Below are 115,121 nucleotides of genomic sequence, written 5' to 3' on the forward strand. Positions count from 1 at the left end.
TCCATTCTTTGGTATTTCAGACCTTAACTTACAATTCCGTTATTGGCTCATACTCATACACTTAGTCTTACGTTTTTCCATATAACGCTTACAGACGTCAAAAGAAGGTGAAAACAAGTATTCCTTTTCAAGGAATGCATGATCGGCTCTGTTTACATAATATACGCAACATACGGTAAATTATAGCACCGTTTTATTGATTTCAGAAATGGCAAGGCGTGAATGAGCTTTACTTTTAGTAGGCGAATTGTACTTCCGACTTATACTCTTACGCATATGTGAAAAAAAGTGATTTGAATCATTATGTATGTAACTCTATAAATGGTTTTTTTTCAGGGTAAACGGATAAGATTACCGTTTTAGTAATCTACATCTAATTTAAGATTTAAATAAGGTCGTCATAGCATACAATGGAGTAAATAATTAAAATAGTGCAAGGCGCAATGCGTGCGCAAATAATTAAATTTGCCGGATGCCTCATATGGACACAATTTAGCTGCAGGTCTATAGCTCCCGGTCTGAAAAAATTCACTGTAGCTCCCAGGTCGACCATCCGAATTTTTTCAGACCGGGAGCTACAGACCTGCAGCTAGGACACAACTGTGATCGGCCGAAGCCGATCACAAAAACGCAGTTCATTTATCTTTAGTTTCATTGAAAAATGTTACCTGTTGCTTTTCGACGCTTGTACGTAATTGTATAAAACGAATACTGGGGCTCCGTAAGAGAGAGAGAGAGAGAGAGAGATGGAGAGAGAGAGAGAGAGTTTTAAGATGCACACATACTTGAATTCAACATTTACTGTCAAATTTTATTATATATCTTTGCATATTAATTATCATTAATTAATGTGCAAATCAAGTTTATCATCAAGTTTATAAAAAAGAAACAGTTTAAATTGCCCACATCCGCCTACATCAATGTAATCGCTGAGTTTTATTTTCCGGTACTCTCACCCCTGCAAATGTGTTCGGAATGTTTTCTTATCGTTGCTCAGTATGTAATAAATCTAGAGGTGCTCGAATGAAATTTCACGAGATTTCATCGAGATTTGTTCAGTTTCTGTGAAATTTCGAGCGGAAGTATAAGTGTTCGGATAGTATTCTCGAAATACGTAAGAACTGGTCGATTTTCATATCATATTCTACTTTGATTTATGTTAAAACATCAACACCTTTTAAGATGTATGTCTTATTTCACCATCTAGCGGTTTGTTAAATTAAACGATGATATTCAGAACAGAGTTATCGTTTGTGTTCAACCACGTGTAGAGTGGTTGATAATATAAACATTGGGTTGCTTAATAAAATCATAACCATGGTTGATGCTTGTTGTACGCAATACCATGTTTTAAAAAAAATAATGGGCGAATGTTTTGCATAAAAACTTAGTGTATCAGGCCATTTTCAAGGAACATTCTGTATAAAATAGTACAGTCTGTTTCACTATTGATGTTATTACTAGGTCAGGCGCGGATCGAAAATTAATTCTTAGGAGGGATCTTTACTATGCATGTTAATTGTCACAACAACAGAGAGAAAACTTTTTGTATTGTCACATTTATTTCTAGAACACATTTTATCCACCAATTAATGAAGGTAAAGTTTAAAATCAATAAACCTCTAGAATTTATATTTGACTACAAGTACCAAGATTCTCTACAATAGACTACAAACAAGGCACGACTTTTACTGCGAAACTAAAAAGGTCAAATAAAACCATGTGGTCTAAAATTTAAATGACAATAACATTCGCAGGGGGTGACTCTGGGTCTTTAAGGGGTTGTTTACTCAGGGTTTGAGTTCTCAAATCCGGATTGTTAAAAAGTTCCATTTCATGAGTAAAATGTGTTTTAAATATAAAAGGTAATTATGAATTGAATTAATATTGACATAACAATCGATATTTTTACTAAAAAAGGGAATGAGGCTCTGACAAAGTTTGCCTTTTAGCAAACAGAGGAAATTCGGACTAAATTTTTCAGATTTTGTTTTCCACTGAAAAATTTTTGGTATTGCTATGATATTTAAAGTTAAGCTTTTATTTGTTAATCAACATAATTTTGCATAATTTCTGTTGGTTTTATCTTGCTTTTTCGTTTAGATAATCGTATGGCACACACTACAAAAAATATTGAAAAGTGCTTAAAAAGGTAAAAAACACCATATCTCAAAATTTTGATCTTTGACCTTATATAAATTTTATGCCGACAGAGAAAGGTACGAAAGCAGAATAGGGCCACATAAAAAATATTTTTATCTCGTAATTACGAGAAAAGATCTCGTTATTACAAGTTAATTATCTCGTTATTACGAGAAAAGATCTCGTAATAACGAGAAAAGATCTCGTTATTACGAGTTAATTATCTCGTTATTACAAGAAAAGATCTCGTTATTACGAGATAATTTTCTCGTTATTACGAGTTAATTTTCTCGTTATTACGAGAAAAGATCTATATAAAATGGTGCGTTTCTGAAAAGGATTCGACTGGATCACACTTTCAGTCTATCTTTTTCATGCCAGAAACGTTGATTAAATTTTGAATAAATATTTAAAAATAACAACGATCATTATTCATTAATTTCTACATATCAAAATGATTGGATTTGACATTTTATCTGATATTAATAAAAGGAAAGAACTTCATGTAATTTTTCTATTCAACTTATATATATTATAATCCCACTCCGAAGTAAATACCAGGTAGTCCTATAGTCGTAAAAACACAATTTTATTAGTTACAGATAACTTTAATGACTATATAGTTTCAGTCATGGATATGGATATACAGGATTTACCCGAAGATAATTGATTTTGTATATTAACATTTTGGAGTCTGAAAACAAATTACACGTATCTTTCTTAATTATTGACAAATAGTTCAATGAATTTATTAATCAATCTGCTTTGCTAATATTTCCGAAATTTCTTTAAAACTGCTTGGTCCGATTTTATATCAATTTATGCGTTTTAAACGATGATTATGCAAAGTAAGTGTTTATTAATAGACATTGCAGTAATTCATACACTTTACATAAAAAGAATAGAATAATGAAACGCGCCATTTTAAAAATAGATCTTTTCTCGTAATAACGAGATAATTATCTCGTAATAACGAGATCTTTTCTCGTAATTACGAGATAATGAACTCGTAATTACGAGATCGTTTCTCGTAATAACGAGATAATTAACTCGTAATAACGAGATAATTAACTCGTAATTACGAGATCTTTTCTCGTAATAACGAGATATTAACTCGTAATAACGAGATAATTAACTCGTAATAACGAGATATTTTCTCGTAATAACGAGATAATTTACTCGTAATAACGAGATCTTTTCTCGTAATTACGAGATAAAAATATTTTTTTAAGTGGCCCTATTCGTCTTTCGTAGAAAGGTCAATATACTTAGTCAAAAATTATACATGTTTAAGCATTATTATCTTTTAGTTTTTTGTTATATGGAATCAAAAATGGGTAGATATTTGAAAACTGATAGAGGAAATTCGGACTAGAATATCTCTCTAAAAATTGTGAATGAAAACTTAATGCTTTGTATCTATTTAATGTCACTATCATTAATAAACTGTATTTCGTTTTTTAAAGAGTTTAGCAATTTGTATTATTTTCACAATTACAAAAATCTCAATCATAGAGTAAAATTTTTATGGATTTTTTTAAGTTTTCAAAAAATATTCAATGGCCATTAACTTAAAAAGTAGGTCATTGACCTACTTTACTGAAAGTGAACAATAACTCTACCATGAAAGGTCTATAACACATTTGGTTTTCCATTATCGTCAGTGGAATTTTTTTTCATTCTGAGTAAACGCGATCCTTAATCTGCTGTTTCTGCACCCGGATTCTTGTTCTTAATGTAGTCCCTGTTTCGCTGATATAAATTTGTTGCAACCATCACATATAATGGCATATATCAAATTGTTGGATTGACATGACATGTCCGAATTTATGCGGAATTGTTTCCCCTGAAGTCAATCGAGCTGCCTTGTTTTAAAAACGGACACGTGTCGCATCGTATGTTTCTACATTTAGATACCGTTTTTTCTGACGTGTGTTTGTAGATGAACAGAGTATCTCCATTATGATTCTTTGGTTGCCTTTACTGTTAATAAACTTGTATTTAAATAAAACTCGAGCCATATCTTCATCTGTTTTGAGAACTCCGTTGAGATGACTGACCACCGGGGCTATTTACGGGTTTCTAGGGTTATGGGTAGTAACAAGCGGTAATATTTTAGTTTCTTTGTTGTTCCGTAAAATTGGTTTAATAAGATCCTGTCTATCTATTTCTCTGGCCTTCATTATTCCGTCATTGATAAGGTTGATAGGGTAATGTTGGTCAGTCAAAAATTGCTTTAATTCGTTGAGACGTCTATTTCTTGTTTCCTCATCAGTGACTATAGTTACTGTTCATATTCTCCTGGCAAGGTTGTAAGGAACGACCTTCTTTATATGTCGTGGATGGGACGATCCAAAATGCAAATATTGATGAGTATCTGTAGTCTTGTAGAAGACATCTGTAGAAATTTTATCGTTTTCCTTTTTGACTAGAACATCTAAAAACGGAATGTTTGTGGAACTTTTTTCTAATGTGAATGTAACGTCTGGATCCAGACCATTAAGAATATTGTACATGTAATTCCGACTCTCCATTATTACATATGATGAAACAATCATCTAGATATCTTTTCCAGTTATTTTTTAGAGTCTGGCTGAATTCTTCACCGAATTCCTCATTTGTCTTTTTATACAGTGTTTCTTTTAAAAATCCTAAACATAATGTAGCGTATGTTGAAGCCATTTTAGTTCCCAAGACTGTACCTTTAATTTGATGAAAGCATTTGCCATTAAACATAAATACATAATTCTTTAAAACCAAATCCGTAGCCTCCAATAAGAACTCCTTTGTAAATCTGTTATCAATGTCTGTTCTGCAATTATTAATCTAGAAAAAGCTGTAAATCCTAGTGAACTGCTTATATTGGTGAACAAGTTGACTACATCCACGCTTACTAGTTCAGCATCAGGATCCACCTATTCCGGGAGATGTCGTAGGAAATCTAAGTCATCCCGGATGAAACTTTAGTTTTTTTTCGATGAATAATTATTGGAGCATATACAGTGAGACAATATCACTGAAACTAGCATATATGGGTAAGTGGTGACCATGGCAGCCATAAAAATGTCTTATACCCAGAAATGTCATAAATGTACAAGAATTAATTGAAAGAAAAAACACGGAAATGAGTAGTTGTGTTAATGATTGGGCGTTTTTGATAATTAACACAAATAAAACTGCCCTGCAGTAGACGTAGAGAAGAGTCAAATCGGTGGATATTTCTTGGCAAAAGTATTTTCAAGTGACACGGTCTACAAATGGAGATAGACGAATATCAAGATAGTGTGAATAGTGTGAATCTAAGTAAACGCAGATTGCAAAGAAATGATAGTGTAATTTGAACACTTGAACTCAAAAGAATCTGGGGGAATAAGCCGAGGCAAAAAACCACATAGGTCCATTAAAAAAACGAACATTTTTTTTCCAACAAATTTCACTTTTGTTACATTTATTAAACATATGTAATCATATACATTCAGTGCTGCCATAACCCACGAAAAGTAACTTCACATTTAATTGTTATCAAGACAACAAAATAGTTATATGCTAATTTGGCAACAAAATGATATAGAAATCGGATGTTTAAATTATATTTTTTCATAGAGTGGGTCATCGTACCATTTTTTAAAGAACGAATATTGATAACACGTATTAACGTCAATCTTTTTCGATTTTCCAAAAAATAGTACGAAAACCCACTCTATGGTTAAAAGTAAGTTTTCTTCTCTTAATTTTTAAGATTGGTCTTTAAATGGCCAAGTCCAGTTGTTTGCGTAATACTGATAACAATACAATCAGCTATATTATACCCTCGAAACAAGCGAATCGGTGGTGTAGTGGAAAGCGAGGAGTTCTTTGAACAAATGTCACTGTAAAAGCGGGTGTTCGAATCGTACGCGTTTTTTGTTGTTGTTTTTTTTCTTTGTTTTTTTTTTATCTTTTTGTTTACATTGTTAAAATGTAATTTTCTTTTTATACTTAATAATATACATTGTTAAAATGTATTTTTCTTTTCTTTTCTAAATAATTAAAAATTTGCTAATAATAACTTTTATAAAATATGAAATGTATGTTTTTCTCTTTAAGATTGCACGATTTCATATTGTAAACAGATGGTTGTTGTGCATGAATGCCATGAATCCATGGTAGACGAAAATTGAATCCATTTAATGTTATGTCGTGCTCAATACCCAACACCAATGTTACCTTCACTTAGCCTTTTGTCGTCAGCAAATTTTAATTACATTAAATAACACAGGAGATGGATTGAGAGAGAATGCCTTGCAACAGAGCTTGTCTTTACACTGAATATATATTTTAGCTCAAGTTGTACGGCTACTTAAAAGAAGGTATGAGTTTTTAAGGTGAAAAACTACATTGCAAAATTTTGTTTGCACCTGTTCTGTGGTTATAACCGTCACATGTTCAGGGGTTGTTAATCTGATTGCTTATTTCCTATATTTATATGGTTATTTTTCCATAAAATGTTATTAAGTTAGCAAGCATTATTTTATATTCATTTTACATATTGAAATCTCGATCACCTTATGAAGAGATCTTTTATTTTAGGGGGAATTAATTAATATCTCTCTTTTCCTTTATCTGACAGACAGAACTACGATTTATTGATATGTGTACAGAAAACATATAGAGCTTTCATGCTGTTCATTTGAATTAATGACAACGGATGAAAGTACTTTTTCCATTTAAGTGTAGAGTCATTTCTAAGTCATTCAATCGTGATTATTTATTTTTATTTAGTTAGAACATAAACAAGTTCAAACGTTTCCATCCAATATCATATATTTGATCTTTTACAATATCAATTTCACTTTTTTATTCTTTTTTCTTTTCTATTGCCATCAAATTTCAAAGAATGTCAACATTGACAACACTGCACAATAACAATTAAACAAGAGGTCCATGGGGCCACATCGCTTACCTGAGCAACAATGGGTGTTCAAAAGATATTGCCTTCCATAGAATAACAAAAAATAAATATTGTAAAACATTTGAATTTTACACTTATTTTTGCCATTGTACCTTCATGGAATACTATTTTACCCAGAATAAGAAAATCCTACGCAAGATATAAAACTAAACATTTGATAGGGGTACACTGTTAACTTCTAATACCTATATTTTCGTTCTGCTCCCCCTCCCCTCACTTTATAAAACGATCAAAATATATGAGAGCATATAGGTACATTTTCCTCCTCAACTACTTACTAGTTATTGTGCTTCTTTAAAAAATATATTATCATAGTTATTGTTTTTTATTTTACAAAATTTTTTTATAGATGTGAAGGAGACAATTGTACTTCAATGCACTCAATTCCTCAAATTAAAAACGTTCAAAAATTTAATTTGTTTAATTAAATGACTGTTGTTTACCTCAGGTAAACTCGTGTGACTTTTATAACCACATTTGATTGATGTATACACTGGCATGAAAAATGTTGTCACGTGGCACCTTAAAGAGCTATTAAAACCAATATTACTGTTTTAACTGGCAAATCACTCTAATTTACCAAGGCCCACCCATTATTTTTATCGTTATAAAAACCAAAGAACTGAAACTGTTTTAACGGCGTCGTTTTTTTTTTTTACTCCTGCATGAAAAATTATCAAAATTGTTGTAGATTTTACATTGTTCATTGTATGAAGAGTAGGCCCCAGAGAGTAGTTATATATACAGCATATCATCCTTTTTTTGTATAAGTATTTAACATACTCTAATTCATGTAAAATTTCTAACGATCAACCCAAATTTCAGCGATACTCGTAGTATTATAAGCAAGATACAGAGCTTACAATTCTGCTAGTTTTGAGTCATATTTTGTTAACATGAGTTTATTACATTCAGCTTAAGATTTTGAACTTGGTAACTCCTATTCAGCATTCAAAATCGAAAAAAAATTATGGTCTCAGATCTGTGTACAAACATAGAATTATGAGCAAGTCTCTGTATCCTGCTTATAATTTGAAACTCAAATATGGTTAGTAAATAGAAATGTAAACAATTAAACATAAGAAACATGCACTTTAACAAATAAAGAGCACAATTTATATTTCAAAATGAATCATGTCTATGTATATACATACATATTTCCGTCAGCGATATTAAGCTCTATTTAAACTGAATAAGCCGAGAAAATGCTGAGCATTATAAACTCTATTTAAACCAAATTAATTCGAGAAAATGCTGAGCATCTCAACAAAACATATTGCATTAATCTCCCATTACGCAAAAGATCATACCAAATTACCGATAGAATGAATTATATTTTATTACTTCTCTAATACATCAGATTTTGCTTAATTTTCGCTGGTAAACATTTAACTGTCTAATTTACCGAAGTCTGTTTGATTTGATACGTAAAAATCACAAAATATAAGCGATAGTTCCCAGGTTACAAAGCAAAAAATAATGAAAACGAAACAAAAATCAAAACAAGCTAACACCACCGTCAAATGTGAAAACTGTCAACGCATTGAAATATTTAGCCTTAATAAACTTCACAAAATCGCCACCAATGTATTTTGCAAGTTTCAAATATTCCCTTCGTACGCGAACTGTTGCACAACAAACAATTTCATCATTGTTCGATCGACCCGTTTATCATTATGTCATTAGAACAAAGAACCTCGTTCTTGAAGTATGGAATACGAGTCTTGGTAAAATTGGTAAGCAAACCAGGGCTGGAGCAAAGTTAAAGCCAGGGTAGATCGGCAATCGTCAATTCCAAATTACGCATTATTTTGCAGCAATATTTACAGCAAACACAAATATACTGGTCCGTAAATTATACTAAATTTTTTAATGAGATTGGCAGATTTATAACTGCCAATTTTTGTTTTGCCCCGGCCCGGTTTTGCCTACCAATTTTACCAAGACTCATGGATACCGAACCCGAAGCTATAAACTGTTTGAAAAACGCCTTTCTTTTATTATTACTCAGATTTGAAACAGAATTGGCCCATAATTTTTGCAAATTATATTTCCTTTCCATAAGGATTATTTATTCTAAATTACATTGTATTTGACTCAGTAGTTCTTGAGAAGAGGATTTTTTTTTTAATTGCACCCCCCCCCTTTTTTTACAGTTTCGTGGTTTTCTCCGCTTTGAATAAAGAGTGGTATTTCATTTTTGCAATTTATATTTGCCTTCCTATAAGAATGCTTTGTGTCAAATTTGGTTGCAATTGCCCAAGCGGTTTTAGAGAAACAGTTCAAAATATAAAAAGTTTACAGACGGACGGACAGACGGACAGACAGACAGACAGACAGACAGAAGGACGTACGGACGACGGACAAAATGTGATCAGAAAAGCTAACTTGAGCTTTCAGCTCAGGTGAGCTAAAAACAGCAAACAATTAAAGTAATCCATTTGGTTATATTTTAAGTCATGTTTTAAATCCGATCGAATATTAATCCATACTAAGTATGATGACATGGCAATTACTTGTATCGTGAATTCATTACAAAATTAATTGTAAATGTGAATAAAACATTTTCATCATTTGTTCATAACTCTTTCACCTGACGACTAGTAAATTGATCACAAATATGACATCGTATGTACAAATGAATCTTTAAAAAATTGAGGTTATAAACATTTGCTCGTAAGTCATGGTGATTTTTTTTTTTTAAATGTACAAAATGTAGCAAACCTAAAAAAAATTAGAAAATAAAACAGTATGTCAAATATGTTAGATATTTGTTTCAATACGGAAAACGTCCGGTGCTCATTACCAACGACAAAACACACCTATAATGAAAGACTACAACACTTGTATTTAAAATTATTAACAGATTCAATTCACATTCCTCTGTTTTAAATACCAGTAATAAGTATGGAATCATAATCGAAATTGACTCAATTATTCTAAAATGTCTTAGCGGAGCACCAATGATATGTACCATCCAATAAATAGATCAATGAATAATCCAATCGTGGAATTGAAGGTAACAATCGTTTGATCGATCTATTGATCAATCAATCCGTCTGATTTTAAGGACATAGCCTTAGATTTCTAAAGCAAATCTGGATATAGATATAAAAATGCTTTTTACTTAGTCTACCGTGTTAAAACAAACTTAATAATGTTAATATCCAAAGAGGTAGTACTCTATCATTTATAAACCCTGTGTTTACGTTAGCAGCGTGACGTCACCGTTGTCAAGATGGGATGTGTTGTCCGATCGTGTGCACCTGACCGTGACGGAGTGTGAAAAATTTCTCTCTGTCGATTTTCTTTTTATCCAGCTCTTCTCCAAGCTTGACTGGGGGCTCCAGGTAAAACTGACCAATAAAAAAATCAGATGCAATTTACAAACAACCCCCTTTTCGACGGGAGTATGAATTATTGGTAATGGAGATTAACTGACCTCCTGTGTCAGTTTAAAGGTTCCCCAGTGGATTCCCAGGGCGTACCTCGCTTTGACATCCTCATATACCTTCACTGCTTCTTCCGGGTCAACGTGCATAGACCTCATAAACAAGCTGAGTTAAAGTGTTGAGAACTACCTTTAATATAATTATATATCTAGCTGTGTTTATGTGAGGTTTGTGATAAAGTGACACAAAAGCTAAATTTCAACACAGCATACGGCACGCATTTACATATCATCGCTGATTACACTAATATATAGAATTAAGAGAAATTATTAACACCTTTTATTCAGAATTGTTTTTAAAATGATTTAATAAAGGGGGCTGGATGGACAACAAACTATCCATCAGATCTGACTTTAAAATTTCAGTTTCATATTTTTATCCATACACTAATTGTTTAGTGAAGAAAAATACCTAGATCTTTCTATATCTTTATAAAGAACTCTTTGACTCAATTTAGTGTATTAGTTGTCATGGCTATCCAGTCCTCTTTATTAATTTAAAAAAGGAAGTATTAATTATCATTCTTTACGAATTTTAACCTTGGATAATATGCGCCAATGGGAATTGCGGCAAAGTCGATTGGACCATATTTTCTGCCAATCTGTTTAAACCCACTGCAGTAACCAGTGTCTCCGGCGAAGTAGAAGCTGTGTCGAGGTCCTTTAACAATCCAGCTACACCACAGCGCCTGGGTACATGTAACCAACAAAATCATATTACATGTAATGATACACGTGTATAGGGTACATGTAACCAAACCAATCATATTACATGTAATGACACAATCATATTACATGTAATGATACACGTGTATAGGGTACATGTAACCAAACCAATCATATTACATGTAATGATACACGTGTATAGGGTACATGTAATCAAACCAATCATATTACATGATATGATACACGTGTATAGGGTACATGTAACCAAACCAATCATATTACATGTAATGACCCACGTATATAGGATACACGTTTAATAGGCATACTAAATGATGTAAACGCTTTACTTGAAAACATTCATCGTACACTTTTATTTTATATAATCTGGCAAATCCGTAATGCAACATGCATTATCGTATACTTTCTATATATCTTGCCACATGAAATTACATACCTTCATTGAATCCCACAAGGTTCGTTCGCAACGATGTTGGCATGGCACACTAGCGAATTTAAAATCGGGTCTCCCGGGGAATTCTGCCTCCTCCCACCACGACAGCTCCACCACATTTTTACAACCTGCGTTGATCATCCATTCCTTCGTTCCCGAAGCAACGAACCACGTGATCTTGTCGTCATATTTGGAATTGAGGCTCTTCACGCTTCCGGGATCTAGATGATCGTAGTGATTGTGGCTAATGATTATTGCGTCTAGGTGGGGCAAGTCTTTAATTTTGCAGGGTGGGGGGCGATATCGTTTTGGTCCTAGAAACTGCACGGGGAAACACCTGTCACTAAACATTGGGTCCGCTAGAATTGTGAGTCCGTCCATCTGTACTAAAACGCTGGCATGGCCTATCCACATGATTTGGATGTCTGATTCCGGCGGGTTTTTTAGTTTCTGGAAATCGGGAGTCTCTACGGGGAGAGTCTTGTCCAATTCCTGTGATAAAACAAATAAAGAAAAAAAGGTTTTTTAAATAAAACAAAAATGAACGTTTTAATTCGGAGCATAACTTTATATGATAATTTTCAACACAGAAAAAAAAATAATGAAATAGTTTAAAATTTTTAAAAGTGACATTCTTGTAAGAAGCCAGTACTTAAGTTCGTGTTCTGTTCTTGTAGACTATAGATTTGGAGTTTTGTTTGCTTCTTTATTGAACGTACCCTTTGATTCGGAATGTTGCTGTGATCTTCACTTCTCGTGAGTTTCAGCATTAATGGTCCCTGTCCTAAGGTGTCTTCATAGGTGTCAAAAGGGTTCTGGTACCCGCCGTTCTTAAATATGGGGCGGATCAAGTCTTCCTCTGTATTGTCCATTTCTTAATTCAAAACATCACTTTAATGCATTGTTTTTGTTTTGTTTTTGTTTTCCATACACTTATATACTCGTATAAACAATAGCACACTGTCTGATTCAGTTTTACAGTATCAAACCTTCTGTGCCAATATATATATCAAGAGAAATTCAACAGATTAACATTTCTGACAGATTAGGTAATACACAATTTTAATTTATAAACTAAAAATCCACTTGCATATGAAATGAATGAAAGCAACACAACTCTTATGCTGAAGTTGTAATCAATGTATTTATTAGCGACCTAGCGCACCGCAATGTCCTTCCTTTTGACAGATGACAAGTTTAACGTACAATGTACATCTATTTATTGTACACAAAACACGGATGTCACAGATAAATACTCTTTGTGAATACACATTGTAAAAGAAATAGAACAATGCATTTGTTATTTATATTTGATTTCATTAGCTAATACAGCTGATAGCTTATTATTCACTTTCAGGTAATGTTAACAGGTAATTAATTTAAGCGATATTCATTAGTTTTTTTATTCACTGTGGTTTTGCCCTGATCTTATTGAAAGACATACAGATGATATAATCAAAAACTCAACTTACCTCAAGATTTTAAAAGGCTTTTAATAATTAGAGACTCCAGAAGAGGATGTTGTATAATAAATAAATTAAATTTCTTCGAGCGATTCCACAGGTGCCTGTGGACAGGACCGTACACTACCCCTCCCCCTTTCTATTATTATTTTTTTTAATTTTAAAATTTCTTTTATTAATTATCGTTAACAGCCCCTTTAATATATATATATATATATATATATATATATATATATATATATATATATATATATATATATATATATATATATATAAACACAAAGAATAAGTCCAATGCTCAAACAATTTTTATCTATAGCGCTTTCGCCCTACCGGGCTCTTCAGTAGATTTAAACACTTTGTTTAAATAAGACTTGCAGGACACTGTTCAATTGTAAACGAAGTTTTTACATAAAAAATCTCTATGAGGTCATAATTGATTTATAATAAACAATGGACATTTATGGCTACTTAATGAAAACCTTCATTCCTCACAGTACAGTAAAATTATTACGTTCGACGACTTTAATGAAGTGTATACACAATACAATTCTCTTAAGATAGTCGGATCACCCATTCAACGTACTGTGTTATCTTGGAGTTGAACGTACATTTACTACAAAAGCTGATCTGTCCCTTCCCCATACCTCGTTTTAAACTAACTACATGTAACTCTCCACTTGCCAAGAAGCCACTTCCTTTCTTTGGTATTTCAGACCTTAACTTACAATTCTTTTACTCTCTTATACTCATACACATAGTCTTAAGTTTTTCCATATAACGCGAACAGACGTCAAAAGAAGGTAAAAAAAACTGCATTTCATTTATCTCTAGTTTCATTGATAAATGTTACCTGTTGCTCTTCGAGAGAAAATTTTAAAAATCAAAGACAACACAGAGTAAAACGTTAGGGCTTTCATTAAATCTTAATCATTACATTTCATTGATAAATGTTACCTGTTGCTTTTTAACGCGTGTACGTAATTGTATAAAACGAATACTGGGACGTTTTCCGGAGAGCTCTGTAAAAGAGAGAGGGAGTGTTAGAATAATATTCGTGTATTAAGATATTTCAGTATGAAATTCCGTGTTTGAAAGCATACCCATTATTTTTTGCTGATAATATACTGTGTATGGACACAGTATATTATCAGCAAAAAATAATGGATATGCTTTCAAACACGGAATTTTATACTGATTCAGAAATATCTGAAAACCAGGACAAAGCAATCCATAAAAAAAAATTTAAAAAAACTGCTGCTCAAACATTCCTCTACTTTAACAGATAAGAAGAAAGAATTTGTCACTGAGTTTGAATATAAAGAAAGTTCCTTCTATGGGTAACCAAAAGTTCACAAATCAAAAACAATCAAAGAAGCTATACAAAAACAGAATTCTGAATACATTACTTGTGAACATTCCGCAGATTTAACATTCCGTCCTAGTGTTGGACGACCTGCAGCACCCACCCAACAACTCAGCAATTTATTGGATATCATTTTGAAACCACTATGTCAAAATGTTAAAAGTTTCATCCGGGATGACTTAGATTTCCTACGACATCTACCGGAACAAGTGGATCCTGATGCTGAACTAGTAAGCTTGGATGTAATCAACTTGTACACCAATATAGGCAGTACACTAGAACTTACAGCTTTGAATTTCTGGATTGATAATTGCAGAACGGACATTGATAACAGATTTACAAAGGAGTTTTTATTGGAGGCTACGGACTGGATTTTAAAGAATAATGAATCTACGTTTAATGGCAAATACTTTCATCAAATTAAAGGTACAGCCATGGGAAGTTAAATGGCCCCAACATACGTTACATTATGCTTAGGATTTTTAGAAGAAACACTGTATAAAAAGACAAATGAGGAATTCGGTGGATAATTCAGCCAGACTCTGAAAAATAACTGGAAAAGATATCTAGAAGATTGTTTCATCATATGGAATGAAGGAGACTCGGAATTACAAAGGTTGAAAAATATTCTTAATGGTCTGGATCCAGACATTACATTCACATTAGATAAAAGTTGTTCTAGTCAAGAAGAAAAACGAAAAAATTTCCACAGATATCTCCTACAAGAGTACAGATACTCATTAATATTTGCATTTTGTATCGTCCCATTCATGACATGTAAAGAGGGTCATTCCTTACAACCTTGCCAGGAGAATATGTACTATAGTCAGTGATGAGGAAACAGGAAATCAACGTCTCAACGAATTAAAACAATTTTTGACTGACCAACAATACCCTATCAATCTTATCAATGACGGAATAATGAAGGCCAAAGAAATAGACAGGATCTTATTAATCCAATTTTACGGAACAACAAGGAAACTAAAATATTACCGCTTGTTACTACCTATAACTCTAGAAATCAAGGGGCCCGTTTTACAAAGCATACTTAGGACAAAGTTATATCTCAGGAAAGAACTTTTTCCTAAGTTTATTACTTATCCGTTTCACAATTCCAGTCTTATCTTATGAAATTTCTAAGTAATGTCTTAACTTTAAGACATGTAAATCGATGTCTTAGGAACAAACTTAACATGGCGACAGTTTATGTTTTATATTGAAATGAATTATATGCACATTCAAGTTGAACAAAAATACCAGAATACACGTATCATTAAGACCTTTTTCACTTTACCTCTAAACTGATTACTTTAGGACTATCAAAACATACATATATTTCTTAAATAATTTCTTTGGTGAAGATTTTTTTTAAATTATCTGGTCGCTCGCGCAGATGGACAGCAGGTATAGTATACAATTATTTAATGCTTGAGCAGTCAATAGACCAGAATATTTTTCCCGAGGTGCAGGGAACAGCTCAGTATGATCTATTGCCCGAGGCCAACGGCCGAGGGCAATAGATCATACTGAGCTGTTCCCTGCACCAAGGGAAAAATTCTGGTCTATTGACTGTTCAAGCATTAAATAATTGTTTTATTACCTAATTCCTTCTTAAGTTTTTCTGGGTTTACAATTTTCATATTGCAGATGGTTTTCGTGCCATTGTGCAATGTATTAAGATTTTTTTTCATTTTTTACATGCCCAAAACCTGTTGCATGCATTACAACATCTCAATTTAATAAAAGTTTACACAAAGAAGGGGGAGTCTTCAACGCATTAGATTTTAAATAGTCTTTTACCTTATATGAGGCTTTAAAACTGTTGATTAGTTGATTATTTGATACTCCATTTTGAATTTGGTTTCACCAAGTACTAAAAACAGCGTCTATGTAAAGGAATATACATTCCCCGAGAACTATCGAAAGGATGTAACATTAACATACCCGCGTTCTGAAATACGTTGCCGGTCCAATAGATCGCAGTCTATTGACCGGCGGTCCAATAGATCACAGTCTATTGACCGGCGGTCCAATAGATCGCGGTCTATTGACCGGCAGTTCAAAATAGACGCAAATATTTAATTTGTAATAAAACAACAAAATATCTTTGATTAGGTAATAATTGTAGTTAGTGCACAGATGAAATTATTCTTGCGCAAGAATCACTTATATATTCAACAGAAATAAATACTAAAAAAATACTCAATTATATAATGACTGAATGATTTGTCCTATCCCTCCACGAAATAAACTTTTTTTTCGGGAGAAATTTTAGATGTTTTCTTTGAGGGGTGGGTGGGTTGTTCATTTGATTTTTTGTTCTGTGTTGGGGGGTGAGGGTAGTAGTAACCGGGAAGTGGTTCAGAAATGTCGGTGCTAAATTAAAGTTCATAGGAATGTTGTTTCATTCAGAAATTGTTGCATTTTATCCTCGTTTCTTCTCTCCGCCGAGATACATTCATTTGCGATGTTTTCTTTTAGTTAAAAAAACCCCCACATTTATATATCAACCATTGCAAAAAAAAAACACTGATTACATTAGACTTAGTCAAAAAGTTTCACATCTCTCCATTTTAAATGCTACTTGTCACTACATGTGATGACTGTATTTCGTTTGGAATATACAGTGTGATAAAAGTAAAATCATAAAAATTTAGATATCTCAACGAACCTTTTAATTTAGGTTTACGCATATCTGTATATGTTTACACGGATTATACAATGAACCAAACTAGACAATGAAATGCACTCGATCATTTATAAAGAATAACAAAATTTCTACCAGTAACCAATGTTATGGATTGATACATGCGGTCATATCCAAACAATATTTAAGATAAAGGAATATATGTATAACGTTATGTAGCAATAAACAAGAAAGACACTACGATCAATACATACTATCTCAAATTCCAAAAATATCGTTTTTAAAAAAATATACAGGTTTATTACGTAATTCTTATCTTCTCGTGTGTGCATGTGAAAGTAAACTAATATTCACAATTTTAGTACATGACAAAAACACTACACATTTCCACTCTATTTTTACATTTTACTTTTTTTCTAAGAAGTTTCTTGGTGAATAAGGGAATGAGTTTTTATATTCAATTATATTTAGTTTACATTCGTGTCATATTGAAAAGAATTTACACGATCGGTATTAATTTAGAATTATTGATATGCTATGAAAGTGGCTTACAATGCATCTTAAGATAAGACTTAGTCAACTGTTATGCAAAGAAAGTTTTGTGAAACAGCTATGACAAATCTTATGAACTTCGTAAGTTACAACCTAGGCATATTTTAAGTTCTATCTTAGGAAACATCTTAGGAAATCTTTGTGAAACGGGCCCCAGAATATAGCCCCGGTGGTCAGTCATCTCAACGGAGTTCTCAAAACAGATGAAGATATGGCTCGCGTTTATCTAAATTCAAGTTTATTAACAGTAAATGGCAACCAAAGAACCTTAAGAGGATACTATGTTCATCTACAATTAACACGTCAAAAAACGGTATTTAAATGTTGAGACATACGATGCGGCACTTGTCCGTTTTTAAAACAAGGCAGCTCGATTGATTTCAGGGGAAAACGATTCCGCATAAATTCGGACATGTCAGGTTAATCCAAAAAATTAATATTTGCCATTATACGTGATGGCTGCAACAAATTTTATATTGGCGAAACAGGCCCGGCCGACTACATTATGAACAAGAATCCGGGTACATAAACTGCTGATTAAAGACGTAGAGTACCGGAAAATAAAACCCAGCGAGCACATTGATGTATGCGGACGCGGGCAATTTTAAGTGTTTCCTTTTTATAAACTTTTTACAGAGAGTGCAATGGAAAGAAGAGAAAAAGATAAACATTTTGTTCAAACTTTAAAACCTTGCCTCGACAGACTGCTATGATTTAACTTTTTTGTGTATTGTATATTTCATTGAATTACGCTATATATTACGCAGCAATATCCCTCTACAACTTTAACTTTAACAATGACATCATTGAATTGTAGACGTCACCAAGTAACGTTATTGTTTTTTTGAAAACGTCTGAAGTTTTACTCTGTGTTGTCTTTCATTTTAAAATTTTCTATATATAAAACCGGACACTGCGATATCTTTTGGATAAATATATATATATATATATATATATATATATATATATATATATATATATATATATATATATATATATATATATATATATATGTATGTGTGTGTGTGTGTGTGTGTGTGTGTGTGTGTGTGTGTGTGTCTCAATGAAAGCAAACACGGCAAAAAATGTGTCCTACTGAGGCATCCGGCAATTTTTACTATTTGCGCACGAATTGTACTTCTTTGCCTTCTTTACATGACAGCTTCAAGTACATCGATAATAAACTACAAGTAGAATACTAAAAGCATTAATCTTGTGCGTTTGCCTTGAGATTAAATCATTTATAGAGATATATAATGATTCAAATCACGTGCACATGTCCAATTTGATATTTTTATTGCATGTAATGCTTTCGCATTACATTCACATGAATCTGACCAAGATACGCACGCCGATCATTTCATGAAAGAGAATACTTGTTCAGATTTGGAATATAAACAACAAAATCAGAAACATAAAAATTTTACACGTGATTTATCAGTGACATACCAAAAGAAAAATCGGATTGCAAGTACAAATAGAATTTATCAAGATTATTTTAAATGAATTATTATTCTTTTGCTTTTGATACGTTTGGAAACAGATGGAATATTCTGTAAAATAGAAATCTTTGTGAACATGATGAACTGCAGTAAACAGAACAATCTAATATCAAACCGAGACAACTTGATATATTGGGGAGGGGTTGCTGAAATTGAAAGGCACAAGTTGGTTATACGGCAAGAATGGGTAGTGCAAAATAATGAGATGAAGTGGGAAAAGTAATGTCAAGTTTTCAAGGAGCAGACATCCAGCACCTGATTAGTCTTATATATACAAATGCCGTTATTGTATTAAAGCCTATTACAATCCAAGGTGAGGAAATATACGCTGGATATGTTTCAATATTGATAAATACACTAGAGAAGGAGTCACGTTTATTCTATATACAAAATGTTAAAAATTGTTGATGTCTACTTTAGAGATTTGATTTTCTTTACATTGCCTTTGCTGTACTCACACACAAACAGATTGTCACTATTGTTCATACATAAACCATAAGGATCCTTCAGATCACAGTTATCAATGTAACGGAGAAACTGTCCATTCTGATCCAGAATGTGGATACAATGGTTGTCAAAATCTGCAGTCAGGATATGACTCTGACTGTCTGTTGTGATACCACGGGGTTTAAATGGTTCATTCATGGTAACTAAGGGATGACCAGTGTATCTCCATCTAAGTTTCCCGTCCTGATTAACCACCAATACTGCACTGGCCTCGAAATCAGCTACACAGATGTCATTGTTTTTGTTCTCTGTGATGTATTTAATCCTACTATTCCCCGAGTACAAAGGTTTACCTTCATCATCAAATTGAATTGTTTGTTTCTCTGTAGATCCTGAGTACCGGACAACTTTGGATTGAGTTAAATCATCACTGTACATGGACACCAGGAGATCACCAGTAGAGGTGACACACAGATTTAAGGGCGTCCATCCCTGTAATCTGATCAACTCTTCTGTCTTTCCATTATTTACTTTATACACTGTCTTAATGTTTCCGTTAGAGACAATTAGATTTGAATCGCTGTATACAGTAATATCCAGGGGAAAGTTTCCAGATTTTGTATAGACCGTCTGGAGGAGCGAACCTTTACTGTTGAAGCATTTGATTTCATTGGTCTCTCCACTTGTCCAAATCTTGTCCTCGTTATGACAGGTAATATTGCGTAAACATCGACGCCCAGTCTCTATTGTGGCAACAAGCTTCGGTACATCTAGTAACTCTCTGACTGAAGTATTGAGTTGGTTTAGTGACAAGACATTTTCTTCAGTAGCAGTGGATAATGGGGAAATCTGTCCAAACAAACTATACAGCTTCTCATTGTCTATTGGTTTTAGAATGAATGTTGGCAGTGATACCCGAACTTTTGGTGGAAGCTTGGTGAACTCTCTGATCTTAGAGCTGTATTCAGTGGTCGGAGATACTTCAGAGGATTTCTGGAGTTCCTCTAAAGTTAGTACAGTTTGCTTTATGAGAGACTGTATCTGTTTGATTTCACTTAAATGTTTCTGTAAAATATCTCTGTGTTTTACTTTTATGTCGCTGATTTCAGTTTTCATTTTACTGATAACCTTGTCGATTTCTCTGTGCCATTGCTCTCCTTGTTTGGAAATTGTTGTTGTATGTTTCTCATATCCTCAATCCAGGTTGGCAAGTTGATTTTCCAAGCCCAGTGCAATTTCTTCATATGTAGGAAAAATGGAATTTTCTAATTCTACACTATCTTTTTCCATGACCCCTTTCTTTGTCTTGTAAACCTCTGATAATTCTACAAATTTATGGCCTCTGTGTTTGTCAGATGCCATGCAAGATGAACAAATCAAAATGTTGTCGCAATTCACACATTGAAAATCGCAGATTTTGTGTGAATGTGTTTCGCATTTCGGATAAATGAGGGTTTTTCTTCTTTCGTGGAATAGGACTATTTTATGTTTGTCATAACCATCTAAAATATGATCTGGTATACAGGGCTTGCAGAGGTTGACATGACAAAAGTCACAGTAGCTGTGTACTATGGCGGTCTCACAAAAGTCACATCGGTGTACATCCTGGGCAGTAGAATGAGGATCCATGGTTGCTCTGAAAAAAAAATTAAAAACGTTTAATCACTTAATAAATAGTTAATACCATTTTTTTTTAAAAACTACTTACTTGAAATATACTTGTACATTCTTAGTCCGTATAAAACGTCGAGAAATAAAACGTTGTAAGTATAATATTTTTGAATTCGAAAATGAAATTAAAACTGTTTTTGAACAACACTTTCTTGCAATTCACAATCAATATAACCAAAAAAAAAATTTGTAATAATAATTTGATCTAAGTAATACATGTCAATTAAGGAATACCCTAACAACACCTTTTAAAGAATCTCGCATTGGTGTATGCAAAAAACTGGGAAGAGCTAAAATTGGCCTATCCTTGCTAGTGTATTATAACACGTGTACGTTTTTCTAGATCCTTCTATTGCTAATCTTATATTGTATTTGATTCATTTTCTATTTATTCACAAGATAGGAAATTGTTCAAATAAAGAATATAAATCTAATCGGTGAATGTGAAAATGTTTTGCCATTCGTTTATTTGATTTAATTTATGAGCAAAGAAACGTGTGATGTCATTCAATCATTACACATTCTAGCAGATACGCCCCTTCTCCAACCTTTCCTTTTTGAGATGGAAATAAATATCACGTATCACTTTGAGACCTATTTGGAGAAATATATTTTGAAAAGATGCTATATCGTGTGTTTTTGATTTACCTTTAATGTACAGTTATAAAACAACCCCATAAATGTTCATTACCGTAAAATACATAGAACGTAAAGTGAAAGTAGATTTAATTGATAATTTCTTATGCCACTTATTTTAATCCCTTTTGTAAACGATTAAGGTTTGGTTAAGTACAAAAAAAGAATACTTACTGTGTTTAGTAAGAATATAAGTATCTTTAACCGTCTGGTTTCCTTGCCCAAAACATGGCCGATCCTGCTCTGAGTTCTGATAAACAACACAGTAAATGATAATAAAAAATAGAGTTACTCCCCGTACATTATTGTCATTCTTGGTGGCGTGGAAACTTTTGCTTATTTTAAATGTATCTCTTGTGGTACTAAATTGATAAAATTTCAATTGCTCCATTTGCGCCATCGAATAATACAGCTGTGGATCCCAGTTTTACTTCTTTGGTGTAAAGATGAGGCCTAAACGCAAAAGGACGCTATTTTTGGAAGGAATTTGGAGTACGTTTTTTTGGAAGAGTCCAAACTCGATTTTGACAAGGTAGAAGTAAAGTAAAGTTGTAGCGATTCTTCTAAATTTTAATTTTTGAAAAAAATGTCATTCTGAATATCCCAAAATGTCAGGACGTCATTGTATAGATCTTTTCATAGTGCTTAATTCTAGTTAAACTCCAAAAAAAAATATTAACATACCTTTATGCATAGTGTACAAATGTTACACCCGCTAAAATAATTCACTATAAGCAAAAAAAAATGCTTTGATGTTTTTTATGGGTATGATGATAGAAAACACTGCAAAATAGAAACTTAAAGTTTCGCTTAGGTGTTATCAAACATAGATGATATGCAGTTAATGTAAAGATTTAAGGAATAAGGAATCATTTTTTGAGTATTATGAGGCGATAATTTCGGTCGGGCTCTTTTTATGATAGATTTGACCACGCCTCGACCGAAATTATCACCTTATAATATCCAATGAATGATTCCTTATTACTTATATTTACATAATTTTCGGCAGTTGTACGATTAAAATTAGAACATTAAGCATGCAAACCCCGCTTGCACCCCAACAATACGCCATATTTGAATTTATTGGGCTGTATAGTACAAAATCGATCCGTAGTGTTAACACAGACAAAGACACTGGAATATGTAAAAATTCACAAATAAATAATGTGTTGTTTCAAATTGTCAAATTGAGCGTTTTCAGGATCCAACTTCTTTAAAAATATATAAAAATGATAAATACATGTACCTAAATAAATTATCTTTAAAATATTTTAACAATACAGAATCAAAGGCCATTTTGAAACTTTTGAAATATTTTACAATATAAGTTGTATAAAAAAAATCGGATGAACTGCCATTAAGAATAAATATGCGAAAAGGTAAAAGTTTGTCATTTTCTTGGATTTTAAACAAAACATAAAAATTTACTTTTATAAATAACAAAAAAAATCTTACATAAGTAAGTAAGTTTTATACAGTACAGTAGTTGGCCATGAATGAGTTCGCAAAATGGCGACGTAAAATATTTTCCGTTTGCCAAAATTGGATAGTTAGGTTAAAATTACGTGTTGACTGAAAAAGTGATAGAATTATAGCTAGTCCGTGAACTACATAATTATTTTTCCGATTTTTGTTTGAATAAACATTGATACATGTAACGCTTTATGTATAAGTACTGTTTCTTCCTATACCACAGTGCTTCACAAACGCACACTTGAGCATACAACAGCCAATGTGTCATGTAAAAAATATTATGAAGGTTATTTTGAAAGTACAAAAACAAAAGCCTTCAAATACATGCAAAAAATGTTGATATGTTATCTAATACATGCGAATATTTATAAGCATAATGTATTTGTAATAAGATATATCAAGCAGTACATATCCGACATTGCAGCAATTGCTGAATTATAGTAACATTCTATTCTCTTGCTTAATATGACAATGTTACATTTTTCATTTTGTAAGAAAATTGTCAGAATTTCAGAGATTTGTGTACATGAAAGAAATGCGAAGTAAATTCAAGTTCTAATTAAAGTGGACAACAAATGGCGAGAACTGTACTTATCATGTACATGTACACGTATTTCTCAAGTTTCATAAAGAGTCATGCGGGGTAGAGAATCCAAATACTCATGCGGCATACGGTAAAAGTATTATCAATACTCAGCATTATTTGCAACAAATTAAGACATAAAGATAATATTAAAAATTTATGAATCATTTTTCATAAACTTGTTATGATACTAAGTTTGATTCTTGCCTAGATCGCTAAAATATTACATCTTCAATAAACAAACACGTTATACAATGCTTCACAAATGGTTTAGTGCCAGTAATATGAAGTGAACCAAATTTATTATATGCTTTATTAATTCCTAGCTCTTTGAGTAGCCGATTTCCAACAATCGAGAGTAAAATAAAACGTTTTCTTCACTAGCATTCACCTGCAAGTTGCCTTTGCTTGACAACACTCAAAATGATATATCTGTATCCAATCGTTGCTGAATCATATACATGTAATGACACAATTGTTGCTGATGGGTTTTTTCCCGATCCTTATGATGATTAGGTACCCGAGAAATACATTATTCATCGAACCGACACAGCAACACATTTGATTGTATAAAATCGATTAAAGTTTCGTGAAGTGGTTCAACGTTTTGATGTTTTCACATTCTTGTACAAGATGAAATCACTGGTTGTTTCATTAGTATCACTTACGTGCACGGACAGATAAATACATGTACTCATACGGGTGTAAGGTCAAGATCTTATAGCTTTTAACAACAGGTTTTCTTCCAATGATTTTTTTTTAAATTTACAATTCAAAATCAGTGCATAGCAACATCTGTTGCACTTGATCTTTTCGTTTTAGCCTTATTCTAGTTTTCCTCAAAAAGACAGGCATTGAACAATTTTCAACAGATTCATTTATGTGTGGTAAACATTTTCCATCATGCAGTTTTCCTCCGTATGGAGTGTATTCGCTATAATGATATCTGTTCTCTGTATATCTAAATGCAGTTGGGCCTACAGCTTTATTGACAGCATCAAAGAGGCATTGATAAATCTGTATAAGATTTGAATTCTTTGATAGCATTTCATATATAAATTGATCAGGATCTCTTCTTCTATGGAGTTCTTTGCAAAAGTTATATAGAAAAGTTCCTGAAAATATGTGTGGTATGTATGGACCTGGAAAGGGGTCCAGCAAAAGAGAATTCAAATGCATAGTAGCCAAAATGCAAGTCTGAAACTGTGCAAAGCCATGGATTAGACCACAGTCTACTCGAGATGTTCTAGACTTTGTATATTTACTATACTTATATAGTTTTTCATTGACGATTTTTAAAGTTTTAGTTTTTATGCCAAATACTGCAGCTTCTATCAAATTTTTATCACACCCGATTGAAGCAGGGTACATAAGAGCCCACTTTACTTTTAGCATTATCAAACAAACCAGGACACTTTGCATATGGGAAATGGTTACCTTTCGCTGGGAATTCTTTATCCAAAATATAACTAATCCAAGAATTAGTTCAAGATCTGGTGTCATATGATCAATGTTAAAACAAGGTATATCTAAAATCATGCGAAGTAGATTTTTTTTCTCATTTCGGGATAGGTCTGGAATATCTGATAGTTTAATCGATTTGCCAGAATAGGTCTCAAGTTTTACAGGGTTTATAACCTGACTAATAATTATATCTCCTCTTCTATCAAACTCCTTAACAACACTTTTCATGTTTGCTTGTAATCCCCAGGCTCCATTTGTCTCAAAATCGGCACTGTCCTCTGAGAGCAATATTCCATACATATATTTTCTTAGGTTTACGCTAGATTGATAAGAGGAAGCTAATGAGTTTGGATCTTCTACCTGAGGACTTAAAAACTTTCTGTGTAATGTAATAATGTCCAAACAATTTGGAGATAGCGACCCTTTTCTGTGATGAGAAAGATACCACATGGGAATCACGGATCCATTAACACGTCTTATTTGATTTTCACCTATCTGTTCTTTTCCCATGAAGTATGAATATAGAGAAGATTCAGTTTCCGGTACATTTGCTTGAAATGTTTCAATAATTGTTTCTAGAGCCGATGAAATAGTTTTCTCATTTTGTGACCCTGCTTTCGATATGATTTCTTTTATGCCTTCACTATATGAGTTCAACCCTTGTAACCAAAGAACAACTTTGAGAGTCCTCTTGTCACCAGGTGATTTCCAATCCTGTGTTTTACATTCATTTGACTGGATTGAATCATTGAAAGATTTAAACACATCTTTGTCGATATAATCATTTCCAAGGAGGGCAGCTAACAATGGAAGAACTTCTTTCCCCAAAGACGGAAAGAAATTATCAACATGATAGAGTCTGGCAGGAAGAAAATGTTCCACGCTGTTATTCTCCCCTTTAATTTCTTGTAAACTGAAAATTACTTTGTCAAAACTAATAAATCCGCCCGTCAATGGAAAAATAAAGAAATCACTATCGTTTGATAGAACAGGACAGTTCAACGTATTTGCAAGCATTGCAATTTCTTTGTCAGCCTCGAAATCACACACTGCAAATGGTATGCTCAGTTTCTTCAAAACTGCTTTAAAAGTATCAAATGCAAGGATTGGCATAACTCTTTTCTTGCCTCGAAGTCCACTAGCAATTCGCATGGCGTTTTCAAGTTTCTGCTTCATTCTCTTTTGTATTGTTTGAAATTTTATGTCATTTGGATCATTACATGTACCACCATCAAACACAACATAAAGCTCGATGTTGCAGGAGTGAAGGAGTCTAAAGAATTCTGTGATTTCAAACGCATACTGATCATAATCCCCGCCATGATAGAAATCCATACGGGTATCTTCAAAAATGAAATGATACAGGCTATTGCCATCTATAACAAGCCTTGTTGAATGCAGCGGAAATTCCTTCGTAAGTTGTGGATTGCAATTAACGAAGGTTGTAAGTCCTGGAATTCCCATGTTTCACTGTGATGTTGTTGTTGTTGTTCTATGTTTCTGTCATATGAATACTTGTAGAAGAATCAGGGAATGAAAGGCCTCACTGAAAGTTACGATGACAAATCAATAAATATAAAGTAATTATGAATATTTAATTTTATGTCGTTTTTGGCGAGCAGCGCAATGTACACATTATGTTCAAACATTAAAGTTTACCTTAAATCAATACTGCATTCTTAACAATTCACAATTTAAATGGTATTTCAGTCTTACTTACGCATTATGATAGAAAATATTTCTCCTGTTTTCTATGGCTATCTTATAAATTATCTGATTATCAGCTTCATTGACAACGTATTTCATGTTTATATCATGCATACATGTTTTTTTTGCTTGTTTATACTCCTGGTCATTCAAAAAACCAATATTATCGTCAAAACAAATAAACTATGCAATTAATGATTGTTTGATAATATTTTAAAACTAAAGAAATACATTACCTGATCGATGAGTCGAGACTAAAATTCTCGTTGGTTGTTGACAAATCAGTCTTAAGCATTGAATGATGATCAATATGTTACAAAAATTATTCCAATACAAAGCTGGAAACTTTCCAGTGAACATTTTTTGTTGCATCGATAGCAACAACCAAACAATCAACCTTCTAAAGTAAATGTTTCCTTTAAAAACTTGTCTCAAAAAGAATATATTTATAAGCATGCCAGGTCTATCGATTTTTTTCATTTCCTACCTATTTCAAAAATTTATATTCTTTGAAAACGTTAATATACAGAATTGTAATTTTATTTTAGATCACTTATATCTAAAGGAGTTTCGCAAGTTCACTTTATCATGAAAAAAAAGCAATTTTGTTTTATTTTCAATTTGTTGAATTTAAAAAGAAATTAAATATTTTTGGTTTAGAAACCAATATTTATAGAATACATTCAAAAATGCGGATTATAAAATCAATGATTAATCACATAAATTTGAAATAACCATAAAGGGGACCGTAGCTTAGTGGTCAAGAAATTAGCAATCAGATCTGAATTTAAAAAAAACTTCAATTATAATATTTTTGCCGTAAACTATTATTTAGTAAAAACATATTCAAATATATTAGATTGAAAACTTGAATACTTTCCTTACTATCTTTATACAGATTTCTTTATCAACATTAAATTTAGATAGGCTAAAAATGGTCATGACCACCCAGGCCTCTTAAGTTATGTATTGACTCATCTTACACATTTATCGTAATTTGGACTTTTTTCTATCAAGTGCCATGTATAACATATGTTATTGAAATTTGACTAGTTTTATGTTTAATGGGCTCCACAGAAATAAGAAATAAGCTATTGTAAATTTGGTTTTTAAAAATTCAATTTAAAGGTAATAAGCATGCAATCATAACGCAGGTTATTCTTTTATTAAAATGGTTGCTTTATTTGTCGAGGGCTGGGTTTTCGATTAAAAGTGATTTTTAAAAAAACATAATGAATTAAATTATTCATACGTGTTGTATGAATTAAAATTAAACTTTTCATGTAGTGTGGAAAAATGCCATCTGCCAGAGTGTTGAACATGTTCTTTATTTGAACAAGACATGACGTTTTCAATTCCGTTGCGCACGAACGCGGAAAAATACCCAAGAAATGTGTACATGTGTAACTAACTCGTGTCTGTGCTACTTGATGTGAGGGACTATTTAATGTAATTCAAAATCTTTTTTTTTATCTTGTCTACTCAAATGTCTCAATCCATGCACTGTCTTCATCAGTGTTGGTAATCCAAAATTAGAAACTATGGCTAATTTTGGGTGGAGAAATTCTTTTCATAAGTATTGAAATAATTATGTTACGTGTTTTCAAAATATTGATCATAAAAATTACGTAATACAAATCTTTGATCTTGTCAAGTATATTGGCCTTCCATCAGCTAATCTATGCACTAGTATTTTGAGACTACGATGGTGTAATTTGTATGTGACTTTATCAAACTTCTTTTGGGTAAAACCCCTAATTTTACATCAATGTTTCTGATTTTTTTTACATATAAAAATTAAAACGGACGCGACACACTTGGCTAGCAAAGATGACGTGATGAACATACGACTTTCTTCAAAGGACTATTTGCGGTATTACAATGTATGCATATTTCGCCCCCATGTTTTTTGAAGAGCTTTAAATATAAGGTGGCAGATAGTTGAAATCATATTGAAAATAAGTGTGAGAAAGGTTATCACCACAGTGACGTCATAACGTAGAAATGGCGTCATAAAATTGTCTTATTTTGATAAAATTAAGTTTTGTAGCAAAAAAAATGTGTGTTTTCCGATGGGTTTTCGACTGGGAAACACCGAGCGCAGGCTTACTCAAACACCATTTTTTATTATGGTGTATATATATAAATATAGGAAGAAAAACATACGTTAAAATCGTACTTGAGCAGTGCTGCGCTCTATACTTCCGAATGCAAAATATAAAGAATGATTTCTTATTACTTATATTTATATCATTTCCAATTCAGTCTCAAACAATAATTTTATAACCACTATTTTTTTTCTTTTAGCACATGCTATGTATTACTACGCGGTGCAGCCAATGCCGTTTTTCGGTTATGCTATAAGACATTTTGTGTCGCATATCTTTCATGAAATTATTTAAGAAATAAACAACGTTATTTAGTGAACATGGCGTTATGAATAGCAATTGCTCTGTTGGCATATTCCATGATGCGCGCTAGCGCATCATTGAAAATATGCCAGCAGAGCAGTTGCTGTTCATAACGCCATGTTCACTAAATAATCGTTGTTTATTACTTATATTTGCATTTTACCACTCGCAAATGCCCTGTTTTAGCCTAGACCTTGACAGTTAGCTATTACATCAAAAAATAAACATTCAGACTGTAATGTATTTTAATTCACATAGATTTTTTAACAGAATCAATGATATGTTATAACAGTAAATCTTTTAAAATGTTATTATAAGACAGGTTTTAATATTAAATACATCAATTTTATGGAGTTGGAGAAAAAAAAACACATGATGTATCGTATAGTGGTTTAAATCTATAACGTCATGGAAAAGTATATGACGTCAGACCTTTATGACGTCATAGTATACAGACGGAGCAATTGCGATTATAGAAAAATAATTGCTGTTCCTCCCTATGGACTTACAGTGGGAAAGAACAATGCATATGCAAATATTGTGCTATAGGCTTCAAAATTGATTCGTAAAGTTATCACAGACAAGGACAGTTAATAATGTAAATATTAGTTCATAAACCTCTCAGAACGAGAACCGGTGATCTTTTCCCGGTGACCAGACTTTATGAACCATTGAACAGCCATTCTCCAGAAATGGTTCCAAATATGGGATTGCTTTCAGTGAAAAATGAACTTTTGATATTCGTGTTTTAATTGTAATAATATTGAAGTACAACTATTCGCCGATATAAATATGAAATTTGACTCACCAAAATTTCTTCGTTTACGAAATATTTGATTTTGAAGACCATATTAAAAACCCTGTTACGGAAGTCAGAAGTGAATTAATGCAACTAATCCTCGGCCTGTACAATAACAGTAAACTTCACTAGCCACTTTGTTTGATATCATATTGAATACGAATGACATATTTGACAGAATCATGAAGAATTTAAATTTAAGGGGAACATATTTTCAAAAATATCTTTATTTTAAGAAAATCTTTATTTTCAACAATAAAAAAGAAAATAATGCATCATCTTTCATTCAAGTTCAAATGTAAACTAGGAACAATTTCATATGTTCAATGATTTTAATTAAAATATTGAAACAACAGAACATTAATATAGAGATGTTGAGAAATTGTACATCACAAATTGATGTCAGAGGGATTTTTAAAGATAATGGCCCAAAGTTACGGAAGTTAGCAAATGACCTTTTTCTTGGAGAATATTTTTTCCAATACATTTTACAACCAAATATTAGCGAATAAAAATCAAAAACAGGTTATTCATTGTAGAAAATACATTTTTAACTTAATAAGCACGCTTTTTAACAAATTTCTTTCCTCTAATTAGTATGTAATCAACATTACATTGATTTAAAAATGTTGACATGAAATATCGGTCTAAAATAGTGAAATACCTAATTGTATTAAAATTGCATGCTCTGATGGATGTACCAAACACAATTTTGAAATATACCGGTAAAAAGTCAAACATATAAATCAGTTGTCTTTTTATATTTGATAAAAAGCTTGGATGGTTCGTTACGGATGTCAGAGATTATCATTTCACAAATATCTACTCCTATGATGTTTTAAATAGTCATGAAATTTATTTGTTATATCTTCCTAAACTTCCTTTTTTATGTGGAGGAACTGGGGTCTTATCCCCATTAAAATATGGGTTGACTGAATCCACATCTCACCTTTTTCGGATTTTCACTTATGTTTCTCCATGTTTGCCTGCTTTGCATTAATGTATATACGCATATAATGTATTAATGCATATATATACATATGTATATGCATTGTTACTAATAAGTCAACTAAATAAGGTCTGTTTTTCGCAAGTATATATAAACTCTTACTAGTTTAAGTTTATGGTATTAGTTCTTAAAAAACTGACATCCGTAACTAATCATGTTTAGAAAAAAAAATCATGAACAGAGTATTTATCAAATATTCTGATCCGGGAATAATACCATTTCGATATAAACATGCATGCATATTAATACAACCTTGAAAAGCCAAATATATTATGGTCACCTGATATTTTTTTTTATTAAATCACATGTTGTAGAAAACAATAAGCTTGGTGCACTATATTTCAATACAGTAAACTTTAAATAGCATATTATGCTAATATTACATGAAAAATGACCACTTTGTTGATTTTAAAACATAACAATAGATTATCTGTCGTGGAAAATATACATAAGAAGCACTGGAATGAACAGATGCCAAATCTGTTTTTTTCCCTGATATCCGTAACGCTGCAGCAAATATTTAAAAAATATTGTCAAATGATAAATTGTCTTAGGTGAATTGGTTTTAAATTGCAACTGATATATCTCTTGCAAATAAAAATAAACTAAAACAGATAAATCCACACATAATGATTCATATTTTATCGATAGTTTAGCACACTCTCATCATATTTTTCTCAAAAATGCACTTTGTATCAAAATATTAATTGCTTCAGTTAAGAATATCAACATTCCTTTACTTTCTTAACTCATGTTCTGTTTCGCTGAACAATCCAAATTATTATCGATGGAAAACCGAGCCCTATATCACTGATTGAAAATACTGTTACGGATGTCATACGTTACGCCGGTCAGGAGTTTTAGTAAATTTTCCTCTCACTGTACCATGCTATTACATTATTTTTTTACAGATGATGATAGATAGCTTCGGAACACTGTGTTCTCGAAAGGCATCATGAATAAGTTTTTCAAATGCCATGAATTTAGTTGAAAATTGCGTTACGGAAGTCAGGCTTTGAAATGCGTCAAACTCAATTTTCAATTATATAATCGATTATTTAAAAAACGCATAGATTTTCGACTGTAAATTGTATATATTTTTCTTTTAATATGCCTATGACATTCAATTACTATAATATCAATAGATATTGTTTTGAATATCATCGCTTACTTTTAAGTCAAACACGTGTTACGGAAATCAGGACGGTTTCAGCGACAATATATAAATCGGGGGGAAAAAAGAAAGAAAAGATTGTTATCAACAGGTGTTTACTGACAAAACACGCTATGTGATGCTGAAATAAAAAATGAGTTTTAATTGTCTCTTTCATCACCGTAATGCTATTTAGTATTGCAGTAAAATTGAAATATTCACGTGCGACATGCTGAAAAATACACAAACCGATTTTTTATTGAAATAATTTGACATTATTTGACACTTCAAATGCATATTGTTTGGTATCAAAATTTGTAATTTTTACTGTAGATATCTCCTGAGAAAAGTATCAGCCAAATACATTAAACGGCAAATAATAATTTTGTGATGAATGCTGGCGACAACATTATATCATAATTGGAACCATTTCTGGAGAATGCCTGTGAAATGCACAGATGACATGATACGTATACGTTAAAAATAATATTTAGTCGAATAAATTTTACTAATAAACTTGATTAATGTTGATAAGATTAGCTGGACCCAACCTCGATCGAGATGTTGAGTAATATATATTAAGCATTACTAATTGTTCGCTTTAATTGTTTGTTGTGGTTGAGTTTTTAGAATTTCAAAACTACATGTAAGAACATAATATACTTCATTTTTGTAGATTAACGAAAGGGCTAATCGTCATGACTGTACTCATTCAGATTTGCATAGCATTTTTCAATAAAACAAATAGTATACATATTCTATGATAAGAAAATAATAAGCCCACGTGCCACATCACCCACCTGAGCAACAATAGACATAATAAAATCAGCTTTATAGAGTCATATACAAAATACATTTTGTCTCTGAATGTCATATAATAAATCCTGTATAAAAACAAGAGATGTTTGTAAAACACTCATGCCCCCTCCTTTTAAAACTGTGAAGAAAATGAACGGAAACTGCTAATAATTGATACATTTGCAAAGAAAATGAACGGAAACTGCAAATAATTGGATGGAATTTTTCTACGTCAAAGGGGCATAACTCTGTATAAAATTGCTCGATCGTACCCAAAATTAATCTTGACCTAGATATTATCTTGATTATCTTGATTGACCTGTACACCAAATTAAATTTCAATACGTGCATCCTCTGCGAAGAGAATGAACGGAAACTGCAAATAATTGGAATTTTTACTTCCAAGGGGCATAACTCTGTCGAAAACAGCTCGATCGTACCCAATATCGAACCTGTCCTAGATATTATCCTGATTTACCTGCACACTAAATTTTGTTTCAGCATGTTTATCTTCTGCGAGGAAAATGAACGGAAACCGTTGGTGGACCGACCAATATACCGACAGACAGCAGCAAAGCAATATGCCCTCCTTCTTCGAAGAGGGCATACAAAATGTCCCTGCATATTCTTAAGTTTGTCATCGAGTCCCTTTGTATACGTAACAGGATGAGATTATAGTTTATCACATATTGTGTATTGCAGTGCTCAAGAAGATCTTAAACAACTGTTTATCGAATTTTGAACAGCTTGTGAGTTGTGAGGCCCACGAATTTCCAGGGGCCAGAGTCTAAACAGTTTTAAAGAAATAACAATATGTCAAAATGCTTGCATATAAGTAAAACAATACATGATAACGTTTGAGTTTTCGTGATTTATGCTTTTCTTTGCAAAATTGAACCCCCCCCCCCCAACCTTCATTGTGGCCCAACCCTAATCCTGAAGATTATGATTTTTAATCTAATCTATCTGTACTGACTAAAGTTACAGCTTTTCTAGACAAATTGTGTTTTAAACAATGATCTTTCCTTACATATTCCTATGTAAAATTTAGACCCCCCCCCTTTTGTTGCCCCACCCTACCACTGAGGATCATGATTTGAACAAATTTGAATCTTCCCTACCTGAGGATGTTTCCACACAAGCTGTACAGCTTTTCTAGCCAATCAGTTTCCGAAAAGATTTTTTCTCTATAAGTTCCAATGTGAAAATTTCACCTCTCACTGTGGCCCCACCCTACACCAGGGGAAGGATTGTGATTTTATTTTTTTTAAAGATTTTTTCTCTATATATTCCTGTGTAAAAATTCGACCCCCCCCCCCCCCCATTGTGAAGAAGTCGACAGACATACGGACGGACTGACAGACAGACGCCAGACAAAACATGATCAGAAAAGCTTACTTCAGCATTCAGCTCAGGTGAGCTAAATAGGAGTGATCGATTTTTTTACTTAGTTGACGTTGTAATAGAACTAAGTTCACAATTGATTATGATGTACTAGTACATGTACAATAAACAGTTACACTTACACTGTCTTGAAATGAATGATGAAATATTTTTCATGACGCGAAGAAGATAATATCATACCCTTGTTAATACTTTCATTTGCATAATAGCGGTTACTGCACGTTAACTGATAATGAGGATTTTCAATCACTACGCTCAAAGAATACGCAGGCACGTACCATTAATTTTCCGGCCCCAATTTTCAAGATTTTTTGGATGAGTCACCCCCCCCCTTTCAAAATCGATGCTACGTGTCTGAATACAATTATCCTTTAAAAGATTGTCGTACATGTATCACCAATAAAATGTACGTACTGTGTTATTACAGTTCATTGTGGACAAAGGTTGATCAACGCCCCCAAAAAATCTCAATCTCTCTCCTCTCTCTCTCCTAGCAGTATGCACCAACCACTCGACCATCTTAGCAAAATAAAATGCATATTAAATATCAATCACGGAAGTATCGAGGTTTTTTTCCATGCCAAGAAAAATTAAAGTGAGCAGAATTTCAATTTCGTCAGGTAAAGTAACATTTCAAATTCTCGATAATTGTGATGTATGCCCTATATAAGAGATTTTAAGAGGCCATAACTTTATACACTAAGTGATATACGCAATTGCTGATATCATGAATGTGCTTCTAGGTTTCAGTATTTTTGCTTGAACATTTAATTTAAACCTTGACAGAGGTCAAGCGAGCGGTATTTAAACAGAGGCAAAACATAACGAGAGAGAGAGAGAGAGAGAGAGAGAGAGAGAGAGAGAGAGAGAGAGAGAGAGAGAAGGGTAGGAATTTAACTATACTACCCCCTTTTGCATACAACATTAAATGTCAAATAATCACTTTTTTTTTAATTCTATGCATATTAGATGCATCTAAAGATCTTTTTTTTTAACTTCATCAAATGGCTATTTATGAATTAAAACCTATCGTAACATATTACACATGCACAATGCAGGGCTGCTATATCAGTTTAAAAAGGGAAATTTATCTATGTATTGATGGATGTTATACCGGATCGTTTCATTTCAGATTTGAAAAATTTCTATGAACCATTCATTACCTGGTAAAAAAAAAAAATCATAAACGACTAAACAAAGTACATAAAATTGTACACCTTTTATTAATCGTGACATACAAAAATTTCCGAGCATTGAGCTGAAAGGATTTTTATTAAATTTTTCCTTGCTTTTGACTACATTAATGAATTTTAAAAAAAATCTGTGAAATACGTCCGTGTGAACATAGTGAACTTCAGTAAACAGAACAGTCTGAAATAAAATGGGGAAAAGTTAAAATTTTGGAGAGCGAGTGCTGATATTGATGCATGGTTAGCATGCAACAATTAATGCCAATAGTTTACAAAGGAAAGAATCATCCTGCACTTAGGTGATGCTGTCTTTGAATGTATAAATATTGCAATTTATGTTTTAAAGAGCAATTCGCAGAAAATTTCAATATCCATAGAAGTCACGGTTATTCTATTTGAACAATTTTCAACATCTAGTTTAAATATTTGATTTTCTTAACATTGCCACTGTAATATTCACACACAAACAAATTGTCATTATTGTCCACACATAAACCATAAGGATCCTTTAGATCACAGTTATCAATGTAACGGAGAAATTGTCCACTCTGATGCAGAATGTAGATACAATGGTTGTAACTGTCTGCTGTCAGGATATGACTCTGACTGTCTGTTGTGATACCACAGGGTTTAAATGGTTCGTTCTTTGTAACTGAGGGATGTCCGGTGTATCTCCATATGAGTTTCCCATCCTGGTTAACCACCACTACTGCACCAGCAGCCCAGTCAGCTACACAGATGTCATGGTTTCTGTTCTCTGTGATGTATTTAATTCTATCATTCCCTGAGTACAGAGGTTTACCTTCATCATCAAATTGAATGGTTTGTTTCTCAGTAGATCCCAAGTAACGGACAACTTTGGATTGAGTCCAATCATCATTGTATATGGCAACCAGGAGATCACCAGTAGAGGTAACACACAGACTGCGAGGACTCCATTTCTGTATTCTGATCAACTTTTCTGTCTGACCATTTTTAACTCTATTTACTGTTTTTGTTCTTCCATTTGAGTACAGTAGATCCCCATCATTGTCTCTGGCTATATCATTTGGGACACTACTTGATTTTGTTTTGATTGTCTGGCAGAGTAAACCTTCAATGTTGAAGCATTGGATTTCATTGGTCCATCCACTCGTCCATATCCTGTCTTCATTACGACAGACAACACTGCGTAAAGTTTCATATCCAGTCTGTATTGTGGCAACAAGCTCCGGTTCATCCAGTAGTTCTCTGAATGAAGTGTTTGTTTGGTTCAGTAGAAATGCATTTTTTTCTGTTGCAGTAGATAATGGGGTGATCTGCCCAAAGAAATTATTCAGCTTCCTACTGTCTATTGGTTTTGGAATGAATGTTGGCAGTGATACCTGAACCTTGGGTGGAAGCTTGCTGAACTCTCTGATCTTAGAGCTGTATTCAATGGTAGGAGATACTTCAGTGGATTTCTTGAGTTCCCCTAAGGTTAGTACAGTTTGCTTTATGAGAGACTGTGTCTGTTTGATTTCATCCAAATGTTTCTGTAGAATGTCTCTGTGTTTAACTTTTATCTCGCTGATTTCAGTTTTCATTTTGTTGACAACGATGTCGATTTCTCTGTGCCATTGCTCTCCTTGTTTTGAAAATTCTGTTATAAGTTTTTCATATCCTCCGTCCAAGCTGGCAAGCTGATTTTCCAACTCCAGTGCAATTTCTTCATATGTAGGAAAAATGGAATTTTCTAATTCTACTGCATCTTTTTCAATGGCCTCTTTATTTTTCTTGTATATCTCTGCAATTTCTACAAATATATGGCTCATGTGTTGCTCAGATGCCATGCAGGAAGAACATATCAAAATGTTGTTGCAATTTACACATTGAAATTCACAGAATTTATGTGAATGTGTTCTACATTTTGGATAAATGGGGGTTGATCTACGTTCCTGGAAAGGGACAATTTTATGTTTGTCATATCCATCTGAGATGTGATCTACTACACAGGGCTTGCAGAGGTTGATATGGCAAAAGTCACAGTAGCTGTGTACTATGGCTTTCTCACAAAGGTCACATCGGTGCACATCCTGGGCACTAGAATGAGGATCCATGGTTGTTCTGCAAAAAATAAAAAATAAAAATTTAAAAACTTAGGTTTTAAATGACAGGGACTTTGATCAGTGAATAGTTACATAAAGCCTACATGTACATTCTGAGTCTCCGTAAACACATTGAAGAAGAAAATGTTGCATGAATGATATTTTGCAGTTTAGAAGATGAAGATGAAATTTTGATAAAACTGAGTGTTTTTGAACTACACTTAATCAAAATTCAGATTCAATACAAATTCGATATTAAAAAAGCATTTATAATTAATCGATTTTAGTAATAAACAAGAGGCCAACAGGCCTTAACGGTCACCTGAGTATCATAGCCCATACACAAACCTTTTGATATATATATATATATATATAAACATTTAATTATGGTAAGCTTCATTCTGGAGTAAAATATATAAAATCTAGAATATGGTAATGACCACCACCTTCCTACCTGGAATCTTACAACAAGGACATTGATAGGAAATAATTGTTCCATATTTGTTAACTTTCAAAATAGCTTTTATGTTTATTGCGTGGACCCCGAGGTCCACGCAGAAAATAAAGTGAGGTAAACGCGGATGCAATTGGGAAAATTCAGCTTGTGCATGAGCTAAGCTAGTTCCTGTGTGGAATTATGGGTAGGCCACGGAACCAGGATAACACACGTTTATCTGAATCGGGATCGAGATTTCATGCCATGAACACATGTTAAAGTTCAAAGGCATTGTCAGAGATTATAAAGGAGTCTGTAAACAGAACAGAAACAAAGTATTCAAGTCTTAAAGAAATGATCATTAAAGATATCAACTGTCAGCATCATATGTTATGCCGAAACTAAAACAAGCTTCAAATACTGTGGTTTCATTAATATTCAAGGGTATCAATTTTCGTGGAAAAAGTGAAAATCACAGTTTCAAGAAAACGTAAATTCGTGGCCAATGCCCCTATCAATACAAGATGTTAATAGAAATTGCAGTTCAATGAACACTCAATTTCGTGGATTAACTTAATAACGAAATCCACGAAAATTGGTATTCAACGAATATTGATAAAACCACAGTATATAGCATAAATTGTGATGTTTTGTTTTTCCAAACTAGCTTATCTGTACTTTCAGGCGAGGCTAATGTACTTCCGAATAAAATTTTTACTCATCTAAAGCAAAATGTGATTGAATAAATATTTGACTGTATAGTGATATTTTGTTATATCAATAAATTCTCACATTTTACCTGCCTGTTCAATTATCAACCATTCATTCAATGACACCATCTGGCATTTATTAAAAAGGTTATTGTACACATACCATAATTCAGTATTTTTGGCTAGATATAATTTAAATTACTTTACTACTAACAAGTCTACTGTTTATTTAAAAACTCAAAAAACTGTTTTGGTTGTTTTGTTTTAAATAATTAAAAAAAAATAGTTGAACTCTTTAAAGGGGCATGGTCATGATTATGGTCAAAAATTATTTTTCCGATTTTAAAATAAACAATGCTTAAGAAATGCATTTTTAATAGGTAACCGAAATTTGAGTGTCATTTGTTGAGTTATAAGCGAGTTACAGAGCTTGAAGTTCTTCGCTATGTAAACAAAGCGTTTGTTTACATTTTGAACGTTTAAGTAAAAATTTAAATTTTAGACCTCAAACGAATGTTTTAAACGTTAAGAACTGTTTATTCATGCTTAAGATAAATAAAAAGATAGACAAATATTAAACTTAAAAAAGATTTTTTACTGGTATATTGAACCTATGTAAACAAAAACAGGCCACGAGCCTTGTTTACATGACAAAGAGTTGTGGGCCCTGTATCTTGCTCATAACTCTACAAATGACTCTCAAATTTTATTTGATCATTATAAATGCATTTCTAAAGCATTGTAAATAATAAAAACATAAAAATGAAATTTGATCAATATCGTGACCATGCCCCTTTAATTATTTAAACTAGAGCTGAATAAAATAATTTAATTTTTTTTTTACATATGATAAACAGACAACCCCCACCCATTATATGGATTATTTAATTTAACACTATTTGACTATTTTGGCCCTACACTAGACGTGAGTCAAACCCCTTCCCAGGGGGACATGAAATTTAAAATTTTGGAAGAAAGTTTCCTTGTCTACATAATTATCAATTCAGTTTTTCATACAGATGTGTGGGAGTACAGAAGATTTTTTAAAGTAAAGTAGATTTCCTAAAATAGAAAACATATCAATTCAATTTTGACTAGTGACAATTTACCATGTACATGTAGTTTTCAAGATAAAGTTAAAATTGTTAATGGATGACAAACAGCAATTACCCTAAATATAAATACATATTCAATATATGGTCAGATCCCCCCCCCCCCCCCCCAGTCCGCATCAACTTCTGCCCCAGGCTACTTATATCACCATTTAACAACAAGACATTATGAACATAATAACAAGAACGCAATAATTATAATGTTTTGGACGATAAAATCACCGGCAACTGAATTTGTATCAATCAGTCGCCTAATAAGTCATATATTGAAAAATTCTATTATTTATATATAGTAGGGGTAGATTTTTTCAATATATGACTTATTAAGCGACTGATTGATAAAAATTCAGGTGCCTGTGATAAAATACAAACTGACACTGAACATGAAGTGAAAGTAGATATATATAGTTAAACTTCTTGTGTCATTTACTTGAATCACCTTTCTATTAAATGACTTTTGGTTAAGTACAAATGTAAAAGAATACATACCGTAACGCGTGTTTTACAAGAATATAGGTATTCTTTAATCTCTGGTTTATGTGCCAGCAGCCATATCAAACAAGGCGCACTTGATTTTCCATAAAAATGTACACTAAGCGCACCGGGTGTACGCTTTTCTACGCCGATTCAGGGGCATGTGTTGGTTGGCGTAGCACCGAAACCAATATGACGGACAGATGTTACGACTGGGAACTTGGCAAATTATGTCAAGAAATATAAGTTAACAGATTAAAAGGCATTTTAAGGTTGTCTTTTATAAGCCATTAAAACATATGTTTATTTCATTGCATTTATAGCAGAAAAAAGGCTCGGATTCTATTAAAACTGCACCCTTATCCCCAATATTTTTGTTAACTTTCGTACACAATGTACAATTAACCATTGGGATTTAAGTGCACTTGAGATATAAAATACAAAATATTATGTTCACACTGGTGTACACCAGTGTACACCAAGTTAAGCTAAATCAAGCGCGCCCATTGACCATGGTAACAATCAAGTGAATTTTTAAATGGCTATGCATTTACTGATTAAAAAGCACTTCTATTTTTCAATGTGTCGGTGTAAACAATAATACCTTTACGTTACAGACCCATGCATCCGGTTAAACATTTACGGATATTGTTAAAAGACGTAAAATTAATACTATTAATCATCAATGCACTGTCGTCTGGGCGACGGCCTGAATACAGCTAGCGACTCTACTATCGATCGGTTACCTGAGTCTCGTAATGCATCTAAATATAGAAAGGGGCACAGTTATGAAACAAACAACAAAAATAAGGTCTCAGATGTTCATCTTTATGAAATGAAAAATGAAAAACATTTGTGAATTTTATGTGGAATTATCTTTGCGCGCTGCATGTAACAGTTAGAGCATTACATGAGTCCTTTCATAACCTCTTAAACGTATTAATTAAAACCAATCGCAATTCTCTCATTCGACATTCGAGATTCAACATTCGAGATTTGAAATATGAGATTCAAGATTCGAAATTTAATATCAAAATTAACCAATCAAATACATTTTTAACGCCCCACTGTTTTACTGTAACGGAGACATTTTGAATTGTTTCAGTTCTGGGATATGATAAAATTTATAATAAATTAATTAATAAAATGGTTCCAATGCATGGTAATTAAACTCAACTTTTCTACAATACGTATACACGGCCAGAAAGGTAAAGTTCGCTACTAGTAACCGGCTACTAGTAACTGGCTACGAGAAGTAAGAACAGCTAGCTACTAGTAACTGGCTACGAGATGAAAAAAACTTGGCTTCTAGTTACTAGTTACTGTCCAAGTGAGAAAACATACCTAGGATTTCTATTTTTGTTCTTAGTATGTACATTGCACTATATTATCATTTACTCATATTCCTCTCTTACTCTCACCGATAATTGGTGCATTTCGTTTAAAATATCTCTATTTTAGACAAAATTGTCTAGTTGACTCAAGTAGCTGTACTTATAGATTGAAAATATCAAAATCAAAAAAGTGTTATTAATTATAACAATCTATCATGTCATCCTCTTCATATTACAACAAAATTACTCAGATATCTCTCTTAATCTTGTCAGCTACCAGTGCATTTCATTTCACTATATCTTTTTTAAAGAAAATTTTTCACGCAACTCAAGTAGCCGTACATAAAGATTAAAGACATCTTCAAGGGTTGTTAATATCAACATTCCTTCAAGACATCCACATAATATTACGACACAAAGCCAAGTTTCTTTAACCTCGTAGCCAGTTACGAGTAGCCAACTTTTATTTAATCTCGTAGCCAGTTACTAGTAGCCAGTTACTAGTAGCTAGCTATTTTTACTTCTCGTATCCAGTTACTAGTAGCTAACTTTACCTATCTTACACGGCCGTCATATAAAGCACAATGTGTATTACTGACATGACAAATGTACGATGGCAATTTAAACGAACACGGGATTGCTCCCGATAGAACATTTCTTTTAAAGCAAAACAAAATACTGATTTACACTGGAGATAATATTATCCTCGATATCGTGGAGATGATTTTAAAAAGTGAACTTATATTCGTATACGATAATATTTGAATCCAAAGCCGCTAATTTTAAGTACGATTATTAGGGATATTAATTATGAATTGCTCCGGTTTCACGTTTTTCATTTGCAAAACATCTACAAACAAAAATACCAAACAACCTTCAGCAGCAGTTTATAAATTATTTATTCCATACACAATTCTAAAGAGGTAATTAAATAAATTTTATAAATGCTTTATAATTGTACTCGCTATCTTCCATGGAAAAAAGTGGCATGAAAAAAATATTGTTCAATGTTCATCAAATACGCTGTAGCCTTAGCAATCGAAAATAATTAACAAACTGTATATTGATATATTGACACATTAAAAAACAATTAGATCCGCAATGTGGTTTTTTTTTTAGAAGTTCTATAAAATGTAATCAGTGACTGAATTCTTTACCGTTTTCCGTCTGGGTTATTTTGAATCACGTGTGTACGTTATGTGTACAAATAGATTAATAGCCATATAGGTAATCACTTTAAGTGTTTAATTTTTAAAAGAAATTGTGTACATGCAAAGCAATGCAATGCTAGGGCAATTAAATTCGAACAATGTATATGGTGAGAGTCAAACTGATACTGGTTCTACTTGTTCTACAAATAGCGAATGTAAGACGAAGTATTGGGGTGTTATTTTTTAAACAAATATAAGTATTGCTTTCTTAAAGACTTTCATTACTAAACAAAGTATTTCATTGGAAGCATTATTAGTTACCTTAGCTGCATATATGTAGCTCTCTGTCTGGATCCCGGAAAAATTGACTACCATCCGAAATTTTTCATACAAGGACTACATTTTAGAATTTGCCGCTGTTCATAAATTCATTAAAAAGACGCGCAGATCCAAGTGGTAATATGTCGTTTGATATGGGATTTATGACGACTATTTATATTGTTTTCATTAAAATTATTTCATTATTTCAAGCTTGTGGGTGGAATAAAAACAGTTTCACATGTTATATGACATAAAGATTAACATTATTCAAAGTTTTCTCTCATTTTCAAGTAATGATCCGAAGGACTCTCAAAATAAGAAAATAGACGCTATGTAAACTGCATTCACGGTATATGGTCACATTGTATGTTGTGTCTCAAAAGTTCCTTTTTTGGATTCGTCTACTATAACTGCGAAAAATTAATGAGACATTCTTGCGCGGAGTCATGTTAATAAAATTTCCATTGGTCAGGATTGATTCTTTCGTAAGGGTCGGGGTAAGTATAAAAACCAATTTAATCGTTCAAAGTTTTGAATTGTTAACAATGATATATCAGATTCAATCTTTTAGAACGATCTATAAATCCATAATACAGCCATTTGTAATCGGTTGACGTGTGGGCATTGTTGTGTATTTAGTAGGCAGGCATCTTTACACCCTATACATTTAAGATAAATGAAATCGTCCAGCAGATAGAGAAAACAAAACCCCCAGGCATTTTAGTTCTTCCAGTTAACTTTCCAGACTGCATGTTATAATAAATTAATGATTTTGTTTGTTGATGATAATTCAACATCAATTATAAATTAAAAATGAATGTACACTCTAGTACGCAAGTACACAATCTTGTTGCGATGACAACCCCCTCCCCCCTACCACACCGGTCATGATACCTACATGTATTTCTAAATCAGGATTACACACGTGCTTGCAAGTGACAGAAGACAAACTGGAACTTAACTGTTAAATGAACTATAAGTGACCGATATCATCTCTTTGGAAATGTATTTCTCCTTAGTAAGTACGTGTAGTAACTGATACATGTAATTGTGAAAACCATAGAGGAATGCATGCATGATTTGCGCATAATAACTGCTTGATACAATATTTCTTTTTTCCAACATGCTTTAAGTCTACGATAATAAGAAAATATATGCTCGACTTCGTATCGGAAATATGCTTGACTTCATATCGGAAAATTCAGGCACGTTGAATCGGGGGGACGAGGGAGCAGGGGGGCATGCCCCCCTCCCCACTTTTCTCGCAGCAACTAATTTTTAAATTTACATATAAAATTTTGAATTATCATGGAGTTGCCCCCCCCCCCCCCCACTATTTTGGGAGTATGTAAAAAAGATGGTATTTTGAATTATCATGGAGTTGCCCCCCCCCCCCCCCCCACTATTTTGGGAGTATGTAAAAAAGATGGTATGAAATGAAAATCATGAAATTAGGAGTGAAATTGAAGTTTTAGATATACTAAGCCCCCCCCCCCCCCCCCCCCCCCCCGGATAAGATTGTGAAGATTTTGGAAAATTCAAAATTCCTTCTTATTTTTGTTTGCTTGTCAAGATTTGTTGGATGAGTTTGCCACCCACACACCCACCCCCACACCTTCAAAAACGATGCTACGTGCCTGGAAATTACTCATTTTTTTTTATTCCCCTTTTTAATAAACAAGACAAAACAACAAACAAAACTGATCCAGAAATATAATTACATGCATCAAAAATAAACTTTAAAAACAAACTACATGTACACATTCATCCTTCACCCACAATATTGCCTTTCCGATATTTGTCATCGTTTTAGACCCGTGTAACAATCTATTAAGTAGGTGCTTGCTCGACAAAGAACCCCTTGCAGATCTACGTTTCCATTAACGCATATAAAGAAAAAATATATTTTGATTTATTCTTGAATTTCTTTTGATGTAAAAAAAAAAGAAGAAGAAATTAGTTCTCAGTCTCTCTTTATGCCTGTTTGTTAGCGGTTAATCTAAGTTCATTTTATATATCCTTTTGTAATTTAAAAAAAATGAAATGTAAATCTTTTCTCCATGCAATATTTCGGATAAAGCAATGACGAGTTTTTTGTTGAAATTTTTATTAGACTATGAAATTGTAAAATGCTAACATTGAAAATTGAGCCCGATTTCTTTCTTTTTTTAGGTAAAACTTTATTAATTATAAAAATGATTCTTTGAGACAAAACAAATTGACATAATCAATAAGAGTTTGACGACCTCTAACTGCAGGTCTGTAGCTCTTAGTCTGAAAAAGAATCGGATGGACGACCTAGGACCCAGATCGTCCATTTGAATTTCTTGAGTATTGCCATTTCTTTCGTAAGCGGACGCAATACTCACAGAGACTAAATGGTTCGTATCTTAAGTTTTAACTGCTTTGAAAGGTAATATTGGTATTCCGATAATTTTGAAAATGAATAATTCAATAAAAATGGTTAAAATTACAGTAAAATTACCGGCATCGGTCTTCTCCATGCGCGGATCTAGAAGGGAAGGGAAAGGGTTCCAGACCCCCCCCCCCTCCCCCCCCCCCCCCCCGCAAAATTTCTTTCAATTACATGTACATTATAAACTTACCAAAAATATGCCTCGGACATCCCTTGGCAAACTCAAATAACCGTCAGACTTTTCAACCCCAACCCCGGAAAAATTTTCTGATCCGCGCATGTTCCCCCTCCTCGAAAAACAAAATTATTCTTCAAAACCCCCTGTAAAATTTCCAGGATCTCTGCATATATACTAAAAGATTCATAGGCGCTTGCGTTCGATAAAAATGCGTGTAAAATGTTTGCCAATGGTCTTTTTACCTTCATACCGGGCATAACCACAGTCCCACTCTGTGAATAAAATGCGGCGAATAAAACTATAGACAGCGTGTTAAGATCTGTATTTGCTTATAAACATGTAGTATAATACTTTGTTTTTTTACTCGGTGTTTATACATCTAATATTGAACCATGGTCAGCTATCAATTTTTGTATTACGTCACAAGCATGACGCAGGTACGACGGAAGACCTAATCGTTGCTTGCAACGAGCTCGTCTCTTGTCTTAAGTTTATCATCGAGTCCCTTTGTACACGTAACAGGATGAGTTTACAGTTTGTCATATATTGCGCATTGCAGTTCTCGAAAAGATCTTAAACAACTTTTTATACATAGATTATAAACCTTTATCGAACTTTGAACAGCGTGTGAGTTGTGAGGCACAAGAATTTCCAGGGGCCAGAGTCTGAGCAATTTTAAAGAAATAACAATAAGTCAAAATGCTTGCATATAAGTAAAACAATGCATAATAACATTTGAGTTTTTCTGATTTATTGATTTATGTTTTCCTTTGTAAAATTGACCCCCCCCCCCCCCCACACACACACACACACACACATTGTGGCTCAACCCTAATCCTGAAGTTTATGATTTTAATCTAATCCATCTGCACTGACTTAAGTTACAGCTTTTTTAGACAAATTGTATGTAAGACAATGATTTTTCCTTATATATTCCTATGTTAAATTTTGACCCCCCCCCCTTTTGTTGCTCCACCAAGGTCGTCCATCCCAATTTTTTCAGACCGGGAGCTACAGTCCTGCAGCTAAATAGAACTAAGTTCACAATTGATTATGGTGTACTAGTATAATAAACAGAAACTGTCTTGAAATGAATGATGGAATATTTTGCATGACGCGAAGAAGATAATGGTATATATTACGGGGCGCTCTCTCCCGTACAGGACTAACACTGGGCCAACCGTGAGCTTATTCTCTTGTTGTTGGACCCAGCCTCATCAAACCTCCAACAAGCCAACACGCGTTTTAGTTTTCAGACTTTAATATATATTTTACATGAAATTTACTTTTACGCGAGTTTGGTATGCATCAGCACCGAAGGTCTGATTCCAACTGACTATATTTACAATTCAGAATAATATATAATGAACAATGGATCAACACAATGAAGGATTAACATAATAAGTACAGATGTAAGTAAATCAATTATCAAACGCGAAACATAAAAATGTTGGAATGCACGTTTCCGCACCTTCCGCACACTGGGCGCTGACTTGAGGGGAAGCTGAACTTCTTCTGTCTCCACTGCGGTCGGAAAGAATATTCCATGTTGAATCTAGTTTAAATTGTCTTCTTCATCTGTAGACTCTGAATCTAGGGAAACTCGCTAAACTGTTGTAGAGGTCCAGGATCTGACTACTACAAAATATATGTAGCAGTCCCGGGTGTCGTTACCCTTAGGTTTATCCACCAAAATTTACGGGGGGCTCTCACCCGTACAGCAGTATCTCTCCCGTACAGGACTAATACTGGGCCAACCGTGAGCTTATTCTCTTGTTGTTGGACCCAGCCTCATCAAACCTCTAACAAGCCAACACGCGATTTAGTGTTCAGACTTTAATATAGATTTTACATGAAATTTACTTTTACGTGAGTTTGGTATGCATCAGTACCGAAGGTCTGATTCCAACTGACTATAATTTACAATTCAGAATAATATATAATGAACAATGGAAACACAATGAAGGATTAACATAATAAGTACAGATGTAAGTAAATCAATTATCAAACAGCTATTGAGTAACTCGGGACATTTGAGCAGCATGTACATAAAAGGATTAATAAGATGAAAGAAGCTTAAGTGTCAATAAACATAAACAGAAGTCAATTAAAAGATTAGCTGTCCATCACTGATTGTGCCTCAGGTGGGATTAATGCTGCGCGGAATTTATAACGTTTATAACAGTTGTCGAAATAGATGAAAAGTTTTTGTAGCAATTAACACAAAGTCCGAAAAAGTTAATTTACACAATAATTAAAAATAGTCCGAAAGATTGAATGTCACATACTCTAGTAAATACTTTCAATTGCATAATAACGGTTACTGCACGTTAACTGATAAGGAGAATTTTCAATTACTACGGTCACGCTCACAGAATACGCAGCCACGTAGCATCAAGGGGGGCCTGGCCCCACTTTCCAAGGTTTTTTGGATGAGTCCGCCCCCCCCCCCCACTTTCAAAATCGAAAAATCGATGCTACGTGCCTGAATACGATTCTCCTTTAAAAGAATGTCCTACATGTATCACCAATAAAATGATACGTACTGTGTTATTACAGTTCATTGTGGACAAAGGTTGATCAACGCACCCGAAAATCTCTCTCTCTCTCTCTCTCTCTCTCTCTCTCTCTCTCTCTCTCTCTCTCTCTCTCTCTAGCAGTATGCACCAACCACTCGACCATCTAATCAATATAAAATGAATATTAAATATCAATCACGGAAGCATCGAGGTTTTTTTCCGTGTCAAGAAAAATGAAAGTGAGTAGAATTTCAATTTCGTCAGGTAAAGTAACATTTCAAATTCTCGATAATTGTGATGCATGTTCTATTCAGGCACGTAGCATCGTTTTTGAAAGTGGGGGGGGGGGCGCCAGACCCATCCAAAAAATCTTGACAAGCAAAAAAAAAAAAAAAAAAAAAAGGGAAATTTAAAGTTTCCAAAAATCTTCAAAATCCTAATCCATGGAGGGGGGGGGGGGGGATAGAATCAACTATACTTCCAAAAAAAATTCTTCCCTACCAACATTTTTTTCCTTCGAATCATGAAATTCCTATTCCGTGGGGGGGGGGGAGGTAACTTCAATTTGACTACTCATTTCCTTTTTTTCATATCAATTTTTTACTAACTTCCAAAAAAGTGGGGGGCCAACTCCATTATAATTCATTTTTTTATATGTAAATTTTAAAAAATTTGTTGCTGCGACAAAAAGTCGGGGGGCCAGCCCCCCCCCCCCCCCCCCCCCCCCGATGCTACGTGCCTGCTATTCATTTAAGAACTTAAAGTTAAGAGGCCATAATGTTATACACTAAGTGATATACGCAATTGCTGATATTATAAATGTGCTTCTAGGTTTCAGTATTTTTGCTTGAACATTTAAACCTTGACAGACGTCAAACGAGCGGTATTACATAACGAAAGAGAGAGAGAGAGAGAGAGAGAGAGAGAGAGAGAGAGAGAGAGAGAGAGAGAGTATTGACGGGTAGGATTTTAAATACACACCCTTTTGCAAACACCAAAAAATGTTAAAATAATCACATTTTAATTATATGCATATTAGATGCATCAAAAGATTTTTTTTTACTTCATCAAATGTCTATTTCTGAATTATAACCTATCGTAGCCTATTACACACACACAATGCAGGGCTGCTATATCAGTTTAGAAAAGGAAATTTATCTATGTGTTGATGGATGTTATACCGGGCGGATTGTCTCATTTTAGATTTGAAAAATTTCTGTGAACCATTACCTGGTCTTTTATTCATAAAAGACTAAACAAAATACATAAAATTGTACACATTTAATTTATCGTGGCATACAAAAATTTCCGAGCATTGAGCTGAAAGTAGTTTGATTTTGATTAAATTTTTCGTTACTTTTGACTACATTGATGAATTTTTTTTAAAAATCAGTGAAATACGTCCGTGTGAACATGGTGAACTTCAGTAAACAGAACAGTCTGAAATAAAATGGGGAAAAGTTAAAATTTTGGAGAGCGAGTGCTGATATTGAGGCATAGTTAGCATGAAAGAATTAATGCCTACCCTAGTTTACAAAGGAAAGAATCATCCTGCACCTAGGTAATGCTGTCTTTGAATATATGCATATTGCAATTTATGTTTAGAGCAATTCACAGAAAATTTCATAATCCATAGAAGTCACGGTTATTCTATGTGAACAATTTTCAACATCTAGTTTAAATATTTGATTTTCTCAACAATGCCACTGTTATATTCACACACAAACAGATTGTCATTGTTGTCCACACATAAACCAGTAGGATACTCCAGATCACAGTTATCAATGTAACGGAGAAACTGTCCATTCTGATCCAGAATGTGGATACAGTGGTTGATATGATCAGCTGTCAGGACACGACTCTGGCTGTCTGTTGTGATACCCCAGGGTTTAAATGGTTCGTTCTTGGTAACCGAGGGATGACCGGTGTATCTCCATCTGAGTTTGCCGTCCTGATTAACCACCACTACTGCAAAAGCCCAAAAGTCAGCTACACAGATGTCATGGTTTCTGTTCTCTGTGATGTATTTAATTTTTTCATTCCCTGAGTACAGAGGTTTACCTCCATCATCAAATTGAATTGTTTGTTTTTCTGTAAATCCCGAGTAACGGACAATTTTGGATTGAGTTTTATCATCAGTGCACATGGCAACCAGGAGATCACCAGTAGAGGTGACACACAGCTGACGAGGCCTCCATCCCTGTAATCTGATCAACTTTTCTGTCTGACCATTTTTTACTCTATTCACTGTTTTTGTTCTTCCATTTGAGTACAGTAGATCCTCATCATTGTCTTCGGCTATATCATTTGGGAATTCCCCTGATTTTGTTTTGATTGTCTGGCAGAGTGAACCTTCAATGTTGAAGCATTTGATATCATTGGTCTCATCACTCATCCAGATCCTGTCTTCATTATGACAGATAATACTTCGTAGATATTCATACCCAGTTAGTATTGTGGTTATAAGCTCTGGTTCATCCAGTAGGTCTTTTACTGAGGGGTTAGTTTGGTTCAGCAGAAATGCATTTTTTTCTGTTGCAGTAGATAATGGGGTGATCTGTCCAAACAAACTATACAGCTTCTCAAGGTCTATTGGTTTTGGAATGAATGTTGGCAGTGATACCTGAATCTTGGGTGGAACCTTGCTGAGTTCTCTGATCTTAGAGCTGTATTCAATGGTAGAAGATATTTCAGTGGATTTCTCAAGTTTTCTTATGGCCAGTATAGTTTTCTTTATGAGAGTCTGTGTTTGTTCGATTTCATCCAAATGTTTCTGTAGAATGTCTCTGTGTTTAAATTTTATCTTGCTGATTTCAGTTTTTATTTTGTTGACAACGATGTCGATTTCTCTGTGCCATTGCTCTCCTTGTTTTGAAATTTCTGTTATAAGTTTTTCATATCCCCCGTCTAAGCTGGCAAGCTGATTTTCCAAGTCAAGTGCGATTTCTTCATATGTAGGAAAAATAGAATTTTCTAATTCTACTGCATCTTTGTCAATGGCTTCTTTATTTTTCTTGTATATCTCTGCAATTTCTACAAATTTATGGCTCATGTGTTGCTCAGATGCCATGCAGGAAGAACAAATCAAAAGGTTGTTGCAATTTACACATTGAAATTCACAGAATTTATGTGAATGTGTTCTACATTTCGGATAAATGGGGGTTGATCTGCGCTCCTTGAAAGGGACTATTTTATGTTTGTCATATCCATCTGAGATGTGATCTACTACACAGGGCTTGCAGAGGTTGACATGACAAAAGTCACAGTAGCTGTGTACTATGGCGGTCTCACAAAGGTCACATCGGTGCACATCCTGGGCACTAGAATGAAGATCCATGGTTGTTCTGCAAAAAATAAAAAAATAATATTTAAAAACTTAGGTTTTAAATGACAGGGACTTTGTTCAGTAAATATTTACATAAAGCCTACAGGTACATTCTGAGTCTCCACATTGAAGAAGAAAATTTTGCATGATTAATATTTTGCAGTTTAGAAGATGAAGATGAAATTTTTATAAAACTGTTTTTGAACTACACTTAATCAAAATTCAGATTCAATACAAATTCAATATAAAAAAAAAACATTTGTAATGAATCGATGTTAGTGATAAACAAGAGACCAACAGGCCTTAACGGTCACCTGAGTATCATAGCCCATACACAAACCTTTTGATATATATATTATATATATATATATATATATATATATATATATATATATATATATATATATATATATATATATATGTGTGTGTGTGTGTGTGTGTGTGTGTGTGTGTGTGTGTGTGTGTGTGTGTGCATATATTTAATTATTGTAAGCTTTATTCTGGAGTAAAATATACAAAATCTAGAATTTGGTAATGACACCACTTTCCTAGCTAAAATCTTACAACAAGGACATTGATAGTAAATAATAGTTCCATATCTGTTAACTTAAAAATAGCTTTTATGTTTATTGCGTGGACTCTGAGGTCCATGCAGAAAATAAAGTGAGATAAAACCGGATGCAATTGGGAAAATTCAGCTTGAGCATGAGCTACGCTGGTTCCTGTGCTGAATTATGGGTAGGCCAGGGAACCAGGATAACACGCGTTTATCTGAATCGGGATCGAGATTCCATGCCATGAACACATGTTAAAGTTCAAGAGCATTGAGTCAGACTGAGATTATAAAGGTGTCTGTAAACAGAACAGAAACAAAGTATTCCTCTAAAAGAAATCATCAACATTTGATATCAACTGTCAGCATCATATGTTATGCCGAAACTAAAACGTGCTTCAAATACGGTGGTTTCATTAATATTCAATTTTCGTGGATAAAGTGAAAATCACAGTTTCAATAAAACGTAAATTCGTGGCCGTGTTACTTTCAATACAAAATGTTAATAGAAATTGCAGTTCAATGAGCACTCAATTTTGTGGATTAACTTAATAACAAAATCCACGAAAATTGGTATTCAACGAATATTGATAAAACCACAGTATATAGCATAAATTGTGATGTTTTGTTTTTCCAAACTAGCTTATCTGTACTTTCAGGCGAGGCTAATGTACTTCCGAATAAAATTTTTACTCATCTAAAGCAAAATGTGATTGAATAAATATTTGACTGTATAGTGATATTTTGTTATATCAATGAATTCTCACGCTTTACCTGCCTGTTCAATTATCAACCATTCATTCAATGACACCATCTGGCATTTAATAAAAAGTTATTGTACACATACCATACTTCAGTTTTTTTGGCTAGATAATTTGAATTAGTTTACTATTAACAAGTTTAATTTCAAAAAACTGTTTTGGTTGTTTTGTTTTAAAAAATAAAAAAAAATAGTTGAATTCTTTAAAGGGGCATGGTCACGAATTTGGTAAAAAATTATTTTTCCAATTTTAATATTAACAATGCTTAAGAAAGGCATTTTTAATAGGCAACCGAAATTTGAGTGTCATTTGTTGAGTTATAAGCGAGTTACAGAGCTTGAAATTCTTCGCTATGTAAACAAAGCGTTTGTTAACATTTTGAACGTTGAAGTAAAAATTTTTGTTTAAGACCTCAAACGAATGTTTTAAACGTTAAGAACTGTTTATCCATGCTTAAGATATATAAAAAGATAGACAAATAAGCTTAAAAAAGATTTTTTACTGAATATTTATATTGAACCTATGTAAACAAAAACAGGGCACGAGCCTTGTTTACATGACAAAGAATTTTGGGCCCTGTATCTTGCTTATAACTCAACGAATGACTCTCAAATTTGATCTGACATTAGAAATGCATTTCTAATGCATTGTAAATAATAACAAGAGGCCCATGGGCCACATCGCTCACCCGAGGAACAATAAGTATGATAAAATCAGCTTAATGGAGTCATCATACAAACAATCTGAACAATGTACAATAATACATGTAGATCCTGTATAAATAAAATCCATTTTTCCCCCTGGATATTCTTATGTTTATAATCATTAGTCCCTTTTCTAACAGGATGCTTTTATAGTCATATCACATGTTGAGTATTGCAGTTCTCAAAAAGATCCTTTACAATTGTTTATATATGGGATATTAAGCTACATCAAACTCTGAACCTTCTTGTGAGGCCGAAGAATTGTCCTGGAGCCAAAGTCTTAACAATTATAAAGAATCATTAGCTGATTAGTTTCTGAGAAGAAGATTTTTAAAGATTTACTCTATATATTCCTATCTAAAACTTTAACATCCCCCCCCCCAATATGGCCTCACCCAACCCCCAGGGATCATGATTTTCACAACTTTGAATCTACACTACCTGAGGATGCTTCCACACAAGTTTCAGCTTTCCTGGCTGATTAGTTTCTGAGAAGAAGATTTTTAAATATTTACTCAATAAATTCCTAAGTAAAACTTCGACCCCCCCCCCCATTGTGCCCCACCCTACCCCCAGGGATCATGATTTTCACAACTTTGAGTCTACACTGCCTGAGGATGCTTCCACACAAGTTTCAGCTTTCCTGGCTGATTAGTTTCTGAGAACAAGATTTTTAAAGATTTACTCTATTTATTCCTAAGTAAAACTTCGACCCCCCCCCCCCATTGTGGCCCCACCCTACCCTCGGGGGTCATGATTTTCACAACTTTGAATCTACACTACCTGAGGATGCTTCCACACAAGTTTCAGCTTTCCTGGCTGATTAGTTTCTGAGAAGAAGATTTTCAAATATTTACTCAATATATTCGTAAGTAAAACTTCGACCCCCGATTGTGCCCCACCCTACCCCCATGGATCATGATTTTCACAACTTTGAGTCTACACTGCCTGAGGATGCTTCCACACAAGTTTCAGCTTTCCTGGCTGATTAGTTTCTGAGAACAAGATTTTTAAAGATTTACTCTATTTATTCCTAAGTAAAACTTCGACCCCCCCCCCATTGTGGCCCCACCCTACCCTCGGGGGTCATGATTTTCACAACTTTAAATCTACACTACCTGAGGATGCTTCCACACAAGTTTCAGCTTTCCTGGCTGATTAGTTTCTGAGAAGAAGATTTTTAAAGATTTACTCAATATATTCCTAAGTAAACCTTCGACCCCCCATTGTGCCCCACCCTACCCCCAAGTATCATGATTTTCACAACTTTGAGTCTACACTGCCTGAGGATGCTTCCACACAAGTTTCAGCTTTCCTGGCTGATTAGTTTCTGAGAACAAGATTTTTAAAGATTTACTCTATATATTCCTATGTAAAACTTCGACCCCCCCCCCCCATTGTGGCCCCACCCTACCCTTGGGGCTCATGATTTTCACAACTTTGCATCTACACTACCTGAGGATGCTTCCACACAAGTTTCAGCTTTCCTGGCTGATTAGTTTCTGAGAACAAGATTTTTAAAGATTTACTCTATATATTCCTATGTAAAACTTTAACAAACACCCCCCCCCCCCCAATGTGGCCTCACCCTACCCCCAGGGATCATGATTTTCACAACTTTGAGTCTACACTGCCTGAGGATGCTTCCACACAAGTTTCAGCTTTCCTGGATTTCTGGTACTTGAGAAGAAGATTTTTAAAGATTTACTCTATTTATTCCTAAGTAAAACTTCGACCCACCCCCCATTGTGGCCCCACCCTACCCCCGGGGGTCATGAATTTCACAACTTTGAATTGACACTACCTGAGGATGCTTCCACACAAGTTTCAGCTTTCCTGGCTGATTAGTTTCTGAGAACAAGATTTTTAAAGATTTACTCTATTTATTCCTGTGTAAAACTTCCACCCCCCAATTGTGGCCCCACCCTACCCTCGGGGGTCATGATTTTCACAACTTTGAGTCTACACTACCTGAGGATGCTTCCACACAAGTTTCAACTTTCCTGGCTGATTAGTTTCTGAGAACAAGATTTTTAAAGATTTACTCTATTTATTCCTATGTAAAACTTCGACCCCCCATTGTGCCCCACCCTACCCCCAGGGGTCATGAATTTCACAACTTTGAATTTACACTACCTGAGGATGCTTCCACACAAGTTTCAGCTTTCCTGGCTGATTAGTTTCTGAGAAGAAGATTTTTAAAGATTTACTCTATATATTCCTAAGTAAAACCTCGACCCCCGATTGTGGCCCCACCCTACATCCAGGGGTCATGAATTTCACAACTTTGAATCTACACTACCTGAGGATGCTTCCACACAAGTTTCAGCTTTCCTGGCTTTCTGGTTCTTGAGAAGAAGATTTTTGAAAATTTCTCGTAATTGTTCATTAATTTCTAATTATCTCCCCTTGAAAACGGGTGTGGCCCTTAATTTTCACAATTTTGAATCCTCTTTGTCTAAGGATGATTTGTGCCAAGTTTGGTTGAAATTGGCCCAGTAGTTCTTGAGAAGATGTTGAAAATGTGAAAAGTTTACGGACAGACGGACAGACAGACAGACGGACAGACGGACGACAGACAAAATGTGATCAGAATAGCTCACTTGAGCTTTCAGCTCAGGTGAGCTAAAAACGTAAAAATGGAATTTGACCAAAATTGTGACAATGCCCCTTTAATTAATTTAACTAGAGCTTAATTAAATAATAATTTTTTTTACATAGATATGATAAACAGCCAATCCACACTTATTACAGTGGTTTCATTAATTTTCGTGGGTATCAATTTTCGTGGGTTTTCTGAAAACCACTGTTTCAAGGATATGTAATTTCGTGGCCAATGATCCTATTTATACAAAGTGTTAGTTGAAATTGACCTTCAATGAACATTTAATTTTGTGGATCAACTTAACAACGAAATCCACGAAAATTGGTATTCAACGAATATTTATGAAACCACAGTATATGGATTAATTTAACACTATTTGACTATTTTGGCCCTACACTTGACTTGAGTCAAACCCCTTCCCAGGGGGACATGAAATTTAAAATTTTGGTAGAGAGCTTCCTGGTCTACATAATTATCAATTCAATTTTTCATACAGATGTGTGGGAGTACAGAAGGAGATTTTTTAAAGTAAAGTAGATTTCCTAAAATAGAAAACATGTTAATTCAATTCTGACTAGTGAAAATTTACCATGTACATGTAGTTTTCAAGATAAAGTTAAAATTGTTAATGAATGACAAACAGCAAAACCTTAAATATAAATACATATTCAATATATGGTCAGAGGATGAAGTTCACAACTATGCTCGAACTCGGGACCCGTCAGTTTAAAAACAAGCGCTCTACCGACTGAGCTAAGGGTTAACCCATTAGCTATAGTGCTAGTACGAGCGTGGCACTACTGAGCCTTTACACTCTTCCCCATTTTTTTTTTAGATTTCTATCCCTTAGAAATCTCACACAAGACTCTCTAATCCGCTCCACCTGGGTTATTTTGTTGGGCACCAATAAAATAGAAGAGGAGGTAGTCCACAAGTAAGCTCGAACTAATGAGCGTTTTTCAATGTACATTTGTATATATATAACGGTCACATTTTTTACCTAATAAATGAATGGTCTGGTCCATCATTATTTCTCCCAGCCCGTTACATTTGGTACCGTGACCAACCCCTGGAACTGACAGGTGAACTCCTGCCAGGGGAAGAGCCTGGGTGATCTTCAGGGACGGAGATCATTTAAGGGGGGAGGAATGTGACGGTCAGACCGGTTCGAATACCCGCACCAGATAGCTCAGTTGGTAGAGCACCTGACTAGAGATTCAGGGGCCCCGGGTTAATTCGAATCCCAGTCTGGTCCGACATTATTTCTCCAATCCCCTTACAATGGTTATCTAACAATACATGTACTACATATTTAACTTGTTTAAAAATTAAATGATTTCAAATTCTTCAATATCCCTTCATTATACATTGAATACCTTAAACTGAAGGACCCCGACTCTAGTTATGGACTTCCACCTCAACTATTACATAAGTTAATTCTCAATAAACATTTTTTTTTGCAGTTAACACCACCCCCTTTCCTCAATCTCTACTTTTAGAGATGGATATTAAAAATTAAGGAACACAAGAACTCCGGACCCGCACTTCTTTTATTGCTTGAACCGTTATTAATTAAAAACAATGCAATGATTATAATGTTCTGGACGATAAAATACAAACTGACAAACACTGAACATGAAGTGAAAGTAGATCTACATGTATAGTTAAACTTGTTGTGTCATTTACTTGAATTATCTTTCAATTTAATGACTTTTGGCTAAGTACAAATGTAAAAGAATATATACCGTAACGCGTGTTTTACAAGAATATAGGTATTCTTTAATCTCTGGTTTATGTGCCAGCAGCCATGTCAAAAGAAGGCGGATGCGCGCACTTGATTTTCCATAAAAATGTACACTCAGCACACTGTATAGGCGTACACCGGATGTACACTTTTCTACACCGAGTCAGGTTGTTTGGCGTAGCACCGCAACCTATATTACCATGATTACGGACAGATGTTACGATTGCGAACTTGACAGATTATATCAAGAAATATAAGTTAACGAATTAAAAGGCATTCTGAGGTTGTCTTTTGTAAATGTGTTTGTTTTATTGCATTTATAGCAAAAAAAAGGCTCGGATTGTCGCAGAACATCAGATCCTATTAAAACTGCATCCTTTTCCGCAATATTGTTTTGTTAACTTCCGTACACCATGTACACTTAACCATTGGGATTTAAGTGCACTTGATATATACAATACAAACAAAATTGTTCACACTGGTGTACACCAAGTTAACTTAAATCAAGCGCGCCCATTTACATGCCTGAATAATATTATACAGTTGTTGACTTGGGTCGAGGGCAACAGTTGATCTGTCGGACCGGCTCGCAAACTGTTGCCCAAGGCCCAAGGCCGCGGGCAACAGTTTTGCGAGCCGGCCCGACAGATCAACTGTTGCCCGAGACACAGTCAACAACTGTTTTGTTATACCCCTTCTAACCAATAACACGTTTTCGCGGAATGTGACGTCACCGGTCAACAGTCTTTTTTAACAGTCGATTTTAACAGTTCCAACCTAACAGTTCCAGTCCAACAGTCAAAATGCTTGACTTTTTTTCGTATAGAGTTTTATAGTCACTGTTTTACAGGGGTATAACAATGAGAGTTACTTCCCTTGCATCGTTAATCGCCCTTACGTTTACTTACAAGGTTTTTTTTTTAAACACGAAGATCTATACTAGCGCAAAAAAGAAACTGTGCATTATTCAATATATGAAAAAAACATTTAAAGCTGCTTGGTCCGATTTTATATCAAATTTTATGCACGCTTTTAAACGATGGCTATGCTTAGTATATGTATAATAATAGACATTTCAGTAGTTTTCCCAGTCAATTTAGCCAAATTTCAATGAAGAAAAATACGTACAAAATCTGCTAACAAAACAAACGACATTAAAAGGTACCGCGTTATTTCGCCTCATGTTAAATTTCACCCCTGACGACGAGACGGGTATGGTTGTATTACGAATTTGACATCGCTTTAAATAAAGGTCGAAATGGTCAGACAAATGATCAGACAAATTACAAATAAACATGTGTACGTTTTGTTCGCCAATATTTCTAAAGTCTGTTTTCTTTACAATCGATGCATATCATGCGGGTTGAATAACCCCAATCATTCGGGGGACGAAACCATGCGGTTTTTCCCGTGATGCATTTTGGTTTGTTTTTTCGTTTGCCCAAAGAGAAATTATTTTTATTTACTTTGAATATTTCTAACTTTGAAAGGAGATTGATTCTGCTGGTGTAAATAGGAGAAAGTCCATAACTTTGTAAGATAAATGATTTGTTTGAACAAAATTTTGATACTGTAATTACGAAAAAATCGGACCAAGCAGCTTTAAAAATTACAATAAACAAATTTTATTTTTTGTAATACATGTATTCGTAACAACATCTCATAACACATTAATGTCAACGTCGAATAACGTCAATTTCAGCACACTCGGAAGTCACTGTTATTTGAAATTGAATTAACAAAATTAATAACGCGTGTGACCACCATTTGGGTTCACGCATGCTTGACAGCGACGCCTCATTGATGCCACTAAAGTGTTCAGGAATGCTTGAGGGATGCTGTTCCATGCCAGATGTTGGTTAAAGCCTGGCCTAAATCAGCCAATGTCGGTAAACGGCGTAAACGTCTTTCCATTTCATCCCAGACGTGCTCGATCGGCGACAAATCGGGGGGAACAGCTGGCCAAGGCAAGCCATCGACATTCTGTTGAACAAACAAGTCCCTGACTACACGTGCAACGTGTGGCTTAATTGCGTTGTCTTAATTGCTGCAGAGTTATGTGATCATAGTTTGATGTCTCTGTATGAAGGGTATCACATGACGCTGAATAACATCTCGATAGCGTACGCCGGTGATATTTCCATTGACAATCTGTAGATTGGTCCTTCCACGTGCTGATATTCCACCCCACACCATAACGCTACCTCCACCAAGTTGTCGACGTTGTACAACACAAGCGTCCATGCAGGTAACGCTCCCCAACGCGACGATATACACCCTACAACGGCCGTCTTGGTCACCCGAACTTTGTCATATTTTAGCATTTCAGAATGATATAGGGGTGAAAGGCGGACCATTATCTCTGTTATCTTTGAAGTGTTTTATATCTCACTTGAGATTGACCACAAGAGCTTGCAAACACTAGGATTAAGTAGAGGACCTCAAGGGGTATTCAGTATAAGCGTTAAAGGGCACCTATGACCCCTGCAAGGGTTCAGTTAGCTCACCCGAACTTTGTCATATTTTAGCATTTCAGAATGATATAGGGGTGAAAGGCGGACCATTATCTCTGTTAATCTTGAAGTGTGCATCAAACAGATAACAGGGCAGTGTAGGGGACCTATGGGGCTACTATTTCCCGGTCTCAAATTTGGGCTATAGGGGTACCACCAAGTGGCTCCCAGGGGTTCTGGCTCATTTCAGGGTTTTATATCTCACTTGAGATTGACCACAAGAACTTGCAAACACTAGGATTAAGTAGAGGACCTCAAGGGGTATTCAGTATAAGCGTTAACGGGCACCTATGACCCCTGCAAGGGTTCAGTTAGCTCACCCGAACTTTGTCATATTTTAGCATTTCAGAATGATATAGGGGTGAAAGGCGGACCATTATCTCTTTTATCTTTGAAGTGTGCATCAAACGGATAACAGGGCAGTGTAGGGGACCTATGGGGCTACTATTTCCCGGTCTCAAATTTGGGCTGTAGGAAAATGATAGCCCCATATGCACCCTACACTACCCTGTTATTCGTTTGATGCACACTTCAAAGATAAGGAAGATAATGGACCAATTTTAACCCCTATAGCATTGTGAAATGCTAAAATATGACAAAGTTCGGGTGAGCTAACTGGACCCTTGCAGGGGTCATAGTTGCTGTCTTTTGCTTATTATGAATACCTCCTGAGGCCCTCTACCTAAACCTAGTGTTACCAAGTTCTTGTGGTCAATCTCAAGTGAGATATAAACCCCGGAAATGAACCAGAACCCCTGGGAACCACTTGGTGGTACCCCTACAGCCCAAATTTGAGACCGGGAAATAATAGCCCCATAGGTCCCCTACACTGCCCTGGTATCCGTTTAATGCACACTTCAAAGATATTCGAGATAATGGCCCGCCCTTCACCCCTATATCATTGTGAAATGCTAAAATATGACAAAGTTCGGGTGAGCTAACTGGACTTTTACAGGGGTCATAGGTGCCCTTTAACGCCTTTTATGAATACCTCCTGAGGTCCTCTAGCTAATCCTTGTGTTACCAAGTTCTTGTGGTCAATCTCAAGTGAGATATAAATCCCTGAAATGAGCCAGAACCCCTGGGAGCCACTTGGTGGTACCCCTACAGCCCAAATCTGAGACCGGAAAATAATAGCCCCATATGCCCCCTACACTACCCTGTTATTCGTTTGATGCACACTTCAAAGATAAAAGAGATAATGGCCTGCCTTTCACCCCTATAGCATTGTGAAATGCTAAAATATGACAAAGTTCGGGTGAGCTAAACCGACCCTTTTCATTGTCATTGTCGTATTCTTCGAAGGTTCACGTCAAAACATGGCTGAGACAAAATAATCCCAGTTTCACTTGATGATTTTCGCTGTTTTTGACTGCGACATATGATAATTTTTTTATGAGAATAAAATCACAATGCTGGGTGTTCTATTGTCTCATATTCGTAATACGATGTCTTTGAATTTCCGATTGATGTTGTTGAAAAGGCCCGAAGTTAAATTTTTAAACACACATGTTCAACTTTGATGTAAAGAAATTATCTTGCCACACTGGATTGGCTTTGAGTTTTTATTGTTTTTGTATCATTTTATGCCTTTTAATTTACTTTAATTTATCATGTCTTTTATATCATAATACGTTTGCATATCACTTTATACGATGTATATTGTTTTTCTATTTGTATCAATAAGACTACACTAAGGATAACATTATTTTCATAACTTATGACCCGTATAAACGTATTTCATTTCTATCCAACAAAGAGCATTTATAACTCTTATCCAGGCGAGCTTTACTGCTTCGGAAGTCCCCAATGCTCGTACAAATTATTGAGCATTAATCATTTTGATATTAATTAAAATATGTCGATAATCAAGTAAAATAAAAAATTTTGTTCGAGTACTCTCAGTACTTTGATGAATTTCCTTATTGGCTGCTAGCTTCTACGGTCTTGGTGGCTGCTGTTAGTGGCTGCTAGCTTCAGCCTGGTCATCCCAACAGCACGATTACCTTGGTCTTCGTTGAGTCGAGGCATGATATAGGGGTAAATTTTGTTGAAACTAAACTGATTTCCTTAACAAGAAAAGTTTTAAAAATTCTTTACAGTTCTTATTCCAAACAGTATTGGCCCGCAAAACTCGTGCGTACAAATTCTTCAAAAAACAACAGGTGCTCACTAACCATGAAAAAGTCCGTGCACCCGGACGGTTACCATCCGATATTGTCAAAAACATTAACATTATATAAATAGTGCCTGTTTGGGAGGGTAACAGTTGAAATTGACACCCCGAGAAAACCATTGTCAACCGACGCGAAGCGGAGGTTGACAATGGTTTTCGAGGGGTGTCAATTTCAACTGTTATCCTCCCAAACAGGCACTATTTATTTTGTTATACTGAATGTCTTTTTTAAAATTTTTAAGAAAATTTTACTGCTTCTATATAGGAATAACGTGAATTCTACAGCGAACCGTACGCGCATAATTTTCTCGCATGTAACATTTTTTAATGTTACCCGTTGCCAAGTGCGTTGCTAACGCTGAGGGTAATAGTAAATATTATTAACTGCGTCTTAACCAATCAGATTTCAGTATTTAACATGAAAGTATAACAATATCGATTGTTTAAATTTTATAAATACAAACAATAGATATAGAAAAATTAAACTATATTCTATAATGCACAGTTTCTTTTTTCCGCTAGTATAGTATGTTTCCATTGATTACATGAGTATGAAAGTATTCTTGCCAAATTCAATACATGCACAATCTGAGGACCCCTTTCTTCAGCTCTGTTTATAAATTAAGCCATATCTGGTTGGGCTCTGTTATCGAAACATTAAATGATAAACATATATGCATGTACCTTTTGAGCAAAAAATTCTGCACTAGCTGAAATATTTTATTATCTGGAAATTACGCGTTATAGTTGCAATTTTTTTCGTAAAAAATGTTTGATCTTTCAAACGGGTTACAAGCAAGCAAAAATTGTCAATACTTATTTCGATTGGGAATTTTTAAATGCCTACTATGCATTTACTGACTAAAAAGCACTTCTATTTTTCAATGTGTCGGTGTAAACAATAATACCGTTACAGACCCATGCATGCAGTCAAACATTTACGGATATTGTTAAAAGACATAAAATTAGTGGAATTCATTAAAACCAATCGCAATTCGCTCATTAGACATTCGAGATTCAAAATTTGAGATTTGAAATACGAGATTCAAGATTCGAAATTCAATATCTAAATTAACCAATCAAATCATGGATCTGAAACCTGTATCCTAGCAACATCAACTCTTGTAAATAACGATCATTCGTACATGCTCTTACCTACAAATAAATGTCTTAACATGCAGCTCGTGTATATATATACGAGAAGTTGTTTTTTAAATGGTTAATTAACTTTGATAAATCAACCCCACACAGTATAAACAATATTTTGTTTGCCCTGTATGTATCCCCCCCCCCCCCCCCCCCCCCGATACATTTTAACCCGTAGTATCATTCGCCCCAATTGTGTTAAAAAATCGGTTCGCGAAGAAAGATTTGTTTCATCTGTAGTAAGTAATTAAAATTGAGTGTAGTTTTAGCAATGAAAAGAAAACCATGGAAGATGTACAACCTCAACGATAACAATCCAAATACGAATAGTTAATTGTAGTGTACAACAATTTTTAGGTCAAAAGAGAGAGAGAGAGAGAGAGAGAGAGAGAGAGAGAGAGAGAGAGAGAGAGAGAGAGAGAGAGAGAGAGAGAGAGAGAGTGGTGTGTAAAGGGACAGCTTTACAATGTACAACCCCCTGAATCAATGTCATTCGAAAATCTGGCAAGATGAAATATATAGAATGCAGAGTATTAAGCTCTCAAATAAATTACGATGTATTTCTTTGAATTTGACGTCTGTGGAAACACAAGAGACATGCATGCATTATGAGTGGATCATCATTTCTGAAGTAAAGAGAACAATTAGATATTAAACCTACTATCTAAAATATTGCAGAGGGGTGCTAGATAGAATGTTCTATAGTCCTACGGACCCAGGGACGTATATACGTCCCTGGAATAACACACCTGGAAAAAGTCAATCTAATTTACTGGACATCATTTGATAATGAAAGATATAATGATAAATAAACTGCACATGTGTCAAATAAGCGAAAAATTTGCAGTTTAGGGATAAAAAATGACCATAAAAAATGAATACCTAAAATAATTATTTCAGTAAGTAACAACAAAAGCCCATATATACGGGATTTGAACTCGGGATGTGCAGATCACAAGTCCCACACTTTATCCACTAGGTTATGGAGTAAGTTACATGTTGCAGTCGATAAAATCCTTTTAATAAAACGAAATGTCGTTTCGATCAGCGGTCAGCCATATTATGATGATGTGTTATTCCACATTAACGGTTTAACCTGAGCGTAGCCTGGTCACGGTAAGAATTTTCTTTCTAACGAGTGCTGATATTGAGGGACGGGGGTTGGTTTTACAGATAGGAATTTAATTATTTAATTATTATGGGCGAGTTAAGAGATGTAATGGCAATTTCAACAAGAGGCACATGGGCCACATCGCTCACCTGAACAACACAACATAAAAGTTAGCTTTATGAAGTTTTATCCAAAATATTGGGACAATGAATGAGTAAAACAGATCCTGTATTAAAAGATTTTCAAAACTTTCTACAGCTGTTCTTATGTTGAGTTCCTTTTGTAACTAAATGATTTCATAGTTATATCACATATTGAGAAAAGATCTTGAACACTTCAAACTTTGAACCCCTTGCGTGCCCCCCCCCCCCCCCCCCCCCCCCCGTACTGTGGCCCAACACTACCCCCAGGTATCATGGTTTGAACAAACTTGAATCATCACTAATTGAGGATGCTTCCATACAAATTACAGCAATTATTTATTGAGAAGAATTTTTAAGGACACCAAAAAATTCTTAATTATCTCCCTATGAAAAAGGGCATGATCCTTCATTTTAACAACCTTGAATCTTCTTTACCTAAGGATGCTTGATGTCAAGTTAAGTTGAAATCAGCCCGGATGTCTGGAGAAGAAGTAAAAAATGTAAAGTGTTTACAGACAAACAAACATACTGATGGATGGACAGACAGATGGATAGATGGATGCTGGTCCTGGTCAAAAAGTGATCAGAAAAGCTCACTTGAACTTTCAGCACAGGTAAGCTAAAAAGGACAGATTCTATAAAAGAAAGGTTAAAATATTATTGCCATCAGTGAATTAATGCATATGCCTATTGCACTCTAAGTTTGGAGCAATTCCCAGGATATGTCAATATTATTTAATTATAAAAAAAAATCTAAGTCACTTTTATTCCATTGACAAAATTTTAACAAATGTTGATGTCTATTTTAAATATCTAATTTTTTTCACATAGCCTTCGTTAAACTCACACACAAACAGATTGTCATTATTGTCCACACACAAACCAAAAGGATCCTTCAGATCACAGTTATCAATGTAACAGAGAAACTGTCCATTCTGATCAAGAATGTGGATACAATGGTTGTCTTTATCTGCTGTCAGAATACGACTCTGGCTGTCTGTTGTGATACCACGGGGTCTAAATGGTTGGTTCTTTGTAACTGAGGAATGACCAGTACATCTGTATCTGTTCTTGGTAAATGAGGGATGACCGGTGTACCTCCATCTGAGTTTCCCGTCCTGATTAACCACCACTACTGCACCAGCCCAAAAGTCAGTTACACAGATGTCATGGTTTCTGTTCTCAGTGATGTATTTAATTGTAATATTCCCTGAGTACAGAGGTTTACCTTCATCATCGAATTGAATGGTTTGTTTCTCTGTAGATCCCGAGTACCGGACAACTTTGGACTGAGTTTCATCATCACAGTACATCGTAAGCAGGAGATCACCAGTTGAGGTGACACACAGATTATAAGGTCTCCATCCATGTAATTTGATCAACTCTTCTGTTTGTCCATTCTTTACTTTATTCACTGTCCTATTTTTCCAGTCAGAATACAGTAGATCCCCATTACTATCCACTGCTATATCATTTGGGAACTTCTCTGATTTCGTTGTGATTGTCTGGAGTAGTGAACCTTTGAGGTTGAAGCATTGGATTTCATTGGTCCTTCCACTAGTCCATATCCTGTCTTCATTAAGACAGGTCACATTGCGTATTATATTATGCCCAGTCTGTATTGTGGCAACCAGCTTAGGCTCATCCAGCAGTTCTCTGACAGAAGTTTTGGGTTGATTAAGTGGGAGGACATTGTCTTCTGTAGCAGTAGATAATGGGGTGATCTTCCCAAACAAACTATACATCTTCTCCTGGTCTATTGGATTTGGAACGAATGTTGGCATTACTACCTTAACTTTGGGTGGAAGCTTGCTAAACTCTCTAATCTTAGAGCTGTATTCAATGGTTGGAGATACTTCAGTGGATTTTTCGAGTTCCCCTAAGGCTAGTAAAGTTTGCTTTATGAGAGACTGTATTCGTTTGATTCCATCCAAATGTTTCTGTAGAATATCTCTGTGTTTTACTTTAATTTCACTGATTTTCATTTTCATTTTGTTGATAACAATGTCAATTGCCGTGTGCCATTGCTCTCCTTGTTTGGACATTGTTGTGGTAAGTTTCTCATATCCTTTATCCAAGTTGGTAAGTTGTTCTTCCAAGTCAGAGGCAATTTCTTCATATGTGGGAGATATAAGATTTTCTAACTGTACTTTATCTTTTTCGATGACTTCTTTCTTTGCCTTGTATACCTCTGTAAATTCTACAAATGTATGGCTCCTGTGTTGCACAGATGTCACACAGGAAGAACAAATCAAAATGTTGTTGCAATTCTCACACTGAAATTCACAGGTTTTGTGCAGGTGTATTTTACATTTTGGATAAATGAGGGTTGATCTTCGTTTTTTAAAAGGGACAATTTTATGTTGATCATATCCATCTGAAATGTGATCTACTACACAGGGCTTGCATAGGTTGACATGACAATAGCCACAGTAGCTGTGCACTGTGGCGGTCTCACAAAGGTCACATCGGGGCACATCCTGGGCACTATGACGGGGGTCCATGATTGTTCTGCAAAAATGAAATATTTAAAGACTCTGACCAATTTGTTGTCGATGATGAGGATCAATAAAAATATTTTAGAGAAAAAATATGACACCTACACTATATGTAAATGTTTGATCACAATCAAGTGGCATATTGAAAAAGATTCGAATTAATAACAAAAATTAAATAATTTAAGCATATTTTAGCTTTTACTTTTTTATATGTTTATATATATATTTTTAAAATGTTTAAAATTATAAAACACTTAAGGTACCTCACTTCACCTAGACTTGTACATTTTAAGACACTACGTCACAAGATGGCGGTTTAAATGTTTTGTTAAAATGTTTATATCATTCGATTGGGTTGTATAGCGTCGTAGCTCAGTGGTTAAAGTATTGGGGTTCTGAACCGCAGATCATGAGTTCGAATCCGCCTGGAGCTTTAATTTGCTCATGTTTACTGGATTAAATTTTCGAAAATGTAATTTTTCATCCAAAATTGCACATTTTTTGCCTATTTGACTTAAATATCTTCTTATCCATTATGATATTGATAATAACCAACAAATTTTCTGCTGATTTGAGAAAATATTTCAAGGTGTAGTGAGCCACCTTAAACTGCCCCCTGGAGGGCTCAGTTGTTGATAGTGCAGCTCTTTATTATTTGTTTCCAGGAACAAAAATGATTAAAGTTGGTAATCAAACTTTTTTAATGTACATGGAATATACATTTTTACATGATTGAGACAGGGATTTTAGTGAATGTTTTCTTGCAATACATAGAATTAAAAAATTACTAATTTTTGTCTTTGTAAACAAATAATAAAGACAGGTCCAGCACAATCTCCTGATTTAGTTATATAGCTTGAAAAAGCTATATAGCTTAATAAAGCTATTCTTAATAGCTTGATTTAGCTATTTTGTCATTTAAATGTGTATCTTTTTCAGCATGTGAACAAAATCGCACTTTAGTGCAGTGAGAGTTTTCAGCTTTGTACTGTTCTGTAAACAATGCATGTAAAGATTACTCATCAATTTGTGTCTCTTTCAGAGACTTTGCACGTAAAATTTTAAAATTGGTAATAATTCAGCACTATCATGACTATGTAAAGAAATCATACTTATCCATGCCTCATCCACAGGGGCTCGTCACGAAGTTTTTTCAACCTTTTATATATACCACCTCTATACTATAAAATACACGTGTATTTTATAGTATAGAGGTGTAAATATAAAAGGTTGAAAAAACTTTGTGACGAGCCCCTGTGCCTCATCACACAAGGTGGTGGACATGCAGTTACCCAAACAATGGAAATATATTTTTGCTTAAAAGTGTTCAAAAGCAGCAGTATTGAAACTAATTTTAATAACTAAATAAGGGTTGCTTTTTAAATGGTTTATGGTATAAACATGAGCGGTAATCAACTTGTGATTTTTAAAAAATATTTCTGCTAATTAACATTTTTGTGAAAAACTTTATCAAGCTATTCTGAATACTTTTATTAATCAAGCTATATAGCTAAATCAGGAGATTGTGCTGGACCTGGACATGCTGAAAGAGCTGCACATACTGATAAACCTATGCGCTATGTCCATTAAACACTGTTAAAAAAAAGTATGTACATTGAATACACTTTTTTAACATGACTGAAACGGGGGGTTTCAGCGAATTTATTTATTGCAATACACAGAAATAAACATAAGATTACCAATTTTAATCAATTTTTTCTTCGGGAAAAAATAATTAGGAAATTCACTATCCAACAACCAAGCCCCTGTGGTGCATAAGCCCTAATAAACATATACATTTATAGTTTACCTTATATTATCTATTTAATTTAAATTTACATTATTTAAGGCATAAGTTTTCTTTGCAAAATTCATTTTCCAAAAAAAATCTTACCTTGTTTAATATATTAATTTAATATCTTTAAGTTTAACCGTCTTGGGAAAACGTGTGTCTAAAACATGGCCGAACATTCTCTAATGCAAAAGTAAATAGAGTTACTCCCCGTACCTTTTTGTCAAACCTCTTGATTGTTGCATGCGCGGATCCAGAAAAAAAAATTCAAAGGGGGTAGGGGGTCCGACAGTTATTTGAGTTTGCCTCAGTTAGCCTGAGTTTGTCTGATGCATATTTTCGGTAATTTTGTATCGTGAATGCAAAACAACTTTTTAATGCTTTAATTGATGTTTCGGTAGCAAGCAAAAATTTTGCTTAAAAGTGTTTTCAAACATTTAAGATATCGAATCTAATAAAAATTAGATGTTAAAGCCACTAGCTTACTCGCTACCACGTCCAAATTCCATTTTCAGAGGAAAACATTTTTTTTTTTACTGCAAACGTTTCAATTTAAAAAAAATCCAAGAAAATAGCTAATGTGTGATTTTTAAAAAAAAGTTATTTATGTTAAAAAATTTTGAAAGTCAAGACGAGGTGAATAGTGGAAATCTGTTACGCGATCTAAATAAAAAAAAATAGTTTAGTAAGAAATGAAAATTGGTTATGTAGACACAATTTACATGCCATTTATGTGTACATTTTTTACCAGCAAGGCAATCATTGCATGCTGTGTCATGTTGTAAATTCTATATTTACACCCATCCAATAAATTTAAAATTTACAACATGACAGCTGCATTCGGCATTACATTGTGTTGCAGTGGTGTGTATATTTAGCATTAATATATTCACCTAATAATGTGATCATGAGTGGCCGGTCTTAACATTGAAGGGAGGCTAAACTTGACACATCAATTATCGCTATTTGTGTCACACGACCAATATACATGCGCATGGACTGAAGAATAATTCTTTGAAGTAAATTTGTTTAATGCAAAAATATTTCTCTAAAACTTTGCTTGTGCGTTTTTTGTTTTTATTATTATTATTTTTTTTTTGTATTGTATTAATTTTCATTTTATTTGCATAGTTAGCTTGTAAGGATAAAGAGATACTCGTCTTCAGCTTCTCCGATGTAACAAAATTCACAATTGAATTCATCTAAACATTTATATAACTCTACGTCTGTCAGTATTGTTGCAAACCATTGCTCTATCAATATAATTTGTGGAGTGACAATCGCTTTAATAGAAAACCCACAGCCATCAGAAATATGTTTCCAAGAGTAAAACTGGTAAAAAAAAATGTGACTAGAACATGGAAGTACGTGTATTTGTACAAATAAACAAATAAAGTCTCACAATTTGTGTTTCTTTCATGTATATAAAAAAATACGCTCGCCTCTGTATCACTATTTTCTACATTGATATTACCGATTTACTTCTGTAAGTATTTTTAATACACAAATTTTATATGCTCGGAGTATACCCATGTACTTTGACAGATATTTTTTTAAAACTCTTACTTCTTTCGATTTTTTTTATTGGGGGGGGGGGGGGGGGAGAAGGGGGGGGGGTGTGTGTAAAATAACCTCATATCTCGGAGCCATTACTAACACTCAATACATGTACTTATCAAAAATGCATAATTTCTCTTCCAATGTCCCAGAAATTTTTGTTACAAATATATTAGAAAGTTCGTCTAAAGGAAACAATTAATACATCCATCAAACAATATTTCTCGCAGTTGAAATCTTTATTCTGCATGCGATTTAGTAACTATATACTTGTAACTCGTAATTTTTTACCTTGATAGTTTCACTTCGATCGTTAGCTGCAGGACTGTAGCTCCCGGTCTGAAAAAAATCGGATGGACGACCTGGGTGGTCCATCCGAATTTTTTCAGACCGGGAGCTACAGTCCTGCAGCTATTCGATCGTGTGAATTAAACTTGCATAAAGTTTAATCAAAATATTTAGGAATCATTTCATCACTTTCAGCAGAGGACTTTTGGTAAAATGACTGAGAGTCGGTGCACTTTTTTAAAAAAAATTTAAACAGTCAAGTGAAATTACAAAAATAGGGGTTTTTTTAAAGCTAAAACTTTTGTATGATCCCATGATGGAATACATAACAAATATCAGCTCCTATGTTTCTAAAATAATTTGAATATATGGTCGATAATTCATAGTGTTTTTAGTGTACAGACTTATACATCTGGCATTTTGTTTTCACTCTAGATACTGTGGCAAAAATGTTGGAGAGAGAGAGAGAGAGAGAGAGAGAGAGAGAGAGAGAGAGAGAGAGAGAGAGAGTTGCCCCCCTTTCCACAGACTAGATGCGATCAACAAATCGTCTTTAATTTGTTTATCATTCTTTGTATCAAGATAAACTGTAATAATTTCATTTTGTCTTTGTAAATATTAAATTATTTTTTTTCTAAAGCAGGCCAGTGTATATGTCCTGTACCCGTTTTTTACCTGTTCACATGCAGGTAGCACATTACACAAGATTCAAAATATCTATCGATTTCCGACGGCTGTTACGTTTTCCTCCTACCAAATTTACAAAAATGATTGTATATTCACTTTTTGCTATTTTTTAGATTAAAATGTAAGACTTCGTTTTCCGAAAATACCGTATTGATTTGATTTTGATAGCAATAGGTTAAAAAAATGTTGACAACAAGTATGAGACTCGTCGTTGTATTTGTTCCGAGGGAGTAACGGGGAAGCGCATGTCACCCTCATTGAAATCAAAGCCACATTCTGTCGAAGGATAAGCTAGCATTGAGACATCGGATTATCTATTTTCAACATGTGTAAGAAAATGGTGACCTAACTGAAACGTCAAAATGCGGTAAAGGGCATCATTTTTGTAAATTTATAAGTTGTAATGTCTCGAAAATGTCTTAGAATATTTGGATTCACCTGTGTCGCGTTTCTTGAATAGAATTCAAGAGAAAGAAAAAAATGGGTGTGCATGCGTCGCCGACCCGATATAGCGGTGTATGGTTGTGGGGTGTTACTGTGATTTTGGTGCAATTCATGGAGGTGACAAGTATAAGTGTTCATGTGGATTGGAGTGATATTTCTTCAGGGAAGGAAATTTATAACGTGAGTGCAAATGAAGGAGACTGGAATTACAAAGCATTGAAATTCGCACATAACGGTAGAAGTGGAAATTCTTCGGTAGAAATTAGAAATGGTGCTGTTTATCTCAAATCAAGTGTTCCGTGTGACCAAATAGAAAACCCCTTTGAAATTGGTGTTTTATCAACAACAAATAATAAGGAAACGATAGTCGTGGCTTTGTTGCCATTAAAAATCAACATTCAGGGGAAAAACTGTCTCGTTCCCAAACACAGGAAAGCTCATAGAAGAAGGGTGAGGGATGAAAAATTTCGAATAAGTGTCAAAAGCAAGGATTACTATTCCAATCGGTGCTTTCAAAAACAAGATACTGTGCTCAATTTCGGGGCATTATTTCCAGTTACCCTTGACAAATGTAGAAAAGTCGATTTTCATGTTAAAGATAATTCCTCGCTCATTGGTTTTAACAAGAAATCCAGGTCATTTTATGCACTTCAGAACTTCTGTACATCATCCTCAAAATTTGCAATAAACGGTCGTTTGTTTTTAAGAAAGTGCCATGATTCTCCTCGACATCTAGAAATCCCTGTGAAAATAACATTCAGAAATATGTTTAATTTTCAAGCTTATCCCGTTTCAAATTCCCCCAATCAAAACCATGTCAGGGTCAGAAGGCAAGCAATCAACAATTCCCCAACATTTCCGCAAATAAGTTATACGGCATCGGTGCAAGAAAAGAAGAATCCTGGGTACCATGTGATCACATTGTCGGCCATAGATACCGACAGTGGTGAAAACGGGGTGTTAACATATAGTATGACGGCTCAAAGTGACCAGAGAAGTCAAGATATGTTCGCCATCAATCCTGCGACTGGATTAATAAATACCACAAAGATGCTGGATAGAGAACAGATTCAAAGCCACAAATTTGCTATATATGCTAGAGACAATGGCTACCCCCAGCTTTCTGGTGTTTGTATGCTCACGATAGACGTACTGGATGTCAACGATAATGACCCAAAGTTTGAGAAAACCGTCTACTATCAAGAAATTTCTGAGGACCTGCCAATTTCCTCCACTGTCATGACAATCAAAGCAACTGATTCGGACGATGGAAAAAATGCTGAAATAAGATATCGCATCATTGAAAATCAACAGTCCTCTACGTTTATGATTGAGCCGATAACAGGGACGATCACGACTAGAGTGGAGTTGGATCGTGAAACAGTGGCCTCGTATCAAATAATCGTCCAGGCCACGGACCAAGGGGATGTGGAAACCAGACGATCGGCAACTGCCACCGTTAATATTGCAGTGTTAGACGAAAATGACAACTACCCGCAGTTCTCTCAGAGAACCTATCGGGTGAATGTATCTGAGGACTTGAACTTCAACACAGGGCAGGCTGTTATTGCCAAGGTGACCGCAACTGATAAAGACCTGGGCAAAAATGGACAGATTACGTACAACATATTCGGAGGCAACACGTATGATACGTTCAGGATTGAGGCTGCCACTGGTGAGATATCCATTCAGAAACAGCTGGACTACGAAAGTATCAAAGAGTACAGGCTTTCCATTCAGGCGCAGGATCAAGGTGCCCCGCCAAGAACCAACAGCACTGATGTCATAGTCGTGGTTGACGATGTCAACGACAATCCGCCGGTGTTCCACGCAGCACCGTACAGAGACACGGTTCCTGAAAACGAGCCAATAAACAATACGGTTGTTACCGTGCAGGCGCAAGACAGAGATGGTGGCTTGAATTCTAAGCTTGTGTACTCCATAGTGAACCCTGATAATACTTTGCCATTCTGGATCGATTCCACAACCGGAGATATTAAGGTGAAATCTGAGCTGGACAGAGAGAAGCAGGATAGTTATAGTTTTGTGGTGAAGGCAAAAGACCAGGGCACCCCTGTACTATCAGACACTGCTAGTGTGTTTCTGACCATCAGAGATGTCAACGACAATGCACCTGTATTTGCTCAGAAGATATACAACAAGTCCGTTTCCGAATCAACAGCAGTCACCACTCGAATTCTCAGCGTATCTGCCACAGATGCAGACAACAATGACAATGCGTACATCACGTACACTATCGCAAGTGGTAATGCAAACAATGCATTCCAGATCAGCACCATTAATGGGGAAGGTATGATCTCCCTTCAGAGACAACTCAACTTCAAAGAGCATTCCCAGTATCAGCTTGAGGTCAGGGCCACCGACCTCGGTGGTCTCTACGACTCCGCCCAAGTTCGCATTTATGTCCTTGACACCAACAAATACAGACCCCAGTTCCAGCACACCCCATATAAGATTGAGGTCAGCGAAAATGTGGCGGTCGGGTCCTCCATATTCCAGGTTCTGGCCATAGACCAAGATGTAGGCGAGAATGGAAGGGTTAGTTACAGGCTCGGACAGGGAACCAGCAACTTTGAAATTGATGAGAATTCAGGCGACATTAAGACTCGTGTGAAGTTGGACAGAGAGACAACAGAGAGCATGTCCTTTGCAGTGGAGGCACACGACCACGGCCAACCCCCACAGTCCACTGTTGTGATGGTGTCTGTAAGTATAAAATAAATAGATAGAAGATTCTTTAATTTTGACTTTTCAAAATATGTTGACAAGTATGAACATTGTTGGCTTTAAAAACAAATGTGTTATCCATAATCAATTATTTTACTGTCCGAAAAATTTTCTCTGGAAAAAAAATTAATAATGCTCATTTATTAATTAATTGAACGTTTAGATAAATGAGTTTAATTTTTGGTTTTTTCAGGTCATTATAAAGGATGAAAATGACAATGTCCCTCACTTTACCAATGACACCTTTACTGGCTTTGTAATGGAGGATGCTAATGTTGGGAAAAGTGTGATGCAAATCTTTGCGATTGACGAAGACAAAGGCAACAATGCCAAGATCTCCTACAGCCTTCTCTTCTCTGCAAACCCACCAAGTGATGATTTCTCTGTTGATCCTGTGTCGGGTGTGATCAGGGTTGCCAAGAAGCTTGATCGGGAGACTGTGGCCATGTACAACTTGAAAGCCGTTGCCACTGATGGAGGTATACCTGCAAAATCATCTACAGTTGGAGTCAGGATAACTATTGGAGATATAAACGATAACCCGCCAAAGTTTCCTTCAAAAGAAATTGAAATTAGGGTGCCTGAGAAGACGCCAGTTGGTTCCGTTTTAATGAAGATTTCGGCTTCTGATCCAGATGAAGGGGTGAATGCTGAAGTGGAGTATGAAAAAATTGATGGTCTGGATTCGGACAAGTTTGATCTCAGTTACACGACTGGTGAACCGGCAATTCTTAAGAATCGGGTCGACTTCGATTATGAGGAAGGACAACGAATATTTCATGTCAAAATTTCCGCCAAATCAAGGCCTCTCTTTGAAGACGCTACTTTGATCATCTCCATTCAAGATGTCAACGACAATCCACCAGAGCTTGAGGACTTTTCGATCATTTTCAATAATTTTGAGGAGAATTTTATAACCGGTCCCATCGGTCGAATCCCTGCATTCGACAAAGACGAAATTGATCGGAACAAGCTGAGGTACAAGATTCTAGGTGGCAATGAGGCGCATTTTCTGGACCTTGATGCCTCGACTGGAGAACTGACCCTGGACTATCGCCTCAATACAGATGTCCCGCGGAATGGAACGATTCAAGTGCAAGTGACAGGTAATAATTCTTTAATCTTTAAGCAAAAATTTTGTTGTGAAAGATGAGGGGAGGGACCCCACAGTTGGGATAAGATCGGTGTCTCGATCATTATTTGGAATAAATCATTGGAGTTTCATATTTATATGTGAAGGAGCTGTAAATGGCCTCATTTTAGACAATTTTGTACAATTGTGTTGCCTATAGAGGTAGTTTATGAAATTTTCATTTGTGTGGTACATGTATACATGGTATATACCCCATTAAATATTAACCGACAAACTTAAAAAAAGATTACAAGTGCAATTTCTGTGAATACAGTTATAAATATTTTTTCCAATTTGCATATGACATTTGAGTAGGTGCTGAATCATGTTAAGAAGTCTTTAGTGTGGGGTATTAGAAAGCGGAGAAGGGGGAATTTAATTTCAGTCTAGAAAATTCACATTCTTGGTTTTGGGTAATCTTTTGTGTATCATGTTCGCCTGCTCATAAAATTCCCGTTAATTCCCGTTAATTCAGACGTCCGCGACCATCTTATTTTAGCATGTAATAGAAAAATTCCCTTCAATTTTAGGAGCTGTGAAAACACATAATAGGTGGAAAAAACCCATATGTTTAACATGTTTAAAAGAAAAATTTTAAGACTTTAAAATTTCCGACTTGTGGTGAATTCTTGATCTTGAAGTGTGTATAAACGTTATAATTGTTTCATGAAGTACAAATTGAAAATAACAGTGTTTAAATTTGAAGAGATTTTATATACTGTGATATTTTTTTTAATGGACTTCTAGAGCTCTGTAATATAGTATATAATATTTATATAATTACCTTTTAAAGAAGAAAATGGTCAATTAATAAGGATTCTCCCACCATATGTGTATAAATTCAATTGTTTACTATATTTATAATGTATGAACAACCCAGTAGGGTCTGATGTAAAAACAACATTCTTCATGCGGGGAAAAAATAGTGGGCTTTGCGTACTTCAAACATATGATTCACTCAGATCAATGTGTACACACACACTCAGACAAGAATATCCTGCACAACCCAAGCTCTTTTTTAAAAGGCCGTGAAATAAAATCAATAGAATGTGTAAGGCTATGTATTGGAATGATCGGTAAATATTTGTGCATAGAGTAACCCCATTACTTTTCTCTCTTCTTTTTCTCCGCTAATATTTCATTCCCACACAAAGATTTTTCTGTAAGCAGAAGGATACAAAAGGAAAAGTTTAGAGAACAAATTAAACTTAATTACATTTTGAAGGCGTTTGTTTGCCCTTAGGTAGTACTTTCCATCTGTCCAAAGAGAGAATTTTAAAGATGATTTTTGTGTTTTCTTTGTTGACTGCTAATTAAACAATTTATCATTAAGTGGCCTTTTTTTAGTATAATTACATATCTTACAAAAGCAACCAAATTCAAAATGTCAGAATTAATTACCAAGAGCTTCATTAAGAATGAAAGTGCAAATAAAAGGACAATTAATTTTGATGACAACTAAATGATAAACTGGAGTTCATTGCCTAAATGTATTAGCAGCATAATTGTCAAACCAACAGTTCACCTGTCAGTATTTTTTATGCATATCTAAAAACATCTGTTCACCTTATGGTTCATATATTTAAAGATTGAGTTAGATATTTTAGAAACTTTATATGATGGATTCCCGAAGCAACTACAAGTACATAAAATTTCTGTTTTTATGCTCTCTCTCTGAGAGTATATGGTTTTTCTATATACTACCCCCCTCCCCCCCCAATATTTTCTCTTTTCCTTGATTTGAATCAGACAGCAGTATTGAATAATTTATAGCAATATTGGACATTACTGATACACATCTATTCATGGAGGTTTACTCAGAGTAGCTAGATTGGTATTTGATGTCTCTGATTAATTGATTTTTTCATTAAGCCACAGTGGTCAGTGTAACTTATTGAATATTGATTTGTACTGTTGCATAAGCAGTGGATGGTAAGGCGCAAGACTCTTCTTAAACTCGTTATCATCCTTAATTAACAGGGTCAGATCAAGCGATCAATAAGAGACTCTTACTGAGTGATGGTTGATATATTATAGCCAACTTGTGCAATACTGTGTGGAAGAATGGTCAGGTGGACAGAATATTGACCATCCAGCTAAAGTAGCTCAGTTGGTAGAATGCCAGGCAAAAATAAAGCTATATGGTTCTTGGTTCAATTCTCAATGACTGTCACAGAAAATTTATCAATTCTCAATTTGTTGTGGAACCTTACCAATTATTTTCATCATGTTCATAGCTAGGTTGCTTTATGAGAGTTGCACAGATGTTGCAGCAGTAGATCGTATTTACAATTTGTTGCCTGTTGTACATGTTATAATTTACCTCGTTTAGATTTCTACATGACTATATATTGTAGCTTTGCAGATCAACATTATATCCTTCCTTGATGATATAGATGTTTTAAAAAACCTTACCACTCGTCTGCCAAAAGCCCCATGCATTGACATGTAGATTTTTTAGATATTTGGGTTATCTGAAACACATCTGATTAAAATAACGAGACTTTTCATCAAATACATTGATTGTGTTTCTGTATCGATTTAGATCTAACCGACACATTCTCAAATTTTAATGTTCATGTATGTGCATAATTTTCAAACATCCGTTATATGTTTGGAGATCAGTCACCGTCTTTTTGATTAGCAATTTTGCCATTTATGTGCTTCTGAATACCTGCGCCTATTAACGGCTAGTCATCTAATCGGAATATCTTCTGTACCTGATCAAATTACTCTTCTTTTTGAGGCTCCTTAAATTCTGTAAGAGATTTTTTTTTTTAAATGGAATTGTCAATCAATTTGCAGCAATTATTTGAGTTGTAAACGGTGGTGATTTAACATAAAAAAAAAAAAAAACTCGGAGAATGAATTTGGTGAATTTCCTCCCGTTTTTGTATTATTATAGAACGTACTCCCTATAGTGTATGACTTTAGGGCGTTTAGACTGTCCTTTATTCCTCAGCGGACATGAAAAGGCAGTTATTTTATTATAAGACAGGTTTTATCGTTTTTGTTAAAGCATTTTTGTCAGAAAGGTGTTCCAACTTCCGAATGCATTTTATTGAATGTCATAAAAGTTTATGTGTTTTAAACAGTTTGAATGGTGTGTCTAAGTTCACAGCTAGGTACTTTGGTGAAATAATGCCCTGAGATTGATCAAGTGGTAAATAAGACTCCATGACTTACGGTTGAGGGCGGTTAATCTGAAAGACTGTTATCATTTATTGAATACTTTCTTTTCAGAAAAATCCCTGTTTAATACAAACAATGGTTCATGATGACAATTTCAGTTTATTAAGTAGAAAAAAAATCTTTTCATGAGATAACATCGGATAAGTTGCAATATTGTGTCAAGTAATAGATTCATGTAACAATATAACACATTATGGTCCTTGAATGGCAGGATTAGGTGTGATTTGGGGATAGGAACCCTTCTAATAGCTGGGATAATCCACGACTTAAGTCCCTGTTTGTTATTCTTTTAACACTGACCAGTATTACTTCTGGCTTAGGACATGTATTGCAAGCAACAGGTGCTCGGGGATTAGGATTTTGAAAAAGAGGAAAAGCCCCTATTAGCACTCAGAATCCCTTTAATGTGCAGTATTTATGTAACAAACCCAAATCCTGACTTTGTTTTCCAAATTTTAAAGATTGGGGGGGGGGGGGGGGGGGGAGGGAGAGGGTTTAGTGTCTCAATATATATATCTGTCATAAGTTGAATATTGGATTAAACCAATAAAGAAGGTCGATCCTGCTGTGAATTTGGATAGGTATTGACTGGACAATGGAGTGGTGTTGTTTGTTGACACATTCCTTGGATTTTGGAGATATATAATGGTTAAAGTGCCTAAACCAGCTCTCTTGCAAAAACATATGGGTTTTTCTTTCTCAAATTAGCATTTAATTCACTGGTTGAAAAAGAAATTATCTTGCCTATGTATTATTAATGCACGGAGGGGGGTAAATAAAGTTATGGTGTTATTGAATACTATGAAAAGGGTTACATTGACCTTGCTAAAAAATTTCACTATAGTGCACATAGGTATACATGTATTTCTTTACTCATATAATTATGCAAATAAATCAACAGTTTGCAAACCATTTAAATATTATGATCTAGTGATAAATAACTCTTTTGAAATTCAAATACTTCTATAATCCAAGGAGGTAAAACATATTCTTTTGGCACATGTATTAAACTAGATAGAAAAGTGTGAAAGGGATGGAGGTGGTTGGCTATAGCTATACTATTTTGTAAATTGGTTCCTCTATCCAGTTATATCCTTTTGCGTTTGCCCTGTGACTACCCACAATCCTCTCTTTACCCCCAGGTTTTTTTTTGTTATCACCCTGCCTAATACCACTGATATCCCAGGCATTAATGTCCCCCGCTATGACCTCCCCCCAAAATGTCTCCATTAAAATACCATGGAATCCTCCCAGTATGTGGTATACCGATTCTCCTAGAGACTTACTACGACAAAGTCCCTAATCCCTATAGAGAGCAGGGTGAGTCAATTCCAAGATCAACACCAACGTTTGATTTATGAGGTGTAGGTAAAGCCGGCCCATGTTCAAAGGTTTCCGGACCCCTTGCTATCAGTCTGGGGAAACAGCTAGTATATCTAGCCTGGGGTAGGGCATATATAATATTGAAGGCTGCCCAGAGTTCTAAAGGTTTCTTATCTCTCTTTCTCTGTAGGTATTGATTCCATTGTTTCACTTATGCACTGCTTGATTTATAATCCTCTGTTTTAATTTGATCTGTGTAGTTTTATTGCTGCCTGGATGTCACATTCTAGTAGTCGGTATGAATACAAAGTAGGGTAGAACTCTAACAGTGAGTGTCTGAGTGAGGAGTGGAATGGAGACTCTGTGGCGATTGTCATATATCATATGAGGGTCCAGAAAAAAGATTACATTTCGGTCACATTTGAGATCTTTCCTTATTACATGTAACTTAAGGTACTTGTAATCTGTTGTTGGTACCCTGAGTGGGATCAGAAAACCTAGTAGTATGAAAGAAGGCATAAGTGAAATTAAAAATGACGAAGCAAATATCTATCAATTGTATGCTGCGTTGTAGATCTCCTATAAGCATGATACATAAAATTACATTGGACCAAAATCTTTAAATTTGTAATCCAGAACACATGGACCCGAAAACGAGTTGTTTTACCAAAAAATTACTACCTGAAAAGTGTAAGTCTAAGTAAGCTAGATGACAAACTAAATGCCAGCTAAAAGATTGAGCCAGAATTGAAAACCATGATGTAAAAAAACAAGAACAGATTAATGGCTTAATGTAAGCACACTAGGGAAAAATATGAATTGTTAAAATTTAAAATTAGCTTTCAGCAAAAGCTAGGCAGCAGGGCAGTATAGCTAAAACGCTAAGCACAACAAATCACAAAGCCTGTAGCTGCGAACACTACACTATAGGAGAATTGGCATTGTCTGCTGAATATACCGGTAAATGCCTGATTTCTGATTTTAAATACCCAGTGTAGGTATCGGTCAGTGAATGATATTAGCCTGGCTCTCCTAACCTATCTTGTGTACACAATGTCTCTGTATGTCAAACAATCCAGTCAGAGGTGTCAAACTCGTCCACATTGGACTGGTTGTTTAGACACTGTGTGAGAGAGAGTCTGACTGTTAGTAACAGATATAGCACTCGAAGCACTGTCGTTCAAAAGTTTGGTGCATGTTTTAACAAGTCCTGAGGAGGCAAGGACTCTCTGCTTTCATCTTTTGTATTAGTTATATAGTGTGTTACAGCTGGCTTTCCACTCACTGTACTATTGCATATTGTGGTTGAACAATTTCAAGCATTATTTAATTAAGGTTTTACTTAAGGCACAATTATTGATCATCCTGATGAAACAGTTGCAGTTCTTTCAAATGCACTAGGTTATTCGAGCTCTAAAAATTTTACTTTGTAACTGATTGGGTTAAAATTGTAGATGCAGAGACGTGGTCTGAGTATGCATGAGCACTATAGAAGGTTGATTACTGTACAAACTAGAAATTTATACAATGTGGTGATGTACAATTTACATGCATCTATGCGATTCGTAGTTTACAGAAATCTGTACATCTAATTCTGTAAATTGCCAGTAGACAAAAAAAATATCTGCTAGACCAGCTCTTTTAGGCTTTGAAATTATTTAAAAGTCTAAACCGTATTGGTCTGTAAATTGCTACATTCAGTACTGATTGTATTTAACCTCATTCATTTGTTCAGAATACTGCATTTCTTTAAAATTCTGAGATAGCTTGGTCAGGGATTGATATATTTCAATGATGCTATATACTGTGTGACCGTGTGTACACATTATGAACCCATTCACCAACAGACTGAATAAATTTGCTTTGGCCAGATCTTTGTCCAAGTTTCCTTAAGAAAGACAAATATTTTGTTTGATCTGGTTTTGCCCATGTATTCACTGCACAACAATCTCTGATACAGTACCTGAAATTTTAATTGCACCAATCAGGTAGCTAAGTCTTATAAACATGGCCTTATTGCAAAGTTCAGTGACGAATAAAAAGATAAACAAAATTGTTGTCTGCAGTCTTCCTAAACATATATCTGCGTATTCACTCATGAATTTGTAGGCTTCAAAATGTCATTCGCAAATAATCCGCCATTGATAAATTCTAAAGTTTTCAAGCAAGTTTCCTAAGGGTTTACTCAAATCCAGAGAGGACTCTTCATGCAGTTCTGATACAAATTGTTTCCATGCAGCCTTTCAGGCGAAAAAAATCTATAATTTTTCTTTTTAACAATTAAGTCAATGTAAATACCACTCTGTGTAATTATTTGGTTAAATCAATTATGAAAGGTAAAATATTCTAATGTTTGTTTTCTTTGTTAACCTTTCATTTGTCAGAAAGTGTGTATATATATGTATACAAGGGTACATGTAATGATTTTTTTCCCATGGTTATGTATATATGTCTACAATTAGTACGCTTAATGAAGTTTTTTGTTGAAAGTTTTTAAATCTATTGAATACATACATTGGTTACATTTAGAAACATTATATAGCACACAACAGTGAAAGAATGAAACAATAGAGTGTGTTATTCAATACACAATCAATTAAGGCTTTAGAATAGCTAGAACACTCTGATTGGAAGCCACTGATTGGCCTTAGTTATTGTTAACTAAATTAAAATCGAATGACGCAGTCAGTAAATCACTTTTATTAAATTAAATTAACTTTGAGTATGTGAAATGTTGTTCAAAGTGATAATTTCAAAATACTCAAGCTGTTGGGATATCTTAATTTAACTGAGTTTTTTGTGTAATCAATTATATATATATGTACTCACAAGTGTGAAAAATGAAAAGTAATGACATTGTCAATTAAAAAATCTAGATGATCGAAATACTAGTACATGTTAAAAGATTTTTGGTATGGTTTAAAGTCTTACTGACAGCAGTATATTAAAGAAGACAACAATTTCACCATCAAAATAATTCTGATAACCACAATTTCGTGGTCAAAACAGTTTTTAGAACAGCAATTGCATGACGAAACAAATCATTATGATGACACTATTATTCATGATTTCTGCCAATCAATTGTGACTGCAATTTTAAGGAAAAAATGATTATAGGCTTCTAAGGTTGGATGATAAAAATGATTGCTAAATTTTTTTGCTCCTTAGATGGACTGCATCTGAAGACTGCTTCCTGTCGCCTATACGTCCGTCTGGTTACCAAGGAGATGTTGGAGAAGAGCGTCACGATTCGCCTCAATAACATCACTCAGGACACTTTCCTTTCCCCCGTCTACAAGTTCTTCGTCGACGCCCTGGCCTCCGTTCTTAACACCGAGGAGAAGAATATTTACGTCATCAATGTGGAGAAAGACACCGACGTGTCGACTACTGTTTTGAATGTCAGTGTCGCCGTGAGGAAGTCAGATGGATCGTTCATCGACGCGGAGGTCCTTCAGGAGCAGATTTACTTACAGAGAATCCGATTGGCTGATCTGTCCACGCTACAGGTTGGTGTTTTAGCATTTTACTGATTCTCTCTCCTGAATTGTAATGCACTTTTAACTAGCTGGTGATCACTATTTAATCTCTAATCCTTAGTTATTCGAAAATGCACTGTGAACAAAAAAAAATTTCATGTGGAATTTGCGTAGCTTCTACAATTAGAAAGTTTTTAGCTTTATTCTTCGTAAATTGCACACTGATCCAATACGATGTCACAAAGAATTATATATATCGTATACAGGGTTATTTTTGTCCGTGTTATTTTTGCCCTTCTACATGTTAGATTTATAAACGGTTTAGAAATTGATACTCTTTCCAATGAACAAAATTATTTTTAAAAATCCAGTCTTAAATTCGCCCATAGACAACAAGGGGAAAGCGACGGAAATAATTTAAAAATGGGGTGAATATTTCCCAATATAAACAGTATACACATATAATCTAGTAAGTAAACATAAAATCAGTCTGAGAACATTTATCATGATATGAGGTGAATTAATTAAAAGCTTATAAGATCTGAACCCTCAACCTTCATAGGAACATCAAGAAGTACTGACTGAATAGGCTGTATCCTTTGACCATAACAAAAACAAGATATTTTGGAGAAAACAACTTGAATATTTTTGAAAAAGAGTTAAAATTAATCAAATCTGTTGACAGTCAATAAGTAATATTATTTGAATGCCATGCACTCTGAACACTCCAACTTCGGGTTAAAATTTCTAATATGCTAACTCCGTTTTTGCAGTCAACCTTTATTTGCCATGTAAAGGCGGAAAGTTGTTGAATTTAATGACCCGATATTTAATGTTTTATGGGATTTAAAACCCTATACGTGTGCAAGTTAGCAGGCGATTCAATGCTTTCAATAAATTTGATAAAAATCAGAGGTGAAAACGTGAGCACACATGAGGTACGGCATTAGACAGGAAAATGGATAATTCATATGAAATTTAAAAGCCATCATTCGAAATGTGAACCTAAATATAAGTTTTATATTATACACTTTTACACTGATAAGAATTGAAATATTCAACATTCAGGTCAAAGTGCTTTGCTGGTTATGAGTAAGCCATTTCGAAACAAAATGCAGGTAATCTGTGTAGCAAGGTTGTTATCAAAAATTTGCAAAATAGTTATTAATGTTCTTCAGATCAGATAGCAGTGCAGAAAAAAGTTATAATGCTTCTTCCTCCAATGATATTGAAATAATAGAAAAAGAGGAACAGCCTCAAATTTAAAACAAAATATAAAATTTTCGGATAAGTCTGTGAACATTTACAATAAGTGTCAACAACACTAGCTGCACATTTCCTCAACACTGATATTCTAAATGAACAAAATAAATAATTAAGTAAAGTGCATTTTACCAATAAATGAAGAAACATTTAAAGAAAACATTTAAAATAAGTAATATTAAATGTTAATTGTACTAGAATGAAAACCCTGCTTTTTGTGTAGGATTCCTGTTTATTTATATTCTTAATATGAACATAGACCTTATCATTTGAACACTTTGCTGCTTGCATATATTGTAGATGATAGAAAATGTTATTAATATCAAAAAGTATATTCAGTTGATAAGAACATAAGATATTGATAAATGAACAGATAAATACTATTTGTCAATGTTATATTACAACCTGATTCTTTCCATGTTTTTAGGTGCTGCCGTTCGAGGATAACATCTGTATCCGTGAATTCTGTGACAACTTTGAGCACTGCATCTTCTACGTCAAGTTTGGTCGTCCTCAGCCCTTCATCACTTCTTCCACCATGCTGTTCCGACCTATTCATCCCGTCAACAGCTTTCGATGTGAATGTCCTGCCGGTTACGCATGTAAGTCTTTTATTCTTCATGTTACTCAACAGGAGTCACATTTGTAAATTTTAGTCGCTGTAAATTTAAGTCACAAATGAGTCATGCTGTAAATTTAATTCACTAAGATAACCTGCTGTAAATTTAAGTGTCTTGATTGCTGTAAATTGAAGTCACTAAGGGATCTTAAGTACTGTAAATTTAAGTCACTAAAGTGTCTTACTGTAAATTTAAGTTGCTAAGGTGTCTTGCTGTAAATGTAAGTTGCTAAGGTGTCTTGCTGTAAATTTAAGTCACAAAGGAATTTGCTGTAAATTTGTCAGGAGTCTACAGACTGTAAATTTTTGTCTGTAAGCTGTAAATGTTTTGTCTAAATTAATGCAAACCAAATATCTCACTGTAATACCAGAAACGTTCATCTTTACCATAGATATATTCTAACAGAATTGTATGATCTTGATGGAATATTAAATTTTATGACTATGCATGTGATGATGTTTGAATCTGACGATGAATGGTGGTTTAAAAGATGACCATTGTAAATAAATGATGATGATGGTGATGATTTTTCAGTGACCTCTGGAAATTACTGCAATAAGGAGATAGACGCCTGCTACAGTAGTCCGTGTAAGAATGGGGGAGCATGCAAACGCAAGGAGGGTGGATTCACCTGTCTCTGTGCCCCCAATTTTGCAGGTAAAATGAAGATTTTTTCAACTGTAATAGTCCAAGTTTTAGATTCAATTTTTAAACATTAGATGCTCTTTCAAGAAATTTAGTATATGTGCAAACAATGGTTAATATTTAGATCCGATGTTCATTTTGTGCATGCTCTCGTGCTATACTTGTAAGTCTGGCTACGGATTTCATTTGATGACATTGGACCTCTTAGAATATCAGTTTATACTATACTGGTACACCTGAGCCCATCTAAGTGTTAGAAGCCTTTCTCTGATTTAATGAATGTTAAGATCAAGTCTCGTGATAGTAAGTGTTATTTGTCACAGTATTACAATAGAGGCGGATCGGGATTCACAGCTATGGAGATGGTCCTTGTAGCCGTTTGAGATGCTAATTGTAATTATATCTTGTGAAATGTGTAATAGCTGTAACTGATACAGACTCTGTATACAAACAAACAAACCCTTTGTTATCAATCGTGATAGGCATAATGTAAAATTCAGTTGTCAGATGGTTCTGTATTATTGCAAGAGGTTTCTGAATCCCCTTAAAAAGTTACTGGTAAGTTAATTTGTAAGACAATTATTAAACGGGTAAATTTTTTCATTGAAATCCAAACAAATAGAGAAAAGGGGTTGGCTGTGTAGTCTGTGAGTGTCTGAGAGTCCTTCTTAAAAATGTTTAATGCTCTAGCTTTTGCTCAGGTAAATTGAAATCTAACAATGAAGGCAAGAAGAGACTCCTTTGTCTTTCCTGCATGAATCATTTACACTCAGACAAAAAAGATATTCAGCTAAGCATAAAGTTTTCTATAAATGTTTTCACACAATCCTCGCCAATAATAACGGGCGATTATGTGGTGTTATTCCACGAGTTTATCAAGACCGAAAGATCATAGTAGCATCGATTGACTGCCTGTTATCTGATACACCGCAACGATCCGCCCAGCCAGGCAGAAAAAAAGTTCAAGCAGACTGCGTAACATGTACAAGGGGTGAAAGGACATGGATATCACTTTAAACCTGATAGCTCTTGGACTCGCTCGAGCCCCATTAGTGCCTCCGAACGAACCGACAGTGAAACTTCTACGCTTTGTTAAGGGAAAATCTGATCCAGATCTGCGATATCAATATTTACGGTGTAAGGGAATTTAGTGTAATTATGACCGTTTAAAAGTCACTAGCTTTTACCGAATTCTTTTATTAAAGACTTTTTCATGTTTAAATGCCATGAAGTAGACATGTAGGAAAATTGCTTTACATGAAGCCTTAACTGATGGGCCCACATTTGGTAGAAGTGCGCAATTAAACTGTCATTTATGGGTTTAAAAAATAAATGTTAAGTTGTGTTTGCGATGGAAAGGCCATCTTGTAATGGCAGGATTTATGAGAACTTGTATTGATCTAAGGAATATGTATTTCTTGAGCCAAGCACTTATCATATCTATAGAATATGGGTTTATTTAATGAGTGTTAAGGGAATAACAGCAGCACAAAAGAGAAAAATAAAATCGGAGAGAGAGAGAGTGAGAGAGAGAGAGAGAGAGAGAGAGAGAGAGGAAGGAGAAAGAGAGGAAGGAGAGAGAGAGTTTGTACTAGAAAAAAATGAAGATTTCAATGGAATAGAGTCTGCGGATTCAAAAGATTAAAAATATAAATTATAATTTGGGAACTATTTATTATCAATAATTGAATTAATGAAGTCATCTTGCATTAAAGTTGAATGAGGAAAGGTACATTTATGTACTGTGCATGACAATATTGATAAATTATGTAAAATATTAAATTAGATTGTAAACACACTATTGTCGATATATTAATCTTTTTTAATTTGTTGTTCTAGGAGAGACTTGTGAGATTAACAACAATCAACAGTTTGACCTTTTGACCTGTCCCCAGAACTTGTGTGAGCCTCCATCTGAGTGCGAGCCCAACAAGAACTCAGGGGGATTCCGGTGTAAGGGCTGCCCTGCCGAGCCTCATTACAACAAGTACTGTCAGCTGACCTCCAGGAAGTTTTCTATTGGTTCCTATCTAACCTTCCCAGCATTCAAGAGAAGATTCAGGTTCAACATTCAGCTTAAGTGAGTTTTTTTTATTTCACACACACACACACCCCTTCCCTCCTTTCCTCTCCAAAAATTGAAATTCAAGAGTCAAATTAAAAAAAAATTCCAGTGAAATAACAATTGTATCATTTTACAGTTGCTCCAAGGAAATTAAATGACACAATTGTGAATATTGAAATGTATCGATACATTCGGTACACTGTCATTGGCTCTTATAGCATGTTAGATAATTGTTGGCTACAACGGTATACTTGATAAAAGTTAAACATTTTAACAAATTGATGATAAAAATGTTTACTATCATAAAGTTAGGTAGATTTTTAGAGTACAATTTCACATAGAGGCTTGAAATTCCTTTGTATTTATAAAGACAGACTTTTAAATCATGGCAAGAATTAACAAATTGACTTTGTAAGGAAAAGTTTACTAACAGGATTATTCTAAGGGATTAATTTGATAATCCCTGATTAGATAGCCAAGCCATGATATCATACAGTCCGCTCAAAAGCCTTGATTTTTCCCTTTACTCTGTAATCCAAATGTTACCACTGATTTCACGTATATCTTAGGGTAGGTGAATAAATATCTTACGGAAGGCGAGTGGGTTTATGAAAACATCAAGCACAGTTGATTAAACACTGTTGTATACTTTGATGGAGCAAAACCCGGTAATGTCGAATTAGCTCTATATATGTCATTCAAATGATTTCATGTTAAGGGAACTGGAAAAATAGTTAGTTGTAATAGGAAGAAAAGGCTTTCGAAAAAGTCTCCAATTCGACGTTATTATTTGATGTGGTTTGTGATAAAATCATGTCCTCTAGCTTTAGCTTATTTTGATATACCGGTAGATGTTTTTAAAAACTTAAATCTTGTTTATTTTGAAAGAAAACAATCGGATATAAACTTTAGGAATCAATTAAAGGTGTATTGAAAAGTTCTACAAATGCAAAAAATATATATAAAATGCTTACAATGAATATTAAACACCATTTTAATTTTTAATTGATTTTTTTTTTAAAGGTTTGCAACTCAGATGAAAAATGGTCTTCTTTTCTACAATGGCCGATTCAATGATAGAAACGATTTCATGGCCCTGGAGATTGTGGACGGACAGCTTCAGTTCTCCTTCAGCACCGGGACCAACAAGACATCAGTCAGGTCAAAGGTCAAGGGAGGCGTGGCCAACGGAGAATGGCAGTTTGCTCAAGTGGACTATATTAACAGGGTAAGAAGCTGAATACAGGGTCTGGTAATGGAATTGGAAGTTCGAATGTATATGGGATTATTGTACTCACTCTGTGCAGATCTAAATTTCTTATTTCAAGCGAGCTGTAGAACTTAATTTTGCAAATCCCATCATTTTGTATCAAACTGCTGCAGGGGTCATAAATCCCATGCACTGAATTTTTATAATTCTATTTTTTTTTATACAACTTTTAATAATAAAAATGAATAGTTAAATTTTTTGGACTGTGCAAAGGGAGCTTCCAGCTATTATCATTAATTCTTCATGTTTAATAAGGAATCTGCAGATTTGCAATTGAAAAAAGCTAGATTTTTGAGTTTGAGCAAGGAAAGCTTCTGGCTAGCTATCATCCATAATTCCCCATGTTTAATTAGGAATATAAGGTAATGCAATGCAAAAGCATGTCTTCAAATCAATATAGGAATACAAAATCCAGTTTAATACAGAGGATTCTTTATCTGTGTTTTTGAAATACACATTTACCATTTAAATGGGCTTCAGTATTCATGGTATTTGCGTATTTATTTACTAATGCACATCAAAAACTGACACAAAGGTGTGGTAAATTTGATTTTAATTCAATTAAAAAAAAACATCTTTATGTCATCCCCCCAGAAATTGAAGGAAGATTCTGGCCTACTTTAAATATGTTTAGAGAACGATAAAAAAAATGTTAAGTAAACATCATCTGCTCCAAAATAAAGAAAAAGAAAGAAAGAAAGAAAGGTGTAGATAAACATTGTGGACAGTCGGATATATTGTTGAATTGGTATTCAATGTGTGAAGTTATTGTTCCACGGTAGAAATTGTTTTTCATTAATTTGTTCTATTGTGTGATCAAAGCAGCTAGAAGTTGAATTGACAGTGCATAGGGTCTGTGTTAATTTTCTGAGGACTTCAGGCAGTGACTGTCTGTGCATGTATGCAGGATCGGGGAAATCAATGTGAAAATGGAGAGGGCTCGTAGATGAACAGAGATATGATGTTAAAATTGTCACAGGGGCATTAAAGTCATACACTGTGTCATAGTGTGCATACAGGACCCCAAGTTATTTGATCCAAAAACTGATATGTCACCATATTGTAACGAGTTCATTTAATTAAGAGATACCTTTTCCAATTTATAGGGGGATAATTGTCAATTATGTAGAATATAGTACAGTATGTTTATTAGTATATAATGTGTTAATTGGGGTTTGTATTGTGCATTACCAGGTCATTCAGTGTGAAAAGATTATTGTTAATTTATTGAAAGATAAATATTTGGCTTTTGGGCTGGAAGGAGATAAATCATTATACTTCAGGGGATTCCATTACATAGTCACAATAATAAAGCTAATATACCTCTAATCGTCATCTGTCATCTAGCTATAGGGACAATCGATTACATCCTAACGATTTGTAAAGTAATTAATAATAACAAAACAGTAATGATACAGTTGCTGGCAAAGGCGAGGTATTTTATTGATTTTTGCGACAAATTTTTTCCTGCACATTCCGTAATCTGAAAAATCTAAAAATGAATTGCTGGGTGCATTAGTTAACAGGATTTTTTTTCTGTCGAAGTGATGAATGGAAGTTTGTCCTATGGCAGCTTGTAAAAAGAGTCAAGCTAGTGTCTTTTTCCACCAAAAGAAAATTCTGTCATTTGAGGCCATCTATTGTAGCGCAGCATGGTGTATGCAATTCTTTACCAATTTCTTATTTTGAAATAAATTAGAGAGGAAAATACATTGTTATGTACACACAGAAACTTTTAGGTGTAAATTAATTCAGGTCTTCTTTCATTGGAGGTAAGAATTACCCTGAAGGAAAATGATTTATGAACTTGAATTCATAAAATACATGTATATCTTTCAAAGTCATATAATATGCAATGGGTCTGTGTGGTACAAAGCCATTGACATGTAGAAATATTAAAGTTTTAAATATTTTTACTAACTTCGTATGTAAAGAAAATAATTTTGATTTATAGGTATAACACTTTGCAGTCATTCTGAACTAGGCCTGCATGCGTATAATTTAATTGCTATTTTACTGCTGCATGTATTGATCACAAAAAAACAGATGTGCATGCATCGTAACATATGGGATACATACCGGTACATTTACATGTTTTAATTTCATATTTTAATTAATTTCATTTCTAAATAGTAATAAAACAAATTTTAAAAATTTCATTAAAATCATTTTGAGTTATGATGTTTTATCAAGACAGACATTAAGCCAGGTATAAATCTGGTTCCAATATTGTATTACTGATGCTTAAGACACATGATCGCTGTCTGTTGTGTGACCGGAATCCGACGGCCAATATTTCACGATCCAAACTGACTGCAGTGATTTATCTAGCCGTAAATGTTGCATAACTGTGTATCTTTGTGAAGCAGTATTCTATTATGGAATCAGAAAGTAGATCTACCTGGAAAAGGTGGAAAAGGGGGGGGGGGGGGGGGGAGCCCGGTCTTAAAGGTATTGGTTTCTGAGAGACCCCTGACTGTTAGGGCTATAAATCTAGTTTGGGGTTGTAGTGTAGGTACGCAGGTGTCCGTGTTATCATGGTTATATAATTGATTACTTTTAGGTCTTTTCATACACAACAAATGTGCGAAATACCTGTTCACAAAAAGGTGGCATTTAAGTTTAGACACTATAAGTTTGTTGTGCACCAGTTACTCAATATTTGCTGGAAAAAATATTGTCTAGATATAATTTGTTCAGACTGCACTGATTTATTTTTGATGCTTGCATTTTTTTTTTGCCTAAAGTGGTTTTTAATACAGTCATGCATTATTGATTATCTGAAGTTGACAAATAAAATACATGCACCATATCTGTATAGATATAAATTGTTGAAACACACAGTAAGCAAACACTTAAATGTTTTTTCATGACTACAAACTCCACACATTATATGACTGCTTTTGATGAAACTATATAAATACATCAGTGAGTCTGTATATCGACAGTTATTATGTCAGGTGGAAAATTTTCTTTCCCATTTTATTTACACACTTTCATCTTTGTATGTTATGATTCTACAGAGGGAATTTCTCTCTCAATTTTTACAAACTGTCACACTATGTATAAAATGATATGATTTAGTCTGAATTTCCTCTGCATCTTACAGACTGTACACTACGTGTATTTCATGGCTCCTCTCTGATTAAGACTGTTCCCTGTTTATATTTTATGGTATATTGAATTTCCACAATTTCTTTTTTGACAGACTGCCACCCTATCGGTGGGGGAGGAGTGTGATACACAGATTGCTGTCAAGTATGGGCACCTGATCACGGACCACCCTTGTGCTGTACAGACCACCTTCCAAATTCCAGACATGTAAGTCAGGGGCTAAGTCAGGGGCTAGCTAGCTCCAAAGGTGGTTAAAAAGCAGATATTAGTCAACTAAGGCTCAAACAGAAAAAGGTGACTGAATGATTACTGAAGTGTGCATTTTTTTTAACTGAATTGTGACTAAATGTTAACGTTGTAAGTCAACCTAGATCTAAAACCAATTTTAAACACATTAGTTGAGTGACTGAATGTTAACTGAATTTTACTGAAAAGTTACCAAATATTGACTGAATAGTTACTGCTGAATTTTACTGAAAAGTTATCGAATGTTGACTAAAAATTGCTAAATGTTGACTGAAAAATTACCGAATGTTGACTGAAAAATTACTGAATGTTTACTGAAAAGTTACCAAATGTTGGCTAAAAATTACTGAATGTTGACTGAAAAGCTACTGAATGTTGATTAAAAAGTTAATGACCAAAAGGTTAAATTATGTTGGCTGAAAAGTTACTGAATGTTGACTGAAAAGTTACTAAATGGTCACCAAAAATTGACTAAATGGTAAGACTGCAGTATGCCTTTCAGCCACTTTTCCATCTACCAGTACATTTCAGAAAAATTAACTGAAATAAAGAACACTGTAAGTTTTGAAGTACAAATCCAACACCATTTATCAATCAGGGAAAATGATTATAAGTAACGTTATCAATAAATGATTTTTTGCTAACTCATTCAAGAGATGGTTAGAAGAAAATATCAACAACCTACAAATTTAACCTTTGTTTGAAGAGTATGGATTATAAACAATAAGCATAGAAAGTGCACATCAGTAATTTTAATTGTTTGATCTTATGATTAATTAAAAATTCCAATCAAGGTGCAATCAAACAAACAGGTACAATGTAATACAAATATACCACAGAGTTACCTGAGTTTGTATATTGCTTAGCCTAATTGTAATTATAGAGATCCATGGGTTTCTGACAACATGAAGCCTTTGACTATAGTATTGAACACTACTGCACAATTGGTTTGAAATCATTGAAAACTGTGCATTAATAATTAAGACGTTCTCATGTGGAGAGATGTAGATTTTTTTGAAATGGAAACAACTAATTGGTGCAAGTAAATATTGACTTCATTTGTAAAAATATGCATGCATGGATTGCATGGAGAGTATTGTATTGATGCTGTAATACAGAATTAAATGCCCCACACCTATTGACAGTCTTTGAGAATTAAAGCTAGAATTAACCACATAATAAAGGTAAAAGTGACGCAAGTAGTGGGTTGTGTATTGGCTAGATCAATCATTATTTACATTGAAAGGATTTACATGTACTTTAAGTTTCAATATGTATTTTGCCAAAGACAAACAAAATTTGGCATGTGTTAAACAACTTATCAAAAGTCATTTGATAGGCTAGGAGAAAAATTTATTATCTGAAATTGACATGTTTATTGTGCAACCATAGAAATTCCATACGTGAAAAAAATGCATTGGTAAAAAGCAATTATGTTTGCTGAATTTTGATTGTTTCCCTAAATTCTTTTTATCCATTCTGTAGATGCTACACCAGTGCAGTCCCGAAGGTTCAGTGCCCAAAGTTCCTGGACCTAAATGGTCCGATGCAGATTGGGGGCCTCCCCAACTTCCAGTCTCAGTTCCAGATCGTCAACCGGAACTACAAGGGCTGCATCAAGGACTTCTACGTCGACCACCAGCTCCTGGACCTCAACAAGTTTGTCTTCAACAACGGGACGGTGGCTGGATGTGCTGAGAAGACGGATCAGTGTATATCTGCTCCCTGTAAACATGGAGGTAGGAGACAGTACAGCAGTTGTTTGTTAGTGTGCTGTCAATAAAGCAATCGCATAAATAAAGAAAAATCTGCAGAGGTTTCTACAGTGAGCTTGTTTTCACATGTTGTAAACTCTATGTGTTTTTTTTTTTGGGGGGGGGGGGGGGGGGTTAATCCATTTTGGAGTTGATGCCCCAAATTTTCTCTTTAATTTCTAAGGCATCATGGACTGTGTTTACAGTGAAGTACAGAATACCGGTAGAGTTTTCAATAGCTTGCTAGATTGATCAATAGGGTATTCAATTTGATCAGCAAGGTATCACATTAGGTTTAAATCTAGGTCATGTGATTACTCAGGTATGACAGCAATAAAGTGAGTTAATCTGGTTAACATTTGCACGTTTTGGGCCTTTTTGTTTCTCTCTGTTATCCTACATTACTGCTATTAAAGTCTGAACTACTTAAGCAGTCAGCACAAAAAATAACTATTAGTGCTGTAAGATGCATAAGATGCACCAGGAATCAGGGAACCAAAATGTTTAATGATTTTTTGCAGGGAAAAATATCTCCTTTTTAAAGTTATGCTTTTCTCTTTTGTTTGTTTCTTCAGAACTGCCTTTTGAATTACATTTTTTGAAAAACAAAATTCAAATTACTCCAAGCAGAATTGATGCTCTATAGAGTCCAGTGCTGTCCAGGTGAACATTCTTTTTAAAAGTCTATGAATAGAATAGCTAACAATAGGAGAGAGTGTTCTAGAGGTTTTCTTTGTGTAAAATGAATGGGTTGAGAGCAAAATAACATTCTACAGGACCTAGATTTAAACCTGATGAGATACCTTGCTGACCAAATTGAATACCCTATTGAGCAATCCAACAAGCTATTGAAAACTCTACCGGTATTCTGTAATTCGCTGTAAATGACATGATAATCAATACAATTGTGTTTCAGTAGTTTATTGTCATTTCGAGACCCTATTTTGAGAAATTTGAGTGATAAAAGTGTTGCAAAAAGCCTTCTTATCTAAGACATATAATACAGCCCAACATTTCATCAATGTCTCAACTCTGTTAAAATAATCCCAACAGGCACCTGCCATGACCGATGGGGTACGTACTTCTGCGAGTGCCCTGACCGGGCGGGGGGTAAGGACTGCAGCCAGGTGATTGACCAGCCCACGCGTCTGGAGGGTAACGGGTTCCTACTGTACACAGAAAACTCACTGACCAGTAAGATGATCCTGTACACCTGGTACAACGGCATCTCCTTCAGGACCCGGGCCACGGCAGGGGTACTGATGTACGTTGTCATCAGCGAGGGACACTCCGTCACTCTAGAGGTCAGTTTGCTATTTAAAAAAGGTTAGATTGGAAAGGTTTGGGAAATGCTGGGTCTTGTTCTAAAGAATGAAATACACTTTTAGCATCACAAGTTACTCTTGGCTATTATAGTTTTCAAAAGAAGATGCTGAATACATTGCTCTTTAAAATACAAATTAGAAATAAGACTGTTTGGAAATTTAAAGTTGTTACAGGAAGACATTTAGAGTTGTGCCCCTTTTCTTGCAGCTGATAGATGGCTACGCCCACTACAGAGTTGGAGGGGTCAACAACACATTCAAGTTTGATTACCTTCCTGTCAATGATGGCAAGTGGCACTATCTGGAGGTCAGGTGGCCCAGGTTAGGGGAGATCATCCTTGTGATGGACTATGGGCACTGGCAGGTACGTTTACTGGCTCCAGAGGTCACTTACAACAATTAATTCAAATAATGCTAAAAATAAAAGAAGGAAGTAATGATTAGTTTTTCTGACTAATATTTTTGAAGTGATGCTGCATAGATTTATTTAATTCTATTGCCATAGCTTATAGGTTTAACATGTTGAAGTTGAACAGTTAAAAATGATAAGAGTTATTCCGCTTTACAAGTTTTGCAATAATTATATTAAATGCTTGCTGTATAATTTGTTGAAATTTCTTGGCAGCTAACATAAATTTGACAGAACATATAATCCAATAATAAATTTCAATTTTTTTTTTGATTTATCAGAAAAAGGAGGCCATATCTCTTAGCGTTAACAATAAGCTGATAGAGAGAGTATATGTGGGAGCAGAGAGGGAGAACGATGGACCAATAACAAAAGGATTCGTAGGCTGTCTGGAGGTAAGGGGTTCAAGATAGAAGTGAGGGATCTTCATCAGGATACAAAAATGTTGCCATGTTGATTCTCTGAGAGTCAGGATGTTTCTAGTTTTAGATGTTCAGATTTTGAACATGTGTAGCTGTCATAATGATTTTATTAACATAATTTTATAAATCAGGAAAATTTTCATCTTGTTTTGTATATTAAACAAAACTGTTAATTTCCTTTATTCTTTGATGAAACATTTCAAAGAATGGTGATATGCACAATAATAGAATAAAAAGAAATATAAGTAAATTCTTCTGTTGCTAAACTACTATTATCATTAATGTAAGATAGTTATGTTTCGCTGTACTTAAAGTGTTTTTTTCTCAAAATGTGTAAGTTAATAATTAGATTCAGTCACTGACTCTCTGGATCCTTACAGATTATATGATGCAACTTATTCACTAGACTTTGTCAATCTAGCTTTAATGTCTTGTCACATTAAACAAAAAAGAGTCAATCAAAGTAAAAAGACTGTCATTAAATCTTTGTATCCTTACAGAACATGATCGTGGGGAACACAAACACCGCGCTGCTGTCTCGCCCCTCCCACAGCAACAGCTTCCCAGGGTGCACCATTCCCAGTGCCTGTAAGGACAACCCGTGTACCCAGGGAGCCTCCTGTGTGGACCACTGGGGCAAGCACGAGTGTGTCTGTCCTAAAGGTCAGTCAAGGTGTTATTATATCAGTACATCAAAATGTTTGTAGGCAAAACCAAGTGTACATAAGATACTTGATACTGTGTAATATTTTTGTTGTCGACTTGGTCAAGTCACACTGTTTTGTTTTATTTTTTGGTAAAAGAAAGGTTCACATCTTAATTGTAGTAGCTGTTGAAAGATCACATTTTTAAGAAGATTAATAATGACAAATAATCTTTTTTCTTTTTTTTGGGGGGGGGGGGGGGGTGATATTTTTATTAAAGTATAACATTACAGATTTGATTAAAATAGCATTGACTGTACTTTATTTGATAAAATTACAGGGACCCTTGGCCCAGAATGTAAGGACATTTGCAGGAACTACAACCCCTGTCAGAATGCTGCCATCTGTCACGGCCCAACCTACAAGCCAACCTCACCCTCAGGCTACACCTGTCAGTGTGGTCAGCTCCAGGGAGGGAGGTACTGTGAGGAGGTGTCCACTCAACCCTGTCAAGACGGCTGGTATGGTTTCCCTGTCTGTGGCCCCTGTAACTGTTCCTACAAACTTGGGTTTGACACCAAATGCAACAAGACGGATGGGACGTGCTACTGCCAGGAGAACTACTATCGACCAATAGGAAGCGACCGCTGCTACCCATGTGACTGCTACAAGTATGGGTCGACGTCCATTTACTGTGACAAGGTCACTGGGCAGTGTCCGTGTAAGAAGAATGTGGTCGGAAGGAAGTGTGACCAGTGCGAGAATAAATATGCTCACATCTCGTGGAACCCCAATGACGACATAGGATGTTTAGGTATTAATAGAAAAATAACACACGTTTCGCTGATTTTCATTCTGTAGAGCTGACAGGTGTATTTTGTAATATTGGCAAGCAAGTATTTATTCACTTATTTAGGCAAGGGTATTTGCAAAAAAGATTAGTTTAGTTAAGTTTAGTTTACTTAATGTGCATGTCACTAGAAAAGACAATAGAAATGGGAGTAGAGGTAAAGATGAGAGCGGATAGGAAATGTCATAGTATACCTACCCATTCATACTTGATATTGTTTCCTCTTCCAGTCACCAACAGTATGTGTCCCCGTCAATTTCACAAGTTCATGTGGTGGGAGGCCATCACGTTCACTGAAAGTGGCCATGTCACAGCGGTCCAAGACTGTCCGTATGGGGCTGTGGGTAAGAACTCCAACCCATCAAGTCTTTATCATAATTGATACTTGTTCATTTGACTCCCTATTCCTTTTGCCAGCATGGCTTTCAGGCAGTCTGTTCTTGTTGCTGATGATTTTCAAATGGATGATGTTACTTTTAGGTGATGCCAAGAGAAACTGCTCCAAAACTGAGCTGTGGTCAGAACCCGATCTGTTTAACTGTACCAACAAGGACTTTGTGTCTTTGGAATCTCAGGTATGAGATTGAGAAAATATTAAATGAATATTTAATATACAGACTTTTGTTAGTTTTAGGAAAGTCATAGATATTTTTTTAAAATTTCTACTAATTTCAAATTGGTTGAAACGTTTAAAATTGTTGCTACATACTCTTTGATCCAATCTTTTAGGATTCAAGAAGTAAACAGTAGTTTATAGTGTGAATTTTATACATGTATTAGAGAAAAGTTATCTATTACTGTAACAGCATATCATGGAAAGATAAGTCTTCTAATATGATCAATGTTAACGAAAAGTTTTGGTAAAACTTTTGTATTTTCATTTTCCATCTTTTAATTGTTTTTTAATTGCCCTCTGTGTTGATACTTGCAGATTGACCAAATAGAACGTAAAGTACTCAACATCACCACCCTGGTTGCCAAGACTCTGGCCTCTAAGCTGGCCAGTGCTACGTCTAATGTCAAGGTACTGTTTGGCAACGACATCAACATCACATACAGGGTGGTCAACCAACTGCTGAAGTACGAGAACAAGCAGTATGGACTGAGTCTGACCGTGGAACAGGACAGCAACTATCTACAGGTAAAACACAGGCTAAATGTCTGGTGGACAGTGTGTGCTAACTCGAAACAATTTGTAGAATTAAGTTAGATTGCTTTTTGAAAAAAAGAAAATTGATGAGATAAAGTTTAGATGGTTAACATAAGGGTTAATATTTTGCTCATCAGAAGCAGTTTTATAGTGACTTCATCTTTGGGAGACTTCATCTTTGGGAGAACAATTGAAATTTTATCTCATTTCACTATTTCACTCTGTGTGATTGTCGAAATCTTCCCCTGAAATATTTCACAGGTGCTCCAGAGTAGATACACCTGGCCTCATGCAGGTCTCATGACAATAGGACTGCTGTTGGCCGGTGCACAAATTACTCTATTTCATTTCTATTATCAACTTGATAATTTAGGGAGATTTGAGTATCTCTATGGCTTACTGACAATTTTTTGGTTACATTTTCAGAACCTGTTGGATGCCCTGAGCAGGGCGTTGGACCCCCAGCATGCCTACGAGTGGAGTAGAATTAACCAGGAGTCTGGCGGGATAGCGGAAATCTTCTACCGACTGGAGAACTACCTGGATCTGCTGACCAGGAACCTGGACAGTATGCAGAAAAATCCATACCGTGTCGTGTCCAAGCATATTGGTAAATATCAGCAGTAATTGTAAAAAAAAATTTAATTAAAATCTTTTCGATTCACATTTTGAATATTCTAGTATGAAATAAGTAATTCTTATCAGTTTATTGACATTTAAGGAGTAAACTGGTTTCAATCATATTTCTTAAACTATTTTTTATATTTATATATTCTTTTAATGTAATATATCATCTCTGTGCTTATCATTACTTGTCCAATACCATTTTTGCCAGCTAGATGTTCTCACACAACTGACTTTATTTGTGTGTTAAATTGTGAAGATCAATTTTAAGAACAAGAACTTGTGGTACTTGGGCAAGAATTGATCCTAAGCCAGTAATAACTTAATAATTGAATTCAACATTTACAAAATGTCGGTAATTGCAATAATTAATTCTTCTTGTGCTGTTTAGTTCTGAGTGTGGACACCTTGACCTCCAGCAACACCAGCGGACTGAAAATTCCAAAGTTTGACAACATCGTCGCCTCTCCCCCAACGTTTGATGACCTGACCCACGTTCTGCTGCCTCCCTCCATCAGCCCCTCTATGGCTGAGTACATCCAGCAGGTCATGGCCCCGGGGTCAGACAAGTTCTATGTCTCCTACATCATGTTCGACACCCTCGGTGAATTACTGCCCCGCGGGGCCGGGAGCCTACACTCCAGTGTTGTGTGAGTTTAACTATTGTAACAGTGTTTATTGTATGGAGTGTTCTGATTAGGCTTTTGTTCATCTATGGTGGCTGATAGGTTATGCCAAATTTTAAAGACAGTGCATTTACAGTAGAATGTTTATGATCATTATGTCACGCTTATTTAAGGAAATCAAGGACTATGTAAGGAAGTCATCTATTTTCTTCATCCCTCACTCACTATTAGCTCCTTGTATACGGATAAGTAATCAAAAGTATATGTATTATATTTGTTACATATGATTTTAATTTTCTCTTTTATAATTAACAAACAAGAACCTTTTTATAGTTGAAATGTGCCGAGTTTGTTGAGATTTTATATTGTACCTGTGCATGAAAATTTGAATCATGATTTAGTTTCTCTCTTCCATATCGTACATTGTGTGAACGTTTCTCATTCCTGAAAATTTTGCAGTTAAACACCAATTGATAAACAATTTTTCTTCAATTAAGAAATAAAGGAGTGATCTGTAGCATTGTACATCCTTATTATCATACAAGGAAAGACAAATCATGAAAAAAAAAATTAACAAAATTTTTTTGTATTTCAGTCAGAACCCTGGGCGAGAGCTGGCGGTGAATGCTCCAGTGTTCACCCTACTGATCAGGGACAGGGGGTGTGCCATCAAGACCGGATTCTCCGAACCTCTCAAGTTCCACTTCAAACAGAAGGTCAAGGACAACCGCACCAGTCCGCAGTGTGTTTACTGGAAAACCAGCCCCCACAAGGTCTGTAACCACACAGACTCGGGCACTGACCACAGGTTTGTTTCTTGTCTTTATGAGGAAAATTCAGTCTCAATATGCCGATTTCAGAAATCTGTCAATTTGGTTCCTAATTAGAGTATAGATAATTATTTTAACCAGTATGAAAGGATGAATGATATGCTTGATGTACATACATGTTGTGGTTTGAAATTTATATGGAACTCTTAAGTTTATAAATTAATTTCAGGCATGGTGAAGTAAAAAAAAATTTAAAACAGTTTAAATTTTGCAGAATTAAAATTCAACTGATTATTGTTTGTTAACACAGTTACCAAGGGCAGTGGTCGAGTGAGGGTTGCACCGTGGACAAGAGGTACGAGGTCGAAATCTCAGGTCAAGGGTCGGAGGTCAAGAAGGACATGTACGTGGTGTGTTCCTGTAGTCACATGACCTCTTTCTCAGTTCTCATGGAAGTGGCCGACTCAGAAGTAAGTAATACATGTAGTATTTGATTTTTCAGTTAGAATTAGAAGATAAACTTGAATGTCTCGTATTTTATATACTTTTGATATTTTGAAGTGAGTTGCAGGTCCCAACCACTGTTACACTAAGTGTATGAAAGTTGATTTCTTGAATTGTGTAATATTAAACTTATATTTCTTGGCCATATACAGTGTATATTAAATTTTAGATAAATGGGGTTTTTTTTAATGTAAAATTAATATATTTGTTAGTGAAAAAAAAGAGTTTTGAATATTGATGATTCTCTTTTTAAAAATATTAGAATTTTTAATGAAGATATGCTAAAACTAACTTTAATTTTTAATTGACTTTTTTCTTTTAAATCCAGTACGTATCAAAAGCGGTGATCTCCCTGGTCATCTTCAGCTTCGTGGGGATCGGGATCTCGCTGGTCTGTCTGTTTGTGTCCTTCGTCATCTTCTGTTCCTTCAAGCGCCTCCAGTGTAACGCCAACAGCATCCTAGTGAACCTGGTCTTTACAATGTTTGTGGCCGAGTTAGCCTTCATCACAGGAGTGTACAGGGTGTCCAGTAAGGTGAGGGGAAATGTAATTAGAGCACGGAAAAATATATCGGAGATAAGTAGCTGGTCAAAGTCACTCTGGAGTTTTTAATACTGTAATTTTTTCGTCAGAACTTGTGACACAAGATAAAAGAAATAATTTTACAAGAAGGGCGGGCTGCAGTATATGAATTTCTTTTTTCTGAGAATTTCAAACTATTAATACTTTGATTATACCCTCAAAACTACATGTATATATAACCTGTACTGTTAACAATTCTTTTGAGATTAATTTTTTACACTGCTAGATTTATAGCCAAAATTATAAAGACAGCATCAGAGTTGCAGTATATACTCTGAAAACAATCGCAACAGATTTAATTTGAACATTTTGTTCCTCATCTTGCTATAAGTCTCAAACCTGAGATTTCCAGTTTTCTGTGTAATTTTGCCATTACTTTTATTGAAAAAAAAAATCATCATTACAGAAGATGAATAGAGATGTCTGTGTTTTGTTAATTATAGCTGATGTGTCGACTGGTGGCGATATGTCTCCACTACTTTTACCTGGCCGCCTTCAGCTGGCTGTTTGTGGAGATGTTACACCTGTACCGACGTCTGATTGAGATCCGCGATATCAATCACGGCACCATGAAGTTCTACTATCTCCTTGGATACGGTCAGTTGTCGGCCATCTTTGTTCTCTGTTTTTTCTACAAAAGTGGGAATGATTGGGGGTTTTTTTCGTTGTAAAAGACAAATGATACTGGATTATTTTTGCCACCATTTTAATTTTTTCATTATTGCCTTCCCAGGGCCATCGTTTGAATTGGCAATTAAATTTGAGAGATTTCAACATATTGAAAAATTAAATAATTAAGAATTCCGGAAAGCTTAAGTTTTGTCAATTTTTTCCAAAAAAATTTGATTTACATTTTATCTAAGAATTTTCAGATGGAAACGATAAAACAATCTCCCTTTGGAGGTTTAAAAAAAATTTTAATTGCACTTCAAGAAGTTAACGTACATGAGTTCTAATGATTCATAAGTTACACAGTGTTACAGGAGGAGGTATAATACTGTTGTTTTATTGGGAGTAAGGTACTCCTAGCTGGCATATAACCTTGTCTTCTATCTGTTGCAGTGATCCCAGGAATCATCGTGGGTTTGTCTGTGGGCCTGTACACTGACGGCTATGGAAACAGCTCATTGTAAGTGTTATTGATAATATCCCTTTAAACATGAACATATCAATTTAGAAAAATTTAAAACAAGATTTATTCATGATGTGAAAAATATATAGTTTATAAGAAAGACATTTTGAATTGTTAAGTCTAAAACCAATAAAAATCTAAATCTGTAGCAGTGATGAATTGAATTATAGTTCATTAATTTATTGATAAGGAACTCCTTTTCTAAATGCTAGCAATTATTACATGATAATGTCACGTGATATTGTAGTTTTTTTTCTCAAATGAAACCAGTGATATGATAAAGTCTCATATGTTTTTCAAAATTCCATGAAATTTCAGCTGTTGGATGGATATATCGGAGACGTTCATCTGGAGTTTTGCTGGACCAGTGGCTTTTGTCATTCCCGTAAGTAGTTCAATGAAATTTTATATCTAGACAAGATAAATGAGATGGAAATCTTTAGATTTCTTTTAAAGATTACAAAGTTAACATACTGTTAACACAATATTCATCCTTTGATCATTATATAGACCAAGTCCTACATGTCGGTCAGTTCCACTAAAATCTTGTCAGTACTTTGATTCACGAATCATTTCCTTTCAGGCCACCATCATGATGTTTGTTTTAGCCTTACACTCTAGCTGTCAGGAGAAAGTCAATGTGTCTGATATTACAAGCTTCAGGTAAACTAACATGGAAATTTTTAAAAAGTGACTTGAAAATCTTTGCAATAAAAAGAAGGAAAAAAATCACTTACTTAATACATGTACATGAACATCAAGATTTATTTACAAAGTTAGTCATTATTAAAACCAAAATTTGTTAACAACCATATTTCATTTAGTTGATCACCAGATTTATTGTAAGATTCCTTATTAATAATTATTCTGTTAATTATTTTGTGTTCAAGTGTCTCAGGGGTGCCAATGCATAATATTTGTCACATACCACTTCTTTTAGGGCTCGGATTTTCTCTGGGGTGATATTACTGCTCCTGCTGGGGATCACCTGGATTTTGGGACTACTTTCTGTGAACTATGACCTCCAGCCCTTGCACTATGTCTACGCTGGATTTGCATTCCTTCAAGGACTCTTTATCTTCCTGGCCTACATTGTTGGAGATAAAAAGGTAGGTCTAGGACCAACTCTGAAAACACTGTTGTTACTGGGCAGCGGAAAAATCATATAATTCAGTCTGTAATATTTTCATATTGTGAATTATCAATTTCCCAAGCTGTAAGCAGGTTTCCTCTTTACAGTAAGCTACATCTTGATTTAAAAAAAAATTTTCCTTCTAAAGAGATACAAATTAACGATGAGATGTTTGATCTAAAAATTTACAATATCAATGTAGGTGCGATACAACCTGAAGAAGCAGTGGTATAAGATGCAGGGAAAGAAAATGGACCCGGACGACTCAATGGTCGGGAGCCGACCCTCCATATCAGTAAGTCAGGAAAATAACAAAAACAATGATTAACAATGGCTAATTAGATAGAATTTATTTACCTTTTCTTTTGATTTTGTAGTGAAGTTGAAGTAGAAAATTGAATGTTTTATTCAATGATTATGTCAGTGATGTTAATTTCTACACTACCCTTCAGGCTTATGCCACAAATACCTGAAAAACTGTAGAATGGCGTTATTTTGCTGTTTCCATTTCTTTGAATATTGTCTTCAATGATGTTCTATGCCTTCTACAGCGGTCAGCCCTGGCCTATAGAAGGGACTCCTCCATCGACGGCTACATCAATCGGACCAATGTGGGGATCTCCACCACCTCCACCACTTCTAGATCGACCAGTAAGAGCAGTGGGGGGCTGTACAAGGGAGACGACTACCTACGCAGTACTGACACCTCCACCTCCGGCCACGCCCCCTCCTACGCCTACGACAACGCATACCATCAGAAATCTGGGGAGGGTCAGTGTTTTGATTTTTTTTGGAAGTCAGTTTTATTTGTTTTTGAGGGTACAAATCTTCTATGATGAGATAGATGCTTTGGTTTTGTCATTGTATGCTTAAATTTTTTAAAAAATATCTTAAGTTAAACTTGTTCTAAAAATTGTTAAAAAAAATTCCTTAATATTATATTATGCCCACTATCTCATTCGAACAAATTAGACTTTTAATAAGTGCATACTTGCTATAAACAAGACTTGAAGGTTCCATATCTTAGCATTGAGAATTTTGATTATCAGAGGGAGACGTACATGTACCAGGGAGGAGGAGTCACCGTAAACGCAGGAACCATGACTCGGACTCTGAGAGTGATGTCTCCATTGGCCAGGCCAGTATAGAGCTAGCTTCCAGTCACTCGTCCGATGAAGAGGACGATTTTGACATAGGGCCATCATGGGAGAAACAACTGCCAAAAAACAAGAAAATTGGTGAGCTTTTTAAAATATCTTCGTAATCTCTTTTAAAACTCTGGCTAGAAATGTATTTTATACAGCTGTAACTTTAGCAAAACTTTTTAATGTTTTTATGACATTTTTTGCCATCATGGTTTCAGAAGAGGCCAAAGAACAGATGAAGAAGAAGAAACAACAACAGGAGCAAGGTCAGCTTCCACCCCAGGACTCGGAGGCGCTGCAGAACCAGCAGAATCTCAAACACCTGCAGCCCAGCCACCCTGGTGAGTTCACATACATAATTATACATACCGACTGAAGGATACAGACTCGGGTCAGGAGGGCCTACAAACTTTGGACTCAGGTCAAGAATATTTACAATCATAGGAGTTTGCTCAATAGTACCTTAAATTTATAATATAATGTTACATGTATACACAAACTGAGGAACTCTACAAACTGTTGATTTGTAGAATAACTTCATACTGAAGATTCAGAATTGCAAAATCGTTTAACTATAAAAGACTTGTAAGGGTGAATAATACCTAAACACATTAAGGCAAATGAAAGTAATTCACATCCATGTGTACATATATTGGGTTTGGTCAAATTAAGTCCCCATGGAGACTATCAAAAACTTCTAATGTAGGTCATATTGATATACCTATAGACGGATTTTATATTTAATTTGGCCTTCGTTATCTATTGAATGATGCAACATAGATTTAAGTTCCTTTCTATTTAAGACTTGTTTTGTTTCAGGTCTTCCACTTTACACCTCGGTTCCTAACTATGGACACTGGCCCGGTGACCCCAATTTGTCAGGGTTTCACATGAGCGAGTCCGATTACCAGCAGATCGTGTCCAGCAACCCGCCGGATGTCACACTTCCTGCTCAGCAGGAACTGCAAGGTATCCGTCGCCATAGAAACATTCTGCTTGGCACTTACGGAATAACACGATAAACGTGCACCATTATGGTCTATGCGTGTATGATAGGGATTGTAGAGAGAAACCAGAATGAATTCAGAAAAGTTTATTGGATGAAGAGTTTGAAAAATACTATGTTGCAGCAAAATTGCAACATATTGTACATGTATATAAGTTGTTAAGTTATTCTTGGGGAAAAAATGATAAGATAAATGGCATTTTATTTTGACAATCATTATCCGTCAGTGAATAAACTTCATCGGTAATAGCCAACATTTTCATGAATATAGATGAATCATCTTTCATTTTACATTCATTGTACATATATATACAGATCTATTTATTATTTTGTTGAATACTTCAGATAATTTATTCTATGTGTGTGTTGTAAATATTTGTTGTGAATATACATGTAAGATTTATGTGCAATGTGCAATGTTGTTGTGTAAAAATCATGCTGCTGAAGAGTTCCCATGTTGAGTGCGTACCCAAATCTGCAAGACTAGTGCTTTATAAATTATAGTGCCATTTTGCTGTTGACAATCACTACCCGCCAGCAAGGGTTGTTAAATGATCGATGCATGGGAGCTGTTGATTTTGTGGTTGATGTCGTTGAATGCTGCATGTGCATACTGGTACTTTATGTTGTAGGACACAGAGATTACATTATACCCCCTGTGCGCAAGGACAGCCTCGTAGCTGATCCAACCACCTCCCCCCGGAGCCCTTACATTTTACCCCCTCCCCCACCTGAAACGCGGATGAAAGTTCAGGTGTTAACTCACAATGGCAGTATTTCTTCTGACACAGAGTAAGTTAATTAATTTAGCTGGGTGAACACCACACAGTTTTTTTTAAGAAAAAAAATTCCAAAGTCCTTTTTCTTCTTTGCATCAATTTTGCAACAAAATTTTGGATCCTTTGAAGGACCATTACAATGTTCACTCCTAAAAACAATACAAAATGCCCAGTTAACAATAAATTATGTCAAATTTAGTCTTCACTTTAGTTTATAATCATGCTAATAACAGAAGAGTACACCATTTGACCTTAGTGTTATTTAATAAAAAGAAAAAGTCAGTGCAATACCAACAGATACTCTCTATATTTCTGTTGTTTTTCTGTTTCGTTCTGTTGTGTTATTGGTAACTTGGTATACTGTTGTTTGCATGAAGTTATTTACGAACGCTCTTTAAATCTGCATGATGTTTTGCATGAGTTTAGAGATTTATTTTTTCTGTCTTTCAGATGCAGCGACGAGACGACCGTCTGACACCCCTTTTGGATCCTCTCCTCATTCCATCCATTAATCATCTCATCATCTAATCAACTTCACTCGATTATAACCTAAGCATAATATTGATGAAGCATGTTGACAAACTCTTAGTTGACTTTATTGTTTATTTTTTAACATCTATTATGTTGTTAATGCATTCCAACTAACATTCCATTCTTTATTAATTTTGTCTTTTTTTATACTTTTTAAAGCATTTTTCAATACAATTTTTACCAAATATTAGAGTTTATAAGTGAAATACTGGGAGATTATGTTTCCATTCCCATTCTGTAAGAACTTCCATGCTAGCTTTCGGAGCATATTTTTTTTTTCCATATTTTTGTTTGGTCTCAGGTCAATGTGCTATTATACTTTTATTTTTTTTTTAAATAATACATCGTTCATCAAAGAAACATTCCAGAAGAATTCCAATTATGCAGGCCATGAATAGCTTTAATATCAGCAGCATTGAGATCGTGTTTATTACATGTATATTGTTTCTATGTTAATGATTGATTGATGTATATAGTTGATCAATCGAAAATATCGTTTTTAAAAAATGGTACAATGTAGCATGATGTAATTGTGTTATTCCATTTTTTGTTTAATATATTTTCTTTGTGGTTCGCTCGCAAAAAATTGGGAAAGTTAATTGAAAGGAGTTGAAATCTTCCAGTATAAAATTCCAGAATGTAAAACCGTGTGAATTATCTCTACAGCAGCTATTTATTGGAATATTGCAAATCCAGCGGTTGTGCCATAACTTGTTCATCATGTTATATATGATCATACGAAATTTTGTAAATATCAAATTGTCAGACATATTACTCTTCCAAACCATATTCCGATATTTGTCGCCTTTAATTTCTGAATGGTTGAAGTCTGTATATTTTTTTCCCTCTACCTTTGGTACAAATACTACAAAAGAAGCATTGAGATTGCGTTAAGATCTGAGTTTTCTTTTAATTGATCTCATTGGTTTGCTAGTTGATAGAACGAGATTCTAGCCAGTAGGATCCAAATTTGTGCTTAATGTGATATGTAATCATATTTTCATATGTTGCCTAATTCATGTTTATGTGCATTTTAAATGTATTTAATTTTAGTATTCTATAAAGTTGTGTATTGTATAAATCGTTATGGAATGCAAAACTTGAGAAGAGGAGCATTTTGTTTGAGATATAAATGTATCGGCTTTTAATCTCGTGTATCTGATCACTGAATTCCAAGAAATTTAGCCAGTATTTAACATTGTGAACAAGTATTCCAAAGACGGGGGTGGTATGCAAATGTATGCTATTGAAAAAGGGGGGAGGGGAAGTGTATCTGTTGCAAGTCAGTCAAAAAATATATTATCCATCCTAAATCATTTTGAGGTGTCACATATGTAAAGAAAGGTGCCTCAAAAGCAAGTGTTGTATTTTCATGTTCATGCAGTCACCAGTATGTATTTGCAATATTCAATACATGTCAATCAGATAAATTTTTTGCCCCTTTGTAAAAAAACATATATTATGTGATGATCTTTTTATGCATCCGATTGGATGAAAAGATTTTTTCTGTTCCCTCGAATTTGCAAAACATTGAAAGCTTTATCATTCCAAGTTCCCCAAGGGATAAAAAAATATATACATGTAATTATATAGATCTACACAAAAGTATAACTGTCTTGATGAGATGAATGTCTGTGATTTTTTAAATGTGTGAAAGAACGAAGTGCAAATTGTACATGTATATTGATTATATTGTCACCTGCAAATTTTGTATTTATTTTTTTGCTGTTTTATTTGATATAGATTTTTTTGTCAATTTTTGTAGAAAGAATGTGAGGCTTTTCTCTTTTTATAAAGGTCTACAAATAAATGATGATATAAATATGAATATTGATGTGTTTAGTGTTTGCTAATACTCTCTCTCTCTCTCTCTCTCTCTCTCTCTCTCTCTCTCTCTCTCTCTCTCTCTCATGTAGATAATGTATTTTTGTCGATCAGTATGTATCAAGAAGGAACAAACATTTTTTTTTCATTTAAACAATAAAATGCTTTCTTTGGTGATTCATTTGGGATATGAAGGTAGTGACATTGCAGAAAAAAATTAATTCATAACCCGCGTTATCGTAGGTTATGAAATATTTTCTGCATTGATCGCCACCTTCATATTCCGAATAAATCACCAGTAAAATTCACTAAATTACTTTTAACGTACATTAGTACGTTAGCTTAAAGAAACAGCCAAATCGTCTCCTATAGCCCACTAGGAGATGGGCACTGACATCAACATGATTATTTCGTGCAGTCCATAATTTTTCTTAGGTCGCTGTAGGTTTCGACCAAACGATAAATTGAACGGGGCGTGTAAATTTTAGCCCTGTCTGATTCTGTAGAGCTACGAATTAAATATAATTTTCCGTCAGAAATAGAGGAAACCATGCTCGGTAGATGTAAATATTTGAAGTCTAACACCATTCAGTGCATGTTGCTAAAGCATTCGCAACTTCCCGAGTTTTTGAATCTCTGACGAAAAGGCAAAAGGAGTTGTGATTGGTATAGCTAAAATTCTGATCGATTACGAAATAATCCACTTATCAATGCCACGCAGTACAGTTAAGGCGGTCAATAAAAATATGGGCAAATTTTTGTGATGAAAACACGTATACTTTAGTTAAACTGGCATGTCCTTTTTAAAATCAATAACAGTCACTCAAATGTAATATATTTCAAAAATATATATATAACAGTACAATATTTAATGTTCATAGTGGTCACGTGATATGGCAGTCGCATGGTACAAGCAGATGTATTTGTGGTTTTGAGGTCATTTAAATAATTCAATATTGCAAGGGCATAATCATGTCAAAATTCACAACTGAATTATGAAATAACTTGATGTTATATCGTATATTTTGAAAAACGGTGCGAACTTTTTAAGATAAGAATATTTGTTCGTAGAAACCGTAATTTATAATGCATATGTTGAATGATTTTGAGGGTCACAGGGTTAATTTCATTAAAAATAATTAATTTGTAAGATTTTACAAGGATCGTAGAAGTTTTTAAGTTACATAGCATATTTCAAATTCACATGTAAAAGTTTGTCGGGATCAGGTAAGTGTATGCCCTTGCAATTAAGTGATTTATTTAGGTACTCAGATTTTAGATATACGATATTTTATACAAAACCGAGGTGTACGAAAGCCGAGAAGGATCATTCGAGATTCGAGATTCGAAATACGAGATTCGAAATACGAGATTCGAGATTCGAAATTCGAGATTCAATATCTAAATTAACCAATCAAATCAAGGATCTGAAAATATGTATCCTAGCGACATCAAACATATACAAATAAATGCTATGTTCACTTCTCCCTACCTAACTAAATAATTATTTGTATTTACTTTTACACAGAATATCTAAGTAGACTAGTAATAATGCAGTGTGCTTCGCGGATCTAAGTGATTTTGTTTGCCCTGGTGCATTTCCACCTGATGCGTTTGAACCCTAAGGTATTTCACCACCAGTAATAGTTTAAAACCCGGGTTTATTCACCCCTTTTGTGTAAAAATGCGGTTATGGTAGAGAACTTCATAAGCGTAGCTAATTTTTTCTGTAGGGGGTCCTAGGCCAATTTTTAAAAAAATTACTATGTAAATTTAATAAGCTCCAATTTTCCCGAGGAGGGGGTCCAGATCCCCTGACCCCCTCCTTTCTAGATCCCCGCATGAAGATTAGTACATGTATCTAAATAATCTAAATATAAATAATCTGTCTTGTTTCACTAATAAATATAAGCAATTTACTTATCGTTTTTATGTATGCATACAGTGATACACTAGTACTATGATTATAAACAAATCATTGAGATATTATCACATCATACGGAATTATTAATAAATACAATTTTTTTCCTTTTCCTCAGTAAACAACTTATAATGAGTCTTACTTTTGGAATTGTTTTCAATATAGAAGGATACCTACATACCTAATTGTTGTACATATATTTTGTTATAATTCATTCATTGATATATCAACAAGAAAGAATAAAAGCATTTGTTTCACAGCCAAGTTAAGTTTCTCTGTAGTTTCCTACCCCCCTACCCCCCACCGCACCAAAATTGACAATAATTACATATAAGTCATACAAATGTTTACTTTTTTTGTAAGTAAATCTCTAAAGATGTAAATAAGCACTGCAAACAAAGATGTGTGTATTTAATATACTACTACATTACACTTAGCCAGATAAAATGTAATCAGGATGAAGCTACAAGGGGTGAGTGGTGCAAATTTACCAATTTGTCGCCATACACACAGAACACCAAATAAAGAAACTGTGAGTGGTGTGTGGAATGCATAAAAGATGGCGGCAAATTATCTCAAATAATCAGTGCAAAAACCCACAAATAGGCTGTTATTTGTTACATATCCTGCAAAAACATTGATAAAAAATGTTATCGTCCCATAACATAGCCGATTAAGTTAGTGTGTACATATGGTCAACGTACATGTAATTCTAATATACAAGAAGGCGGACGTATCAGGCGGGGATCCAGAAAATTAAATTTCAAAAATGATCGGTTGAATTACATTAAATGCTTTGAAAATTGTTTTAAACTATCGCACGGGTCAAAATGCGTGATAGAAGCTATGTGCAGTGTAATTGGAAACTTTCATTTTATATCAATATGTAGTATTACCTATTATAACAAATGAGAGTATAGCACAACTGCCACAAGTAATACATGTCCTTTACCGACACTACCTCCCTCCCCATAAAAAAATGAAACAATTGTCGTTTTATTTGCTAAAATGTGTGTGGTTCAAGATTTTTCTAAAGGACATACCCGATTAGAATTGAAAAAAAGAGTCGTACGTTTAAAACTAATTTTGTCAAAACTTTTAGATTCATTTGGTTATATTTTGGCCCATTTGGGTAAATATATGCACCAGCGCAGCTCTAATTTATATATAATTAGGCCATAAATTCAAAATATTTTCAAAAATTAATAGCTTTAAATCCAGTGGATGAAAGAAAAGGAAAGCAAGTCGAACTCGATGAGTGCTAATACCTGTGTTGAATGAATGGTACAGTAGGATATGCGCAAAAAAGTCCCGTCTACTCTTTCCTACCCTATAATTATTGGAATATTAAATCCGATTATAAGAGTCAAATTAAAAATCAAGTACGGATATGTACCTGTTTATCAAAAGTAAAACTACTCATAATTTATCTACAGTGCATCGTTATGGAGCTACACAGAAAGTTTAATATTAATTTGCCGAGCCAAATAAAAAAAACCTGGAAAACGAAGAGAAAACAAAGTGGGGACAGAATAACTGACAAATTAATTAGGACTATTTAGCCGCCCCCCCCTCCCCCCTCTTGAAATGTATATACTGAAAACAGATTATTGGCGTACAACATCCGCACACAATTTAAAGAAAATTTCATGTTTTTTTTAATCATTTTCGCTAGCTAATGTAAGACATTACAATACCCCAAGCCCCCTCACGGAAAAGGAAATGCTAGGTGATGAGAGAGAGAGAGAGAGAGAGAGAGAGAGAGAGAGAGAGAGAGAGAGAGAGAGAGAGAGTCGATGTAAATCACAGGTGCGCTAACACCGTTAAATTAAAGCTTGCTAGTTGGTCTGCCCTACCCTAGCTACCTCCTCTCTTTTCTCGTTTAAGAGGCTTAATTATTGTCTATATATGCTTGTAACAAATCAAATCAATTTCAAATTCTAAATCAAACTGAATTTGACACTACAAAACTCTCTCTCTGTCTGTCTGTCTGTCTGTCTGTCTCTCTCTCTCTCTCTCTCTCTCTCTCTCTCTCTCTCTCTCTCTCTCTCTCTCTCTCATATCGACAATGGCATTGTCATACCCTACAATACACTATTCTTATCTGTATTTTTGTCTTTGAGGTTGTAAATCATTATATCTTCTATGGTTTAAAACTTTATCATAACCTATATTTTGACATGTCGATTATTT

The 115,121-nt window shown here is 34.6% G+C and overlaps 6 protein-coding genes and 1 pseudogene across 8 annotated transcripts; 1 reads left to right on the forward strand and 6 right to left on the reverse strand.

The window, feature by feature from the left end:
• Window positions 1–6,885: 6,885 nt before the first annotated feature.
• On the reverse strand, window positions 6,886–14,604 carry LOC128159350 (N-acyl-phosphatidylethanolamine-hydrolyzing phospholipase D-like). Of its 2 annotated transcripts, XM_052822409.1 has the most exons (7): window positions 14,534–14,604; window positions 14,082–14,146; window positions 12,381–12,535; window positions 11,665–12,153; window positions 11,085–11,233; window positions 10,536–10,650; window positions 6,886–10,449 (listed from the first exon to the last, which is right to left on the reverse strand). In XM_052822409.1, the coding sequence occupies exons 3-7, from the start codon at window positions 12,531–12,533 to the stop codon at window positions 10,327–10,329; spliced, it is 1,029 nt and encodes a 342-aa protein (XP_052678369.1). In that variant the 5' UTR covers window positions 12,534–12,535; window positions 14,082–14,146; window positions 14,534–14,604; the 3' UTR covers window positions 6,886–10,326. The 2 variants fall into 2 exon arrangements, with proteins under 2 accessions (XP_052678369.1, XP_052678370.1); XM_052822410.1 differs by lacking the exons at window positions 14,082–14,146; window positions 14,534–14,604 and having other exon boundaries at window positions 12,381–12,648.
• A 4,502-nt stretch (window positions 14,605–19,106) lies between these two features.
• On the reverse strand, window positions 19,107–22,220 carry LOC128159348 (uncharacterized; annotated as a pseudogene).
• Window positions 22,221–24,496: 2,276 nt separating this feature from the next.
• On the reverse strand, window positions 24,497–26,963 carry LOC128159347 (protein asteroid homolog 1-like). The gene has a single exon (XM_052822407.1). It carries the CDS (start codon window positions 26,927–26,929, stop codon window positions 24,767–24,769), a length of 2,163 nt encoding a protein of 720 aa, XP_052678367.1. The 5' UTR covers window positions 26,930–26,963; the 3' UTR covers window positions 24,497–24,766.
• Window positions 26,964–36,063: 9,100 nt separating this feature from the next.
• LOC128159349 (uncharacterized) lies at window positions 36,064–40,813 on the reverse strand. Its single transcript, XM_052822408.1, has 2 exons — window positions 40,750–40,813; window positions 36,064–38,021 (listed from the first exon to the last, which is right to left on the reverse strand). Exon 2 carries the CDS (start codon window positions 38,012–38,014, stop codon window positions 36,350–36,352), a length of 1,665 nt encoding a protein of 554 aa, XP_052678368.1. The 5' UTR covers window positions 38,015–38,021; window positions 40,750–40,813; the 3' UTR covers window positions 36,064–36,349.
• An 8,795-nt stretch (window positions 40,814–49,608) lies between these two features.
• On the reverse strand, window positions 49,609–58,454 carry LOC128161508 (uncharacterized). Its single transcript, XM_052824801.1, has 2 exons — window positions 58,347–58,454; window positions 49,609–51,997 (listed from the first exon to the last, which is right to left on the reverse strand). Exon 2 carries the CDS (start codon window positions 51,988–51,990, stop codon window positions 50,326–50,328), a length of 1,665 nt encoding a protein of 554 aa, XP_052680761.1. The 5' UTR covers window positions 51,991–51,997; window positions 58,347–58,454; the 3' UTR covers window positions 49,609–50,325.
• A 7,732-nt stretch (window positions 58,455–66,186) lies between these two features.
• LOC128161506 (uncharacterized) lies at window positions 66,187–69,905 on the reverse strand. Its single transcript, XM_052824799.1, has 2 exons — window positions 69,827–69,905; window positions 66,187–67,945 (listed from the first exon to the last, which is right to left on the reverse strand). The coding sequence occupies exon 2, from the start codon at window positions 67,936–67,938 to the stop codon at window positions 66,235–66,237; it is 1,704 nt and encodes a 567-aa protein (XP_052680759.1). The 5' UTR covers window positions 67,939–67,945; window positions 69,827–69,905; the 3' UTR covers window positions 66,187–66,234.
• Window positions 69,906–72,498: 2,593 nt separating this feature from the next.
• On the forward strand, window positions 72,499–111,011 carry LOC128161501 (cadherin EGF LAG seven-pass G-type receptor 2-like). Of its 2 annotated transcripts, XM_052824787.1 has the most exons (34): window positions 72,499–75,427; window positions 75,642–76,554; window positions 84,264–84,604; window positions 86,265–86,439; window positions 86,992–87,114; window positions 88,942–89,182; window positions 90,191–90,395; window positions 93,646–93,758; window positions 95,283–95,536; window positions 96,605–96,855; window positions 97,085–97,240; window positions 97,567–97,680; window positions 98,208–98,370; window positions 98,692–99,165; window positions 99,432–99,545; window positions 99,682–99,776; window positions 100,133–100,342; window positions 100,778–100,961; window positions 101,367–101,625; window positions 102,197–102,409; window positions 102,682–102,841; window positions 103,204–103,410; window positions 103,902–104,055; window positions 104,521–104,587; window positions 104,909–104,975; window positions 105,174–105,253; window positions 105,531–105,699; window positions 105,925–106,017; window positions 106,274–106,493; window positions 106,772–106,960; window positions 107,086–107,208; window positions 107,687–107,836; window positions 108,506–108,665; window positions 109,103–111,011. In XM_052824787.1, exons 1-34 carry the CDS (start codon window positions 72,737–72,739, stop codon window positions 109,125–109,127), a joined length of 9,153 nt encoding a protein of 3,050 aa, XP_052680747.1. In that variant the 5' UTR covers window positions 72,499–72,736; the 3' UTR covers window positions 109,128–111,011. The 2 variants fall into 2 exon arrangements, with proteins under 2 accessions (XP_052680747.1, XP_052680748.1); XM_052824788.1 differs by lacking the exon at window positions 108,506–108,665.
• Window positions 111,012–115,121: the final 4,110 nt, after the last annotated feature.

This window comes from Crassostrea angulata, chromosome 8, assembly GCF_025612915.1.
Source record: "Crassostrea angulata isolate pt1a10 chromosome 8, ASM2561291v2, whole genome shotgun sequence".
NCBI lineage: Eukaryota > Metazoa > Mollusca > Bivalvia > Ostreida > Ostreidae > Magallana > Magallana angulata.

Excerpts from the sequence above, each read along its gene's own strand:
- LOC128159350 (XM_052822409.1), bottom strand. The coding sequence starts at position 12,533 with ATGGACAATACAGAGGAAGACTTGATCCGCCCCATATTTAAGAACGGC. Across the intron at positions 12,154-12,380 it reads GCAACATTCCGAATCAAAGG|GAATTGGACAAGACTCTCCC; the intron begins GTACGTTCAATA and ends GTTTTATCACAG. Across the intron at positions 10,450-10,535 it reads CCTTTAAACTGACACAGGAG|TTTTACCTGGAGCCCCCAGT; the intron begins GTCAGTTAATCT and ends TTTATTGGTCAG.
- LOC128159347 (XM_052822407.1), bottom strand. The coding sequence starts at position 26,929 with ATGGGAATTCCAGGACTTACAACCTTCGTTAATTGCAATCCACAACTT.
- LOC128159349 (XM_052822408.1), bottom strand. The coding sequence starts at position 38,014 with ATGGATCCTCATTCTAGTGCCCAGGATGTGCACCGATGTGACCTTTGT.
- LOC128161508 (XM_052824801.1), bottom strand. The coding sequence starts at position 51,990 with ATGGATCTTCATTCTAGTGCCCAGGATGTGCACCGATGTGACCTTTGT.
- LOC128161506 (XM_052824799.1), bottom strand. The coding sequence starts at position 67,938 with ATGGACCCCCGTCATAGTGCCCAGGATGTGCCCCGATGTGACCTTTGT.
- LOC128161501 (XM_052824787.1), top strand. The coding sequence starts at position 72,737 with ATGGGTGTGCATGCGTCGCCGACCCGATATAGCGGTGTATGGTTGTGG. Across the intron at positions 86,440-86,991 it reads ATGTCCTGCCGGTTACGCAT|TGACCTCTGGAAATTACTGC; the intron begins GTAAGTCTTTTA and ends ATGATTTTTCAG. Across the intron at positions 100,343-100,777 it reads AGGACAGCAACTATCTACAG|AACCTGTTGGATGCCCTGAG; the intron begins GTAAAACACAGG and ends TTACATTTTCAG.